Here is a 144,179-nt window from a genome sequence, read left to right as displayed (position 1 = left end):
ATATAACTTCAGGCAACATTGCCCGGGTATTGTGAAAATAAAATTATTCTAAAAGTAATATACCTACCTATATCACATCACATACGTATCTATTGTGAATTTCCTATTAATATATGCGTGGTGATAAACTGTAAACATCCTGAAATCATTATTATATTGTACCTACTTTAAAATGATCAGTCTCGTGTTTATGCTTCACCCACAAGTAAGTAGGTTATTTGTTTCAGCGGTAAACCTCCGTATTAACTACTATCACGTCCGTATCTCCGTCCCATTACCCATATGATGATTTTTTATTCTCTATTTTTCTCTATCATCAAGACTAGTGCTGGCAGTTGGTAAAAAAATGAGCTGAACACTCAATTGATTTAGGTACACGAAGACGAACGCATAACCATCTACTTTTCCTTCGTTATATACAAAATCATACTATCTTGTCTATTTAGATTCCAACGCGAACGGTCACTCCGGTTTAATAATGAAATAACAACATATTATTAGGTTGGTATAATGCGTTTGTGCGACAAAGTTTCAGTGGAGTAACACCTTTACAGAAACACAATCTCCTGAGGCGTGAGTTAAATCATTTTGATGAATGTCTCTGCTCTTAAACCTAAATACGGAATGTTTATTACGAAAAACCTTTTAATTTGTGTGATAACATTTATTTCCCATAAAGATGCAATTAAATTTACTTATTGATATTCTCGTTGATAGAGCGAAATTAAGTTTCCTCTGAACGTCACACAGGAGTTAAGTACCTGGATAATATTAAATACTCGGTTTAAATATAGTTTAGAATTATAGTCATAATCTAATAAAAAAGTCATAAAATATATCTAATTTTTATCGCATTTTTATTAACTAGGTACTTATTTAATCATATCATAACTAGGCATTTATAGTTTTATAAGGTTTTATGAATGAATTTATTATTTTTTAGGATTGTAGAGTTACATGGCATACCGAGATATAAAAAAATAAAAACGAAAGAATTGCTATAAAGTTCCCTACAATAAGAAGATAGGTAGGTATCATAGTTTTCAATGGGCTGAAAACCGAATATACTTATCTACCTAAATATGTAAAATAAGTTATTAATTTTTGAATTTTGAACAATCTCTGCCTATAAACTTACTTTTTTAAATACATTAAAGCTCTATTTTTCTGAGATTGAATGATTTAGCTTATCGTTATAATTGTAAGTATATACCACGATGACTTACCTATAGGTAAAAATAAATAATATCTTAGCTAGGTACCTATAACTTTACATAAAATGATTCAACTAAAGTTGCTTTTATCTACCTCCTTCGATCTGGTTTCCTGAATCCAATGGAAGAGAGGATTTAATTAACTTAATCGTATTTATATTATGCTATAAAAATATAAACTGACATTCATTTCATTAAAAAGAAATCAAACTTAATTTCAAATATTTTTTTAAACTTGGTAACTTTTTAATATGTATCTAGTCAATTGTCCGCATAAACATTGGCATTATAATATCAATTATCTCATAATTATATATTATATTAAATCACGTGGCAATATGACGACACCATTAAATTCCGACATAAATTTTCTTTTACTACTGTGGGCTGGACCGAAACATACAATATCTATTATTTTATTGATCTTAAATAAATCGCTTTAACCTTTAAATATAAATAACTTACCGTGTCGCTTTTTTGTAGAAGATTGTAAAAGCAACATGCCATCAATAGATTTTTAAACTTGTCAGTATCATTTTTATATACTTATTTGTATTGTAGATAGCCTGTGAGTTTATGAAATATAATACTGTACATACTTTATTAATTACTTCATGTTTTTTTATTTTAAGATAGTTAGATACTAAATATAAATTTTTATTAAGCCTGTTGCGAGTCCGGCGAAAGATCCTAGAGCCCGACTAACCCGACATTACACCGAAGATATCCCGGACATCAGCCTGTACGAGATTAGAATGGCTCTCAAACAGCTTAAGAACAACAAGGCGCCGGGTGAGGATGGAATCACATCTGAGCTTCTGAGAGCGGGTGGCACACCAATCCTCAGAGTGCTACAGAGGTTATTCACTTCCACCTTACTCGAGGGCACTGCGCCAAAAGCATGGAGCAGCAGTATGGTTGTCCTCTTCTTCAAAAAGGGAGACAAAACCCTGTTGAAGAACTACAGGCCAATATCACTGCTGAGCCATGTTTATAAGCTGTTTTCGAGAGTCATTACGAATCGTCTCGAACGCAGGCTTGATGACTTCCAGCCTCCCGAACAAGCCGGTTTCCGAAGAGGCTTTAGCACCATGGACCACATACATACGCTGCGGCAGATTATACAGAAGACGGAGGAGTATAATCTGCCATTATGCTTGGCGTTTGTGGACTATGAAAAAGCCTTTGATTCGATCGAGACTTGGGCCGTATTGAGGTCTCTTCAGCGTTGCCGCATTGACTATCGGTATATCGAAGTGTTGAGAAGTTTGTATGAAAACGCCACTATGTCAGTCCGGGTTCAGGAGCATTGCACAAAGGCAATTCCTCTGCAGCGCGGGGTCCGACAAGGAGATGTTATTTCTCCGAAACTGTTTACCGCTGCTTTGGAAGATGTCTTCAAGCTCCTGGACTGGCAAGAACTTGGCATCAATGTTAATGGCGAGTACATCTCTCACCTTCGATTTGCCGACGATATCGTAGTCATGGCAGAATCCCTGGAAGACCTCAATACAATGCTCGGTGGCCTCTACAGAGTTTCACAACAAGTGGGCCTTAGCATGAACATGGATAAGACGAAAATCATGTCAAATGTCCATGTTGTGCCCACTCCGGTATCAGTTGGAAACTCTATTCTCGAAGTTGTTGACGAATACGTTTACCTGGGACAAAGCGTCCAATTAGGTAAGTCCAATTTCGGGAAAGAGGTCAATCGTCGAATCCGACTCGGCTGGGCAGCGTTCGGGAAACTACGCAACATCTTTTCGTCCAAAATCCCTCAGTGCCTGAAGACGAAAGTCTTCGAGCAGTGTGTGTTACCGGTGTTGACTTATGGATCTGAGACGTGGTCGCTAACCGCGGGCATGGTGCACAAGCTTCGCGTTGCTCAACGAGCTATGGAACGGGCTATGCTCGGGGTTTCTTTGCGTGATCGAATCAGAAATGAGGAGATCCGCAAAAGAACTAAAGTCACCGACATAGCCCACCGTATTAGTAAGTTGAAGTGGCGCTGGGCTGGGCATATAGCCCGCAGAACCGATGGCCGCTGGGGCAAAAAGGTTCTAGAGTGGCGACCACGTACAGGACGTCGCAGTGTGGGACGGCCTTCAACGAGGTGGACAGACGACCTGATCAAAGTGGCGGGGAGCCGCTGGATTCAGGCCGCTGGTGATCGGTCGTTTTGGAAATCTTTGGGGGAGGCCTATGTCCTGCAGTGGACGTCTTGAAAGGCTGGAATGATGATGATGAAGTTAAACTTAAGTCAAATCACCTAAAAAGCCTTGATAAAATGTAAATGATAAGTAATAGAACACACGAGTCACATAACACGAAGCGGCGGGAATATCTAAATACCATTTCCAAAGCGCTAATTCGCGATACACAATCTTGCGACGGATTACCTACATACGTATCGCTCAATCGAATCACACGCTTTCCTGTCGCGCTTATGTCATCCTGTACAGTGTACATATTGTACGTTAGAAATTAATAAGAAACGGAAAATATTAGTATGTTGTAGATAAAAAATTACTTATATAGTATGCTTGAAATGTGGAGCTCTGACGCAGCTATTGCCTGCCGTGATTTACTGTATGTAGAATTGTAGAGTCTACAAATAAATTTTTTATTAGTGACTAGCTGCTCCGCGCGGTTTCACCCCCGTGGCTCCACTCCTCTTGGTGATATATATAGCCTACTTATAACCTTCCTCGATAAATGGGCTATCTAACACCGAAAGAATTTTTCAAATCGGACCAGTAGTTCCCGAGATTAGTGCGTTCAAACAAACAAACAAACAATCAAAAAAACAAACAAACTCTTCAGCTTTATAATATTAGTATATAGATATAGCATACGCTACTAAGTGACGAAGATCACAATTAGTTCAGGATACATCGCCCATTTTTGCAAGTGACTACTATCAAGCTGATTTTCCGTTTGTAGCTTTATTTTGATGAGACACCGAATAATTTCGTGTACGAAACTCTCGATTGTGGTAGCTAACAGAGATAACAAGGATAATTTTTTTTGATTTGATGGTTCTCAAATATTTATTACGCAATTTGTAGGACAATATGTCTGTTGAATTATATAAACATTAACTAAGTGAAAACAAAAAAATCAGCTTGTTAGTAATCATTTATGATGCCCTCGTTATCGATACACTTTGGAAAGGGGGACTCTTTGAACAAACCATAGATTTTGTAGGACAAATATTTTTTCGAATAATTTAGGTAATTATCTTGAGATTGAACAAAAAAAATTCTTTCAGTTAGTAATAAATATTTGAGAACCATCAAATCAAAAATTTTTATCCTTGTTATCTCTGTTAGCTACCACAATCGAGACTTTCGTACACGAAATTATTGGGCGTCTCATCAAAATAAAGCTACAAACGGAAAATTAGTTTGATAGTAGTCACTTGCAAAAATGGGCGATGTATCCTGAACTAAATGTACATCCCCTCTGCCACTTGTCGGTGACGTGACGTCCGCGTATTGTGACAAACATTATGAATTTATATGAGCGACTATCATACTAATATTATAGTCTACAACACTTTTGGGTTTTCTCAAAGTTTGATTGCATTTTTATGTAAAAATTGTTCATCCAAATAGCGTAGCTGTGTCTACGTGACTTGAGTAATTTAAATTTAGTCAAAATTTCGATTTAAAACCTGTTCAACTTGACGAACAGCATTTTTAAATAGGTACCATAATATATACCTAACTATTTAATCTATTTTATGAATAGTTAGGCATCAGCCAGTCAATTACTAGAATGGTACTGTTGGATATCATTTAGCCATCTCCATGTTAAACACACCCATACTTTCACATTAGGTATCCATTAATCTATACTAATATTATAAAGCTGAAGAGTTTATTTGTTTTTTTGATTGTTTGTTTGTTTGAACGCACTAATCTCGGGAACTACTGGTCCGATTTGAAAAATTATTTCGGTATTAGATAGCCCATTTATCGAGGATGGCTATATTTCATCACGCTACGGGAAACAGGAGTGGAGCCACGAGGGTGAAACCGCACGGAGCAGCTATAGTCATCATATATAGATATTTCGAGATTCGATTGAACCTTATAATTGTCACAATACCTATTAATCCATAGTCATGATCAAAAGTGACGATGTTACTACAAACCTCAATTAAATATTTAACACTATCAGGTCGAAAAGAAGATTCTGTGATATTCAAAGTAAATTATAATTTTGATGTACATAATATCGATGGTTACAAATTTTTAAATACAAAGCATTTTATACAAGAGCCCAAGGGCGGATCCAGCTTTAGTGCCAGGGGGGGGTCACTGCATAGTCGTGGTAAAGTTTCAAAAGCTATATATTTCAAAGCTATATTTTGATAAATTTAATTGAAACGTAGTTATAGTTAAAAAAAAACCGGCCAAGTGCGAGTCGGATTCGCGCACCAAGAATTCCGTAACTACAACCATTTTTATATGTTTTAACTTTAAATATTTATGCTTTTTGTAATTTTTCCATTATCTGTGTTATGAGACAACCTACAAAAATTTCAAGATTCTCCGTTCCCGGGAAGTAGCCTGTAGGTTTTGATTCCAGGCGACATTTGCGAATGTCGAAAATTTTCAGCATAAACAGCTGTATCTTTTTCAATGCGTTTGCTACTAGGTTGATTTATTCACAACTGCATGGAACAATAGAGTCGAGTAGGTATTCAATATGAATTTCAGCATGATACCTCCACCCGTTCATGAGAAAATGGGTTCTAGAAAGGGTAAGAGGAGGCAATTTCGAAAACAATCGGTTGACGTTGATCCCTTTTTCCACCTATTGATATTTAAAATTGTAAAATAAAAATCATTTAAAAAAGTATAGAAGGATAATTCCATCGTTTTTCGCAATTATCCTATATCTGTGTTATACAATTTTACTATGTAGTATATGTACCAAATTTCATGACTCTGTGTACACGGGAACTATCCTGTAGGTTTTGATTTCCTTGAGAATATCGAAATTTGAAAAAAAAACAGCATTTACGGATGATCTTTTGATCGGGTGGGCTTAAAGGCTTAATATTTTTTTTTAAATAAAAAACACTGTTATGTAATGTGAAAAAATCTAACGTATAAGTCAACGTAATTAAAAAGATACAGCCGTTTATACTGGAAATTACCTATTGCAAATTTTGACATTCGCAAGGGAATTGTTGAGGAAATAATTGACCTTCAAGGTACTTCCCGTTAACACAGTCTTGAAATTTGGTTAAAATCAAATTTAGTAAAAAGTAACGTCTTAAAGCACAGATATAGGAATAATTGCGAAAAACATGATTTTTTTATTACATTAAATAAAAAATATATATTTTTTAATAGATAGATAGTTTTAAACTTACAACCCACAAGGGGAATCAAAACCTACAAAGTACTTCCCGTGAACACCGAGTCTTGAAATTTGGTTAAAATCACGTCTTAAAGCACAGATAAAGAAAATAATGCTAAAAACAAAATTTAAAGATACCTACAACATAATAAAAAAGATTGGTTTGTTCGGAGCCCTCGGGGCGCGAGTCTGACTCGCACCCGGCCGGGTTTTTTCCTAATTTTACTGTATTTTCTATTGTTATTTACCATTTATTGAGTTGATAATTAATAAATTAATTAATTACTTAATTTTAGTCTTATTTAGTTTAAAAAAAATTGTAATTTTACCTACGTCTTATCGACGAACGGGATATTTCGATATTTGAGGTTTTGTGAGAAAAGTGTAATATTTAGCAAAAGTTGTGAAAAATATTTTACTTACCCACAACTTTACCATTAATCTTTATTCCGCAGTTATAGTTTATTTCGAAAATCGAGAAAACTTGTTTTATGATCTTAAAACCCAACCCCAGATCGACCGTAATTAACTTTTCCTCTAATTTTTGTTATATTGCCTAACGTTTGTAATTGATTTCAATGCTCTATATTACTTTTATATTTCAAAAGTTAATAAAAACATCATGATAAACGATATTCATTTGTTAATTTAAAAAAGTTAATATTAAATTAGTGGTCCACTTAGGTCGTGGAGATAGCCCAGGGGGGGGTCATGACCCCATGACCCCCCCCCTGGATCCGCGCTTGCAAGAGCCTGTTGTAAGAATATAGGTAGAGTCGTATTATTCGCCGAGAAACGAACAAACAGTACCTAGGTACCTACTTACTTATATTGAAACTATACAACATCGACATGAATTCATATTTATATATTAATGATTAGGTATTAAATCATTAAGTATAGGCAAACTAAATTTTTAACTACACCTTTGTTTTTAAGCGTTTTTAAATTCATTGTTTTTAAATTCATAATAATTAAGGCACTTTTTTAAGCCTGTTTTATTAAAATCTAATTTGCAGATTATAATATCCAACGCTCTTTTCTATTTCCCATTGTTTGTACCTACCTAAGTGAAGTACTAAGGTACCTAAGTCTTCAGCAATCACTATAAACATTACTAAGTGGGTATATGGATTGTCTGATCTGTTATTTTATTTTTTATATGGCTTGAAACGAATGAATAAAATAAAAGACAATTATTTTTCCATATTTTTTATTTTTAATTTACCACATAATTATTTACAATTTACATATTGAAATAATATTTTTGTCATATTAAAATGTGTTTAAAGATGTCGATAAATAATTATTAATTACCTAATGAATCTTTAGAAGGATTTGCAACGATTGACCGTTAAAATAAAATAGTTGTAAAATTACCGTATCGAAAAATGTTATGTAAGAATTTTGAGAATATTCAAAATGAATGGAGAGGTTCACAACGATCACGACATCGGTTAACATAATGATTAACGTTAAATTAATAATTTTATAACCTCAATGATCAAATGATCTGATTATTTGTCCTAAAAATGCAGACACTTAACGTTGGAAGGGTCCGAGTGATAAGCAGATGGTAGGAGCCGACTCGGACGTTCATTAGCTCGCATTGATATATTATACTTACACACGTATCGACTAAATTGTCCTCACGATAAGTGGGCGGGCGAGCGGCGCAGCGCGCGCACGCAACGACGAGATTAGCGCACGGGAAAAGCGATCCAATATCGATACGGAGAGCGATCTGATCGGCCTGATCGGAATCGCAGTTACGACGCTCCGCACAGAGCTGCACCGCGCGCTGCACGCGGCAGACTGGCCTAAATCATTGGAACAATCATCAGAAAGTGGACTCTATACCAGCAGCTGTAAGTAGAGATTGCGTTGACCGGCGGCGGCGGTTGGTCGGCGCGAGCCGGGCGCAGCGCCCGCGAAGGGCTAATGTGTAAGCGTTGTCGCGGGCGCGCCACTAATGCGGCCGGCGCCGGCGCCTGCCTAAAACGAAGTCTACGACATTCCTGCGTTTAGTTCGCTTTATTCCTTTTTTATCTCGAAATAATAGAATAGGTACAAAGCAGCCGCACTTATCGCAGCTTCGATTTATTAAAGCAAGCCGTTACTATGCTTAGACAAAATATTGGATTTCGATGAGGCTTTGGTGGTTGCGACATTCGTTCGATAGATTACAACTGTTTGTAAGTATATTATGTCATCGCTCCGACTCCCACTCGGTCTATAGTGTTTGTTTTGATGCCTGGACATATACGTTTGGAGTTTGACCAGTTTAAACACACACCAACTACCAAGTGTATTTACCATTTAACAATTACCCACTATCACTAAGAATCAAAAAGTATAAATACAATCTGAATAAGAACCGTGCCTTAAAATTTGAAATAGCTCTGGTTGTGAAATTGAGCCAGGGTACTGAAAAACCTTAAACCTTTAATCTGACACTAGAGCAGTTTCAAACTGACTGTAATGAATCTGCCAGACAAGACAATGTCCTACTTATCTCTAACTAAATTTAACGTTTTTAAGATCGAATTGTAAGATAAGAGTGAGCATAGATACAATTTGCTTTTTATTTTTTTTAAGTTAAACAATTTAGATACCACACAATAAGTATGTATAATAAATCCCTGCAAATTAAATGAGCAATAAACATTGTCTTAAATATTTAATCAAAAATTACATTTCAACGTCTCTTTATTAAGGAAACACCGTGTTTAGTTTTAATCAAAATATATTTTATTAAACAAACCGTAATTTTTTTAACATGAAATGTGATAGAAATATGTTCAAAAATCATACTATAAAGATAACTGGAATAACATAGAGATTAAAAATGCAGGTTTAATAAAAGTTATCTTGTTTAATATTATCAACCATCCATCAGCCGAAGGACGTCCACTGCTGGACATAGGCCTCCCCCAAGGTTTTCCACCGCGATCGGTCCTGTGCCACCCGCCACCCCATTGATACCCAATTTGTCTAAATCGACTCTGGGTTTTTGGTCCATACATTTTTGGACCATCACCTTTATCAATGCAAGCTAAATTATAAAAATTATTACTATAATAATATTATGTAGGTATATTTTAATATGATTGAAATGAAAATTATGCGCACTTAACAATATTATTAATTATTTATTAAATCTTTTATAGAATGCTGTAATGTACCAAAGAATTGTTTCAAAAATGTTTGGAATGCATATTATTCGAGTGTTGAGTTCAAAGGCGGACCGGGCGTGTATCGGCTCGACTCTTCCTTTTTCCTTTGTACTTTATTTGGTCTCCAAAGTCCAAGCACAATAAATCTGAATATTTTCAGCTCTTAATCACCAGAGCCAGGGCCCTCTAATAATGTATTTTGTATAATTACAATGTTGCATTCAAATTCAAATTCAAATATTTTATTTCATTAAATATTCCTACAGGGTTATGTTATTATATTATGTTATATGGGTTATGTTAATATATATAATATTATATGTTATATGTCATAAAATGATATATTTTCTTCTATTCCAATTTCATTTGCGCGACAAAACTGTTCATTTGTCCAATAATTGTAAGCTCTTACACAGACATCAGAATATTTTTAACTAAATTAAAAAGCGATAAAGCCGCCGCTCTGTTTGTTTCATCAATTCATTCATATTTAAAACTCGCAGAAAACATTATCTACAAAGCCAATAAAATATAAAATATATACTCATACCTATATATATGTATATAAGAATAGGATTAAAATCTAATCATCAACAAATGAAAAACGCATAACATACAAAAATAATAAAATAATAAACGAACTGCTTTTAAAATAAAATAAAAAAATTGATTAATATATATGTGTAACATAAAAGGTGCAATAGTTTCTAATGATTAATCATCATTATTACGATAGATAATGCATTTAGCATTAGCGCGGGTATTTAGATCTAAATTATGTAATGCAATTGCAAGATAGATATAAATAATAAATTATTAGCAAAGATGCTAATTTTATTGCTAGATAACTCATTAACATGGTAGTATAGTATAACTAGCCTAGTTAAATAGGCAGTATATATGTATATTATATAACCTAAGTAGGCAAGTGCCTGGTTTATTATTTTTCTACGTAAAATATAAATGAAATGTTAATATCAAAGAAAAAAAAAATTAAAGCTTTATTTATATTTATGAACTTTTGAGAAGTTGATGAACCTTTTTACAACAGTGCGCAGTGTTACAAATAAGTATATAAATAACATCTTTTAAACTAGAGCTTACTTTTAACTCCACCTAGCACACATCTAGAAGTCTCATTGAAGCTTCTTAATATGGGCCGAAAGTAAAATCGATTTTTTATTGGAACTTTTCATACTTACTTAAAATAGCTGTTTAAAAACTTACTTTATCTTTTTAACATAACGATTTCTTTTTGAAGAAAATTAATCAATAAAACTAACCTAACAAGTACCCGCTGCGATCACAACAGTAGGGTAGAGTATCCCAAAGAACACACAAACAAACGCCAATACGAGCGAGACTTCAAAAAGCGCTGCACTTACCATGATTCAGGTCCCAAATAACACAAAAAACAGCGGAGTGTCGTCGAATTCGACTCCGCTTTGTCTTAAAAATAAAATCGATGTAAAGCAGAAGATTGTGAAAAGGGAATGATGCCCGGCGCCAGCTGATAAGCGCTGATAGCGATCCCGCCGTACTAATGCCTCGCTTACTGCATTCCACACTTTTTGTGGCTGTGTAACACTTGCCGCACTTCTTAATGGATAGCCATTGGCCATGGGACGTAGGAAGTCCTGACAGCAAAGCGTCAAAAACTATAGATTTTTGACACTTCGCCGACAGGACGTTCCTGAAGATCAATTGAGGTAGGTACCTACTTACTTGCTCTGTGTTCAAGAGCCCACTCAGAAACACATGATATACTTCAGAATGAGAGTTTGAAGTTAAAACTACACGAATATTAGTATATGTTTGTGTGTTTCAATTAAAGGTTCTCTAAAAAAATTAATATGTTTGTAAGTATTAAACCATGCATCGTTAGGTAGATTGAAAGAAAAAAATATATTTAAATCAGTAGGTAATTTGTGAGACAGAAAAGAGCCATACTATATATAATTTACGTGCTTAGGGACTCACTAAGAGATCTCTTTAAGAATACTGGTATCCTTATAGTACCATCACAGTATATATTTAATAATATTTTATATGTACACAAAAACGAGAACTTACACACAAGAGTAGGAGATAGACACTGTTATGGCACAAGGAACAGAAATAAAATTGAAATGCCATTTTACCGGTTAGCTAAAGTTAAAAATTCTTTTATGGGCCAAGGTATATTTTTTACAACAGAAGATCTCATAGTATTAAAGAGTTTAGTAGTACTAAATTTCTTCTATGACTGTGTAGTCATAGACAAAGCCAAGAAAATCGGGAAAACCTGGAGCGAAATCAAAAGGGAAGTTCTCGACAGAAACGCCTGGCGGAGCACTGTGGATGCCCTCTGCCCCAGCTAGGGGACACAGGAACATAAGTCAAGTAAGTCAAGTACTAAATTTAAAAATAATGTAAAAAACGTATTAGTTCAGAAAGCCTACTAAGTACAGCATTAAGGAATATATGGAAAATAGAAACCCATGGAGGGTTGTCGCGTAAAAACCACAGGACAGTTCTTTGACATATTATGATAATATACAGTTACATATTTTGTAAAATTAAATTGTAATACTGAAATGATTTAAAAGAGCATAACTATGGAGTTTCTTGCCGGTTCTTCTCCATAGATACTGCTTCCCGAATCGGTGGTAAATGTTAAAAATATGTATTGACGTTTCAAAAGTGCTTCTCGAAGAAGTCTAATTGAATAAATAAATGTTTGAGTTTGAGTGCATTTTAAGTTCATAAGTCGATTTATGTTTATAGAAATGGTCTAGAACAAAATAAAATTCAAACATTTATTCATTCAACTGTACTACTTTAAGTTTTGATTCGTCCACAAGAAAGTCTGCAGTAGCTCTTTTAAAATAATGTTATATAACTTTTTCGTAAATATGGTAATAATGAAAAAGCTCCTGTGGTTAGCGGCAACATTCCATAGATTTACATATTCCATAGTATATATTAATATCTAATGCTGTGGCCCGTAGTAGGCTCTGAACCACCTATTTCCCTATGGAGTGAAAAATAAATGAAGTTCAAAACTTTAATATCGTGTATTGCATGTTTAACAGTTATAAACATTTCCTTGTTAAAAGTTCTCTCGTGAGTTATGATGTACATAATGTTTTGAGTAATTAAATTGGAAACAATATTGTTGTATTGCTATGAAACTTTAGCTCAAAGTACATTTACTACACTCTTCGTAATTGAGAGAAATTCTTTCACTTCGACAATATGTACTGAAATACATCGATAATAATTAATAAAATATATGGAAGAGTTCAGTAACATATATCATTGAAAAATTACATTATTTTTTAATTTAAATATCATCCAGTATATTATATTAGAAGTAAACAAAAGAAAAAAGTATTATGAGCTTTTAAGCTAGCTATTAAACTTTTAAGAAAAAATAATTTGTTAATGTTTTTAACTATAATTCTCATCCTGTTCTATACATCCATGTAGACCTCTTTAATGCACTTTTAAATATTATGATTTTTATCTTATATTATCGCGAAAGTTCAAAAAGAAAACAGTCGCGATCGGTGACAGAAAATCATCAAACCGATCTTCCGCAAAACGCATCTGTTAACTCCACAAGGGGATCCATCACAATTCTAAACAAAATCTTTGAATAGGTTTAGCACTATGTTATTAAAGTCCTTTATATCTATAATATAATTAATTTTATTTGACTTGTGCTATCACCTTAAAAATAATATGACGACTGACGTAAGGACAATGCGACTACGAAATATAGTCCTACCTATATGCACTGAAAATCTCTTGAATGTAGAGTTCCTTTTGGAATGATCTATACAATATTGAAAACGAAACGTTTTATGGAATTCCGAGCTACTGTATTGATGAGATGCACAATAGCGATTGAAAAACTGTGATCTAGTCGTTTCATCCCTTCGGGAAATTCGAAATACAAACACCGTTCTTGGGGGGGTTGGTTCCTAAAAAGATTTTTATACTTACCTAGGTATATAACTGCAACGCGCACCGCAATGTTTCGATCAAAGCACATTGTAACTATTAATAAATCCATAAATGAATAAATAGCCAATAGTAAAGTATCGTTATCTATCGACAATAAATCAAACTGCGCAGCTGACGGTTCGTAGATCGCAGGCTGGCCGCTATGATTAGCTCCTAATGCAATGTACTCAGGGGTAATTGCTGCTTAATGTGCAACGTGTTTTTTACTTTTGATAACATTTAGAGCAGTTAATGTCGTACATATTTATTTGCTTCGTTTGTCGGCTGTTTTGCACATAGTTATAATAAATACTGAATAAATTATCATTTTTTTAATGTCGTATTTTATTCAAGTAACCATGCTTACACAGGATGGGTGTTTTCGGCTCTCCGTAGTCAGCCTACTGCCTAACCACCTGTTTTCATACCCTCTTTTACTACATTGACACACCATCAACAAACTATGAGCAATACTTACCTACATACTTTGTATACAATATCCCTTGCGAGAGAATCCCATGTATACCTGAATAACCTAAAATGTATAGAACACAATGTTTAATGTGGTTTGTTACACTTCGCAGCCAAGATAGTGGATAGAAGATAGAATTTGAATCTCATAAATATACGTTTTTCATATTTTTGAATCACATAGCAAAGAAAAATAAATAAAGATCCTTTCAAGCTTAATAATATTAGCTACGTACCTTTATAGAATTAAACACAATATATAGTATTTTTTTAACTTTTGGCTATTCCTTTTCCGATCTATTACACGCCTCATAAGCGAAGCGTTGAGGTGGGTACTACTGTCACTTCGCGCAAAACATCTGATTTTTTAACCGACTTCAAAAAAAAGGAGGAGGTTATCAATTCGGCCGGTATATTTTTTTTTTTTTTTTTTTTTTTTATGTATGTACACCGATTACTCCGAGGTTTCTGAACCGATTCACGTGATTCTTTTTTTGTTCGATGCGGGATGGTGTCGAATTGGTCCCATAAAAATTTTATTCGGCTAGGCCTAGTAGTTTTTATTTTATGAGCATTTTTGTCTGTACTCGATGACTTAATTTCAATGTAGCAAGTAACTTTGATTCACTTCCCGGTAACCGATTGAGCTGAAATTTTGTATACGAATGAAAATTGGATAGCGATGAAACATTATCATGACATGGAGCTGATCTGATGATAAAATAGGAAGGTGGCCATAGGAACTCAGTAATATATTGACTCAACTTTATCGAGTTTGGGCTCGTTTGATTCGTGTTGAAAAATACACTAAAAAGTATTAAATAAAAATAACTGCGTTAAAAACAACCGACTTCAAAAACGGAAAAGTAAGAAATAAAAAAGATTTGATATTATTAATTACTACATATTATTTTTATGTGCTATTTATTAAATAGGTTTGAAGTCGGTGCCAAACACTAAGCACTTAGTATTAAGCCCATGCACCGACATCAAACCTTTTTAGTAAATAGCACATAAAAATAATATGTAGTAATTAATAATATCAAATCTTTTTTATTTCTTACTTTTCCGTTTTTGAAGTCGGTTGTTTTTAACGCAGTTATTTTTATCAAACTTAAAATGTCTTTATGTATCATACATTGCACTTGTAAGATAATACATACACACACATATTAAGAAAAAACACTATTTTTAACATTCGTGATATTTTTGATGTCATTTTTGTTATTTAAACTAGTTAAAAAACAGTTTAAAAAAGTTCTGTCTTGGACGTCCGTGTGTCTGTATGTGCGGAGGATTTTCTTGTTAACACGATAGCGACCGAAATACTTTACTAATCGAGTCTTTTTTTTTTCTCTTACGCTTGAGTATGCTCAGGAATAGAACCCTTTCATTTTTCAGGGTCTGATTCGATGTGGTTTAATTGTTATTAAATAAACAAAAAAAAAATATCGACTGTTCTCCATAATTTTAGTACTTATATCTATCTAGACACGCGGCAGCGTGTCAAGCCGAGTTCAAGCAAAGAGAACTGGCGAGCAGCAGCCGTGTGTATATTTACACGAACCATTTCGAGCCACTTTTCACCCCCTTATAACTCGAAAACTATTTAAGTTATATAAACCAAATTTGGTACATATCAAGAGGACCTCAAGATAAACAAGAACCTTAAATTTCATAAATACAGATTAAACAGTTGCGTAGATATTAATATCCAAAAATCGCAATTTTTAAGACTGACTGACTTATAGACATATACAAAACCTAACCCACTTCCAGATGACCTAGAAAGTTCAAATTTTGTAATCAACTAGGTAATGGTGAGTGTACAAAGGAAAAAATCAGAAAATACTAAATTTATTTGTATTTAATTTTTTTTTCAATGACATAAATTTTGTTTGTATGGAAAAATGGAAAAGTTTAAAAAAAAAGAAAATAGTATAATCAACTTACTAGTCTTAAAAAATAGATAAAAACTAATCAGTGGCCGAAAAAAATTTTGAAATCCATCAATAAATGACTGAGATATAGATTATTGAAGTTTACATATTTTAGGACGAAACATCTGTAGATTCGAAGCGCCTCTGACATCACACTCACTCGCGCTAGTATCGCTAGGGCGGATTACTTCGATTGCATGATTTCTTTATTCAAAACTGTTATTAAACGTAAAATAAAAGAAAATTGTAATAAAAATATTGCCTTTATTGCTAATACAGTTAAAAATAATATATAATTTTACATATTCACATTTATTTATTCTTTATTTATGAGTGTTTAGTTTAGTTTTAATTTCAGTGTAAATAAATAAATAAATAAATAAAATCTTTATTTTGCTTTAAACATGGTATTCAATGGTGATACAATTATATTAATAAAGCACAAACATGTTTAGCCAATACAAGCATGCAAAAATAATTACCATAAATGGTGTAATGGAAGAAGGCTTCGTCGAAGGTCTAAATGATTTAATTTGCGTAATATTAATATGAGTGAAACATATTTAGGCGCGTTTAGAGTAAAATTTCAAGATCGCGTCATGGCAATACCGTAACGTCATGGAGTAAGGCGACGATTCTTCTACAACGATCTTTGCATCTTGGTAATAGTGTGTGTACAAATTCACGCTGGATGTTTAGAAAATCATGTAATCTTTTAAACAGAAAACGAGTTTAAAAAATTGCAGATAATGACGGGGCAATGTGCGCTGACATTCATAACATACAAGAAAATATATAAAATAATACTAAACAAACCATACAGAGAAACCGCAAGAAAAAAAAATCGTATAAAAAAAGTATTATATATATTTATAAAGTAAATCAAATTTGCAGAATAATTTTCTGTACAAAAAGTAATGATATCCCACCAAAAACATAAATGTAAAAATTGGAGCCGAGTTCAATCGTTGACTTAATTTGCCAAAAAAAGAAATGAGATCTAAATGTGTGCCAAGTTCTGCAGACAGTCCAGAAATTTATTTACAAAGATGTATTAAGTTCTTAGGTTGACTGAAAACTCAATTGTTTTATTTTCCCTTAGAGAACAATGTTTATTCCAAAATATAACTTTTTTAATTTGAATAATATAATTATTTTCACAAAGCAAACAACTAATGACCTATTGAACCCCATAATTTGATGAGGCTAGTTTTACATACTGTTTATATTTTGTGAGGTTCTAAAAACTAGCCTCATCAAATTATGGGGTTCAATAGGTCATTAGTTGTTTACTTTGTGAAAATAATTATATTATTCAAATTAAAAAAGTTATATTTTGGAATAAACATTGTTCTCTAAGGGAAAATAAAACAATTGAGTTTTCAGTCAACCTAAGAACTTAATACATCTTTGTAAATAAATTTCTGGACTGTCTGCAGAACTTGGCACACATTTAGATCTCATTTCTTTTTTTGGCAAATTAAGTCAACGATTGAACTCGGCTCCAATTTTTACATTTATGTTTTTGGTGGGATATATTATATACTTTATTTTTTTTTTATATTTATAGTGTACTCAAAATTCACCATTATAAACTCGATTCTTTATACTATAAGCCAAGGTTTAAAAAAATAAGTTGGCAGTCAGTCCCTTAAACCTGCGCAGTTTCACATCTAGGTGGGGCCACAAGAAAAATAGCTCAATTATTACGGTACCGCTTTCTTTACTTTTCCAACTGTTTTATTTTATTTCTTTTTTATATTTATAGTGTATAAATAATCAATTTTATTGTAAAGGATGAGATTATGAGGCGTGCACTTTTGGATTTTCCAAACTATTTATTTTTATGAATATTTATTAATGATGAGAAGAAGTCAGAAGAATGTTATTAATACGTACTTAGGTTTTATTATTTGTTAATGTGAAGGCATTACCTTATATTACCTTATATCCACTCATATCTATGTCATTATTTTTTTGTTACCTATATTTGTGTGAAATCTATTCAGTTCACATCTGATAACAGTTTCATAAAATAAAATATATTTAATTTTAAATGTAGACTTTATTATTATATACATCTTCTTTTTATATGCCTGATGGAAAAATAAGGATATAAATTATAGAGCACATCTCAAATATATATCGCAATGATAATGTTATCTTCGCATATATAAAAAAAAATGAAAATAATTTAATTTGGATAAGATAAATTAATTAAAAAATAAAGATTCACTCAAATTTAATTTACATGCAACGATATATACATATTTCTAAGTAGGTAATATTCACACCCACAATATGTGGGTACACACTACACACCCAAATACTGGGTAGAATGTATTAGCGCCTTAATATATATTATTTAATTAATTAATATTGTAACAACACCTTTTTTGTAACTACATTCTTGTAAATAAATGAAATTTGAATTTGAATTTGAATTTATAAATGTGGGATAATTATTGGTTTTCCACGATATTTAAAATTCAAGATTCTAGTTATAGATATCAATTCAAACTGTATGTTCTTTTTCATGCTTCAAGACTTGTATAGTCTTTTCTATCACAATTTCAAGAAAATATTTAGTGGGGTGGATTTGCCAGTTCAGTCTTGAAATTTCCATCTATATTGACCAATACGGTACAATCTGTTAGAAAAAATTATGTATCCATATTTTATACCTTAGATTTTTGATCATATAGTACCTATACCTATAACCTATAACTTCAGAATGGCTCATGCTGTTGTAATAAAAGCTTCACCAGCAAGTGGGGAATATAATGTAGGTATTTAGTTATTAATAAGTTTTTTATATTTTTATAATAAAATATTATTTGTCTATGTTAGAGTTAGACAAATATTTTGGTAATTGCACTGAAAAGGGGAGCAATCGCAAAATTCACGAATGCAAAAACCTTAATTTTCAAAATGAAAATATCGTTTCACAATAATAATTATAAGAGTGGGAGTATACAATACGTGATTAAAAATATCACGTGACCCTGTTACAGGTAGGTAATATATATATTTATAGATAATAAGTATCAATTGTAACCAAAATACATCTTAACTTTTCTTTTTCGTTGAGTAAAATTCTGCTATGTAGGTATATGTAATAAGGGTACTTTCCCTTCAGGTGACATTACAAAATTCAACCCTTAAGCTTTTCTTACGTTGAATTCGTGAATTTTGCGATTGCTCTCCTTTTTAGTGCAATAACCAAAATATTGGTCCAACTCGAACATAGCCAAGTCATAAGTCATTGTGTTATTACGTCTTTTCTAAAATTGATAATACTACCTACACTTTAAATGCAATTCTACGCACCTGAACAAGTTAAATTACTCTCATATAAAATATTAAATAAAAATAAAATACAGGGTCATGAAGAAAAAGAATTGTAAATAAAAATGAGCTAGGGGTGAGAACGATCGTATATATTCCAGATGGTTCCAGCGACGTAAACAAGCATCTAAATTACAATTATTATCGTGACTGCTGCTGCTAAAATGTCACAAATAATGTTTAAAACTTAATAAGTCATAGATTAAACACCTGAATGCAATATATAAATATTTTTTAACTATGTAAGTGTTTAAACCCATTAGGTTACCGAAATAATATATATTTACATAATTAAAATATTTGTTTTATTTGTCAACCCTCCATCACTTTTTTTATTAATAACTATCTTTAAAACTCTCGGATGAATCGGACATACCATTTACTCTTCGGATGAATGGGGAAAATATCATAGGTATTTCAATATTTAATCAAATTTATCCGGATGAATCGGGAATAGATCGTAGAGCGCCTATTTTCAAAGTACTTTCAATTGTCATTAATCACTCGATGACCCAGTGCAATATGTGTCATTTAAAACTAATTCTATGTAATTTTAACATGAAACACCCTGGACAAAACAAATAAATTGAAATCGTCTGAGGTATTTTCGTGAATTTATCGTTCTTGAGTTTTAAATGTTATTTCATGAATGGTGCCTTATTGACGAATATTTACAGTCAACTTCTTGAATTAATCCAATAAGAATTTCCGTTCTCGGTCACTATTTAATCTAAAGCGATAATTAACAAAGCATTTATGTAAAATGTCAATAAATTACCACAATATATATATATAGCATATCTAATTCAAAGTCGATTTGAAGCAGTTTGTTCATAAATTGTGTAGTATTATAATTATGATTTATTTGTGGAGTAAGTGCGGCTAGAGCAGTGTAATTAATATAATTTATGCAGTTTAGCCGGTCGAGCACGCGAGTCCGCCATAGAGCGACTCATTTACATACGAATAGGTGGGTTGCTCACTCCGCCCCTTCGCGTATTGTGGGTCAGCACAATAAACAATTATTTTAAATCATACCTACACATTTTATTTGCAAAAATACAAGGATTTTTTAAAATGAAGGTGAATAAGAATTAACTTTAATTGCAATGTATGTACACAATTTGTTTATTTGTAAACAGATTTCTGAATAGTTTCCTGATAGCCTTCTTATTAGCTTTTTATTCACATTTCTTTAATTATCTACTTAAACATATATAATCCTGCATGACGAACAAATATGCAAATACATTTGTCCATAAATCTGGCTTTAGTTGGTGTTGCCTGTAATTAGTTACAGATAAGTAGTGCCTTAGTAATAGTTTACACTTTATAGTATACCTAACATAGTAAAGTATGATTAAATCTCGTAAGTCGTAACACATTTTGAATGAATTTATAGGTAGGTATTAATTTTCCAGTGCATCTTCATAAATTTGATTGTAAATGAAGATATTTCTGTGACATGAAAGACAAACTCGTCACAAATGAATTGATATCTATTGTGTATGGTACAGTAACAGACGTTATTTTAATTTGAAAAGTTAAACTCCAAGTGAATTGAATTCTTCTTTATGAATAAATACACAAAACATACCTAGCTAGACTTAGCTCTTTTGCTTCGGTTGATTCAAACGTCGTCACTGTTGATTCAAAGTAGGTACCTAATCACGCTGAAATGTTATCTTTTCTGTAAAACTTTAATTTGAATTTATTCACAAAATTGTCTATAGGAAAATAGAGATGTATACGCAGATACTTATTTAATAAGCCTCCAATATGAGTATATTATTTTTCGTTCGTTTCGTTATCTGGCGTGATTATAGAGAGCTTAAAGCTTTTTTTGTAATTATAACACTAAGTATGATAATAACTGGAAAACCATAAGAATCATAATATTCGATCGATAGATAAAACTTTTAAAATCACGTAGTATTAATGATTTCAATAGGTATGTTATGAACCTATTGGCTTTTAGGTGCCAAAATAATTATTTATGTTGGTTAAAAAATTAAAACTAAAAATAATTATCCAAGCATTATTGCTGAATTTTTGAGAGATTCAAAAAAAGACTACCATTTTTAAGATTGCATTTGATTGCAATGAAATGCCTCGGAGGCAAGAAACCTACTTACTACCTACCATAAAATTGCAATATACATACTACAATATTTTAACATTAAATGCATTAGGTACCTAAATAAACAAAAAGCAAAACATTTGGCAAATTCGATGAAATCGGCAACAAGCGTGGGAACGTCGCCAGTTCAGCTGAGCTCGTTATGTTGAGACTGATAACAGATAAGACTCCATTGTTGTGACCCGGCTTTGTTTGTGTACTTAGAACGTTTGAAACTAAAGGATTACTCACTTGAACACTCTCATGAAAAAATTCTCTACTGTTATGTACAAACAATTAGTTACCGCTATAGAGAATGGGCATAAAAAATGTCTCAAGGAATGAGGTGTAGATTTTTTATGGGTGCTTCACTACAAAATTACGGCAATCCCTATGAAAACCAAACTTTGCTAGAGCTCTCTCAATTCAATGGTACATAATATTATATTATGTACATTTTCTATAGGTACCTACCTATTATTAAATTCAAAACCTACCTATGGATGATATATATTCATTGAATGAGCTTTTTCCCCGTTTTTTCTATACCTTTCTATATTTGGATACATTAATGTTTATAATCAGTTAATCTCAGTCAAGAACATTTTTAATTGAAAAATATGAAAGCATCAAACCATCGCCTTGACCGATGGAAAACGAAAAGCGTGCTCTACGATGGAGCATGTTTAAGTAACTACCTACATGTAAAGTGTATGTGACGACGTTTTAATGTATCCAGATTATACCTAGACGTAGTCTAAATATATAATATGAAATGACTTCAACGTTCGTCTTTTGCGTAGAAAAAAAAATATCTAACCCAGAAAGGCTGAAATAATATGCTCTACTACTTATTGACTCTATTACAAAAGTTCATAATTCATAAAACCAAGCCTTTTAGAAGATGAATCAAAATCACACACATGCACACGATGTTTGCAAATATCGGTTCCAAAATCAATTACAGGATGAGTCTATCTTTAATATCCAGGCAATAATCCTCACTCCTGACCAACGCTCTTGGCTGAAAACATTTCACATGAACAGATTCAATAATATAATTTGACTGGAATCCATACTAATACGTAAACGCCCATCATTGTAGACTTACTTCACAATGTCACGTAGCGAAGGGATCAGTGACGCTAATCACATAATACAAGGGGTGCGAGCCACCCCTGTGGGCTGTGAGGGTGTGCGTGTTCCAAGCGCAGCCTAATGGACAAGCTAGTCAACGTGCCTATCACACAACTATGTAATTTAAACGTTTGACTTTTTGTTATTTAGTGCATAATATGGTTAAAAGCTCGTTACTTTTGCAATTTATAGCAGGTAGATACCTATTACCTATGTCATGTTGTTTATTTATTATGAACATGCGTATTGTATTGATGATAAATATAAGAAATTATTGCAATAGAAGACTCTATTTTAATTAGGTATAGTTTAACTTTAATGATGTTGATTGAAAATAATAACGTTCTCATCTCAGATCGACTTGCTGTAGAAGTCAACTTCAGTCTACAAAAAAAAATTATGTGTTTAGGTACTTTAAAATGAAAAAAAAATAGTTTCAATAGAGTAAAATTAACCGCTCAAATATTAAACAGATATTAAACATAACAAAACAAACAACGAAATGATATTTCAAAAATCGTAAAGTGCTTGCCTTAACAAAGAGATAATTTAGTGGTTGGATCCGAGCTTCACGGGCTTAAGTAATAAGTAATAAAAATCAATTAATAAGTAATCATACAGAGATAACTTGCAATATGTGCTTAAAACTGAAGTCGTCTTCTTCGCGTTATCAACTCCCCTTAGCGGATTAGCGATCATTACTGAATGCTTTTGGTTTGAGAATATGATTTAAGCTGCTTTTGTTTATTTTGAAGTATTATTATATCGGATTTTATTAATCGACCAGTGATTAACGTAATTTCCTAGATTAATTTTAATTCGTCGTAGCCTTAAGGGCTCAATTAAATTTAATGGAACGTACAATATAAGTCTTATTATTTATTCATTCAATAATCATTTGGGGAAAAAGACCTTACAGAAATTGTGCAGAATATTCACAACTCTACCTTCTTTTTGACGCTCGAAAATGTGTTTAATTCTCGACATAAAATTGATAAATGCTAAATTATGACCTGAGAAAAATAATATTTATATTATAATAAGAATTGGGGACCTTCTTTGCGAAGATTCGACAAGCCTTTTCCGTGGTTTTTGTCACTTATAAAAACTTATTTGACGTCTCTATACCTACCTACAATCACAATGTGTTAAAAATCGTGTAAAGTTCCTATTCTAAACTATTGCATAATACCTATATTTTTAATGATATAATTAAAATTTTTAACTTGAATAGCATATTATTTGCTTATGAATATTCAATTTAAAATTGTAGAACATTTGAATTAATTTTATAAGGAAAAAGTTTTTTCAAAATTTTATCACGTTGTTTACGCCAATTTTATTTCTAAACAAGTCAAATGATGTCTAATTGTATGTACATACTTTGTGCATACTTTGATACCGATGAAAATATATCAGACGAAAATTGAGAACCTCCTCCTATTTTTGAAGTCGGTTAAAATTTAAAATATTCTTGTATGATATTAAAAAGAATTTTCAAGCAAAAGTTTTCGCTGTTTCGTGTTTGAAGACAAAGTAGAATCATCAGTACAAATTGTTCCGTGTTTTTGTTATTTGTGCGAAAATCACTCATTCACCTCTGTGGTTCAAAGCATAAAGATTAATGAGATTATGTTGGTATTATGTTATTGTTTCACGATACACATATAGTTTCCCACGGTGCGCTCAGAGCTACGGAGAAGCTACCTGCTAAGTCGCTCTCTGCACAAAGGCAGCTTCATACGAAATATTACTCACCCCTCACCCCTAATGACTTCGCGGAATATTACAACCTCTTACTAATCCCAAGGAATATGTTATGATTATTCATACTTTACTGTGAAGCACTATACAGTCTAGAATTTACCAGATATACGCGTAGAGTCTACTGTAGGGAAATAGAGAATCTATGTAAATTTGTAAACTTTAGATATTTCAGAGAAAATTGTTTAGAAAGTTATAGCTACTATTACACTTTTGATTAATTAAATATTTATGTTTCAATACACGTTGGATGTAACTTATGAGGAGCTATGGTACCTAATATTGCTATACTTTTAATCACATATATTTAGTTCAGATACATACCTATCTAAGGTAAACCACTGTATTTGTTAAATATTAAATTGTACCTACTATAATTTATAAACGAAGTAGAATTAAATTGCATTATCTTGATAAGAAAGAATCTAATCTTTATTAGGCCAATTCGGTTCCTACATTTTCTTTTTTGTACTTTTTGGAAAGCTCTTGTAAACAATAATGTGGAAAAATTTGCGATGGAATATAATTTCGGTTATATGTTGTTCTTTAAATATTTACAAATTTTAAAAGTTACAATACGCATAACTCTTATTTCGATTATCTTTTTGCAACATTTCACTCCCAATATGGAGCTTGTCACGGCCCACTTTTGTAACAATTATATATAATGCTTATTTACAATCAATTTAATTGGTTTATATTTAACCGATCGATATTAATTTATGATAATATAAATTTAAATTAATGAAATGAATGCAATAATACGTTTAAGGCTTCCATTTAAGCAAGACTTCCATGTAGTATCTCATTGGTTCTAGATACATTAACAACCACTTTGTAACTAAATACATATTATTATAAAAATAAGATAATTAATTAGAGAAGTTATTAACTTAGTCATGATACATACACTGTATTGTCATTGTTATCAGTAGTGTAGTAATATAAGTAGTCACGCCATGTACCTAAGTAGATAATGACAATGCTCATTCAAGACCTATTTCTAAATAATGAGTAAACCTTATTCTAACAATTATTTAGAACTACTTAGGTACAGGCGGATACAGATAATTAGGTAGGTATATTTTTTTAATAAACATGATTTATAGTAAGCGATGGGAATGCAATGAAGACCTGTATAACTTTATGATGCATATTTAGCTAATTAATGTTGGTATTAAAATTTACTGTATGTAGAGCCAAGTTTTCATTATTTTGGTGGTATTACACAAAAATATTAATTCCCTCGTTTTACAGTTTAAAGTTGTGGACTGTGGTAGAGACCCATGTTCGGGGACAGATGTAGTCACATAATATGTGATATGTCTCACTAATGGATTTAATTTATAGTTAAGCAGGTGATTATTCTTCAGAGATAGACCTAGATTTTTTGTGGAACTAACATACCTACCGCCAAATGTCTCTCTATCGTTTATTTACCTCTATACCTACTGGGAAGCTTTAAATTATAGATATTATTTAAATTTTAAAAGTTTTTTGTAGAGCAATTTTTTATTGTTATAGATAGGTATGCCTACATTCAAATGTATAAAAAGAAGGTTTATATTTCTTAGTTTATCTCAAATCCTGCCAGTAATTTTAACAAAACTTAAATATAAATTTAAAAATGAACTTTTTTAGAAAATTATCAATCGATCACAATGTGTCTCAATCATAGTAAGTAGTAATACTATAATAATATAATCGTTGTAAAATTGTTGTTATTTAGTATGCGGTAGGCAGAGCTGTGGCCCGTCGCCGGTAGCGGCTCGCCATTGGTCCAGCGCTATCAGCCCATCTACACGCATCTTATCGGCTCATCTTGTATCATTCGATCCGACGTACTTCCCGCGACTGTTTACACATCATTATTGGTTCATCCGATGATTAACCGTGTAATGGGACGGAATTATTCGAATTTTATTGATTTATTTTGTATGAATTGGTTATTTTGGGAATAAACTATGTAAATTGTAGACAATTGTGTGGTTTTGTGATATTTTGTAGATCGAGTGGCGTTGATGATCAACGTGCGTAATAACACGTAATATTAATAATAACCTAAGTATAAGACTTACTATCGATAAATAATAGCACCTGCTACTTTAATCTCTTTAATGTGTAGTTAATTAAGTACATAATATGTACATTTATAGCGACTATTTACTGCTATTAAAGCTGAAATTCAATTGTGAACAAAATATATTAAAAAATGCTTCATTCATCATTTCAAGCTGTTTCCATCAGTACTTAATTGAAAAACTCGATTGATTCAAAAGAGCTTTATTAAAATCTCAGATAAGGGTAAGTCGTCAACGTCCCGACTGTGGCACCAACAGGCCCTCGGAACCCAGCGTGATGTGCGATATAATACTAGTTAGTGGTCAATAGGAACTGAATATAGGAAAATAAATTGGACCGGCGTACAATCGATAAGCCCGACCAGTACTGGCTATTAAGGCCAATAAGCGCGCTGCAGCGGCGCGTCGATAGGGTATCGTAGCGCTACGTCGTAGCGCGTATTAGCGGCCACAATTAACGTCCCGATTGATTTAAGCCAAGTACCAATTAATTAGAGACGGCCGCCATAAACAATGCTCCATTAGGGCCGCAGGCCCTCTCGTAAATCTCCGCCCACCGCGGGCGCTGTGAGCGACGGAAAAGCCGGTTTTCCCGGGCCCGCCCCGGCCAATCGGTGACTTGCGGCCCGCCCGCTGCCCGCCGGCCCGCCCGCCGGCCCGCCCGCTAGGGGCCGGCCCCGCCCGCGCGCCAGTCCGCTCGCGGCCCTCTCGGAGAGCACACGCGTCTGTTTGTGTGAAGTGCCACTTAGTGCTGTGACATTTGTTTTGTGTTCAATACCTTTAGCCCCAATCAATGTAAGTTTCTGTTTATTTGTATTTTTGTGAAATTATAACGACAAAAAATGAAATGAAATAAATTTATTTGTCCATTTTATGTTTTACAATTAAAGTACGACAGTGGATCCCAAACTAAGTGAAATACTTGTGTCTTGGGACCCTGAGTTGCGCTTGTTGGTTATATACATATTATGTTATGGACATTAGAGAGTTAACAAGTAGGTAAATGCTGCTTGTTTTATCGTTTTTTCGCTTAATGTAGAGCAGGTAGGTAGATACAATATTAAGATAATAATATATTATGTACCTAAAAACTTGTACCAAAATAATGCCTAATTGGTAAAGACTTAGGTATAGGTACACTAGGTAACTGAATGTAGAGAAATTAATTTATATTAATTTCTCTACAATTTTCCATCGAAATGCTTTACAAAATGAACATATTGCTATAAACTCTACATTTTATATTACAACTATTATAGATTTTAACTCAAGAACTTTCACCGTGTACCAATAAATTTACTAGACCTATAATAGTGCTTAAACAAATACAAAAACCTTTAACCTACATTTGTATACCTATTAAAGGTAAGCCACTGAGCTTCTGCACCTAGTTGAGTTAAGCCTAGTTAACTAAAGTACCTAATTAAGAGAATGCTAACCGCTTTGTTTATTTATTTAAGTTTCATTTTAACGTATTTATAGAACTATTATTACTATAATAAATAAATCGACGTTTGAAAACACATAAAGTACCTACATCAAGATATGCTGACACAAACACACAAGCAAGAAAACAATAAATAATTTAATTAAGATGTGCATCGGCTTGTAACACTTTCCGCCCAATTAGCTGCGAGTGTGCGTGTGTGTGCCGACGCAACACACGGCGCACACACGGGTAAATAACATACAATAATAATAAGTACGTTACATTATACATGCAACAAAAAGGGCTGAAGATATGAAAAGGTCAAGCAACGTTTTCTATTTAAGCTCCTTATTGAAAAACGTTACGGCAGGCAGATTAATCATCTGTTCATAAATTAGCTGTGTAGGTATGTTTTGTTGATTGAAAGTCTGTACCTACAGCAGTAAAAACTCACCTGAAAATGATGAAGGCCCTGTACATTAAAAGCAAGAGAAAACAGTGAAACAAATGTAGTATACCTACCTAACTTAATCACGCCCTAAGTATTCAAACTCGAGATAAAACATTTATTTATTCAATTAGACATCTTCCAGAATCACTTTTGAATCGTCATTACATATTTTTAACATTTACCACCGATTCGGAAAGCAGTATCTATAGACTATAACGTTACTCGGCAAATTGTTATTTCTATAGGTATGTAACATTACCTATATTTAATTAAGTCAGAATGCAATTGTGAATATTGGTTCTGCCTTACCAAATTGTAGAGCAGTGGGTACTACACTAAATTTATATATCTATAGAAATAGTGTAATTATGTTTTTCAAGCAAATTTCTATCTATGTACCTATACGAACGAGATAACTTTCCCGTTGATATTAAGCGTACCATGTGTGTGTAAAAACCTAAATTTTAAAAAGACTATCGGGTTAATCAGAATTAGTCAGAAAGATGCATCTAACTCGCTATCTTGATGCAATATTCTATACCTAGATATTTTTTTTAGCCTCATAAATTTTGGAAATTTAAAATACTATTTGATAAAAACTAAATCTAGACACGCGGCAGCGTGTCCAGCCGAGTTCAAGCGAAGCTGAGAACTGGCGAGCAGCAGCCGTGTGTATATTTACACGAACCATTTCGAGCCACTTTTCACCCCCTTATAACTCGAAAACTATTTAAGTTATATAAACCAAACTTGGTACATATCAAGAGGACCTCAAGATAAACAAGAATCTTAAATTTCATAAATACAGATTAAACAGTTGAGTAGATATTAATATCCAAAAATCGCAATTTTTAAGACTGACTGACTTATAGATATATACAAAACCTAACCCACTTTCAGATGACCTAGAAAGTTCAAATTTTGTAATCAACTAGGTAATAGTGAGTGTACAAAGGAAAAAATCTGAAAATACTGAATTTATCTGTATTTAATTTTTTTTTCAATGACATTATTTTTGTTTGTATGGAAAAATGGAAAAGTTTATAAAAATAGAAAATATTATATTCACCTTACTAGTCTTAAAAAATAGATCAAAACTAGTCAGTGGCCGAAAAAAATTTTGAAATCCATCAATAAATGACTGAGATATAGATTATTGAAGTTTACATATTTTAGCGCGAAACATCTGTAGATTCGATGCGCCTCTGACATCACACTCACTCGCGCTAGTATCGCTAGGGCGGATAACTTCGATTGCATGATTTCTTTATTCAAAACTGTTATAAAACGTAAAATAAAAGAAAATTGTAATAAAAATATTGCTCATACAGTTAACAATAATATATAATTTTACATATTCAAATTTATTTATTCTTTATTTATGAGTGTTTAGTTTAGTTTTAATTTCAGTGTAATGGAAGAAGGCTTCGTCGAAGGTCGGAATGATTTAATTTGCGTAATATTAATATGAGTGAAACATCTTTAGGCGCGTTTAGAGTAAAATTTCAAGATCGCGTCATGGCAATACCGTAACGTCATGGAGTAAGGCGACGATTCTTCTACAACGATCTTTGCATCTTGGTAATAGTGTGTGTACAAATTCACGTTGGATGTTTAGAAAATCATGTAATCTTTTAAACAGAAAACGAGTTTAAAAAATTGCAGATAATGACGGGGCAATGTGCGCTGACATTCATAACATATAAAAAATATAGAAAATAATACTAAACAAACCATACAGAGAAACCGCAAGAAAAAATAAAAAAAATCGTATACAAAAAGTATTATATTCATAAAGTAAATCAAATTTGCAGAGTAATTTTCTGTACAAAAAGTAATGATATCCCACCAAAAACATAAATGTAAAAATTGGAGCCGAGTTCAATCGTTGACTTAATTTGCCAAAAAAGAAATGAGATCTAATTAATGTGTGCCAAGTTCTGCAGACAGTCCAGAAATTTATTTACAAAGATGTATTAAGTTCTTAGGTTGACTGAAAACTCAATTGTTTTATTTTCCCTTAGAGAACAATGTTTATTCCAAAATATAACTTTTTTAATTTGAATAATATAATTATTTTCACAAAGCAAACAACTAATGACCTATTGAACCCCATAATTTGATGAGGCTAGTTTTACATACTGTTTATATTTTGTGAGGTTCTAAAAACTAGCCTCATCAAGTTATGGGGTTCAATAGGTCATTAGTTGTTTGCTTTGTGAAAATAATTATATTATTCAAATTAAAAAAGTTATATTTTGGAATAAACATTGTTCTCTAAGGGAAAATAAAACAATTGAGTTTTCAGTCAACCTAAGAACTTAATACATCTTTGTAAATAAATTTCTGGACTGTCTGCAGAACTTGGCACACATTAATTAGATCTCATTTCTTTTTTGGCAAATTAAGTCAACGATTGAACTCGGCTCCAATTTTTACATTTATGTTTTTGGTGGGATAATATATTCTAGAAATAATTGTATATGCGTATGTAGCCCTAAAAATTAAGGCCTATGGCTGTCTTAATGGCTGTAGTTTACTATTATTTTAACCGCGCTTCACAAGCCCTAATCGTAAAGAATATTCCATTCGTAATTTAACAAAGGAAAATCTTTGTACGAGTAAAATATAAATAAGTAATTTGCTTTATGATTCAATTTGAAGTACTTAGTATAATATAAAGGTAATTATTGTTACGCCCTATGAAAAAATTTAACATCGTACAGATACCTACACTAGTCGTACCTACGATAAAATAAATTGTTACACCAATGTAACATTTATATCTCAAAAGATACAGCTTAATATTTAATGACTACATATTTCTATGAATTCTAAATGTTTCTCATAGCTCATTTAAATCGTCTAAAGTCAAGTCTCGAGTTCGGATTTTTTCTTGTTCAACTTTGAATTTTAATGAAGTAGACTGTAGAGACATCACACTTTAAGTATTAAAGCTGATGTCAAACCTTTCGAATAACTGTTTTGTTTTTATTTTACTTTTAAAGTATTAAATGCAATTTATAAATACATGAATAATTCAAAAGAAAAATATATCATGAAGAGATTTCTGTTACAGTTTATAGTTTATTCTTTTATAGCAATATTGCAATTATTTACATTTATAATAATTTATTAGGTATTAGTTGATTCAACACATAGGATAACATTTTCATTCGAAATAATACGTTTAGACTGTAGGTCCTTACTAACTTACCTATAGATACAAATAATAATTTGCGCTCGAAAAATATTTTATTGATAGGTAATGATGAGCTAAACATTTATGTACCTACACACATGTTATCATTTTTGAGGGATGTTCATCTAGTATCTACCTAGCTAAGATAAGTACAAGAGCTTCTGTTCTAAAATCATAACCTTAAAAAATAAAGTTATTAAAAAACCACAACTCAAAGACCTGTCATTATAAAGATATTTCAAAGTTATTACTAGACACAAAATAGAAAGCAGGTGTATAAATAACATATTGTTTTATTGTAAATAAATTGATTTCTTACGACCCAATATACGACGCGTAATGGCATTCTTCAAATACATTATAGATATATTTATGCGCATATCTTAATTGTGTCACAGGAAAGTAATAGTGCGGTTTGTCGACACTCGAGACGAATATCTCGAATTGCAATCTTATTTTATGCACAAATAAGTGTCATATTCTAATGACCGGGGGCGGAAGTACACATCATAAGCGATTTTTAAGTTTAGAAAAATATACTAATTAATTAAATTTATAGGCGAATTATACGGGCCGCGTAATGGATTAATCTGATAGTACAAGTTATAAATAATGGAGTGGCAGATCATTATCGCGATCTGATATCGATAAAGATTTCGTAATGCGCCGCTGCGCCTGTGTGAGTCCGCGCTGCGTCTGTGTGCGGCTCTGCGCGTGCGCACATACGGGGAAAGTATAGCCAAAATATACAACATCAAATTCAATGACCTATGGCACGTATGACAAAAATTATGAACATTGATTAATAAAATAATTTTCTTTTTTAATCATCTCACTTTTAATCCCGTTCATAAAGATTATCAATTATTAAAAATAAATATTAATTCTACGAAAACACACACAGATCTAAAATCCCAAAATCAACGTATCATTGAAATTAATCATAATATCTACCGTGATAATATCTATTATTAGATATATGATATTCATAAGTATATTAAAAAAGCTTAATTAAATGACGTCTGTATTTGATATAATTATAATATGTGGCAGCTACCAACGAAGTTTTCTTCAGAATAATACCAGTTGAAGGATTACATTTAGGTATTCATTAAGCTAATTTAGCACACAGCACTTGATTTGATTTTATACTAATATATTTTGAAGCACATATCTAAAGAAAACTTGTGCATACATAAATGAGTTGTTTCTGAGTCAAGTGAGATAAGTGTCGACAACATGATGTCTCATTTACAGATCTGTTTAGCCAATAGAGAGTCTACAGTACATTCCCCTGAGTGCAGTAACGCGGGCATTGTTAGGAACGGCCGCGGCAGGTACGAGGTAGGCTCGGCGCCAGGCGCTGGTCGCTCGCATACCGCACATAGCTGCTCGCTTACTCACTGCACTTGCTGATAGCAAAAGCTCTTGCACATCGTTAGTGCATGAGTTTTTAATAAGTAAATGGGTAATTGTAGTGGATGGCATGTGGAAAACGTTATTATATTATGAGTATAGTTGTACGGTGCGTCGAACAAGATGCCCTACATTTTATAAACGTTACTCAAAAGTACAACACGTTTGCGTTATGTAGATATAAATCCAATAATATCGGAAACGGAGCTAACTCTTTTTAATATTTTTAATAAAATTTTAATATTTTTACCTACTGAAAATAGATAGCTCTACATTTTTCAAAATTATATTTTTCTCAATTACTAATTTACTCTTTTATTGATAAAACTATTGGCTAAACACAGAATTTACGTATTTTAATTTATCTTTTAGGCGCTTTTAATTATATTGCAATCTTGATTGGAAAATGTTTAAATGTGACATTTTCGTATATATGCATTTTATTATTATCTTCGCACAAAAGCAATATAACCAAAGTCATGTGGGAAGCTATAGAAATAAATTTATGAATAAAACAGTATTGAGACAACTATTAACGCCCCATAACAAAGGTCGAAAGTTCAAAGAAAGATATTTGAATTTAAATTTATCGACATTGATATAGGTACGTCTAACGACAAGTGACCAGACTAGCCATTGCCAGCGTAATGAAATACCCTAAAGTTTAATATGAAAGAAAGATAGAAAATACTTTATGTATAGGAAGCAGACAAAATATTTAAAAACAAAGGTTGTGTAACAAAACTAACTTATGTTTAAAATATAATATCCAATGGTTGCTTTGAGAATGTAAGCACATAAGCATAATTAGACGTAATCCAGATTCTGCATTGATTTTGAGTAGTCACCACATTGACATCCTGACAGTGCCAATGTGAAGTGTTTTTGACCGGCATTAAGTTTTGACTATATTATAACATAATATGCATGTCTGAATAAAAATGCTTAAAACATGGATAGCCTAAACCTGACCAATAGTACCTAGTCACGTCCAAACTGAATGCATGACGTCACATATATGTAGGTATAGTGTCCCTGGAGTGGTACCAACCATCTCGTTACGCGTGTATGCTTGTAGGAGGTATAAAGAGAGCTTGTAGGAGGTCGGCCGGGAGCCGGGACTAGTTTACGGCCCCATAAACGTGTCGCAGCGCCCGGCGACGCTCGCCACTACCTGCCGCGGCTCATGCGACACGCAGTGCTTTTGTTTTAAGTACAAAAACTTGCACAATCAATCGTAAATCTTGTAGTTACTCTATTTCACATGATAGAGGTTAATGGTTAAGTGCAATTAGAGCCGTTTATATGGATAGATTTTTGTATGATGTTCTATATTCAGTTGTTAGAGCTTCAAAAATGAGTTATGCCGTAGGTAACAGAAGAGAAGAAGCTTTTAAGAAAACTTACGTCAGAATTATTTTACAACTCCAAGATATAGAGTAATAATTTGATAAAGCGATTGATAAAGACAGAGGGAGAGAAGATGATTACTATTTTCATGGAGATTTTAATCAGTTATTAAAATATCATAAGCATGAGCATGAACTTGTTGGTGAGCAAATAGACGGAATCTAATCACAACTCTGAAACCAAACTCCTGAAGAACAATCAGCTTCTAAGCTTGGTTACTGTTCAATAGTTTACATTTCAAACGACAGCTATCCTTTGGCTGTCACGCAGAGATCCAGTTAATTTATAACGTCCACAAAAAGGCCACTCCAGCCCTTATCGTGCTAATAAGCGATTTGCAGTTTTTTGTGCGATCGTCTAAGAATGCGATATAAATCAGTGCGGGTTGAGATAAGGAACGCGCCGCGCCGACCGGAACTCACTTCCTCTCTTATTGTCACTCTTATAGACATCAGTTGTAAATTGTTCTTTTTTTTCCTTTTACGTTTACGTTGAAACAATAGCATTGTAAAGCTTTAATTGTAATGTTACTTACGAGTTACGGTTAGGTATATATATTCAGTTAGTTTTTGGTTAACTGTTGGTGAATTTTAAGAGTTATTTTTGTATTTTATAAAGTATAAGGATCACATTACAAATCTATTAGGTATGTCAGCAAGTAATGTGACGCGTCGGGTCGGAATGCGAAAATACATGTGCCATTTTCCTTTGAAATTTTTTGATCCTTCGGCAGCTTCTTAAAAATATTAGCTTTCATCGATATTCATAACAAAATAAACTCTACATTAAAAGGTCAACGACCGTAATGTCCGCACATTCAATAAAAAAAATTAAAAGACAAGTAATTCATATCGAGAACATAGGACATCCTTTGTTGTTATAAATAGAATTTAACTACATTTACTAGACCGGAAATCGATGGCTATCGAAACAATTAATATTTTTCCATTAATAGAACAGACCTAATCAGGACCCATAAATTGTGATAAATTCGAATTGCAACCTCTAATATAAATTCACGTGAGGTGTCAAGCACTTATTCCCACACATTTTTTATTTATTGTTAGTTGTATCCGCAATAAACGGTATTTGTAGTGAAAGGAAGATGGAAGACTCATTTAACTTATTTGTCAGCGAGTTGACATTTAATCTAATAAATTGAACATGAATTAGGTATTCTTAATAAATATCAAGAAACAATTGAAAATTGCATTGCATAAGTTTGTATTAACACATAGTACCTAAAACGTCTTATTCACAGTTTAAAAAATGCCAGAACTGACCGGAAAACCATAAAAATGGTTATCACGAGGATCTTTGGCAGATTTGTTACGATCTGGAGATAAGCGCGGGCGCCGCTCGTTCGCACTCTTTGATTTAGACCTGACTCAACGGTTTTTCAATAAAATAATGAATTGATGTGGTTTTTATCCAACTTGTGATCTCTAATTTCTCTAATTTACACTATAAATGTAATATCGTAAACAAATATTAAACTAATGCAATACTTTAATATTAAATTAATTATTATTGAAGGCTCGTATAGTGCATTAGCACTAATAACATTCAAAGCAAAAAGCACCTTGTAACAGATACGAATACATTAATATCGCTTTTTGTCAACCACACCGCCTCTAAAGTAGGACAAAAAATTTCCATCAGGGACTCACACTTGGTGACACTTCGGTAACTGTAGAGCGACTGTGAAATCTTGATATTTGATGCAGTTAAAAAATAATTCTGTATACTGTTGCTTCTTCTCTTACTTGCTGCTTACGATTTAGAAGATATAGAGCGACTATAATAAATCAAGAGCGAAAATGGTCGCTCTATATTTGTTAATTTTCCTCTATTCTAAAGCATAAGTTACAATATTTATGTGTGTAACATATTACATTCAATTTTATATTATTTTAAACGAACTAAATTAATAAATTTTCACACCTAAATTAATATCCTACAAGATGATAAAATGCGTATAATTTGAATGTTTAAGCCATTTAGATAGACTTATATCTAATTGTTAGAGAGTATATGCGATTAGGAAGTCTAGTTTAATAATTGCGACAATAACATACGATAATTACACTACCAATAATAATTTAAAACTGGGTAAATAGGCTGCATCTAGTTTATTTGTATAATTAAGTCTTAAAATAAAAACTTCCTCTCTCTAATTTTTTTGTGAAAATTACATTTTGTATCACATTTACAGTGTAAATAAGCTAAAAATAGAGAGTTAAGTGCAAACTTGCGTAACAAACGGACAAAAAAACAACGTGAAATTTTGCACCACCACTATTAACAAAAATGTATTTGTTTGTTTACCTGACAGACGTCGAGTGAGTTAATCGCACTTCAGAAAAAACTCGTGGCGCCTCCACATTAGGGTAGAGCTGTTATTTATAGGGATTAGGGTTCCGGCCGTCCTGCTCTCTCCCGTGGCATCCCGTGTGTCGGTCTCGCTTGCGCCAACAATTAGCCGGGCCCTGTCAGCGATAGCTCAATAAGTCGTACAATGGTTTTTTGCGTCGGTTTGCGCAAGTTGGCTCGTGCCGGCGCCTAAAGATGCGCCACTCGCCAGCCCGTGACGTCACAACAGACGGCCCACAACCGAAGGTGCCCATTATTCGACACTGACCGGCCTATCCCCTCGCCCCGGTATCGATATTCGATATCATCATACGTCATTATGGATGTGACGTCAACACGCTGTAACGTCGAATGATGGTTTTTATAATGGAGGTCGAATATTTATAGTATACTAAGGTCCCATCGACACATAAAACAGCTTTACATACAGCTCAGTACATTATAACGCAATTATTTTTAATATTGTGTAATAGTAACTGTTAAAAATACACTTTATTAAAAAATCACAATGCTACAAAAACATAATATCTGAATTTGTATAAATTTAAATAAGTACATATAATACAGCAATTTATGGTTGTTATGTTAATGAATAAATTATTATTTTATATTGGATCGGAATCGATGTTACCGGAGATGTCGCGAGTTAATCGTGATGAAATTCTGTTTAGAAAGTATTTCTATTTTGAGCGATTCCCTTTCTCACGTTATTGGCATACGAGTGCAATGTCGCTGCCCGCTGGTGTCCCGTTCGAGTCTCGTTTTGGTCACTAATTAAATGGGCTCTTCCGTCAGCTAAATGTTGCAAAATAAACGACAAACAAATCCGGTTTGTGATTAATTGCTGGTTAGCGCTACTCGCTGACACGGCGACTTGTGTTGTATCTGAGTCTCGGCTTGTATTATTCTAACCTTTTGGAGCGTTATGACTTTTGGTATTTAGCATAATGCCACCACAGGAATCTCGATGCTCAGTAGAGCCATGTCATGAAATTCCTTTAGGCTTCGGATTCTTCATAGTGGGATCGAATGCTCGAATGTACAAAATATAAACTCAAGCATTGCTTGAACATTGGTTGAACATTTATCTTCGCAGAACTCCTAATTTAAGTAGAATGAAACATCAATTTGGAAACATTACAAAACTAATTTATCTGTATCACTTAGTATTCAATTCATCCATAGTAGAAAGTTTCTAGTTCTAAATATCGTATAGAATTAGCAGAGTTTATCTGATTGTCACCACGCAAACATTACACATTACCTACCTACACTTATTAATACTGCTTTATTCGTACAACATTCATATTCCTATATTCCTTCATCAGTATTACATAGTACATAGTCATGAGGACTATCGAATATAGTCTGCATTTTACATGTGGAAGATGAGATAGGTCATAGAATCATATTTGCTAGATAATTTTTGGATAAGTTGGCTACGTTGAGTTATTTATATTATTTAATCGAACACAGTGTACCTATCTAGAATGAACTTTGAAACTATTTAAATTGTACACTTAAGTATAATTTATAAAACGATATGCCTATATTAACACTTGCTAATAAACAGCCGTCACAAACAATAACGAACTGCTCAACATGTTTATAAGCTTCCCCACAATACAAAAACCACATTAAAAATCGCTTCATCATTTGAACAGTAACATTAAGTACAATTAAACGAGGCTATAAAATAATTAAGTAGTCTAAATAATATATGTATTAATATGTTCGCACCTCTCTTGCGCGAGGCGAGCGGAAGGTGCGGTGACGCTCGGCCTGTCCGCGACGTCAACCAAGGGTCACCAGGCTAATTCACAACGTTATTTCTCGAGGTCATAGATTCGTTCATATTAGTCGTTCGTTTTTTACTTGAAACACTAAAACGAGATGAATAACTAATTAATATGTTGTTGTTTGCTTGGTTTTTACGGAAGTTTGACCTGTGAATTACAATTGGAAATCCAGGTACCTACTTACCTACTGCTCATTTTAGCGATGAACTTGGAGATTCTTGATTTACAAAAGAAGATGATATTAAAATGCACTTAAGTTGTTTAAATATGTAAACAAAACACCGTTAGTATTTTCTGTTATAGTACAATATGGTAATTATCAAGGTTTTTTTTGTTGTATTTTAACAGTTTCATAAATTTAAATAAATTAAAATTTTAAAATCTACCTCGTCACGTGATAAGTACTAAGCAAATATAATAAACAAAATGTACTAGTCCGTTCCCAATGCACCTACGAGAGATTCAATAAACGACTGACATGATCCCTTGTACGCCATTTCGAAGCATTTAACGAACATGACTTATCTCATAAACAAAGGGATTTACATCATACCTTGAACATGAGAAGCGAATATGGTTAATTAAATGAAAGACAGCCGCGATTCGAGTTTATTCTATCGAGAATATCGACTAAACCTCAGGTCTCATTCACACTGACTTATTTAACATTTTTTGCATGATATCTTAATATATATAAATCTCGTGTCACAATGTTTGTCCTCAATGGACTCCTAAACCACTTAACCGATTATAATAAAATTCGCACACCATGTGCAGTTCGATCCAACTTGAGAGATAGGATAGTTTAAACATGTAGGTACCACGGGCGAAGCCGGGGCGAACCACTAGTTGTTTCATATTTTTGGTCCATTCAAGCATGATTCAAGCTCTATATGAACAAGAATGAAGAATTTTTAAAATCCGTATTTGCTTTATTATGGTTTCAAACACACCATCAATCCTTATATTTAAAAACAAGTTAAATGTCTACAAGACAGCTCGCTAAAAATACAGAAATAAAAAATTAATGAATAAATAAGAACAAGCAAACAATGATTATAACTTCAATTAGATAGTTCAGGATACATCGCCCATTTTTGCAAGTGACTACTATCAAGCTAATTTTCCGTTTGTAGCTTTATTTTGATGAGACGCCCAATAATTTCGTGTACGAAAGTCTTGATTGTGGTAGGTAACAGAGATAACAAGGATAAAAATTTTTGATTTGATGGTTCTCAAATATTTATTACTAACTGAATGAATTTTTTTTGTTCAATCTCAAGATAATTACCTAAATTATTCGAAAAAATATTTGTCCTACAAAATCTATGGTTTGTTCAAAGAGTCCCCCTTTCCAAAGATAACGAGGTCATCATAAATGATTACTAACAAGCTGATTTTTTTGTTTTCACTTAGTTAATGTTTATATAATTCAACAGACATATTGTCCTACAAATTGCGTAATAAATATTTGAGAACCATCAAATCAAAAAATTTTATCCTTGTTATCTCTGTTAGGCTCTACCACAATCGAGAGTTTCGTACACGAAATTATTCGGTGTCTCATCAAAATAAAGCTACAAACGTAAAATCAGCTTGATAGTAGTCACTTGCAAAAATTGGCGATGTATCCTGAACTAAGACGTTTTAAAACTCTACAACCGGCTCTATTGTTTACTACAACTTGTTTTTACGCGATTTTATTTTTATTTTTTGAATTGAATTAAGTATTTTTTATTACTTAACCAGGTCTAAAATGATGTTATCTGAGATGCTGTAGGTACCTACGCATGTTGATATGGCTAGTTAAACTCCTTTGGTGTGATTTGAATCTCTAAATATCAATAAACAGTAATCCGTAGTCCTAGATTGATTTAAATGCAATTTGGTTCACATAAAATGTAATTAAATAATAATAAAGAATTTCTATTATAGTCTAATGGAGACCATAGAATTGTATTTTGTAAAAATATGTTAAGAATTGCATATTAAAACCATTAGGAGTTCTTGAACAGCTGTTGCTCTCAAACCTCTCATAAACAGTTAATTTTATTGACGAATTATAAAGTAAATAGGCTTGTAACATTATTATATATTCAATTTTATTTTATTGTCTACATTAGCAATTTTATGAGTGTAATTAGCAATTTCTAAACATAAAAAATAACAGTTAAATGCGTGTCCGTAAAGCACTCTGGTGGCTCCGCAACAAAATAATATATGGGATAAATAAAATAAATTACAATAAACCTTACGAATTGAAGCAAGCCAACCATCCAATCGTCAAATCATCATCAATCATCCAATTCATTTGCTTCCAAAAGCAAGATACAAAATTTCATATTTATATTATTATTTGCTCTTATTTCGTTTTAATTTTCTACGTAGAACGAAGTATAGCTTCCCAATACAAAGAAGAGCAAGAGCAACGAAGGCATAAACCAGAGACATTTTATCGACAAAAAAAATAGAACAATTAAAATTAAAATTCAATTAGATAACACTTTTTTATAGTGGAAATGAGATAACACTGGACCAGCAATGCTCATAAAGTAACACATAAATGTAACTTCAAACTTTCTGTTAATTTTCGAGTCCAGTAAGCGGCATAAATATTTATAAAAGTTGTTTATAAATTGCGTTTCATTATGAGCTGGCCGAGTTATTCAAATGAATGCGCCCTACACGACAATCCACTTCTGCGTACTTCTAAAATGTGCTCGAATTTGGCAAAAATTCTAAATCGTCATTATATCAGAGTGTTAATGTCGGAGCTACAGCCGGCCGCTGTCGCCTGGCGCCACTCTTATACTTGCTGTAACTTTATTGATACTTAATGCTTGGCTTCGATTTAGATATATACGGTTTGTTTGATGCGTTTTGGTTGGAAAAGATCACTCATGTATAACTTTACATTAAGTAGTAACTAACGTCCATGTCATATAGACTTATAGAGTCAATAGTCTTACCTCAATTGTTTATGTTAACATGTACATATAAGTATATATAAATATATTTTTTATCTAGATCCTTAACTGTTTGCTCCTATATAGGTACAATAAGACAGTTCAAATGAATCATTATTCAAATAATATACCTACTTAAGTAATTTTAAGACACATAGAAAGAGTTCGAAAATAAGTTTTACGGTCAAGTGGGTAAAAATCAATAATTAGTAATGGTTATTGATACTCCATAAAATAAAGATGAATGAATGCAATATATTATTATATCAACCTATTTAGGTACTGTTATCTTAATATCATATATATAAATTTTTTGTGTGTTATTTAAAAACTAAATTAATATATACATTAAATTGCTTAAGATGCTTATGGAATGGTATTGTACCAACACGATTAATATAATATAAAAGAAATTAAAAATATGAAAAAATAACCTTTTTAAAATAACTATATTATTACCTACCTGGAATGCCACTAATTACATTGAATAATATAGATATTGTATAACACTTTAGATTCTATAATGTTCATGATGATCTATTAAAAAGTCAGGTGAAATTAATTTATATACCTGAGTATTTAATAGAATATTAAAGTAAATTTTACACAAAATCTTAACTATGAAATAAAACGGCTAATGAGTAACACCAGTAACGGCTATAACATTCCAGTGCAATGTTAAGGCCGTGTACGCGGTCCGTGCGCTGTTTGGCTCAAATATGTGATTTTTCAAACCAGATTGTCCATCAACCACTTATCTTACAAACATATGAATTACTAATAATTTTAGGAAATTTTATTGTCTATATAGTTAGTTAAGAGTTTTTTTCAATTAATACAGTATTTGTGAATACCATCAAGATAACTGAGCCGATGATTACTTGATTTCACTTTTAGTGTCAATTTCGAAGCTAAAAATATCTGAAATTGCTGACAGATCTAACACACATTTTTTTTAACTAACTGCAAAAATCCTTATTAAAATAGTTAGTTAAAAGATTTTTTTATTTTGGACTCCTAACTTACGAAATTAAAATCCGAACAATGTGAATTTTTTTAGAAATCATAGTCGACAAAATGATTATTTTCACCAAGATATTTGACTTAGTTGAATATAATTTATACATATTGCAATAAAAGAACGTCTTACTTATAAGATTAAATTTAAAAAATCAACTAAGGTACCTCTATTATTTTTCTACAATTTTTTTTAAAGTACTATAAAACACTGCGCGCGACCCGATTAAAATCAGTCGGCAGCGAGCCTTCCCAGAGAGAGGACATGTTGCTCGGCGCTCTCCTGTGGACCTATGCTGTTCATAGTAAAAGGATAGCGCAAGCCGCGATCTATCGTAATAGATCGCGGAGATTTTGACTTGCGTTAAATTGAATAAGCCCTCTTAAAAACTTTATCTTATACAATTCAACATTCATTCATTACTTTAACTTTAAAAATGCGCCTGCGGCGTTGAAATTGTGAGTTCGCCCTACCTATATAGGTATCGTTCGGCATTTTAATTAAAAACGAATGTTTTAACCAAAACCGAATCTAGTGCGGCAGTGTGTAACGGGCCTAGTGCGATCGGCGCGCGCTTCAGAAGCGCCGCCTCGAAAGCCTTTCCGTGTTCCGCCGACTGCCCCCGCGCCTCGCGCCCTGCGCCCCCGAGCTCTCCGCGCCCTGCGCCCGGCACCCGCGCCCCCGCGCCCCGTGCCTTCGCCGCCGCAATTAAATCGATCGTCGAATGAATTCGACCAGCGCAGCTATGAGACCGGCCACTTACCGACACTTAGCTACAATATGGATTTAATGAACCTATATGATACGCTAGATGTCCGCAGATAGCTGACGTGACGGGCGGAGGCTTTCGCTGGATCGCTTGTCTGATAACGCGATCTCTATCTCTCAATGATTTATTGAACTTTTTCTTATTGAGAGTGCAACTTGTGAATGATGCAAAGAAAATTATACTTATATTAAAACTGCGAAAGCAAATTAATGAACGGTCTCTCGTGTTCCCTGCGACGCTATAATTTCACTACTATTCGATTCAACTAAGGATTCTCATTAACGTTGACAAGAAGGTCATTAACGTTGACCTTTACGTGTCCATTTCGTGTCAAATGTCATTTAAACGCGATTTAAGTACCTACTTAGAATTCCTTTTTGCATTTCACATTTTATTTTAATAGCCTGAGTCCTGACTCTTACATCAAATTTAAAAGCAAACTTTATTATAATTTATTAATGTTTGAAGTTTGAAATGAACACCTATGACGTCAAAATGATTCTAAGCTCAGTTGAATCGGATGGTAAGATTAAATTTTTTAACTTTAATATTTAATGTTATAGACTATTTAATTCACCTAACATTAAATCAATCTCTACAACATCCAAAGGTGAATATTATTTTCTATTCATAGGTACATAACGTATGATCTAGTTGTGTCATGTACCATAACACACACGAACAGAAGTATCACGTATGTAAATTGTGATGTACTAAGTGGCTGGGTGCATAAATCGGTTCCTGTGTGGACGCGGCGGCGCGGCAAAGCGCGGCAAGCGGCGGCGAGGAGGCTAATGTATTCAGATGTTCGGCTAAAAAGCGGCGCTCGCCCAACATCTACTAATTGCGGCCGCCTGAGAGCCTGTCACCGAATTTTTTCCGGCGACATACACCGGGAATGCTTTTATACCGGCGACATCGGACCTCTAATGTGTTAATCCATTCCGTGGATCTTGTTCCCGTGTTATTAATAGCCAACAAACAAAAACTGCCGTCCCGCTCTCGCTCGCCGGCCGCCGCGCAGGTGTGAGGGGATCGGGTAGACCTCATAATACTAAAATTATTAATGGTTGGTAGCTAGGTTGGAACGCTGGTTGGAACTAACGACCCGCGGTATCGCCTCAAGTTTTTGTTTGAATTATGTGAAGGGCCGACACTTTCCTGTCTCGAGCCGCATTACAATTTTGACACGTCCGAAGACGTAAATAACCTACAGACGTTCAGATAATGTTATATTTATAGGACACAATGCAGCATTCTTACTGTCGTTACATAACTCTTTCTGCCTTCATAACATCGCATCGGAATGGCCCCTTTCGCAGGGTGACTTATGTACCAAATGATATGTGCAGGTTGTAATAATTTGTACCTAAGCAAAGTTTATAGCATCTTATATCTACATAACTGTACACTTACCTACTAAAACTTACTTAGTTAAGGTATAGAAACGATATCAATACTTTTGTGTAGGTACCTACATCGTAACACCAGAAATGAGAATACAAATTCAGCGTTACACACCTATATCACAATGATATCCTTCCCAGTGAAAGTTCTAAAAGCTCGCAAAACGTATCGGTCTCTAGAGCTCTAATTAATTACCTTCGACACTAAAAAAACAGTGACCCTTGTCGTCTTAAGAGCGGCGGCGCCGGCCGAGGGCGCGGGGTGCAGGGCGCGGAGGTGCGGGGCGCGGGACACTAATGCCGGCGCCACGCGATAACGCCGGCCATGGGAAAGTGTCCCGGACAATATCCGACTTTAATTACCCTAATAATCCGATCAAGCTAATCTCTCGAGCGACGATCGATTTTGGTTTGGGCTCAGGCTCCACAGAGCCCGCGACCATCGGACTTTACGAGATTTTTAGAAAGTTAGGAGGAAAATTAATGTTTATGGAAATGATCTCGTTTAAATATCATTAAGATGTGATTATGCATAAGTAATTTTTTGTAGAGAACAAACAAGGGCATTGAAATTATTCGACTGAAACTCCAAATCTGTAAAGATGTACCTAAAGAGAATATTTCAGTTCTTTCGAGCGTAATTACCTGTTTATTATGTACACTACGACGTAATAGGTCTGTGTAGACTGAAATGAAAGTGAATTGAAACTCGATTTATTATTATTAAATAAACACATCATAATTAGTTAAACCGTAAACTAAATAAGCGCCTTGAATCAAATTAATAGATAGGTACATATGCGAGAACATGATACAGACGTTATAATTTCGTTTGAAACGTGAAATATGAAAATGTTTCAAATGAATGTAATTTTTTAACATTATTTAAGTGCAATTTTTAAATATGTATACAGTACAATCTATATGAACTTGCTGTGCAATTTACATTAATGAATATAGCCTGCAGACGAGCGCAGACGCTAACTGCTATAGTAATTATGTAGCAAACGTACAAGCCCTTCAATGTTCTCGATGAGTTTGAATATTCATTCGATTCGCGATTGACAACTAGTTACCGAGACAATCTTGATACTTGATAGTTAACCGCAACTTTGTTGATGCACTCACCTTAATGTGTTTATTAGCGAGCCGTGTTGTTAATTGTTGGCGAGTGTCATAAGTGGGGGGACCGTTGCAAAACTGCATAATGAGCGAATTTTTTGATCGCAGCATAAATTTATAAGCAATATATAAACAATACTCTATACTTATTACATTAAAGGAATCGTAAATTTAAATTAATCCTTATAAGTTATGAGTAGCATGGCATTAAAACGAGTCGTGTCAGCTGTCGTGATTCATGTGTTTCGTAATAAAATGAATTAAATTAAACTCACTTAAAGTTACAGCTACTACATAATATGAGCACCGATCTTGCCAATCAAACGCAATAATCAAAATATTTATATTTAGAGAACACAAACTTTCCACTCCACTCCCAGTTTACAGCTAATTTTCATAATTTAAACAAAAAGCAGAGTAAAATTTGATTATAAAGCACATTTTTAATTTAGCGTCGGCCAGTTTGGTATTAATCGTGCTTTTTATGGTGACTCGAGCGACATTTATGAAACTCCGGAGTTGTCGAAGTCCGGCGGGCGGCGGGCGGCGGGCGCAGACCGACCCGAATAATTTTATATTTATTGTCTGTACTTATCTGAAAAGCAAATACGTGTTGCCTAACCTAAACACACTTACACCTCACTTGGGATTCACAACGTTAACTATAAAGTATATGAACAAGTGTTACTTTCCTGATGATTTCTTTTGTTTCTTAAAGCGAATTATTGGATTGTAAGAAAATTGAAAAAAAAAAGAATTGAAATCAATTAAGACAAAATAAGATTAGTCAAAGTAATGAGTGCTATGTCATTGTGACAGTTGATTCCATTTACCTATGTATATAACGAAGAAAGATTTGAAGGTGTGTTTGATTGAAATGAAATGGGCTCCGAAATTATAAGACGCTGACGTTGAAAACTTCTTTCACCAGCAGAAATCAACATTATTCTTGGATGACAGAGGCTATTTTGTACATTTTTTATTGCGGGTCAGCCCGGGCGGAACCAGGAAAAGGGTGGTAAGATTTAATAAATTTTCGATAGGAGTAGATAGGAAAATGTAGAGTCTCTTATTGTTACACTGATATAGGTATTATGCTTTAAAATATGATTTCAAGTTATTACAAATTCATGGTAACAAATAGGTACCTACTAGGTATTAAGAGATAGACTACATAATATGAATGATATGCTTAGATTGGTATCTATTTCGGATCTTGAAACTAACTAAATAATTTAAAGCACCGAAATCCTGCCGAATATAGGTAGCTGGTAGGGTATTCAAAACGAAATTCATAATTTCGTTCTGGATAATTTTATTCAATTAAGCAATAATAGGTATGTGTTTTTAGCTTCATCTACGTATACCTACGCATTATAATAAAAATGTGTTGCTAAGCGTAAAACTCGAGAACGGCTCTACCAATTCGGTAATCTGAGCCATAGGAGTCTAGTTCATATTTTATTAACGTTTTAGACATTAGGAAGTTTAATTATGAAGAGAAAACACAAAAAAGGGGCAATAGGACAGAACAACAGGGGCAGCGTATGAGTAGGTATCATTGTTGCTGATGTGGGTATACCTATTTGAAAATTTCCAATTCAAATTCAATGGAATAAAAAATGCAAGCTCATAAACGCATTATCTTATACCTAATATAAATATGTAACATTGAGTATGTTTAATAGGTATGTTATAACAATATGAAATACTTCAAAGCTGTATTTCTATTTACGTATTAGTAGATAGTATGTATTTAGTATTTTTTCTGTAAGACTTCGCTTTGAATTATTTTACAAAAAAAAATGGGGTTTTTCAAATTAATGTGGGTTATAAACATAAGAAATGGACTGGTTTTAAAATAAATACTTAGCAATATAAAAAATGATGAAATAGACTTACCTAGGTAGGTTAGGTTAGGATATGTAATTATTGTAAGTATTTGCTTAAACTGAAAGCTATCTGATATGATAAAATAATAGTTTTCAATGTAATGTGTATCCTGTGATTTTAAGTCAAAGTCTGTTTGTCTGTTACTCAATCACACCTAAACTACTGAACCAATTTTCATGAAATTTGGTATGGAGATATTTTGATACCCGAGAAAGGACATAGGCTACTTTTTACGCTGACGAAATCCCGGGAACGGGAACGGGAACTATGCGGGTTTTTCTTTGACTGCGCGGGCGAAGCCGCGGGCGGAAACCTAGTAGATAATAAATATACCTAATACCTCTACTATAGTAGTAAGTAGTACCTACTACAGCCTCTCCGACTCACATCATATTCGCGGAACGGGGACCCGTCGCGCTCCGTCGACTTAATCTTAAGAGCTCGAATATTTATAATTAAATACGTATACAAGTTACTTTTTTACTTATTAATGTCGAAGTCCATTGTTACCAGTACACGCGCGTCTAATATTTTGAATTATTCATGGAATAAAGTATAATTTTTTATTCAACCGTCAATTTATTACATTTAATTCTTGGTTTGATTAAATTTCATAGTTTTCAGATAAGAAGTTTACCAAACAAACAAATATACAAAATTACAACAATTATTGTGTTAGCTACAAAGTCTATAATTGCTTATTTTTTGTTAAAATGTAGAGCTGGTACAATCATTTTGTGCTAACCATAAATATACCTACTTAGTAAGTAGGTAGTTCTACCAAGTTTTTTATGTGTTCTGTGACGAAGGTATTGAAAATTTTTGACAAAATAAATAAGATATAATATTCTCTACTGTGTTACTACTTCTGTCTACTTAGTAGGTACCTACACATATTTCTAACGAACTTACACTACTCGTTTTAGAGTTTCTCTACTTAGCAAATGTCTCTCCTAATGCACGCTTAGCAGGGCAGTTGAATGTTTTCAGATACCTATAAGTCGTTTAATATAAAAACATAGGTATTATAATATTGTTATAGGTAGGTACCTAGAATATTAAATGCGCAGTTAGGTAAGCAGGTATATTATTTTACAATAAAGTAATTAGTAAAATCTTCTTTGACGTTTCTTTTGGGACACTGTAAAAATGTGTGATTTTATTAACGTTTTGTATTAGGAAATTTATGTAATTTTTAATAACGTAAAGATTAAGCTTTCACTCGTCGAAGGCTACTCGCGAGTGCTGTGAGCTTTCAAAAGTTCCAAATTGATTCGCGTCATTACCGCATACGTATTACGTTACGTTTACAATGATTGTCGCCGAACTCGGCCACTGTCAGTGATCGCGGATAGCTCGCCAATTTGCAGCATGTGTAATTGTGATTCAATTTAATTTGTTAAAATAAAACGTGCGATAACACGAAATTAAATGAGGCACGGCTTTATTGCGTAACTCGATGGGGACATTTCGATATGATTGAATGTCGTGTATTACAAAACAGTAGAGGCGGTCGCGCGGCCATTGGAGGCGAGTGGTGCGGGCGGGCGCGGGCGGTGGGCGGCGCGGGGCGGGGCAAGCTCACGACAATATCGTTTTATTTTTTGTGACCGCCAGCCGACTTATTATTCAGTTTATTGTGTACCTACTGCAATATACTCGGAACCTGAAAGCATGGACGTAATCTCGCGTACGACACTAAAGATGTTAATTTATGAACTTCGTAATTACGAGCCTGCTCGGCTGCGGGGATTTTATTATAAGTGAAACAATGTTTGATCTTTTTTAAAACAATGTTGACAACGATTTAAAAACGCTAAAAAAATGAAATTAGATAGTCAATATTTCGCGATGTAGCCGTAGGTAGGTACCTATACCGTATGTCAGCCGTCAGCATTGACTCTACCCACGTAGATAGAGCCAATGCTTGTATGAGAACCTAAGTACCTAGATAATATCTAGATATTAGATATCTACATATTATAGATACCTAAGTAAACCACATTGATTGTTTACCAACAGGCAACAACCAATGTGACAGGCATAATTTTTAAAGAGCTGAATAAAATAAAATCCCTGGTCAAACAAGTTTAATAAATTGCTATCAATAATTAAAAGGAACATAAAATTGCCCATTACTTTAGAAAAAATACTGCCTATAAAAATAGAATATAAAAATCCGTTATCTCAATGGGCTCTACTAGGTCTAGATGATACCTATCTCAATAATATAAATTAAATAACATACCTATAAGTAACAAGTAGATAGGTAAATATATATCTAATAGGTATTATGTAATTAAATATTTATTGTCATTTTATCCTTTGCTAATATTTGCTAATAAACAATCAAAAGGATACCTAGGTGTAGGTATATGCGTTTCTAATGCCGTGCAATAATTCTGCCAGAGAAGTGCTTTTAAATTTTCTTTACGGAATGAGCGAAACTCAAAACAGAGCAAGCGTCTAAAAGTTAAGATACACTCAAATACAAAATCCATGATTTTTTATACTGAGTCATGTTACAAGTAAATAATATTGCAAACAATTTAGCTTTCATATTTAATAAGTGTTGTGACTATGGTACATTTCCTAATTTACTAAAGCTTAGTAAAGTTATACCTACCTCTATTATAGAAGGGCGATCAAGAAGACTGTACGTGTTTTATAATTTTTTTTAACTATTAAGTATTATTACTTACAGGATAAGTGTGAAATAGTTCTGTTTGCAGATGTATTCAATGTGGATAGGCATGACCCAAATTTTGACGAAGTGAACAGTACTCTTTTACACATATCCGATTGGTTTACTGCTAATAATTTATTATTAAATGCCAAAAAAAAAAAACAACTTGTGTTGAATTTTTACTACCTAACGTTAAAAAGTTGAGCAGAAATATTACCTTGAACGGGGAGGTATTACATCCTACAGAATCGACTGTATTTCTTGGGTTAACATTGGACGAGAAACTACAGTGGGGAACCCATGTCAACACCGCTGCAGGAAAGCTCAGTTCAGCAGCATATGCAGTCCGAAAGGCATCTCACCGATGAAGATACAGCTAGATTGGTTTATTTCAGCTACTTTCATAGTATTTTGTCCTATGGATTTCTACTATGGGGCAGGGCAGCAGATATAGAAACCATACCATTCGCTCTATATATAATTTACGTGCTCGGGACTCACTAAGAGATCTCTTTAAGAATACTGGTACCCTTACTGTACCATCACAGTATATATTTAATAATATTTTGCATGTACACAAAAATGCCGACTTACACATAAGAGTAGGAGATAGACACTGTTATGGCACAAGGAACAGAAATAAAATTGAAATGCCATATTACCGGTTAGCCAAAGTTAAAAATTCATTTATGGGTCTAGGTATACGCTTTTACAACAGAATTTCACAATGTATTAAAGAGTTTGGTAGTGCTAAATTTAAAACTCATGTAAAAAAAATATATTAGTTCAGAGAGCCTATTAGGTATAGCATTAAGGAATATATGGAAGATGAAAACCCATGGAGGGTTTTTTTTTTTTTTTGTATGGTGTTTCTCAATGTTAGCCAGAAGGGCTTCTACATTTTAACGCGGACGCGGGGGTGAACTGAAGTTTCACCCTGGTAGCGACATGCACAAGGGCGCCATGGAGGGTTGTCGCGTGAGAACCACAGGACAGTTCATTGGCATATTATGATATAAATAATGTATTATGTAGTTAAATATAAGTTACAGATTATGTAATATTGACATGATTTTAAAAGAGCAACTATGGAGTTTCTTGCCGGTTCTTCTCCATAGATACTGCTTTCCGAATCGGTGGTAAATGTTAAAAATACTTATGTAATGACGATTCGAAAGTGCTATTTAAAGTAGTCTAATTGAATAAATAAATGTTTGAGTTTGAGAAGTAAATAATAATTATGCCACTAAGTAGGTAAATACAAACCTAGTTGATAGTAGGTATGACTAAAATTACCTACTAGGTTTTAATTGTAACGTAATAAAAATAATTCATACAATTTTACGAGTCCCACACAAGAGCAACGACCAGACAGACGATAAATATAATCGGCCAATGCAATATCAGCATACATCTGGAGTTACTTTTGAACCGCATTAAATTTTGCATTTCCTCCAAATTGACTGACGATAGTTTATAAGATTGTATTGTTAATGCGATAACATCGGATAACAAGCCATTAGCGGATAAAGATGCTATAAAAGTGTACTACTTAAGTACTTAAATAACTACACGGTGGCTGCGCCGACGGACAAAAAATGCCTTTTATGGATTTTCAGTCTAAATACTAATTGGGGTGGCATACATTGCTCTTTTACGATACTTCTTTCTATGTACAATGCGAAATAATTGCACAATGTAATCGTAACGAAGACTAATTATAATTTTATCAAACGTTAAACTCTAATTAGTCTATCATTTATCTATACACTGCTAGTTTGCATTACATTGTTGGTGGGAGACTCGTTAAAATACCGCAATGTACGATCAACAAGTGTACACAACGCTAATTTTGTTTTAATGATTACTTTATGAGTTTATGACGCGTCGTTAAATTGATTTATGGCCTTTTTACGAGTACATTATTCTCGGTTTATGGCAACGTACATTAAGTGAATTATTTTATATACTCCGGAGCAAATCATGAACCTTTTTTGAGGATAACACACGACTTTATTGCATGTTGACATTATTGCAAATTACTAACAAATAAATTACTTATATTAAACAAATTAAAACTAAACTACCTACTATTTATAAAATTTAAACTGAAAATAACTCCATTCTACAAATAAATCAAATAAATCATGATCACCATTCACCATATATTTTCACCTACCAAATGCGCCCGCAGTATCGTCAATTACTTTGCCATTGACTCTTAACAGTTACCTCCGCCCCTATCGATGATTACAATGGCTATATTATATCAGTGAGGGACTACCGCCCTCACCCCCGCCCCCGCGCCCCTCGGCCCTACCCCGCACCCGCCGTAGATCTGCGCACGAGCTCGTGACGTCACACGCTATAGATACACTGATAAGATCACATATCTGGGTATTGAGTAAACTCATCTATGGCATTTTTGCTTAAGAGCATGTTTCAATAATTCATCATTTGTGCGCCCAGCGCCATGTTGCAAGGTTATTTTATGGTCGATTTTATTAAATGTTTTTATTTATTGTATACAGCAGTTTGTACCTTAGTTAGTTAGTTATTAGTAGTTAGTACCATTTTAGTTTTTGATGCTCATCAAAATCAAATGTTTTTACTGCTACAATTATCCACTCATATAAAACCAACAAATTCATATTTAATCATTTGTATTTATGTTGATAGAAACTTAATCAATATTGAGTTAAACTAAAGAAATCTCGTGTGTCCAATACATCGCAAGCAACATAACGGTACTTAGCTCTCAAGATTCCCACAGTCCCGAGGTCCGGGGCCGGGGACACTTGAGGCATGTGCGCTACAGGTGCCGCCGCTTCAAGTGCATCAGCCATCAAGTGACATGGCCCTGCACTTTACTGATCTACCATATGACACCAGCAAAATATCATACAAAATTGTACAGAAAAACTGTAGAAATGAAACACTATTACAACAATAACATACAAATAAACAATTTTGATTTTGATTTTGACTATTGTCCCTACTTAAAAACATATCTAATAAAGAAGAAGTTATAAAGGCCAGTCCTCATAACAATAGCGATGTCTTGATTTAAAAAGTATAGGTAGTTAGTTTGGTTTCATAAATTCTGCGCATTACCCACAGAAGAAAATATTATAGAGTCATCAAATATTAGAAGTTACTTCATATAAATTCGTCAGAATAATTCGCTTTTGTAAAAATACACAATGTTTTATCTTTCAGCCCCGAGGTAAGCCTTGTGTGAACTCGTAAATTTTATTGCACATTCAAAAATAAGGTTATCACCATTGCTGATAGCACTCGAATTTGTTAACCAAACATTTTCACTTAATTAACAAACGAGTAATTGTAATTTTTAGGCCAATGTCAGACTATTTTAGGCAACAGAAAGCACTTAGAGCGGTATTTGGCGATCAAGTGCAGACCCTCCGGAAATATTGCGTCTTTGAAGCTAAATCTGATATAATGTTGCTGCCAAGTTACAAATGTATAAAACCATTTATAGTATACTAGAGGTCCGCCCTGGCTTCGCCCGTGGTACATATTTCGCAATAAAAGGTAGCCTATGTCCTTTCTCGGGTATCAAAATATCTCCATACTAAATTTCATGCAAATTGGTTCAGCATAGTTTAGGCGTGATTGAGTAACAGACAGACAGACAGAGTTACTTTCGCATTTATAATATTAGTATGGATTAATAATATAATGTGATATAAAACAGTGTAAACAAACGATGGTATCTCTAATAAATAAATAAATAAATAGGTAAATAAATGTGAAACATGATAAAATGATTACAGCGCCGATTACTTAGAAAGCAATATTTTTTTTAAGATTTAGCATGATCATCAAGATTTTTATCTTCTAGGTATGTAAGTTCATACAGCAAGAAAAGTGAGTCTTTCACCTGAGTTTTTACTATTACCGGTATAATATCCTATTTAGATCCACTTGAAGGATGAGGATCTTCTATTATAATACTGTTTAATGTGTTCGTTTCTTCTTGCGTATAAGATTTAAAATAATGATGCGCAATTTTTAGATTTATTGAAACCACATTTTAAATAAAATAATGAATTTTTTGCCTACATTTTTTGTGTTCAGCTTGTTAAGTTAAAAGCAATAACATAACCCAAGTATACTATACTCAGTCAAAATTGTGCAAATATAAGTTGAAAGGTGTTGTGACGATAATCCACCAGACCTGAAAGGAACGGCTCCCGCGCTTGCACTTTCAATGAAAACAACTCTAATAATAATATTTTTTAATTTTTTTGCGTTGCAATAATAAGAGAAAGTTAAAATAAGCGAAACTGTAGACACTTATAAAAATGATTGTATTTAAAATGAGCTATTTATAATAACATCTTTGTGTAGAGCAACTCTGCATAGAGAGAGAGCATTGCATTATGAATAACCAAAATTACAATTGCCCTTGACCGCCTTCTCATATTACAATAGGCACCTGCTTCATCAAGAGAACACAAGTGTTTTGAAATAATTAGAATATTATGTAAGTAGGTCTCGACAAAAATCTATTTTTAGAAGAGTTTTCGAAACACGGTAATCAAAAGAGAAAAGAATAATTAAATTGCTTGAATTTATATGTCAATACTTAATGAGTGAAATTTTAACGTGATTTTATTACTTTTCTATGAAAAATATCACAGTAGTTCAAGTGTGAAATTTTTCATGGAATGGTTATAAATATAACATAGCTGTGTGAAGTCACAAATTGTCTACATATTTTGATCCATAACCTATTGATAGTAAAATGTAAAACTATATAATATAATATAATGTTATGACGATTCAAAAGTGCTTTATAAAAGCCTTATTGAATTAATAAAAGTCCGATTTTTGAGTTTAATGTCAATTAAGGATTCCTGATTTTTATATCGATTGATTAGATATTCCAATATTCTAAATATATCGATTAAAAAATTGACAATGTAGCTTTAGATATTCCTATATTCTAATACTGGGTATCGATTCAGTACTTATGAATAGAACGCATGAATGCTGAAATAAGGTTAAGTTGTAAGCTGACCTACGGCAACGCGGCACTTGAGCGCGGCGCCGGCGCACTCAGCCGGGGCGCTGGCGAGCGGCGAGCGGCGGCCGATCAATCGCTGCAGACGCATTAGCCAGCTAGCTACATCTGTCTTTTGTTCAGCTAGCGGTTGAGCGATCGAGCTCCGAGTCATGACATATTATTCTGTTTTATTTTTACTATTTGATGGGTAATAAACATTGCTTGTTGATAGGTAACTCGAGTGAATTTCAGTTTTTTGTTCACATAGAGTTATATTTATTGTAACTCACATATTTTCTGTAATCAACAATAATTAAGATATCAGAGAAAAAAAAAGTTAAGTTAAAGACCTAAAGGCTAAAACAATAAGACAAAGACAACATTAGACATGTCTATACGATCACCAGTTAATGTAGAATTTCAGAAGATTTTACCTAAATGTAGAGTTTCAAACGAGTTCAATCTCAAATTTTATAAATACGTAAAGATTTTGATAAAACAGGTGATAGTAAAAGGAGCATCATATTTAAAAAAATAATTTAAATATTTTAACGATCATCTTTCTACTAAAATCATCAGAGTTAGCAGTAAAAACCAACCACCAAATGGTTTCCATAGCCGTTCCGAATTAGCATGCTTGTGGAACTATCCCTTAAGACGAAATACAATCGTGTTTGTGCACCTTTTGGGCTACGCCCCCTGGGTGGAGCATAAGAGCGCTCGGGACGCTTCACGAAAATCCCCTCGCCACTCCACACAACTGAATAGATGACGGAAACATACGGAACTAACGGAGGTTCAATGAACTTTACTTAAATTCTTATATTCGCGCGGTTGAAGCCGAGTAAAGCGATCCGGCAACGTCTTTTCGTTGCCGGACCCATCGGACTAGAAAAACGACCTTTGTTCCTTTGCACGAAGGTCGATTTTTAATTGGTACAAGTCTGGTTACAAAAAGTGAGCTTGCGACTAATTTATTTTATGATAAATTAGTCGTTAAAAAAAGTTAACGCCGTCGCGCCTTACGGTCCACACGTCGCGTAGTCTTTTTTCATGTAACTTACTTTTTACTCGCAAGTTTATAATTATCCCACATAGTCTCAGTTATCACTTATCACAATCGTTAAAGTGCTACAACAATTCTTAAAATCAGTGCAGTATAATTAATAAGTAATATCAGCTAAGTGCAGTTAAAAGTTATAATTTAAACGCGTTGCTAAGCCGATCACTCGCTGAGTCGCTCCGCTTATGACTCACCGCTCCGCTTGTGCGCATGACCTCACCGCGTGACTGTGCTTACACACTTTGCGGCATACTGACTGTACTGTACGTGCAAAACAAATTATAAGTGATTTTTATAAAATCACTTATCAATAATTCTACACTACCTACTACATTTTTTTAATAATGCAATGTTCGGACAGCCAAATCCGGCCGTCGATTACGCCTGGCTCGCGTTCTAACATCAACGTTGCTAAGCGTGGTACTGCTGAGCAACGCGCGAATAAGGATGCGAATACTTGCGGATCGTCTTGTATATCGCGCTCGGACTTGCGTAGTATTATAAAAGAAGAGCTACGTATGTCTGTCACTAATTGCATTGCGGACTTTAAGAGTGATATAAATAACCAGTTATGCGAAATGAAAGATGATATTCGAAATTTTCACGAATCGATTTCTTTTATGAATAGTCACTTCGAAAATTTAAATGCCGAAATAAAGTCATACAAAATTGATATCGAACGTATAAAGAAAGAAAATGAATTATTAAAAAGCGAGCTCTCAACCATCTCCGCGCGATGCACCCAGCTGGACCAACTCATGCGATCGTCAAATTTAGAAGTTCAATGTGTACCCGAGCATAAGTCCGAAAACCTGGTTACAGTAGTAAAACAACTAAGCAAAGTAGTGGCATGCCCCATAAACGATACAGACATATCTTACTGTAGTAGAATCGCTAAGAAAGACCCTAAAAGCTTGAGGCCCCGTGCTATTCTGGTTCGGCTGAGCAGTCCCCGTCTTCGTGATACATTTCTAGCAGCCACCGTAAAATACAACAAGCAAAACCCTGACAATAAATTGAACTCCAGTCTTTTGGGTCTTGGTGAAAATAAAAAGTCGGCTATATACGTCACCGAAAATTTATCCCCCGAGAACAAGGCTCTTCATGCTGCAGCTCGCCTCAAAGCCAGGGAATTGAATTATAAGCACGTATGGGTGCGCAGCGGCCGCATATATATGCGTAAAACCGATACGTCAGAATATATCCATGTTCGTAGCGCAGGAACTCTAGATAGTCTGTGTAATCAGTAATTGTATGTATTGTAACTGGTTATTTATTCTTTTTTAAATTAATCATTTGTTTATGACTGTTTATTCTGTTTAAATTCTCGTCCCTAAATGTATACTTTCAAAACGTTAGAGGCTTGCGCACTAAAACATTAGATTTGTATAGAAACGTTTTATGCTGTGATTATGATGTTATTGTACTATGTGAAACTTGGCTAAACCACACAATACCTGACTCGGAATTATTTGACGATCGCTATGTGGCATATAGACGTGACCGAGAAACTAGTTTATATCACAAAAATAAATCAGGTGGTGGCGTTCTGATTGCCATATCTAAGCGCTTCCAGTCTCGTAGATTAACTCAGCTTGAGAGCGGTTGCGAAGATCTATGGGTTGAACTTGATTTGTATAGAAATCGAGACTGTTTAAATAAGTTATGCATATGTGCTGTGTATATACCTCCCCCCGTTCAAAAACATATCCTTGAGCATTTTATTGACAACACTAATCGTATTTTAGAATCTCGCGACAGTACACTAATAATTGGTGATTTTAATCTAAGTTCGGTACTATGGCCTAATGATAAAAATATCACATCTCATCATTGTTCTCTACCTGGTCCACTCGGGCAGACATTAATCGATTTTGCAGCTTTAAATAATTTAAAACAATATAATACAGTATTGAATCACCAAGGTAAAATTCTGGACTTAATTCTATCGACAGAGACCGTTGAGTATATGCAGGAAAGCAAGTATGTGCTTAGCAGCAATATTGACCAATACCATCCGCCCCTGGAGTTTGTTTTGTCTTGTTACAGTAGTCCAAGTCTTCCATCCCAAACTCCTGGTGATAAATATAACTTCCACAAAGCAGATTTTGATAAAATTATATGCGAACTCAACTCTATATCTTGGACTAATGAATTCGCAAATCTAACGAACGTAAACGATATGGTAAATATTTTTTATAAAATAATAAGAAGTGTCATCGTGAAACATGTACCTTTAAGTAAGACCAAACATAAAAAATATCCCTGTTGGTACAGCAGAGAACTTATAAAATTGCTTAATGAAAAATATAAAATACGAAAAAGATTTATTAAGTACAGAAACCCTTTGGATGAGCTTTCTTTTTTGCTACTGAAAAAGCGTTGTGCATCATTAATCGAATCTTGTTATAAGAACTATATAAAGCACATTGAGGATTCCTTATCAAAAAATCCAAAATTATTTTGGACACATATGAAAAACAAGCGCCAAAATAAAAGTACCTATCCTTCTTCAATGTATCTAGGTGACAGGCAGGCCTCTAATGGTTCTGACATCTCCAATCTCTTTGCATCCTTTTTCGCATCTGTCTATAAATCGCCTTCTACCACTTCATTACACTATCATGATTCCAATTTACAATGTTCTTCATTAGTCAATATTCTAGCTGAATTGTCTTTTTCGGAAAGTGACGTACGTATTGGCCTAAAAAAGTTAGACCGTAATAAAGGAGCCGGGTCCGATGGTTTACCTTCTTTATTTGCAGTTGAATGTCATGTCGCCCTTTCCTTACCCCTCTCAATGATATTCAATAAGTCAATAGCTTCTGGTATCTTTCCTAGTGCATGGAAAGAGTCTAGGGTTGTTCCCATTCCCAAATGTGGTAACTCAACATCTGTGACGGACTATAGGCCAGTTTCTATACTACCTGTCTTTGGCAAATTGTTCGAGATTTTGATAAGACCAAAAATAACGTGGCACATAAAACAATTGATTTCACACCAACAGTTTGGTTTCCACAAAGCTCGATCCACGACAACGAACCTCACCTCGTTTGCGACTTTTTTGACGGATTCAGTAGACGCTAATATCCCTGTTGACACCATATATACTGATATAAGCAAAGCTTTTGATACCGTGGACCACAAGGCTCTAATTCACAAACTTTCTTCTTTTGGTATCACAGGAAACTTGCTGAATTGGTTTTCCTCATACTTAAACGGTCGGATTTCGAGGGTGGTTGTTGCCGGATATTCGTCTCAACCTTTTCCAAACCTATCAGGCGTTCCCCAGGGATCGGTTTTGGGACCAATCCTGTTTAATATTTTTATAAACGATGTCGTACCACTTTTTAAATACAGTAAATGTTTTCTATACGCTGATGACCTCAAACTCGCAAAACAAATAAATAATAAAGACGATGCTCTTTATTTACAAGCTGACTTAAATCGCTTGGTGGACTGGTGTTTGACAAACGGTTTAGCTCTGAACATAGATAAGTGCAAGTATATACGTTTTTCGCGAAGTACACTCAGTAACACACAGACATACAATATAAATAATAAGATATTGGAAGAGGTAACCACTATTAAAGATCTCGGAGTTGTTTTTGATAATAAAATTAAATTTAACACCCATATCGACACTGTTGCAAATAAAGGCTTTCAAATGCTAGGCTTTGTAATCAGAAACACAAAAGAATTCAGGAAACCACAAACTAAGATCAAACTTTTTTCGGCTCTAGTTCGACCCGGTCTTGAATATTGCTCTCAAGTCTGGTCACCGCATTATGAGGTACATATTAAGCGTCTAGAGAAAATCCAAAAACGTTTCCTGTGGCACCTAACGTATCAATGCAATAAAGTAAAATTGTTAACGACGTATGAAAATCAATTAAAACACTTTAATCTCCATCGTTTATCGGACAGGAGACAGTTATTGGACATGAGCTTTTTGTACAAATTAGTTAATGGTTTGTTGGACTGCCCGTTTCTTATTGAGAGAATAAATATTAACGCACCTTCGAGGATGCCCCGTGTAGATAAATACGCCCCTTTTTCGACCAAAATATCTAAAACCAACCTGGGTCAGAATGCCACAATGAATAGGCTCTTAAAACAATATAACAAGTTGTCAAAAGATCGTGCAATAGACATAGACATATTCTCAGACAGTCTTCCAAAATTCAAAAATAATGTTGTTGCTTCATTTGTTTCATGATTAACATCATTGGTCTCGGTTAAGTTTTGTGTGTTTGCCTTGTGTTTACTATTGATTTTATTTTTATTGGTTTACTCTATTTACATTCTCATATTATACATTATTTACACTGTTAATAACTGTTAATAATTGGTTTTAATTGTAGTTGAAATTTACGTTTTATTGTTTAGACTAATGGATTAATGTACATATTAGTCAGATTATAATTAATTACCTACCTGCTTATTGTATTAAATGTGCCTATTTATTTTGCTGTGATATTAATTTTTTAAATGTGGATTAAGTTATATTTTATATTCCCTACTGATTTTTATGAATTTAAATGTTTATATTTTAATGAATTTTATTTTTAATGTAGTCTGCAGTTGTATTAAAATTAAATATGTATTTTTTTTTAACTAAGATTTATTTTGTTAATTATCAAAATAGTCATTTAGTCATTTGAATAAATTGTATATTTTTCTTTTATTTTTGTCCGTTAACAAGCCGTGGCAACTTTTAAGTAAAACAACACTTAGCTATATATATTTGTAACTTGTATATCTGTTATTTTATTGGTGTATGTTTTGTAAGTGGCCCTGAATAAATAAATAAATAAATGATGAAATGATTTGTTATTGTTAGAATTGTCGCTACCTATGTAAGTTATTTGAAAATCTTTGTAAACAAAATTTACAGTTTTTCGTCGTGGGGACTTTACGTACAATATGATAATAAAAATACATAATAGACTTATGCTATTTACGTTTGGTTTTTTTTTACATAATATATATCATATTTGGCTAAAATGTACTTTAAGGGCCGTCGAGTTGGTCAACCAAAATTTTTTTGGAGAAAGGTCTATGCCTAAGTAACTGACCCGTAAAATCTTAACCTGCGGAGATTTATAGTTTTTTAGAAATTAATTATTAAATTTTCATAATTTTTCATACAATTTTGAGCAACCATCTTGACATTTGTTTTTTTTTTGTTGCGTTTCGTTTTTGCAAGTACAACTCTTATACCCATGAATTTTTATTTAATTAATTTACATGTTATTCAATGTTTTTAGCCAAAATAACATTGTTTTTATAACAATTTTATAGTTATTTTTATAGCTCACTTGCTTCAGTTTTTAAAATCGATTAACTTTTACTTTTAGTATTCAAATAGGTAGCGAGGAGCGAAGCGACGAGCGTGTTAGGTTAACTCTTGAACTGCCGCACGAGCCGAGCGAGCGAAGCGAGCGTGCCGCGGTAGCGGCCTGCGAGTGCCAGAAGCGACTTTAGGGCGATTCCCACTCAAACAAAAAAAACTACGTAGGTTAAAACGTACGTACGTAGGTAACGAAACGCAAGAAAAAAAAAAACAAATGTCAAGATGGTTGCTCGAAATTGTATGAAAAATTATGAAACTTTAATAATTAATTTCTAAAAAACTATAAATCTCCGCAGGTTAAGATTTTACGGGTAAGTTACTTAGGCATAGACCTTTCTCCAAGAAAATTTTGGTTGCCCAACTCAACGGCCCTTAAAGTACATTTTTACCTCATATTTATTGAAAAAATCAATAACAAAAAAATATTATTTACAATTTTGATTTTTTTTTTTAATAAATATATCCGACATTTTGATATATTTAATATCAGATATATGATATATAATAAGATAGAATTTTGACATTTGATATATAATATAACATAACATAACAGATATTTTCGAATGCTGGTTTTGGTGCTATTTTATTGTTCCAATGTTTATCTTCTTGATACGACTTTCATTTTTTCTTCTTCACGTATGCAAGTAGGTAGACAACGGCACCGCGCGAAAAAGTTGTACAGGACTGCTCTCTAAGACGCGTTAGCGTCGACTAACAGGAGGCAGAATGGCGGAAGCGACCGGCCTACGCGCAATTTTGTGCTCATAATTTATAAATATATTTTTTTTAAATTACTGATGTATTAAATGTAAAATCTAATCCCGCACGTCTCTCAAGAATTGAATGGAAGTGGATGTGGATAAAGTTTCATTGATATTACTTTACTATTGTCCAAATGAAATTGATTGACAGTTTAATTTTTAGGAAACTTCACAACGTTTTTCTATCGAGGCAAATTTTTTCAATCGTGTTTCGGTTCCCACACGTCACTAGACAAACTCTTCAAATAAATAAATCCATAAATAAAAAAAATCAGATTGGTAGTTTTTGAAAAAAAAAAATTAATTCTCCGTGAGCTCGAAACGTCTGTTTTGGGTCTCATTTCACCTTAAATTGTATGGTTTGTAACGGGACACAATGGCGTCGTAAAGCAGAGAACGCACAATAATTTGTGTATGATCGTAAACATGGCGGCCGCGCTAATGCAGCGCATAAATCCAGACTAGCTCAGACACCACACCTACATAGCGGCCTGTAGGTGCCTGTAGCCCGTCCGTACGTTCGCCCGTTCGCACAGCGCACACGGCACTGTTATACCAATATTATACCTACGGTTTATTTGGCAGAGATAGCGCGCGATCGTTTCATATTTTAGTAATATATTAGCAACGTTACTAGATTCTGTTCGATACTGCAATATTACAATGTCGATATGACGGGGCTCTATTATTTACTCGTTTGAGGTACAATTTGTTTCATTTGTGTATTACCGAAGTAAAACCTATTCTTCTAATATATAAAAATCAATGCCACTTTTCGTTGTAATTCCATAACTCGAGAACGGCTGAACCGATTTCGATAATTCTTTTTTTATTATATTCCTTGAAGTACGAGGATGGTTCTTATGTAGAGAAAACGTTAATATGTACCACGGGCGAAGCCGGGGCGGACAGCTAGTATTATATAGAAAGGCCGTGTCTTGTCCTGTATGTTTTACGAATATTATTCAATACCTAATTTGGAGTAGGAACTAATTTGTATATCTGTGCTCTACACAACTTTTCATAAAACCGAAAACCTTTTTAATGGAAAAGCTATGTTTTGTGACTGTTCTTCCTTATATGATCAACATTAATTGATATCTATTAGTTATAATTTCCGACTTTCTGCTATTAGTTGAAAAAATCTGTTCATACCGCTACACATCCTCGCTCCCATATCTTATCACTCAAATAATATATCGTCTAATAGAATCTGAAAAAGTAAGTATCAGCTAATGAAGCATATGGCCCGCGCCCACTAGGCGCCTCGCTGTGATAAATCCGTGTCACGTGACGCTGTTGACACGTCGACGGGCGGGTGACGTCCAGCACCGCGCCGGGTACGTGCGACCCCCGGGAATGCGGCCGTGACGTCAGGTGTCCTGATTTATGATTATTGGCACGGGGTGTCTGCTGCCGTACGCTATGTTTAGCGGGTTGCGTAATGGAGCCGGCAAGAATGCAGCATTGAGTTATGAGATGTAATCGAGCTTCTTTATGCGATTCGTGCTGCCAGATTGCTGCTAATTAAAACTGGATTTGGCAACTCCGTTGATGCGTTGGCTCGCTCTATGGCACCAAATCCCAGTGGACAGTTAAAATTGCATAAACCGCATAGAAAACATAGTACTTAGTACGATTAACTTTGTATTTTGTAGTGTGTGAAAGTTCATAAATAATATTTTTATTAACAAATTTTTATTTAGTCTTGAACTCGATGGCTTTGCGAATTGTATGACATGTAGGAAAAAAATAATACTTAGGCTCGGGATTGAAAAAAAATTCAGGGATACTTGACGAAAAATAGATTTTAGCAAATGTGCAAATACTTAAGACTTGTATGTAGGTGTGACAAACGTCAGTATGGCACCGCGTCAGCTGCGTTGCGGCGCGGGCTCGCTTATCGCGCCGCAATGTGTGCGTTTTTTGCGCTCGTAAAGCGCCGTTTTACTGCGCTAATAGCGACTAATTCCGTCCACGCCACATGCTGTGCACTGACGGCTACGCAAAAAACTATACGCCTTTTAGAAACTTAAAAAGCAATAAAAAATAAATAAAAGCGTCTTTCTCACTTCGGGTTATTCGAGAGCAAATATTTTGTAGCGTTTTTACAGGCTTCTATTTTTATTTTAAACACTATGTATATGTACGTCTACTAGTGCACTCAGTTAAATTATATTATATTTAACGTATTTAATATCATTATTTACCTACCATTTTAAGGTCGTCTAAATGACATTTGTTTTTTGTGCAACATCTTTGAGTCGATTAGACTTCCAAGTCCCGACATGACATAAAAAGATCATTGGAAGTTAATTAGTACCGCAATAAAGTAACCCTTTGCATTCTTGTTCTATTTTGGTACATAAAAAGGTAACTAATGGGTATATTTGTCGAGTAATGATGTAACAGGATGATGACGGATGCGCTGGAAAGCTTAGCGGACATGTGTCGCCTGTCGGCGTCGCTTGCGGCGTGAGGACACGTGGGCGAATACTCTCACATTTATTTATAAAACAATGCATTTGAGACATTCCCAGCTCGTGGGTTGTGTGTAGTTTTTGTTTTGTTTGAAAATATTGTATCATGTATGTATTCGGAATTGAATATTATGTTATTATTTATGAGCAGATGATGTCAAAGATTTTTGTAAGCTACAGTAAAGTTGAAATTATTATTCACTTAAGGTATTTTTTTTATTGTTTCTATTGTCAAAATAAAATGCAGATAATAGAATATTATAATATATAAATGCAAATAAGAGAGGAAAATTATTTTGATTAACATTTGATGTTGTAAGAGCGCGTGGTTGTCTCGAAAGCTCGTCTATGCTTTTAGTTCCGCAGTGCAGCGCGTGTGGGCTTTCGTTTTGACAAAATCTTATCACATCTGGCTTTCTAATGAATTAATGATACACACTCTAATGCATACAGATTGTATTGTGTATTATAACTGTTCTCTATAAATTGTGTTGGAAGAGAATTGCCGTCAATCGTTACATGAAATATTGTTGTTTAAGTATGCAGATTATAAAGTGATATTAATGACTCATTGGTGGTCATTTTTATTTGTAAATCTTTATAAGCCTATGAAATAAAGTAATATTTGATACATAAACTGCAAATTGTATATTTTTGCAAGGCATTTGTTGTGCAGTTTACTGCTCTACGGTTGTGCCTGATGTAAAACGTCACCAAGTTATACATATTAGTAGATATTTAGTAATCACTTTACTGAGTTGTAATTTATATTTACTGATGCCACTGTACGACTATATTACTCTTGTATACATTATTAAAACTGATATTTCACTAATCTGGTACTCGTTCTGCAGAAATAAACGTATCATAGAGCTATCCTATATTTTGTAGCTGTACTTGTGCTTATACTGTATACAATACCTTGATGCTTAGTAGGTACCTACTTAGATAATTTCTTCACTTTATTCTTGTTGGCTGATAAACCAATCTCTTAATATTCGTACAAAACTTAGTATTTTTTTAATTATGCTACCATTTTAAATAAACGTAACGTTCTACGTTGTAATGTATTTTTTTTTTCTATTAAGTAATTTATAATCATTAATAACAATTTTTTTTTCGTATTATACGTAACTTAATAATGCATTATCAAGCTAAATAGGACAAACGATGGTTAAATCACAGACTAATAATAATATACTACGTATGTTAAATACATGATTTCCAAAGAATCAACAAACGCCCTATTTCGCCCGATATGCGCTCGCACGTCACTGTTGCGGTCGGGTTCCCGGTAAAAATGTAACGCGTTTGTCAATACCGTGACAATACGAAACACTTGCTGTTTCAATACACTGATATTAGGTAAGTGAGTCACTGTAACGACCAGCTCGACAAACTTATCGGATGCTCTTTATTTATATTAGATATATCCTATTGCAACCGATTAAAAGCTATTATCGAGCGGTAATTAAACGCGGAGTGAGTATTTCGCTGCGCGTGCCGTATCTGCGGCGCGCTTATCAGCTGCGATATGTTGCTATAATCCAATTCTAATTTAATAAGCATCACGCCACTCTATCTCGTTGTTTCAACCTTATCATAATTTGCCTATTGAATTTAATTTAGCATATAATTTCTGTGGTTAAAGCAGATAAATGAAAACGTAGCGAGATGAGGGCTCTCAGGCGTATCGATACATGTTGATGTGCATTGTTGATCTACATTAATATAGCGTAAAAACTCTCAGGAGTTCTATATTGACAATAAAAAATCTATCGTCTATCCGTTTATATTAATTACCTATGCTTATGCCTTCAATCTTATCAAATGTAAACCTGAAAGAGAACAGAATGTTGATCAAAGATAATTAAAAACAAAAAAGCATCACCCTAGCTAAGTTACCATTACATTGTACATAACAATACCATTCTAAAGGTGAACATTTCCTTGCAGCACGGTCTCCAATGCCCCAGTGAGTGGCAATAGCGTGTACAGCACACTCAGTCATGTTCGGCGGCGGCAGCGGCGGCTCGTACAGCGGCGACTGCGGCGAGGGCTACGGGCTCGGCTACGTGGGCAACGGCCGCCTGCAGCAGTACGCCGCGCACTTCGCGCCGCACCAGACCTGGCACCACGCGCCTCACCACGACACTTATGGTACGTTTCCCACTGCCCACTGACACCTCCAGGTTACCATGATGTCTTATAACAGCTGGAAATAATACTGTTTTACATAGACATTAAGGTAGGGGAGCCAGCACTACATAACTCACGGCTCCATCCCCGGGAAACGGGGGTATCTATGCAAGATTTCCCCATTATAAAAAAGGGGCATCCCGCTCACTGCATCCTCCTTCTACAGCGAATGCAATGTTTCTATGAGTTAGTAAATATATGGATGTTATTCAGGTAGTTATAGTATGGGCGAGTTTCACGGCACTGAAAAATGTGTTTGTGATTGTGACGTAAATTTTCATACACGACGCGCGTCACTGTAATAGCTAGCGCGCAAGAGCAACTTTTGTCTCTCCCATCTATGGGGAGTTGCGTCGCTACGTGCGCGCACTTTCTTACTAGCCCATAGAGTTGAAGGGAGAGACAAAATACCTAGTTGCGGAGACAAAAGTTGCTCTTGCGCGCTAGCTCTAACTGAACGATAAGCAAACTAAACTTATTTGGAAGCTGTAAAATCCAATGATTTAGAAAAAAATTAGGTGTGTTTGTATTAAATATTTCTTATCGGAGAAGGAAAAAAAATTAAAAAATATTCACATCACAGGGTATTAAACTCTGCTATTAAGCGTAGATGGTCTTTATAAATATCTATTAATAAAAGATGTTCTTACATATTTAGATGATAATCATTGTGGAAAAAAACTTTAAAAATTTTCCCTGAATTAGTGACATTTTGGAAACGTTCAAAATGTCACTTAATGACGTTGGTAATAATTGGTAAAAAAACAGGATTGAATTATTGTTGTTGTGTAAATATATGCTTATTATATGTATAAATAAATAAATAATATACTTACATATAAATATACATAACATTGTAATATAGACTTCACACCGAAGCTTCACACATTAACACAACCATGAGCAATGGGAACAGTCGTTTGATTTAAATATTAATTTTACATTTAAAATCATCCTTGCAATTTGCGATAAAACAACAACAATATCTATTAATTTAAATTCACTTTATGGCATTTTTACCGAGGTTTATAAATTTATTAAATTAAAAATTATGTATCGAATATGTAATAAAATCAACACATTTATAGTAATCTTTAAATCCAATATTTTGGATACATTCTGAGATGTTTTCAAGTGGAGGCTTATCTATATTTCTATAAGTAGGTAGTGCGATTGTCACAATGTCGGCCACTTGCGCACACAAAACCGCAGGGCTGAGTCAGTGTATCTGCACTCATTCCCCGAACGATAAACTTTTCCCTTCAGGATAAACTGCTGTTTGTGCGATCTGTTTTGATGAATTTTAGTTTCGAGGATAACACGGTTGTGGTGCGTGTTAAGAGCGATTGCGAGATTTTAATGTCGACTCTTTACTTTTAGTTTTAGCTCTATTTTGATAGAGCAAAATAGAGCAGAGCAACGAATAATAAAAAATGTTACAAAATGTACCTACCCAATGTTTTAATATTTTTTATAATAATCGACATGCATCAATAATTAGGTAACAAACAAATGTTATACAACACACATTGCGTAATGACGCGTTACAATGGATTGGGTATAAAATGCAGGAGCGACGATAGTGCCGCACTTATTGGTATAATGAGATTGTTAAATTCTGCGCACAAGCCCTTTAACTCGCTCAATCTGTATGAAAAATTACAAACAAAGAGTAGATTATTTTCGCCTAGATGTGATAATATCCGTAAACGTTTGTAACTTGGACCACAATAAAGCTGACAGTGTGAATAAGTGATTGATACGCTCCCGGCCGGTCGGCGGTCAGTTCGCGCCGTGACCTTTACCCGAAGGGTCGTGTTGGCTCGCCATTGGTCACTTGATAGTGCTTGTTATCAGCTCGTATCTCTTATCACTTGCGCCATCTTTGCGTGAACATGGATATCCCGCTGACGGAGAGCATTTTACAGAATATCGTTTTGCTAGCAGGTTTGTTTATTATAGTAAAATCTAAATAGTTGTAAGGAATAACCAAAAATTGCAAAAAACATTCAATTGACATTAGGTGGGTAGGTGCAAATAAACGAACACGTGTTTTTTTGCGCTCTCAAAATATTTTTATTTTTAAAGTAATTTTTCTATTATTATATCTACAAATTTACATATGATTTAATAATTCAAAAGTGCCTACCAGCAAATCCTTAAATAATCTCCAATATATTAGTTAATTAATCACTGTACAAGATTGTCAACACCATGGACTCACTGAAACACACTATGGAAGAAATGACTGCTCATTTCAATAAAAAGATGGCAGAATTCCAACGGGAGCTCACTTGTAATCCTGTTCCTCCAGCATCCTCAAGTCCTACCTCCAGACTGGCCGCTGAGTTTGAAGCATTTCGTGAATTCGTTATCTCATCCCTACAATCTTTGCAATCTCAAGTACAACTCTTATCCAAGCTGTACGAACAACAGGAGATGCGTTCCAGGAGAAAGATGTTGCTTCTACATGGTGTCACTGAGAATAATAACGAGGATGTATCTGTTGCTATTATCAATATTATCTCTGATAAACTTAACATTCCAAATGTTACTAAGGACTCCATTAGCCGCTGCCATAGATTTGGTCGAGTAAGGGAAGATAAACCAAGACCCATAGTTGTGAAGTTCCATGATATCCGAACACGTGATAGCGTCTGGTCTGCTAAGTCTCGTTTAAAGAAAACTGGAATAACCATTTCAGAATTTTTAACGAAGGGACGTCACGATACATTTATGGCTGCCAGGGAACGCTTTGGGGTTTCTCAATGTTGGACCCGGGATGGATACATATTTGTGATTTCAACCGATGGTTCTAAGCACCGGATAAGTTGTCTCGCTGATCTGGAAGGTATTCCCTCTGCCCCAACTGCACCATCATCGGGTATCGCTAGTGCCAGTGCCATTCCACAAAAAGATACTAAAGGAAACCCCGCTGCACGAACCAAGAGGTATCAAAAAACAAAGTAAATTGACGAGTGTTACTTGTTTCACTAATTATTTTAATTTATCTTAACTTGTTGCTTTGCCTTATTCATTTTTTAATATAATATCAATAGTTATTGTATCCTTTTTAGCTTTCCGATAAGTGATTCTTCATGTTAACCTTTGATTTATCGACTATCGACTATGTTTCTATAAATACCTCACAATTTGTACTTTATAATTCAATTATGATTTATGTATCTAATAGGTATCTATTGTATTGTATCTACCTACATAAAATGTTTTTTTAACAAGAAGTGTCAAATGTCACATTGTCATATGTCACTATTGAACTGTCGATGTCGTGAGCCATAGACTATAGTATCTTTGTGTTTTCATAATAATTTTGATACCTGGCAATTTTGACTGTTTTTTTTTTTTTATGCTTTTTTATATTCTTATAATTAACTACTATACATATAATATATTGTAAATCAATACGCTGGTGGGTGCAAACTATAAATTTTGTTTTTAGCTGTTATTTTTTATTATATATCTATATATTTATATTTATTGAATATACTATTATATATATTTATATTATAATATATAAATTATATATATATATATATATGTCTTTAAACAATACCATAAGTAGCAGCGATAGTTATTGTTCTTTAATGTCTTCTAATTCTAACCCTAGCGATGACAGTTTTCATAGTACCTCCTCTGTATCCTTGCAATCTGTACTCTCCACACACTTTTCCGATTCCATAAAATCCTTTAATGCCGTTCATATCAACGCACAGAGTATACCGGCTCACTATCCCGATTTATTAGCTTCCTTTGACTGTCCCAACCTACACGCTATCCTAGTCTCCGAATCCTGGCTTAAACCCTGTCTGCCGTCTACCTCCTACTCCCTTCCCGGTTTCCATCTCATTAGAAATGATCGCCTTGGTAGAGGCGGTGGTGGTGTCGCCATCTACTTACGATCCCATTTACCTTTCTCGATTATTAGTTCTTCACCCCAACCCCCTCCTAGCAATGAAGCTGAACATTTTCTCCTAGAAGTTTCCCTTTCCCATACCAAAATCCTTCTTGGTGTATTTTATAGTCCTGATCTTACCGTAAACTTTTTTCCTTCCTTTGACCAAATCCTCGAGAGATTCTCGCCTTCCTACGAGCACATAATTATAATGGGCGACTTCAACACTTGTCTTCTTAGAGGCGATCATCGTTCTAGACAACTCCTTTCCATTGTAAATTCCTATAACCTGCACATCCCGCCATTAAATCCTACACATCATTTCCCAAACTGTCCCCCTTCCTTACTTGACCTTATCATGATATCCTCTCCAGATCATTTATTGAAATCCGGTCAGTATCCTGCCGAAGGCTTTTCCTATCACGACCTCTTGTTCCTGTCATACAACATCCGTCCCCCAAAACAAAAGCCCAAAATCCTGATGCAACGGAACCTGGCGGGTGTGGATAGGGAATTGCTCTGTGCGGATGCCGAAAAAGTAGATTGGCCTAGCATTTTTGATCTACAATCGATTGACGAAAAAGTTGATTTATTAAACTCCTTTTTGATCCAGCTCTATGACAAACATGCTCCATTAAGGCCAGTCAAATTAAAACATTTACCAGCACCATGGCTGACGCAGGAATTAAAAACGGCTCTGAACAGGAAAAATCGAGCAAAGGCGAAACTGAAAATGGACAACTCGGAGATTAACAAGGATAGATTTAAATCTATTCGTAACCGCTGTAATACTATGTGTAGGGATGCACAACAACGCTACATTCACAAAACGATCGAAAACGGCGATCCAACAAAGGTATGGAAGTTTCTTAAAACTCTTGGAGTTGGTAAAACACCTAAAAATTCTCTGCCTGTTAACCTTAATATCGACTTATTAAACTGTCATTTTTCAAAAACTTCCTTTGCTCTTGATGCAAGCAATAAGAAAAGTACTCTAGATTATCTTTCTACTAAACCAGCTCCAAATTTTCCTCCGTTTTCTTTCAAACAATTTACTGTCTGTGATGTTAAGAAGAACATTATGTCTATTTCATCGAAAGCCGTCGGTAATGACAGCATTGGTCGTGATATGATTATTCCAATCCTTGATATAATTGCTCCAGTGTTAACTCATATTCTCAATGTATCCTTATCCTCTCACGAGTTTCCTATGGCCTGGAAAGAAGCATTCGTTATTCCTCTACCTAAAAAAGCCAATCCATCCATGTTTTCCGATTTCCGTCCCATCTGTGTTCTACCCTTCCTTTCTAAAATCCTTGAACGACTTGTCCAACAACAATTATGTTCATTTTTAAATAAACATAACTTGTTTAACCCTTTCCAATCCGGATTCCGTCCCGGTCATAGCACGACTTCTGCTCTAATTAAAATTACTGATGATATTCGTTATGCAATGGATCACAAGCAACTCACCTTACTCACACTGTTAGATTTCAGTAACGCATTTAATACCGTCGATCATGACATATTACTGAGTTTGCTTGGTTCTCTTAACATATCTCCAGCAGTAATTGAATGGTTTCGGAGTTATCTCCAGGGGCGTCGACAGAGGATCAAAATTGACGATCACTTGTCATCATGGTGTAATATCTCTATCGGCGTTCCTCAAGGTAGCGTGTTGTCTCCTATCCTTTTTTCTATTTTTATCAATTCTATTTCAGACAATTTATCTTCTCCCTACCATATGTATGCAGATGATTTGCAGATTTATACTCATGCTTCACTTCCTCAACTTCCAGAAGCTATTGAACAGATTAATAACGATTTGGCAAATATCTCTCAGTGGTCTAATAACTTTGGCCTATTAGTAAACCCTGCAAAAACGCAAACTATAATTATTGGCAGCTCTAAACTGACAAATAAGATTGACTGGAGCACCGTTCCGAAGATAACTCTGGATGGTACTGTGATACCTTTCAGTAACTCTGTCAAAAATCTTGGCATTCATTTTGACACAAATATGACCTGGAAGGTTCAACTTGAAGTTGTACGTAAGAAGTTGTTTGGCGCTGCAGGATCGATACGCAGGCTGCGCAATTTCCTGCCCATACCAACTAGGATTTCGCTTGCAGAGACCTTACTCTTTCCCATCCTTGACTACGCCGACTCCTGTTACCCCGATTTAACCGAGTTACAACTCGATTCTCTAGACCGCCTTCAAAATCTTTGCATTCGGTTCGTATTTGGTCTCCGGAAATACGACCACGTTTCCAAATTCCGCAAAAAACTTGAATGGCTTCCTATACGTTTTCGCCGGTATGCTCATATGTTGCATTCGTTATACGGTATTTTGTTTGATCCTAAGACCCCTTCCTATCTTAAAGACAATTTCAAATTCCTCAACGAGCATTCCCTCACTCTCCGTTCCTCCAACCTTTTAACCTTAAGTATTCCTTCTCACCGTTCCAACTTCTTCCATTCCTCCTACACTGTCACCGTTATTAACCTATGGAATTCTTTACCCGAAGAAATAAAACGAGCTCAATCGATTCTTATTTTCAAAAAGAAAGTTAAAAACCATTATTTATCTCTGTCACAGGCTAGGTGTTAACTCTTGTCGATTTATTTATAACATATGCTTAAAAAATATGTATGTATGTAATATTATATATATGTATGTATGTATATATTTAAGTATGTATTCTTATAATTATATTATATAATATGTATATAGTTATATATTTTTCTTTTTTATTATTTGTGTATGTATATTATAATGTAAGCTGCATATATGTAGGTATAGTATATACATAATAAACTTATTATTCTGGCACTTTTATTTATTTTGCACCACCATGTTATTGACTCATTTATTTTCCTCGTCTTTTCTGGGTTGCCTGGTAGAGATCGCTGCCAGCGATAAGGCCGCCCACTGTACATTGTTATATTATATTTTTAAGTTTATAAAATGTATTCTATAAGGTGTACAATAAAGTATTTTTCATTCATTCATTCATTCATAATGTACCTATGTGTCTCTACAACGTTAGATTATAAATTCGATTTATTTATTAATCTAGAATTTAAAAACCATATAATATGTATTTGTTTCATCAATAAACATTAGCTGTACTTATTATATTATGTAGGTAATTGATAATCATATAACAAGGAAAAATTATAGCGTTATTTTCCAGCAGATTTCCCGAAGCTTTGGTATTTTGGGAACTAATATCAACACGCCGCGCTTACGTGATACACAACACAGATAAAAGATTTCTCTATACGGATTGCACATGTTATGGCAGACCATCACATCTCTGCCTGTGCTATTTCAGTTAAATTGATGTTGTTGTTTTTTGCGCTAAGCTAAAAATATCTAAAAACGTCTTCATATTCGTACAAACTTTCGAAGGCACACTCAATTTTTTGTCCATGTTATCTTTTAAACGTGTAAGACTATTAATTTTTATCTTACTGCAGATTTTTTCGAACAATGGCTCTGCTGAAATAAAATTAACATAAATGCATGCATATTATGAACAAAAGTAGAGCTTTTATCATTTACGAATAAACTTTATTAAACAGTTTCACAGCGTATATTTATAAACCTGCTCACTTCATGAAATTACAATAAACTTAAGTAAGATGTACACACTGCTTTCAGATACATTTGTGGATCAATTGGTATATTTAACAACTAGCTGTGCTCCGCGGTTTTACCCGCAATGCTTCGCTCCTGTTGGTCTTAACGAGATGATATTATATAGCCTATAGCCTTCCTCAATAAATGGGCTATCTAACACAGTTTTCAAATCGGACCAGTAGTTCCTGAGATTAGCGCGTTCAAACAAACAAACAAATTCTTCAGCTTTATAATATTATAGTATAGGTAGATATGTAGTTAAGTAGGATTTTATACCAAACATTCAGTAACACTTGTTTCTATATATAATATCATTGGTAACACTTCCAAAACAATGATAGTATAAAAGTGTATTATAGATAAGAAGGTAATATAAGCTGTGTTGCAGGTGGAGGCAGCGTGGGCGGCGTGGGCTCGGTGGCCGGCGGGCTGTACGGCCAGAACATGGTGATGGGCTCCTGGTGCGCGCCCTACGACGCGCTGCAGCGCCCGCCCGCCTATGGTGAGTCCAGCTCTTCAAGTGTTTACATTTTTAACCGACTTCAAAAAAAAGGAGGAGGTTATCAATTCGGCCGGTATATTTTTTTTTTTTTTTATGTATGTACACCGATTACTCCGAGGTTTCTGAACCGATTTACGTGATTCTTTTTTTGTTCGATGCGGGATGGTGTCGAATTGGTCCCATAAAAATTTTATTCGGATAGGCCCAGTAGTTTTTATTTTATGAGCATTTTTGTCTGTAGGTATTTGTAAATTTTGCAAGTGCAAGTTTGAAGTCGGTTGTTTTTAACGCAGTTATCACCTGTATTTTATTACATTATGATTATTCGTTGTTCTTTTATTGATAAACTGTCATAGATGACATGCTATATTTGTACTATTGGAAAACGGGACATATTCTTTGGAAGAAAACTTGCAAGGTAGATTTGAACAGAAATTGATAGTTTTGATTATAAGGCGGCTTAAAACGGTTTTCCATTATCTATTTTTTCGGAAACTTCTGTATGAACAGCAATGTATTTGTCACTTATGCAGATTGCAGAAGTGCTTATATTATATCGTTCAACATCAGGTAAAATGACGGATTAACAACAGATAAAATGCTCACTTTTAAATTCAGCGGTCATGTTTTGTTAGTAATTAACTAAATAAAAATATATTTTTAAATAATAGTAAAAACAGAAGTAGAGACTTTACCTATCGACCTTGCTTTTTTGTTCATACTTGTCTATTAATTATTTGAAATTGATGCAAGAACAAATTCTAAGGAAGGTTGATTCGCAAATAATGCTATGTAGGTAATATCGCCCAAGGATTAAAAATATGTACCTACTAGTACCTACCTACTGTAATGAACGTAATAATTTATTTTTAAAAATACGAATACAGACTGCTATTTAATTATTGACCTTTACACAACTTGCTTTTAAATTTTTGGAATAATTTTACACTTCAAGTTTAAATTGATTAATTAAAATATAATTTACTATAAAATTACAATAAAACACGTCTTTTTTATGATTATTTATTTTATTGTTTTATATTATATTCACAGGGAATTTACTACAAAATTTTTTTTTTTTCATTTTAGTTTAAAAGCATGAAAATATGAGAAGCATGAAATCTACTTCGTTCTAAGTTTGATAATAATTATGAAAGTTTTAACGACTACAAACTTACCTTACCATATTTTGAATAGGTAATACCTGAGCATTAAAATTTAAAAACTAAATAGGCATATACAAGATGGAACTTACCTACACATCACAGAATATTGTAAATTATAAAGCAGCTTATAAAACATTATCAGTTTTTTTTTTTATTATTTTCATTTAATCTGTGGATCGTTTAATGTCGATGCTTTATCTCTTACGATTGGACGTGAAACCACTCTGGGATTCTCGTAAATGTCCCAATAGTTGTTCCTTTTTATTTATTTTAAAACGTTTCAAATATGTAAAGTGATTCCATCTTCATGTTAATTCTGAATAATATTTTTATATATAATCCAGGGAGTCTTATCGAATTACTTATACGGGTAGGTTTGTAACGGCAACAGAAATCGAAATCAATTCAACTCCAGGAAAATTATAATGTTTAGTTACATATAATTACCAAAAATACCCATGTAGGTACATTCAACATGACATGACATACCTACCTATGTTTAATCGAATGTTAAGAAAATGGGTAAACGTGATTGATCGGATATCCCCAGAGGCATGACGTCACGGCCAGAGGACGGAGGGACACAATCAGTCATGTGGTTGCAATGACAATGCATTTAACATACGTCTTTAGCTTGAATTCAGTAAGCTGATAATGCTCTAAATTTAGTTATAGCCCTTTAAGGACCTTCGAGTCAGTTTGACAAGAACTCGTGATAGATTGCTCTTATTTTAGCAATAATTTTTATGGTATTTTCAAGTTAGTTTGACTGTTTGGTTGCATAATTAGGTATTCATATATTTTTTATTCCTTTACATTGAACTCTCCTTCTGTCTAAGTAGGTACGACCAATAGGTATTAGATTTTCCGTTTTCATAAATTGTTAGCTCGCTATAATTCACCTATTTATTACGGCTGAAATAACGATAAACAGGGAAACATAATCGAAGCGGCTCGATTAGCTCTTGTGAAACCCCAACCGCAGAGCGCGGGCGCAGATAGCGCAATCAGTTAACCGTTGTTTGTTACAAACACAATGTCCTTGCGTCATAGGGGATCTTTTACGTCAGCACATTTACTGAATAATCCTGTTAATTATAGCACTTGATTTCATCAATTATTGTTTTGTTAATAATCGTTTAGAATTACTGCTCTACACTAAAGGGATAATCTATACATATAATAAATCTGTAGAAGGGTCAATTCTGTACATTGAAAATATTGAAAAAATAAATAGCAGGGGGTGTTATTGGATCGATACTAAACCCAAATATGTGATTAAAAAATTTTTTGTCTGTCTGTCTGTCTGTCTGTCTGTCCGTCTGTCTGTCTGTCTGTCTGTCTGTCTGTATGTGAAGACATCACGTGAAAACTAACGGTTCGATTTCGATGAAACTTGGTATAATTATACCTTATTATCCTGGGCGTAAAATAGGATACTTTTTATCCTGGAAAAATACGCAGAAAAAAAAAATCTTAATTTTTGTGTTTTATCCATAGACGTTGTTTTGTAGAACCGCGAACACACGTTGCGTATTATTATAGGCCTAGCCGTATTTGGGTCCAATAGATATTTATAAGATGTCATTGTCAGAGTTAGGTACTCAAAATGGAGAAATAAACCATCCACGCGAAGACCAGCATCCGCGCGGACGGAGTCGCGGGCGGAAGCTAGTTCTACATAAAAACAGTCAATTAAGTTTTCCTATTCTATTTATTGTATTTGTAGATTATTGATTTGTCATTGAATATAATAGATCACGCTTATTTTATTTAGATAATTTAGTTTTAGTTTGAAAGGACTCTACACTGTGACTCTACTTTTAAAAAGCTTCGACAGATCGAATTGTTTGGCTCTGGATTGAATTGAATAGAGATCGATAAAGAAAATTATTATTTTCTCTGTAGGTACATATATTTATATTTGACAAAGATCTTCTAAAATCGCACCTACCTACCAAGCCAGGATAGTGCAATTGTAATATCTTTATAAAACAACAGGAACTGCAACCATTAGCTCAAGAGTATCAGTAATGAGTCCGTTATCAAATTAATGTTATTGATAAGCATAACGTCTGCGACGGATTTGGGTGAGCACTGAGCACTGAGCAAACAGGCGGTCGGCGATAACGCTACCTATTGTACTGTTATTGTTCCTATTTGCGTTTCTAAGAAGTGATAAGGCATCAACTTTGTAACCACTCTGATAGGGCTCTATGGACATCGATACCTTTGTTTACAGCTATCGTGATATTAATAGCGCATGCTAACTCATTTGAAACGTTAGGATAATCTTCAATTAAAACATACACACGTTGCAAGTTTTTTTCTAAGAATAAAAGAGGTCCCAGGGGAATAGATTTAAGATTTACGTTTGACATAATATGATCTGTAACAATGATAAACACTTAACGATGTGATATTATTCTACCTCCAGTCTCTCCTTTTTTTGCTATTTAAATTGTTGAAGATTACCTATAAGATATAATATGTTGTAAAAGGACAAACACGTCATTAGTCATTTTTGATGATTGTATAACACATCAATTTCCAACCTCTGATTGAGTAATATCCTTCGAGAGGTAGAAACTAATATAAGCAATAGTCGTATGGGCTATGCAAAGTGGTCGCGCGTTGGCTAGCAGCCAGCGCCGCGTGACCCAGACTGGTGAGCGCAGATGGCGTGCTGGAGGCGTACGAGGAGGGCCGCGAGTGCGTCAACTGCGGCGCCAACAACACGCCGCTGTGGCGCCGCGACTCCACCGGCCACTACCTGTGCAACGCGTGCGGCCTGTACCACAAGATCAACGGGGTTAACCGCCCGCTCGTTAAGCCCAGCAAGAGGCTGGTAAGTCGCAACGCCCTCTCTAATCGCCTCGTCTTGTTCAGGTGCCGACGCCGAGCTGCTCACGCGCTTCTATAAGGACGGCTCCGTGCAGCGGTGGATGAATGAGGGCATGGCGCGAGGCATGAAGAAGGTGAGTCGGTGGCGTGTAGACTAGTGCATGCAACTAACACCACCACGCACGTTTCTTTACTCTAACGCTTCCCGAGCTAGTATACACGCTACCGCTCCCTTGTTTCCGCCCGTGCCCCTTCCCCCCGCTCGCACCCGTCTCGCCTCGTAGTCACCCCAATAATATTAAATAGCGTCGGAATGCACCGGCCGCCCCATAACTTTAGTGAAACACTGCACATACATTTTTATCGCCGGGCCCATAATGTATTATGCGGCCGATGAAAATTTTATAAATCACTTACTTAATACGATAAGGAGGCACGGAGGAGAGGAGGCCGGCGGCGCGCGGCGGCCAATGGCGCGCGACCCCGCCCGCCGCGCGCCATTGGTGCCGCGCCGCACGCCGCACGCCGCACCGCGCGCCGCACACGTGTTTCCATCTTGCCGCTTGCGATAGTAGCGTGCTGATGGGTATAACGAGCAGCCGGATAATAAGCCTATCGATCGACAACTTTTCGCAAATGTAACATCGTGTTTGATAATTTATCGGAACTACCTAACTTGTTATGAAAATTGGTGATGGTTCGATATAATAATTGCTATATATTGGGTTTATGTGTATTGTGTAGGTATATTTTCTATACAGATGGGTGTGGGTGAATAAGTTTCCAATTAGCTATTCATATCTTATCTATACGTAGCTAGGTATAGAATGGTTTTAGATAATACATATTTTAAGGATCTTTTTATACCTATAGGTAGGTACCTACCTAACAATGTAATAAATAATAACTGCACTGATTACCTACGATACCTAGGTATACAATATATTTAAATTGATTTAATTTTTAGACATTCTAAAAAATAATTTAAGGTGGTTTAGGTTATAAAATTAATAATTATAAATATAAGTAATATGAGGTACTTAACTACCTACTTAGTGAGTTACTTACCACCTTCCTTCATGAATACCTACCTAGCAAATAGTTTTATGAATTTCCTTAATAACACTTATTTTTAAAAATATGTTGATCGCAAACCATTTCTTTCCTTATTTATTTTTGGAAAAAATAAATTCCAAACCCAATAAGGAGACATTTAAGTGAGATTCTAGTCTCTAAAAACCTGTTAGGTAATCGTTCTTAATGGTTAGGTTTAAGGTAAAACAGTCTTCTTAATGTTTTAGGTACGGTCTACTAAGATACTACGATATATACTTACTCATACTTAATTAATATATATCTAGAAATATACTTAAAAATTCGTCAACAATTTTTCAATTCAAACAAAGAATGGGTCGGCATGTCATCTGCCTACATTTAGGTATTAATTAGAATTGAGAAGTAGGTAGGTGACCTATTTAAACAATGTCCTGGTTTAAATATACCTACCTTTAAATATTTTTCGTAGGAAATACAGGTTATTTGCATTTTGTTATAGATGAGAGTTGATAGCTAACTACCTAGAGACTGCAATCTCTATTGAGATAAATATTTTCGTCATTATATTACAACTTATTAACAATTATTGAATAGAAACTACACCGTATATTTATACAGATACATACAATGATTTTCGAGATCTCATGTAGAGCCAAGCTTCTAACTCTACGCGGCTTAACTGTAGTAACTTTAATGTCATAAACTCTACACCTTAATTAAAATATGTGACTTGGCTGTTTCGTTAGTATATTTTTTACTATGAATACTATTGTAATGAAATAATTAATTTTCATCGTCACAGGTCATACGGTCGCGAAACAGGCAAGTCACAAAGATTTTAACGAAGATGCTAAATTGGTCATTAGGGTTTGTATACCTACTACAGTTAGACCGTGTAGAGTCATAAACTGGGCTCTACATACTCGTAGGTACACTTTTCTACGGAAAAGAAGATATCAAAAAGTTATCTTTTTAAAAATGCAAGCCCTATTAGATAAGTTGGTAACATTTGACATGAAATATTTTTCGTGGGATTTTACAATTGACCAATAAACCTTTAATAATTTTATTCATGCACGAATTGCGCTAGCTCGCACTGGGAAGCCCTTTTACCCGCAAATGTTCAACCATCGATCGCGTTAACAACAGAGTATATTGCAGTCAGCAGCGCGGCGGCACGGGCAGTGCTGCACGAACTGCGGCTCGCGCAACACGACACTGTGGCGCCGCAACAACGACGGGGAGCCCGTCTGCAACGCGTGCGGCCTCTACTACAAGCTGCATGGGATTAACCGGTAAGTTAGGACAAATAAATAGTTAATTGAATTGAGTTTTCTAATTTGTAAAGTAATAGTAGTGTAAAGTCTACTATACTCACCACTCAGTAGTGGGGTAGGTAAATCGTAAAGTAAGTTCTTTAACATTCAATCAGCAAATCCCTACCCGTGATTTTCTGATTGACTACTTGAGTATAGAATGTAAGGAAACATCACAGAAAAAATGGTGCATTAAATCTATTGTGGTAAATACATTTAAGTATGATGACTCTATCTAATCTTCACACAAATATGTTTCTATCAAGTTTACTGATATCTTTCTATATTTATCACACCTTAACCATAATAATACTGTTTCCAGGCCGCTAGCGATGAGGAAGGATGGCATTCAAACCAGGAAGAGAAAGCCCAAGAAGTCAGCGAATGGCACGAAGCCGCCGCAAGACGCGCCCAAGAAGGACGGGCAGGGATCACCCGGCATGGACGGTAAGCATTCATTTATTTTCAGTTAATTACTTAAAACTATTTCTGAAGCCTAAGTTGACAGACAGAAAATAAAATTTACCTACAGACAAGTTTGTCTGTAAGTTATTTCAAGTGATACCTAAAGATAATTATTATAGAGAACGGGTTATTGATGGATACCGATATTGCTTATTACTTAGACTTCTTATTAGCATGCGTAAAATATATTGAATTTAAATGCTTAACTAAATAGTTTCTCATAAAGAGGTTTTAACTTTTAGCCAATAAGAACCTATTATCATTCTTAAGAATTAAGGCTTAAAACTCCAGTTGTATAAATCAAAATATTAAAATTACAGATAGCAAATCGAGTATAGCTGAGATGCCGCTGCCGCTGACGGCGTCGATGTCGCACTCGAAGAGCCCGCGCGAGGCGCTGCCACAGAGCAGCGCGTCGCCGCACGCACACACGCACACGCACACGCACACGCATGGGCACGCGCACGCACACGGGCACGCGCACGCGCAGGCGCAGTACCCGCTGGCGATCCCGTCCAGCACGGCGTTCCTGTCCACGCCGTCGCTATTCAACATCAAGAGCGAGCCCAGCGCGGCCGCCGGCTACGAGCCCTACTCGCACTCCGCCAACGGGCCCTACCACTCGCAGCAGCACTACCTGCACGCGCTGCAGGTACATAGTGCAGCTGCACTTACCTCTTTAAAGTTAAATTATTATTGTTGCCTGCAATTTGCTAATATGTAATTACGACATTTAGCAATGTCCCAACAATAACGGTCATTTTGGCTATAATTCTCTACTTAGTATTTTCTGTGGTTTGGTTTTACGCGAGTATTATACATTTAGAAATTAAAGACTTTTTAACGGAATTTAAACGCGATTTATTCATTATATTATTTTCCCGACGTTTCGAACACTTTACAGCGAGCGCAGCGTGGTCACGGGGAGTCTCCCCGTGACCACGCTCGCTGAAACGTCGGGAAAATAATATAATTTCTAAATTCTCTACTTATAAATATTCATATTTTATATTATTATCAATCAGCACAGACCTTAGATCATTAAGTATGATCTAAGGCACAGACTAATTATAATATACCTACTACGTATACAAGTATCAGTAAGATAAGTAGGTAAGGTACCTAGTTGTTGTTGTGTGCTAAATATAAATTGAAATACTATGTAAAACATTATAATCCAAGAAAATAACTAATGAAATAGCGCGAATAAAAAAAAAAACATCAATTGTTACTTAAAATTCAACTTATTTAAATTCTGTTTCATTGCAGTACGGTCTGGGCAACGCTGAAGAGGAGGAAGGCAGCGGGTTCCTGCACCAGCGCAACGTCACCGCGCACGCCAAGCTCATGGCGTCCACGTAGCAGCGAGAGCCATTGAGTTATAGTCCATTTAGACAGAACTCATCGGAACATGGCCGACAAGATTCCTGAAGTCATCGTTTATATTTATTGATTGTGTCGACTGTCGAGTCGATCCATTCAAGCTAAATTAAGTAGTATGATGGCTAATTGGTAAATCCAATTAAATTTCAGAAACATCTGATATAGTGTTACTTTTTACTTTTAATTTAATTTGAAATGAAGACAGTAACATAAACTCGAGTTAGTGTGAATTTGTCCATTTCATCGCAATAATGAAGTTAATAATTTTATTGTGTAGGTATTTACTGTACCTACGGAAAATGCAATATTCAAAAGATAGGTATCACTTCATATTTTGTAAGATGTTTGGCTCGTAATATTAGGTTCTAACTACCTAATTATGAGTATGTTACTGAAACAATCTTGCCAGAACATTGTGTTCAGGCACAGCTTTGTATAATATGTAAAATTATTCGACTGAATAGCTGTTGTCGTTATATAGTTGTCTTTAAGCTCTAATTGTAAGGTTTAATCTTTGTAACTAATGTACCTATGTAATTGTTGATCATACCTCCGTAACGACTGAGCGATGTTAGCTAGTGTAGACCCTGCCTAATGATTTATTATTAAAGTTCCTTTGCTTTTAAACACTAGTCTATATTTAATGGTTGATTATGGAAATAAATTTTTATCTATCAAAAAATGCTAATGGACCAACAAATATTGATGTTTTATTGTTATTTGCTGTAGATAAGCTTGTTATAAATCGATTAGCACTTTATCTTCCATCATTAATAATAATTATTGATGGTAAACAAGAAATGATTTGTACTTGTACTGTTGTATGAGATAACACTGTGCTATAGATATTTTTGAAGAGGTCCAAGCATTCACAAATATCTTCCAATTCCTTATGTGGCACAATTTTAGTAGCTTATAATTAGATTTAGTTAGAAAGCATTTATTACGAGATGTATATAGTAGTGTAAAATAAAAACAAACAAATAGGTACATAATATTGTCAGTTTATTTGTAACAATTATCACAGAATTGTATTTTACGATCTCTTGTAAGTGAAATGTAATATAGAGTTGGGTAAATGTACAAAATTACATGAAATACATTTGAGCACAATATCACTTTTTGTTTTATTTCTATATATTACAGTTTTTAGAAATACTAAAAAAAAAGTTTCAATAATGAGTCCAATTTATATTCAAGGCATATTCATAAATCATAGTTTAATATTGACAAATTTCTATTTAAGGCTTATAATATTAATATTAAAATGAATGCATTTTTTTTTATTAATTTAAATATCCAATTTTAATAAATCTCAAAAAATTGTTAACAATAAAGCTAAAAAGCTTCACCATTCACATATTTTAACATATTACTGATAAATTTGTGTAACATACAGATAATTTTTAACATATTTGTGTATCATACACTATGCTGTGCTATGGCACAGCCATATGACTTGTATTAAGCTTCACTAGCGGCCTGTTGCAGCGCATCCCCAGTCAAACGGTAATAACACCACTGTTCTGTGTTAGTGAGGTTCACTGCTCCCTTGCGCTCGTAGAAGGAGCGAGCGTCATTCCACTCTAGCACATGGAACTCTAGGCGAGAGCAGCCCGATGATGAGGCTTGCTGGAATGTTTGTTTTATTCAGATTATAATACAGTCAATATAGAGAAGGAAATAAATTAATCATTATTTTAAATGCTCTTGAATCATCAAAATACATAATTTTAAATTTATATTTATATATCTAAACCAAAAATATTCCACAGGATACTTTGCAATTTATTCATTGTGATGTAAAGGAAGATAATATATTCTTTTATTTGTAAACAGAAAAATATTGTCAGTTCATAAATCAAAGTAGTACATTAACTGATAGTGCATATAGTCAGTAGATAACAATATCTGACATAAACCATATCTGTAACACAATTTTTATCAACAACATAAAAAATATCCAACCTTAGCAACAGCATTGAACAGCTTCTTCCCGACTCCCCGTTTTCTCTCACTGGGCCTCACGTACAGGTCTTCCAGCATCATGGCTCGGCCCTGCCAGGTGGAGTAGGTGGGGAAGTACAGCGCATATCCGACCACCGGCTTTTGGTTGTTAGCCACCTCCGCTACCAAACACCGGAACACTGGCGGATTGGATTCGAAGCCGTCGCGTTGAAGATCTGAAATTGCATTTGATTTTCCATTGTAAATAAATAGTTATTTATCTTCTAATAAATTTCTATATGATTATATCCGCTTTTCCTCCTCCTCCTCCAAGTATAAATTGATGAATTATATTTCTTGTTATTATAGCTGTACGTTGAAAATAAAAATAACATTTAAATAGGTTACATAGGTATCCTTTATGTATAATTTCTTAGATATTGAACCTAAATATAATTAAACTATAGGTACCTTTTACCGATAGTTTCGGTCCATCTGGCATTTTCTCGAAGTCAGCGAGTTCCTACACAGGATAAAACTTAAATATACATTATGAAGAAAATAATCTTATTTCAGAAAGTAAATAATTTTTTTTACTTGTATCATCTCAGCCACAGCTTCCATATCCTCATGTTTAGCCTCACGTATTGTTATATCGCTGTCCTTGTATTTTTCAGCCATTATAATTATATTACTTTTACAAAAAAATCGAAAATGTACAGAATTTATCACGTCGTGTTTTCTTTTATTATTATGTCTAGTTTTTCTCAACGTTTAATCCATCTCAATTCTCAATAGTCAATTCCCAGTTCCAAAGGATCTGTCTGTCAAAATTTGAATTGTTTTGAATTTCCTTGAATGAATGAATGAATGAATGAATCTGAATGTCGAATTTACTATCAGTGTCAATGAATGTTGAATGAAGAATGAAGAATCTTTAACATCATTCTTTCTTTATGTTGTTCTCTATCTTCTCTATGAATGGGATATGAATGGGTATGAATTATGAATGTCAAATGGCCCTAAATGGGGGCCCCATAAATTATTAAAATATTGAATTGAATATTGAATTAAGATTCTTTTGACGGGAAAATATATTCTCATGTAACTCAATAATCGTAACAGTGTTAGCAAATTAGGTTACGTGAACTCATACTACTGTAAAAAAATATTTAAATTGCAATATTCATAGCTGCTTGAGCTTCATTCCTATAAGAAAAAATGTTTTTATAATGCTTCTGATAAACACGACAAATCAGTCTTCAGTATGGTAATCAGTGGTATAAATTATTATAAGCATAATTTAAAGTAAAAAGGTGTAAATAATTTAACATTGCATTTAATTGCTTCTTCATTCAAAGACTGGCCGATGCCCCGGTGTAGCGAAAAATACGAGTTCGAATTCCGCCTCGTGATCGATTTTTTTCTATTCCTAAGTAATATAGTTCAGGATACATCGCCCATTTTTGCAAGTGACTAGTAACTATCAAGCTAATTTTCCGTTTGTAGCTTTATTTTGATGAGACGCCCAATAATTTCGTGTATGAAAGTCTCGATTGTGGTAGCTAACAGAGATAACAAGGATAAAAAATTTTGATTTGATGGTTCTCAAATATTTATTACTAACTGATTTTTTTTGTTCAATCTCAAGATAATTACCTAAATTATTCGAAAAAATATTTGTCCTACAAAACCTATGGTTGGTTCAAAGAGTCCCCCTTTACAAAGTATATCGATAAAGAGGTCATCATAAATGATTACTAACAAGCTGATTTTTTTGTTTTCACTTAGTTAATGTTTACCTATATAATTCAACAGACAAATTGCGTAATAAATATTTGAGAACCATCAAATCAAAAAATTTTATCCTTGTTATCTCTGTTAGCTACCACAATCGAGAGTTTCGTACACGAAATTATTCGGTGTCTCATCAAAATAAAGCTACAAACGGAAAATCAGCTTGATAGTAGTCACTTGCAAAAATGGGCGATGTATCCTGAACTATAGTCGAGCCAATTTAATAGGCAACATTTGACGTCTATCAATTTTATCTTCGAAGAGAGGTAACCTGCTTAAAAACATCGATTAAAGTGAATTAATCGATATGGATTTGAAACATTTGTCAATCGAATTTATTAATTTATGATGATTTTTATTCACAAGTAATCAATGCATTCGATTCTAGATGTATGATATCAATTTTTAGAGTAACGTCTCTGGTATTTAAAAAGAAAAAAGGTTTATTGACACAAAATTGTAGCGACGTCAGTTCTTCAATTCAGAAATTGTTTATTATGTTAAGTATGGTTTATCAGTAAAATGAAATCTTAAAATTACTTGTTTCGGTGATTATTAGAATAAATATGTAATCATAATTGAAAAAAGTTAAGCAAATGTGTAGTTCTAACAAAACGAAACATCATGCTATTCTATGTCGTCGTTACTAGGTTACGTTGTTGAATTTTGTTGAACTGTCAAATGTTGCCTATTAAAATGGCTCTACTATAATAAGTTCTATTCTTTAAAGTTTAAAAAGAAACATCTCAGGTGTAGTTAGTAGGCTAGCTTCCCATCATTCCAATAATATTAATTCATGTTTATCGAGGTTTAATGAAAGAAGAGAATTATAGTTGTGAATGATTTATTTAATATATGTGATGTACTTATGTAATATACAGTTTAATATCTGATCCATAATTTACAATATTAATGTATCTTACAGCAAATAAGGGACAGTCTGAATCGTGCATCTCTGTACATTAAGTATAAAAATAAGTATACTTTGAGAATATTTTAATGATCTTAAATTTATAACTATTATTTTATAACTTTACTATAATTCTAATATTGTTCCTATCTCCAAATATTTACAATAATAATCATTCAAGGAATAATATGAAATAATACAAAACTAAATATTGAAGACAAATTAAAAACAAAACAGTACTGTTTGATGGAAAAAAATCTATTACAATGTAAATATTATAACGGACAATATTAATTACTACTAAAACTAATTACTATTGTGCTAATAAAACAAAAAAAGAGCTTCTTTAAAAAATTGATTAGTGAATAACCTCAAATATAAAAACTAATTGCGGAACATAATGCCGAAAAAAAGGTATAACTTATACAAATAACAAAATAAAATAAAGAATACCCTCATTTTAGAGAAATATTATAAAGTATTGCAAAACGACCATCGCTCGATAGCCTAAAGTCCAATCCTCTTAATCGTTGTTCCATACATCTGCAACCTCCTTTTTGTTGGTGGTCCTACAGTTGTTAATGTTATTATTGTGAATACTCCTGCCGCAGCGCAAACTCCGCCGTGTACACGTTGGTCCACGCGTTGATTGGATCCGTTGATGTAGCTGTCATATAAATTATATAAATTAATAAGATGTTCATACATGTTTATATTCGAATGAAAGAACATGTGAAAGCTTTGCAGGAAATTTCAACTTTTTTAACGTTTATAATTACTTATCATTATTTAGGGCTGATTTTTCAATCCTTGGTTAAAATTAATCCGTCCAATAACGTATTACAAGAACATTTAAAAATGTCACCTGTAAACTGTCAAATACGGACAATAATTAGAACATTTTTGAAATGGTAGTTTAATATGTTATTCGATGAATAAGTTTTAACCAAGGTGTTCGGTGCAATGACCACCGAACACCCTAGTCAGCAATACTAGGTATCGCGGGCGGCGTTTAACATAAATTTAAGGCAGTCCACAATCAACAGTCCACAAAATAACATATTACCGTCGCGACGCGTAGCATTAACATTAAACATTAAACATATAACATAATTATTATAACATTTATTTAACAGAATAATTAACATATAGTATAACAATTAAGAATAACAGTAACAATTAAGTAACAAGTAAAAGTGTAATAGCAGTGATTTTAGCAATAAATTAATTAGTGCATTTTTAGTTTGATTTTGTAACAAATCCCTCCAACACTAGCCACGCAGCCCACCACTGGGTCTATCGCCCTACATTTTGGTCCTTCGAGCTATCGTAGCGGGATCACGGGATTCGGGAATTTACGCCTCTCGTATCTCGTTGAGAGTCAGCGCCGCCGGGCTGACGCGCTAGTGTTGTGAGTAACAGTGAGTGAACAATTAAGTGTGTGTAAGTTGTAAAGCTGTTGACAGTTCCAGAACAAGTGAGTTCGTTCCATTATTTTTTTTAACTAACAACATCATGGAGGACATTTACGAAACACAATTGGAGCTTTTCTCGTGCCTAGAAAAGCTTTACATTAATTTAAAAAAGGATGGGGAAGAAAGAAAGATGTCTTCAGGGTATATTAAAAAGAAGTTGGATATTTTGGAATCATATTGGTCTGAGTATCAGGCCAATCATGAAAAATTATTGCCCTACGAAGACAGGGAGCGCCCTTACTTTGCCCGAAGGGAGTACGACCGCTGTAAGACACTATACCTGGAAATTAAAAATTATATTGGTAGGGTATCGAAGGAATTGGCCACTAAATTTCCAACAACATTTACAAGCACATATAATCAAGGGGAAGGTCCAAGTAAGCAACTAACAGAAACAAATAAACAGGCGGAACAAGGTGCAATTTCACCCGCACCCGTTTCAATAGGGTCAAGTAAATTGCAAGAGATGTTGCATAAGCAAGCGGTTAATTTTAAAGCTTTAATGAGAACAGTGAACAGCATTGATTTAGAAAAAATAACAACTAAATGGAAATTTGAGGATGTACTACAGCAATTGAACTCGCGATGGGGCGTAATAGACACACTGCACTGGGAGATTGATAGTATTTTGGATGGGCAAGACCATGAGTATGAAAATGCCTTCACTCATCATGAAGGTATTTTTGACCGCCTCAAAGAAGCAATCAACACCAAGCTTTGGTCTGTTTCCCATAGAGAACACATTACACCTCAAGTTGACATACCAATATTCACGGGCAACTATCAGCAATGGGTTTCCTTTAAAAATTTATTTTATGAAATAGTACACGTCAACCCCACCTTATCTAATGCACAGAAAATGCAATATTTAAAGAGCAAAATCAAGGGCGATGCTGAACGCCTGATTCAGCACCTACAAATAAGTTCGGAGAATTATATAACCTGTTGGGACATTTTGAATCATAGATATGAAAACAAAAAACTAATATTTGCATCACATATGAATATGATTTTAGGCCTGCCAAACATGCAAATTCAATCGCTAGTACAACTTAAGAAAATGTATGATGCTACAAAGGAGAGCTTAAATGCAATTAAAAACCTAGATGTCGACATAAGCTCTTGGGACCCCATTATAGTACATATTTTAGCGCTCAAATTAGACAACCAATCTCATGCCGATTATGTGGAATCATTAAAACAACCGAGAGAGCTACCGGTCCTACAAGATTTTTTGGATTATTTAGAGAGTAAATTTACCATGTTAGAACAATCTAGAAGAAAACAAGAACCTGTCATTCAAAAACCTTCGTATATAAAGCCCAATTTCTATCCAACATATTCTCAGGAAGTTAATCGTCTGCCAAATTATGTGAGAAATAACAACTATCAAGTCAACCAGCACAACTACTCTGGAAATCGCCACTCTCCAAAACCCATTATGAAAACATATCACTTATCATCTAAGATTAACATAACTTGCCCTCTCTGTAATTTAGAACATGGATTATACAAATGCAAGACATTTTTAGATCAACCGAATGAAATTAAATTTAAAACATTGAATAGATTCAACATTTGTATAAATTGTCTATTTTCTCATAATGGAAAGCCTTGCTCATCATTTCATCGGTGTCGGGTATGCAACCGAGCGCATAATACGATTTTGCATGATGCAATAAGTCAGCGATCGTCGACCTCAGAACGGCCGGTTATGTACAAAACACTAAACAATAATTCTTCGAATAAAAACGGGGCCGGCATGTCACACGTGTCGCAAAATGATGTGTCAGAAATTTTACTTTCAACAGCAATGTTAAGAGTACGGAGCAGCAATGGTACATATATAACTATGCGAGCACTCATAGATCAGGGCTCACAAATATCACTAATAACAGAAAATGGTGCACAACAATTGGGGTTGAAACGGGAAGCATGTCATGGGGTTATATTCGGGGTTGGACAAAACAAAAACAATTGCAAGGGAAAAATTAACATTAAATGCGCGTCAATATACAACAATTTTGAATTCAACACAGAAGCATATATAATGAACAATTTAATCAAAAATTTACCAAGTTTAACATTTGAAAAACCAGCATGGAACTACATAAAGAAAATAAATTTAGCAGATCCGGACTTTAATATAAGCAGACCAGTGGACTTATTGCTTGGAGCAGATATTTACTCAACAATCGCTTTAGAAGGGATCATCAGAGGTGACTGCACAACACAACCACTCGCTCAACAAACACATTTAGGGTGGATTTTATGTGGTAATGTGCATACTTTTCAATGCAACATTGTGTTAACAAACATGGACAACATTAAACAATTTTGGGAAATTGAGGAAATCACGGACACAGAAGAATTATCAACAGAAGATCAGAAATGTATAGATTTTTACAACAAAACAACGAGAAGATTAGCTGACGGAAGATATGAAGTAAGAATTCCATTTATTGAACAGTATGAACAAGGATTGGGGTCAACAAAGGAATTAGCAATAGCACAATTCAAAAATTTAGAGAAGAAGTTCAACAAACAACCGGAGCTAGCACAACAATACAGTGATTTTATTCACGAATATCAACAATTAAATCATATGCGTCGATCAACAAGTAATTTACCAAGTGAAATATTTTTACCACATCACTCAGTTTTACGACAAGAATCCACCACATCAAAACTTCGGGTGGTATTCAACGCTTCAGCGAAAACAACAACAGGGAAAAGCTTAAATGATATTATGTGTAAGGGGCCAAATTTACAACAAGATTTACAAAAACTAATATTAAAATGGCGTCAATTTCGATACGCATACACTGCTGACATCGAAAAAATGTACCGGCAAATCAAAATAAACGAAGAAGATCAACGGTTTCAAAAAATTATATGGAGAGATTCATCGGAGCAAAGTTTACAAGAACATCAACTAACAACAGTCACATATGGCACAAAATCAGCACCTTTCTTGGCTATGATGACGTTAAGGAGGTTAGCAACGGATGAAAAGGTATCATTTCCCGAAGTAACAGATATAGTTATGGAGTCCTTTTACATGGATGACCTGCTCCATGGGTCACACACTATTGAAGAGGGTCAAAAACAAATTTACCAATTAAATCAGTTGTTGAAATCAGGTGGATTTACGTTAAGGAAATGGTCATCGAATGCATCTGAATTATTAAGTAGCCTGAATAACGAACAAAATGCTGACACAAACATTTTTAGTTTTAAAGCCGAAGCGATCACTAAAACGTTAGGATTACAATGGGACCCGTCAGAAGACATGTTTACATTCAATTGCAACATTAAATTCAATAACACAAATAAAATCACGAAGAGAATACTCCTGACTGAAATTTCAAAAATTTTTGACCCATTAGGCTGGTTAGCCCCAGTAGTCACGAAATTAAAATTATTATTTCAATCCGTATGGCAAGAAAAGCTCAATTGGGATGACGTCATACCAATTTATATACAACGTGAATGGTTTAAGTTAAAAGCGAATATTGAAAACATCAACAGTATTAATATACCACGTTGGATAGGCTGTTCGAAGGGAGGACTCATCGAATTGCATGGTTTCTGTGACGCATCAATAAAGGCTTACGCAGCAACAATTTATGGAAGGGTTCAAAAGGGAACAAATAATTATTCAACTGTTTTAATCGCTTCGAAAACAAAACTTGTACCACACAACAAGTCCGTATCACTACCGCGACTCGAATTATGCGGAGCTCAGCTACTTTCAAAGCTAATGTTAAAATTTATTTCATGTTATACTGAAAATAATATTAAGATGTATGGATGGTGTGATTCTATGGTTGTTTTAGGATGGATATATGGGGATGAAGCTCGTTGGAATACGTTTGTATCGGATCGTGTAAAGAAAATTAAAGAAGTAATGTTGCCTGAGTGCCGGCGTTATGTGAAAAGCGCAGAGAACCCAGCTGATGCGGCGAGTAGAGGCCTAACAGTTGCACAATTAAAGGATAAATCTCTATGGTGGAAGGGTCCATCGTGGCTATCGCAACATAATTATCTGGAAAATATAGTTAGTAAAAACAATTACGAAACCAACCATGAAACAAAAACATACGTATCGGTACCTATAACAACAATTCAAGAAAGCTTAATTGACAAGTTATTAGAAAAATATAATTCAATTAATAAAATAACAAGAATTTTAGCATGGATACAGAGAGCATTGACACCGAAAAGCAAGCATCGACCTACATGTAAACATATTACATTGCAAGAATGCAATGCAGCAAAATTACGAATAAATACGTCACGTACAACAAACGGAATTTCATAACGACCTACATAATTTACAGATAAATAATCATTTAAGTTCAACTAGCAAGTTATTAAGTTTAAATCCGTTCTTAGATAAAGACAACATTCTACGTGTCGGAGCTCACTAGCTCAGCATTTTTATCAACCCTACGCCGAATGGCTGCTAGAAGAGGAACACCTAAACATATTTACAGCGACAACGGTACAAATTTCGTAAAAGCTAACTGCATCATGTCAGAAGAATACGAACAGCTGCAATCTATATTCAACAACAGTTTCTACAGAGAAATAACAGATATGAAAATTGAGTGGCATTTTAACGCACCAGCCTGGCCTACAGCTGGAGGTTTGTGGGAAAGAGCAGTACGTAGTGTCAAGTATCATTTGAAGAGAGTAATCGGTGATCAAAAATTAACATTTGAGGAGTACAGCACGCTTTTAGCTCGTATTGAATCGTGTTTAAATTCTCGTCCACTTTGCGCGTTAACTGAGAGTGTGGAAGACATAGATTGCCTTACACCAGCGCACTTTCTTCATGGGCGAGCTGGTACTACGGTCATTGAAACAGCAGAAGACGCTAGAACGAGATGGCAACTGGTAACAAAACTTTCTAATGATATCTGGAAAAGATGGAAGTCAGAATACCTCATTCAATTATCGGCAAGAGCAAAATGGCATAAACAACAAAATAACATTAAAATTGATGATAATATAGTGATAATTCATGACGATAATTTACCAGCAGGAAAATGGGCTATGGGAAGAGTGGTCGAGTTACATCCAGGTGGCGATGGGTTAGTTAGAGTAGTAACGCTAAAAACAAAAAATGGGTTAATAAAAAGACCCTGCAATAAAATATCACTTTTACCGGTAAGCTCGGAAAAACAAATAACAGAAGACAAAGATCAACATCAACAAATTAAAAACAGCTCACGGAAAGGCTCACAAAGTTTCTTATCCCTAGCAATTTCATTTTTATTATTTTTAAATATCTTAACTACGGCAAGTGCAAATTATACAACATCAGCATTTAAAAATAATCAGTCACTATATTTCGATTATGTGGCTGATACGCAAATAATTCAAGATGAGTGGACCATGGTAGCGTATTACAACATGTCACCCTACTGGGAAGGTGTAGAAGCATCCGAAAAGTTTACAAAATATCTGCAAAAATCATGTGATAGTATGGAGAATAATGCACGATGTCATATGATTCTAACACAATTACATCATGAACAGGTGGAGTTATTATATTACAACGACGTCTTGCTGAATCAGGCACGTGAGCCAGGCGCACGCGACAGGCACGCGAGACAGCGGCGCGGCCTTATCAATGGTGTGGGTTATGTGGCAAACACTCTATTCGGCGTATTGGACGAGCGATTCGCGGAACATTATAGAATGGACATAGAATTAATACACGCAAACAATAGACATGTACATGAATTATTAAAAAATCAGACATCTGTAATTGAAGCACAATATAACCTTTTGCAACGGACCGAAGACCTTATAGCCAAGCAACATAAAACAATAAATAGACATTTAATGAGCTTAGATAAAGCAGCAACATCAATGAATAAACAATTAACATCGATTATATCATTTGAGGATTTCACTATGACTACTATATCCACCATACAAATGTTAAGCAATTTGAGGCGAATACAAGATACGCTTCTTAATACTTTGACAGACTTATACCATGGGAAGTTTAACTTACACCTTATGGCCCCAGAACAATTAAAATTAGAACTACAAATAATAACTAGTCAGCTCTCCCAAGAATTAACTCTACCTTTTATTGACGGCGAATCATATTACCAAGACATTTATAAGTTGCTTACTGTGAAGTCGAGAATAATGAGAGACTATTTTATATTCGAAATTAAATTCCCACTTGTAAGAAGAGATATTTTTAAACTATATAAATTGGTACCAATTCCTTACTCATATAATAACCAGATGGTTACAATAGTGGCAAACTCTGAATATGTGGCGATTAACTTACGCAAAGACGCATTTATAGAGACCAATTCAAATGAAATACAAGGTTGCATACCCTATCAAAAACAGTTATTATGTAAGATGCATCGACCCATTAAAAACTTAAGAGCTGATGAAAAATTCTGCGTTTTGCAAGACACAGTGCATTGCAAAATTAAACTCGACACCTGTAAAGACCATTGGTACGAATTGACGGATTCTTCTACTCATCTATACTTCTATTGTAATAAATCAGAACTACGAATTATATGTGAAGAAAACATGAATACTATCGAAATGCATAACTCCGGACTCATAAAGCTTAACAATAATTGCGTGGCCAAGGGTCATGATTTCACCTACTATGCACAAAAACATGACAAAAATATAATATACGTCAACGCCAATCTCCCAGTACTAAAAATCGCCCCAATTAATCATATTTTTAATTTGTCACTGCCATATATTAATAACACCGATATAAACTTTAACGACACCCTAAACGAAATTAAGAACAACATAAGACAACTCAAAGAACAAAACTTTGATGATGAGGGTCAGATGTCTATCCACGACTACCATCAGTACGCGGTTTCGTACGCGGCGGCGGCAGGAGTAGCCGCCCTCTCAACATTGTTAGTAATATTATGGTGTCGGCGCCGACGCGGACGCATGGAGACTTCGTCGACGAGGGATAATGTACATCAGTGCCATGGGCCTAGTGAAAGTGACAAAACGCGCAAACAGTCGATACGGGTGAACACAGCTACGTCACCGATAGTGACCAAACGAGTCTACATTCATACAGACGATGAGACTATTTTGTGAAGAAAGTGTTAGTGATAGTGTTAGTGTGTGCTTAGGGACTCTAAGAATTTAAAATTTCACTTTTAGATTTAATTAACATGCATTTAGGATTTTAAGTCTTTATATTTGACTCTAAGAATTTAACATTCCATTTTTAGATCTAACTTATATACATTTAGGATTTTAAGATTTCATATTTTACACTTTACTTTAGATTAAGCAAACATGAATAATTAGTAACATATTTAATATCTCTTATCATTGAATCATTTAAACCCTTGTACCATTTTCTAACATGTTCATCTCACACTCATCTTTGTCGCCCGGGAGCATGTTCGGTGCAATGACCACCGAACACCCTAGTCAGCAATACTAGGTATCGCGGGCGGCGTTTAACATAAATTTAAGGCAGTCCACAATCAACAGTCCACAAAATAACATATTACCGTCGCGACGCGTAGCATTAACATTAAACATTAAACATATAACATAATTATTATAACATTTATTTAACAGAATAATTAACATATAGTATAACAATTAAGAATAACAGTAACAATTAAGTAACAAGTAAAAGTGTAATAGCAGTGATTTTAGCAATAAATTAATTAGTGCATTTTTAGTTTGATTTTGTAACAAATCCCTCCAACACTAGCCACGCAGCCCACCACTGGGTCTATCGCCCTACACAAGGATTGAAAAATCAGCCCTAAGTATCAAATAATAATAACAATGTGGAGAAAGGAGCACATAACATACATATATGTGACACCAGCTTCTGAACGGTGACAGGTGATGTTCTAGTCTCGGGGCTTCGTGAGTCTTTAGTGTCAGAATCTGAAAATTGAAAAGAAACATAATATATTATACAATTATACATATTAAGATACATTTTAATACCGTCATCTATATCTTTATTGGATTCACAATGAATTAATATCTGTTTACATGTAGTTGAGGTTTTTTTATAATGTTTTGTAGCGTGTGCGTGCTTTTGCGTGTGTAAGTGCGCGCGCGTGTTTGAGCGTATTTGTGTGTGTGTGCACTCACTGTCCCTAGCTGCGTGCGCGGCGCGGCGCTGCGCCTGCGCCTTGAGCAGCTTGCTCATGGTGTTGCGCGGCGTGGGCGGGGGCCGCTCCAGCGAGCGCCCGTGCGCGCACGACACGTGCCGCTCCAGCATGTACCTGCACAGTGCACACACGTCGATTAATGTTCTTTAATGCGATAAAAATACATAAATTAAACAAAAAACAACCCTATTTTAATAAATTTCGCTTCAACAGCCGGTTCGGTTTCATAAGAATCATGCGAGATGAAAAATCAAAATTTTAGTTCAATTTGAAAAATCATATTCTAGGTCGCACCTCCTCTCAAAACGCTCCTGGCAGAAAGTGCAGCGGAACATCCTGCGTCTCTCGGGCGCCTCCGCAGGCCCGCCGCCCGCCGGCCCGCCCGCGTGCGACTTGCTGTGAGCCAGTAGGTTGTACCTGTACACACAATGTAGATGTTGTAGAAATTCTCAAAAACAATTTTAGAATATTTATTTTGAAGGAATTTTTAACCATAATTGAATTGATCTCGGATATTTACAGAAAATCAAAAATTTTATGCATTCATCTTTATTGTTTGAAAAAAAGAATATATTTATCCAACGCATTTGACAATGTTCATCGTCAATTTTTACACAGAATTGCAGTGCAAATGGATCGAAAGTAAACGATAATGAGGCTTTCTAAGACTGTTTAAATAATAAACAAAAAACAATCAATATGTATGACTAAAAACCATGTAATTTCAAACTTTTCCTCTGGAGTTCCACAGGGACCTGCACCGGGCCCGCACTGCACAGTGTATACACACCTCTCGGAGAAGCGCTTGCCGCAGACGGCGCACTCGTGGCGCTTCTCGCCGCTGTGCACGCGCTTGTGCCGCTTGAGGTGCGAGCGCGTCATGAGCGCCAGCCCGCACACGTCGCACGAGTGCGGCTTCACGCCCGAGTGCGACAGCTTGTGCATCTTGAACGACGACGTGTGGATGAACGACTTGCCGCACAGGTCGCACTACAACACAATACCTACGATCAGCGTTTGATTGAGTAGCACATTCGAATTTATTGCGGAAGTTCAATTATTATGGAAATTAAGATTTGGCTCAGGACCTCATAGCCTCATAACTTCAGAATAGGATAGAAAATGCTGCTGTAAGTGGAAAAAGTTCATGCAGTACGTCCATTAACTTTGGGGTTCCGCAGGGATCTATTTTAGGTAATTTCTAATTCTTCGTATGTATATGTCTATAGTATAGAAACAATAGGAAAATTAAAATAATACCTGATAATTAAGCTTGCCGGTATGTATATTGTTATGCCTCTGCAGTGCACCTTTCGACGGGAACAATTTATTGCACTCTTCACATTTCCAGTCACTTATTCCTAGAAACATTGCAAAATTCGTTGAACTTAATGATTATCACAGATAATATTGCATTTAGATTTTTATTTTCAAACTAGACTTTATTCCCGACTTCGCCAGCCTAAAACAATTTAAAAAATGTGTTCAAAAATTTAACAAACTGCATATATACATAAAACCTTCTTCACCACACTATCCAATCTAGAAAAAATATTTTTTTCATCGAAATTTGAATGATTTTTTTCAGTCCGCGGATAGTATATTATATACCTTTGTGCAGCGCCACGTGTATGTCGCAGGCGCGCTTGTGCTTGTAGTGCGCGCCGCACACCTCGCAGATGTACGGCGGCTTCGAGTCGTCCTCGTGCTTCTGCTTGTGGTGCGCCAGACGCACTGTAACACACACATACATACACATAGTAATCATATTTATTATTACTTTATGGTACACATATGAATCACAAATACCCATTATTTTGGTAACATTGTTAAATGCAATCATAAATTCATTAAATCAAATTTTACAAAAATCTTTCACATCAATACTATTGGGGAATAATAAAACGACCGACTGAAAATAAAGTGAGCGACTGATTATGAGATACTGATTTAATAACTTGAGCGGTATGAATTTGAGTAATCAACAAATAAACTAAACAAGCAACGAATATTGGTTGATAATAAAATACAGATTGAGCGTACTAAAGGAGGGTTGTGATTAATCCATTTGATATATTAGAATTCTAGCTGTGTGATTACATTACTATATGAGCGACTAAATTACTAGTTGAGCGAATAGATTACTAAGTGAGCGACTAAATTACGCTCATCTAGAGCAACTAAAAACACTAGAATAAATCGTTCAAATAGTTAATTGATAAAACTTTCAAAAAAAAATTGAACTGATAGTACCTACTCTGTCCATTATAGTGATTTTTCTATTCGAAATACCTCGATTAAGATAAAATGCCACTCAATATAAATAAATCATATGCCAAATAATGAAAACAATACAAAACTTAATTTTGTCACTCAAACAATTAATATTAGGTCGCTCGAATATTATGAAGCTGCTCATTTTGTATTTTATGTAACACAAATTAATGTTTGTTAGTTGCTGATCTATTAATTTTTCATCGTTTGCAGTCAGTCGCTCACTTAGTAATTCTGTTACCCCAATTAATTATTTTTGATAACTTAAACTTTAATTTACAGTCACTCATTTAAATACTACCCAATAATATTTATACGATACTGATACGTATTACGCATGTTTAATTTAATTTTTCTTCATTAGGTAGGTACAAGAAAATCAAAGCTCAGAAAGAAATTTCTATAAAAATATTGATCAAATAGAGAAATAAATCTAATATAAAACTCATACAGATTAATTACATTACAGAAAACTATTTACTAATATTAAACAAACAAAACAACCTACCCATAGATGTATATTTAGCATCGCACTTATCACACGCATAGCACTGATCCTTGGGCTGCCGCTTGCGTCTCGCCAGAGAGCCCTTCTTGCGTCCCCGCTGCTTGGTGCTACATTTGTCCTCTATATCCTCGTCCGGCATGAAGTCGTCGCCATCGTCGTCAAACGGTTCCATCTCAACCTTGAATACATCGTCAAATGTACCAATTTCTGGACTTTCTGTTCTGCAAATTGAATTATAATTAATGTACATAAGCACTAATATTACACAGTAGAATATTTATTTCAATTAAAAAGTAATCAACTTCTGAGATTCATTTTACAAAACAAATTCACAAAATTAGAAAATCGAAATTAGAAAATGTTGGCATACACTCATGCGTTTATCATAGTATTCCCTCTGTCTGAACATAAAAATAGGTTAATCTTTTTCACATTTGATTCTAGGACTACTAGGAAAACAAAATAATATGTATTGCTAATGAAATGTGATCATAATACATAACCAAATAACAAGTTGCCAAGCTCATTAATAATAAATAATTGTTAAAACATACTTTTCATCTTCCTTCTTGATAATATCCACCTGTATGGGAGCCAGCTGCACGTGATGGAGCAGCATGTGCGAGATGAGACTCTGCTGGCCCCCCTTGTCTCCACGCTCATTGCATTCCTTGCAGCTCCAGCTGAAAGTCCATTGTAGATTACTTGTATGGTGTAATAATGTATGCTACTGGTGTAATTTCAATGTAGGTACTTGTTTACAAAATTTATATTAAGTGAGTTTCATTTTCAAATTAATAATCTAAAATGCAGTTAAATGAAGATTTAAAATTATGTAGTCAAGAGTATATTCTATTTATAGTGCATACATGATTCTATTTTTAGAAACAATAATGAGTTTGAAAAAATTCCACCGCATTCAAACTTTAACAAAAACACTAATATAAATAACATAAGAATGTTTGATTTGAGGTTTTTCAAAATGTATTATAAATCCATTAATCTTTTAACATTAAAATTGTCATAGTTGTGATAAAATTAAACTAAACAAAACTGTATTATTGATTTGATTGTGTGTACTTGCACCATTGCGAGCAAGTACACACATCCTATATCAATAAAAATAAAATGACATATAGATGGTAAATTGTAAATTGTAAAATGATAATATTTAAATAATTAATGTAATGTACTAACATAGTAATTAAGAAATTACTAACAAGTGGACCTATGTTGTTCTATTAATAAATAAATTATTATTATTATTTCCATAATACTCGGGTACCACCAGGACGGTACCCGGATCTTTGGAAGGCTTACGTGGGGACACGGATCCAACACGCAGAGGCCCTTTCGAGAATTTTAATGTGTTGTGGGACACCAGCCGCAGCCTGCCCATGACTGCACTATAGAGATACAGCCCTAGGCAGTCCGCGGCCGATGTGGGACTATTGCAGGGTATGGAAATTTAATAATTGGGCTATGGATTGGGATGCTAAATGGACTGGTACTGGGGACTATGGGAAACTATGGCACCTGCCTTTCTACTAAAAGAAAGTAAAAATATGTTGGCAGGTGGTGACTCACCCTCTCACTGTATGGGCCCCCGAAATAAGTCGCTGCAATAGTGCGACAAGGGGGCAACATATTGTGAGCAGCTAAGGGTGGAGAGGCGTCCCTGGACTTTAAACGACGATCACGCGCTCCCTGAGGGTCCAGCATCACGTGCCCACTCGCCACTTACGCTTCGCATCCACCCTTCGAGCTAAAAGCTCTCGCGACTCCACTCTGGCCGGCCGGTTAAGGCAAGCCAGAGGTGGGGGTCCTGTCCTCGTCAGGCTTCACTCCGACCGGCCGGTGAAGGCAAGCCGGAGATGAAGACAGGGGCCTCCCCCGGGAGCACTCGGTTCCCGCGGGGTCGCTACTCCCCGACACCCCGCCACAAGGCGTCCTGCGGGTTGACTGACTGCACGGGTGGAATATCTATTGTCACATAGACAATAGATATTCCAACCGTGGGCGATGGGGTCGTCACATCCCTACGCCCTTTTATTATTATGTATCTCTCCATAATACACGGGTATCGCCGTAAGGATGATACCCGGTCCTTTGGAAGGCTTACGTGGGGACACAGGTCCAACACGCAGAGGCCCTTTAGAGAATTTAATGTGTTGTGGGACACCAGCCGCAGCCTGCCCATGGCTGCACTATAGAGATACAGCCCTGGGCAGTCCGCGGCCAATGTAGGACTATTGCAGTAAAATGGAAATGAATAAAACTGGGTTATGGAAGGGGGTGTTAGATGGACTGGTATATTGGGTCTATGGGGGCTATGGACGTCTGCCTTTTCAATATAAAAAATTGAAAATTATGGCAGACGGTGACTCGCCAGTTCGGTCGATGGGCTCCCAAAAAGGTTACCGATAATGGCAACAAGGGGGCAACATCAGCTGAACGGCTAGGGGTGTAGAGAGGTGCGGCACCGGTTTCACCATCGCGAGCCCGCGGGCCCGGAGCGGGTTTCCCCGCTATTACGCCATTAGACACTTCCACCCCCGAGCATATAGCTCTAGCGGCTCCACTCTGGACGGCCAACAAAGGCAAGCCAGAGGTGGGGGATCCTGAACCTCGTCATTGTTCACTCCGAACTGCCACCGGGACAGCCCAGAGGTGAGGACAGGGACCTTCCCCGGGAGCGCTCGGTTCCCGCGGGGTCGCTACTCCCCAACACCTCGCCACAAGGTGCCCTGCGGGGTGACTGACTGCACGGTTGGGATATCTATTGTAGATATGCCAACCGGGGGCGATGGGGTCGTCACATCCCTACGCCTTTATTATTATTATTATAACTTTCAAGCCAACAAAGTTATATAAAATAAAATGGTTGATAGTATACCTGTCTTTATTAACTCTTTGCTTTGTTTTTCTTTTATTGGTCTCTGCTACATTATTTTTTCTAGAAACACTTTTCTGATTGCGTTTTCTCTTTGTTAATGACAGTGGTTCATCTTCTGAATCTGAATTATTTGCATTATTATGAGCTGCGTCTAAGGATTCATTTTTAACAAACTCTACATTAGTCACTTGTAGCTCAAACAAGGGATTTTTACTAATTATAGATTCAAAATTTTCTTTAAGCTTTAAATACTCTGCTTCCGTTTGCTCGAGGATATTTATCAATTCGTAACAGTTTTTACATATTAATTTGGAAGCGCTTTCAGATCTGGTGAGATCGACTGAGGTATATTTAGAAAGATAAGCATGCAAGGAAGTTCCGGCGTTGGTTTTCGTGTTAATGTCCGTGTGGTCTACACTTCTTTCCAAACATACACCACACTCGACGGGCTCCCGCTTTATTGTTACTGCCTCTTCATTCTTTATATTTACAATACCACCATTATTTTCTAAATACTTATCCTCCTTTTCTAAGTTTACTACAGCAACTTCGGTCATCTTCACGGATATTTGCATAAATCAAAAGTTATACAGCCTTTAAAACAATCATGTCAGCAAATGCAGGAATTTATACATATTCTTAAAACCATTTAGATTATCTTTTGCTAAAAAATAACAACCAAATCATTTCAACAAATTGCTTTGGTATTTTAGACTGACGTTTACACTAAATGTTGCTGTTTTCTAAGTCATAAATAAACATTCTTGCCAACCGAAATAAATAGTTAAGCTCAGAATATAAAACCTGTGTAATAGTTTTTACTTTTTATCACAGTTTTTATAAACGTAATAATTTAATAATATTACGTCTTAATTACAACGTCTTAATCTTTAAAATATTATTTTAAAGATGTTGTTAATTTATTTATTTCATATACGTTATATTAATAGATATATTTCAATGGGTAAATTTATGTAAAATTACAGTAGGTTAATAATAGGATACACTATTTCAACTAACAACATGGACGAATATGACTAACAATATATTTTTTTTCATAACTACATAAAATCAAAATGGTAACTAAACCATTTATGTACATTAAATATTTATTAAAAAAAGAAATTTCAGTTAAATATTTGTTCTTGCAGAAAAATGCGTACCATTTTTAGGCTGATCGTGCGGGGTTAGGTAAGTGTTTAATTTTGGCGGGAGGCGGAGAGTGTCCGTTGTAGTGCTTAGCTACTACATAATCTTATCTTATCTTAATATAATAATACCTATATGTATAAATCTCGTGTCACAATGTTTGTACTCAATGAACTCCTAAACCATTTAACCGATTATAATAAAATTCGCACACCATGTGCAGTTCGATCCAACTTGAGAGATAGGATAGTTTAAATCTCAAATCGTTTTAGAGAAAGCGGGCGAAGCCGCGGGCGGTAAGCTAGTATTATGTATTCTGTGCATAAAGGCTACCTATTAGGCATTTTATTTAAAATAAATTAATAGTATATGTACAGTTTAAACTAGGTAACTAGTTACATCGATGAATAAAATTAGCGCTGGAGTCTGGAGTATATAATATTTTGGATGTTGCATTCATAGTAGAATAATTATAGTTCCAAAATTAATCTCTGGTTTCTGGAAGAGCCTGTCAGTAATTAGTTGCTACTTAGATAAGTTTTCGTAAGTACGCGACGTAATAATATGACGTGTCACGTGAAGTATTCCCACAATAGCCAATTTATAACAATTCCAAATTTTATAAGAATCCATGTTCAAAAACCGCCTATTTGGGAACCTCCGCTTGATCGTGCTCGACAACCTGACGAAAACCCCTATGGCCAGCCAGGCGAATCACCCCAGCCGGCAGCCCCTTATCCGCAGACAATCAGTGAGCGAAACGCAACGGCCACGGAGTACGAACTAGTGCAGTCTTTTGACACCGGTTTGGATAGACGTGAACGGAACGGCTCTTTAATTCACTACACGTGTATAAACTGTGCAGTATATTTACTTTTAAATTTAAAATAGTGTCGAATTCTTTTTATATTTTATCTGTGCTTTTTTAAATCCCGTTTTGGCGGTTTTGTGAAAACTGAAAAGCTTAGACCGATATTGTTAGGTACTTATTGGATTTTTGGATTAATTTGTGCACCTTTTTTATGAATATGTAAGTATTAATAAATATCTTTTATTACTTTAATATTTTGCAGTAAACAAAGTTTTTGAAGTTATTGTTGATAGTTACTTTATATTTAAACTAAATTGAAAAATTTAATTCAAACATTTTAATTTCGGAATACCATTGCATTATACATTATATATTAATTAAAATAAACCCTTATTTAATTAATCATTCCTAATTTTCTGTTAATTAACCATTTTTTAATATCTACCGTAATTTTGTTTCTCATAAATCGAAACACTTACCTAAACAGTCTTTTCATATAACAATACCTACGTTTAAATTAACTTTCTTTTTTTATGTACAAGTACCTAAAATACTTAACAAAAATAATTATTACATATTTGTAAATATAAATTGTAGCTAGAAGCAATCTGTCTCATTATAAGCGAAAAATTGCAATTCAATGATCAGTGATGCAAATTGCAATAATTTAATTTTTTTTTCTGTTTATTTGTAACCATTTGACTGACCTATGAAGCAAACAACAAACCATTTAAAAACCATAACTTTACCGATTACTGAGGAACATTGACGAATACCTTCAATAGGTAGGACCATAGGTAGGACCTATAATATTATTTTAACTATCCCATGGAGGTATTATTACGACGTACCTACTTACGTAGTACATAGTAACTCAATGACCAAGGGTGAAGCCGGTACAGCGACATTGTGCGTATAAACATTTTTTCGAATCATTTCCGATCATTCCTTCGAACATTTGTATCCTATTCTGTTCTAATATTGCTGGTTTATTGGATCAAACCATAGAAAAACTATCCATGTAGTTTTAAATTTAAATTGCGGTTGCGGGTAGTTTACACAAAAAATCTACGAAAGGAAATCGTTGACGGCGACGCGTAGGTAAAAAAAGTTGTAAGTAAATAATAAAATTCAAAACTACTAATTAGAGTTTAGAGGCTAAAAAAAATCATTGCGGTAATAGGTATTGATTGATAATTTTTTATGCTTCGAAATACGTAGTTAGATAAGTACCTGGTCAATAAAAAATAAAAATATAACTTACATGGGGAAAACACTAAAAACAATTTAATGATATCTGAAAGGTTTTCGTTTTCATACGGCATGAATTTTCTCCTTCATTTATTTATCTCAGTTTTCAGCATGACATCAAATTTAGTTCCGAGTTGAGCTTAGTGTAGCTTTTGAAGTATATTCTCTACAATAGAAAAGCTGCGTAACTCCAAAACAATTGCACCTTAAACTGTATCTAATCCATGTCTCAATGATACTGGGTGCCCAGTTTCAGACAATTAATTTTTAAGCGATTTGCATAACACTTGTTCCTGCGGTAGTGTATTATGCCAGTACAATGGCCGACATTGTCAGTAATTGAGGCCAACAACCCTTCCTGATTTCTACATTATACGCGGGTTGTGGTCACGTGACACAAAAGTAAACACAGGGCTGCCATAAACATATCAGAGGTCAAGATACTAGAAGCAAAAAAAAAAACAAAGCAAGACAACAGATATTGAACACCTTATTGAACACAACCTAATTGATGTTCTCTTACCCCTAAACCTATATACATATATATATGTAGTAAAAAGTTACTATGTTTATGGTGTCGTCATCTTATATATAAAAATGAATCGCAAAATGTGTTGGTAAGCGCATAACTCGAGAACGTCTCAACCGATTTCGATAATTCTTTTTTTATTATATTCCTTGAAGTACGAGGATGGTTCTTATGTAGGGAAAACGTAAATTATGTTCCACGGGCGAAGCTGGGGCGGACCGCTAGTTCTGCAATAAAAATAACTAGTTACCAACCCTAAAATTGCAATATGGCTAATTATTTTATTTCTCGTGTAGGTATGGCATGCTAGGCGTTCTCGGCAGTTTTTTTAACTTTTCATCGTGTGCTAGTTATGGCTGTGGGCTAGAATGGTTCTAGGTAATATCATGGGTAATATTTAGCGCCGTTGTAATTGTTACAAAGCTCGTATTGATTTTTCTGAACCCACTAGGTATGCCCACTATGTATATTATACATAATACATTGTTTACGCTTTCTGCTTCTCTACTGTAGTCTCATATTACAATGTCATGAGACTAGCTTTTTGACTCGTCTAAACGGTTCGTTCGTCTGCCTGATGATGAACGTATTAACTTCTATGATGATCCGTTTGATGTTTAAGATGAATATTGCATACTTACATCTTCATCTCTTATATTATTCACATTTTTCTCCATCAAAGTAGATGAAACATGTTATTTTACGTAGGCCATGAAATTCATACAGCCCACAGTCGTGAATTCACAGCTAGTCTCTAAAATGGCGATGTCGCGTGATCCATAACCTACTCAACAGCGAGATCACAGCATACGGTAACGTGCGTGGCCCATGCGTAACGATGCAACGGGAAGCTCTACATATTTTGTGTATCGTTGTATAGCGCCTAGCGGTTCATCATAACCGTGAAAACGTTTCGTATCACACTCGATATTTTTGTCATCGGAACACCCTACTAAGCGAAAGATTACTGCTAAGATTTGTATGGTATTACTAATCCAATAAGAGTCAATTTCGTGAAGTTAAATGCCTTCTTGCATTTAAAAATCCAATTAGTTTGACCACAACCTAAAAATGAAAATACGTACGTGACACATGAAAACGGATTAAATACGGAACAGCAAGTAAATACAATTATTTCGTATGTTTTATGATGTTATGTTTTAAATATACGGTAGCTTTCATGTGATAACGTGAAGTGAGAGCTCGCAAACAAAGGCTATTCTTAATTCCAACACTTTTTGTGCGGAGTTCCGCACGCGCGCCTTACAGGATCTGCTTTGACTTTAACTTTGTTTTATTTGAATTTTAAAAGTATGTAAATGAATAATATGTTCATTTATTGGAATGGAATCATAATGCAATTCTCTAGCTCATAATTTTAGTATTGCGTAGAATAGGTATAAAAAAGAGAAAACTAAACTACTGTAAAAACTTAAGTGTAGTAAGTAGTTAAATGTAGTCGGTAGATATAGGTAGATAAGATTGTATCCATCATGTTAAAAATACTGGTCTTCGAGAGCATACTCTCAAAAGAAATTAGTTCAAGATCTCCTTCGCCATGTATTTATGTCGAAATTTCACACTTTTCGGGCATATTTTTAAATCCTACACTGTACACAGGTAGAGATATCCGATTAAACTAGGGTATAGAAAAGCTTTAAACAAAATGGCTTGTTGTGGTTGAGGACACAAGGTGTGTAGTGCATACTACATAGTACCTACATAGAGTAAATGTTGGGTTGCATCCGCCGCACGGCTGAGTGCGCTGCAGGACCTGAGGGATCAAGTGACAAGGGGGTTCTGGCTCTGGCCGCCTGGCGTAAGGCGTTACGCGTCACTGAGCTTTGCTGGCAATTAAAGCTTTGAGTAAACGTTATTCCATGCTTGTAGACAAAACCTTCGCGATGTAATGGATACTGTATCACCGATTGTAACCTAATACTGTTATTAGGTTGCACAATCAGTGATAAAGTTAGCAACAGGTTCCAAAGATATTTCTTACTATAAAATTTCATTTCAATTCATTTGTTAACGTCTTCATACCTACATATCATTATTTACGTTTCATAAACAAACTGTAAACAAAAAATAAACGTATAACCACCGAGCCAATTTTCTTTTAGTCGAGCTGAAAAAAATCCACTTTGCCGAAATTGATTACTAAATGTAATTCATTTCTTTATGTTATTATTTACATCTATGTAATCTTCAAGAACAACATGCATGCATTAGCGCTTGACTCTCGTTGACATATTGACATACAAGTTGCTTACATCCGATGTTTCACAGCATAGCTTCCATTGTTCGCACGAAATCAGCACACGCGGCAAAAAGTTTAATGATTGTAATCCAATAAAATGATTTATTGTTTCTTTATTCATAAGGTAGGTAATCATTGTAATTGCTGTGCTATAGGTACATAAATACTAAGGTACATTGGTATTATGGTTTTGATAACTTTTCATAAGATCACAAAGTCTATCGAAGTCACGTCCTACTTACTAGTGGTGTTGTGAAGAAAATTACCTTTTTTCAAATTGAAGCAAAATTATTAGCTAAGAAATTGTTTTCCCGAGCTATTTTGTTCATAATTTTATATTCTTGACAACCTATAACTGCTTTATATACGAAACGTTTATTTATACGTGGAAAATAAACTTGCTTTACATACAAAAAATCGGGAACAGTCGTAGGAAACCAGACTTGCAGTACTTATGTCATCACATTATAAAGTATACACAGTATTATAATCCTTCATAATCGCTTTAAGTTTAACCCTCCGGTAAGAGCGATCGCAATCCTTGGCCCAGCGGATTGTAACCCGAGCCCGGTATAGTATTACACTTGCACGGTGCACCTGACGCCGCTCGCCGCTCGCCGCAGCGGTGGAGCGGTGACCGCGCCGCTTCGCTGCTGCATCCACTCGCATGGAACGTGCGTGCGTTGATATGATACAATTCTTACTAAAAAACTAGCATAGTTTGTCACAAAGTTTTTCTGAAATTTTAGTTTTCTAAAATTTTGGAAATCATCGAAGGGGTTTGTTTCGTTTATCTGTATTAAATAGGTATAACAAATTCGATTATTTCATTATTTTCAAATATTCGTTTACTTTATTAAGATATTCTTTCTGCTTTTTCTTGATCTGAGATCAAATAATCTAATTTATTATCGAAGTAAAAAGGACCTAACTACTTACCTACCTACTTGATGGAATTACATACTTATTAAATTCTGGACAGTTTCTCTTACCCCACTCGCTTTTGTTGTTAATCTCTAAATTCTAATTTCGTTAATCTCAAAGTACACTACGAACAAAGTACCTACATGCAAATAGCGTTCAAAAGAAAGTAAAACCAACGAATGAATCCGATGCGATTTTGATATTTTTTCCGCTTTCTAACTGCAGCGTCGTTAGGCTTAAGACTTGTATTTAAATGTATCTAAGTAATTGGATATAACAATGCGACCATTGTAACTTTCAATTTCATACGTAACCTATGTTGCTCTTATCGTCCATCAGGTAGAGGTTATCTATCTTCCCTATTAGGTATACCTACAGCTTTAATTTTCTTCCAGTCGCTTATTTTAGTAAATTAATTTTAATTATATGTTGTGTTTATTGCAATATTGTGGAGTGATCTTTAAATGATCTTTCTTTCTTTCTAATTTTATGCTCTGTAAGCATTTACTAACTTTCTAGGCTTTATTCAATGGAAATCTCTACATTTTCTCTAGATTTTTCTTTAAATGCCTTGGGTCATTCAAGTAGGTTCGGTGCTAATAATTGTGTATCCTGAAATAAACGGTATATTTTTGAATGAACGATATGGTCAGTCGTTGCTCTATAACCTTTGTGTCGTGAGGGTGATTAGTTACTATTGTTGAGGTGTGGGCTTGGTGGTGGCTCTACATACGATGTCACGACGTAATACACACGGGTCGCTATGATACGCACGACGTTTATTTTGTGAATATAATCTATCATTTATATGGTACATAATATAGGCTTTTCTCTGTCTTTGGGGCTTGATAGGACGATAGATCGATCGAACGATCGAGAAATGTTCAGGAATTACAAGTTGGAATCCGCGGTTCCTCTTGCGAGATATCCGAGTAAAAAAAACTGATCGAGATGATTATATTTCTTTACCAAAAATATATAAGTTTGCGATCAGCTGTTTTTGGTAGATCAGCAAACACGTCCACCATTAACTTTCACGTTTTTAATGTCTATCAGCAAGAGTTTGACTAGCAGGATTATATTGTTATGTGTTTGTTCCAGTGCGTGTGTGAGACAGGCTCAGCAGGCTCGGTAGGTGCGGCAGGCCGGCAGGCGCGGCAGGCCGGCGGGCAGACGCCATGAGCGGTCGGTAGCGGCAGCATGAGCGCGCTGCTGTGCCTGGCGCTCGTCGTCGCAGCGCCCACCGTGTACTCGCAAGGTGAGCTTTAGACACTGCATGAAAATTACAGTAGTTTCAGATGTTTCGTTGTAATTATGGTAGCTGTGTCTTTGGCAGGCTACAAAGGAATTAGATTGCAAATATTTAGTTATTCAAGTTTTTTTAGTATAATATACCTACCTATACCTATATTTTTACAGGGAGCAAACATTATAATAAGAAATTAATTTAAACTAAGGTTATTCAGTACGGTGAAGAATTCCACTTACTCATAATTTTTATAGTGTTATTTTGCAAGTGGATAAAAATAGAAATTTTTTTCAATGCTACACACGATTTAAAGTATCGTATCTACACAGCGCTTTTGCAATAGCCCGGGCACGCGATTCCGTACATTTTGTAAACAGACAGATTTTCTTTGTTAAGCTCGTTCACGCGACAGCTAATTATTACCTTAAAAACTTAACATTAATAAACATTCATATAAGTACTTTATACAATTTTTTAAATATATATTATGAGATTAAACTTTATTTTTACATTAGACTCCAAAATATTTCGGCGTGTAATATAAAGTTCCTATTCCTTCTTCAAGTTAGAAATTTTAAATCCATATTTTATGAATAAAAAATTGCCTCATTAAAAGCGCCTTTTCCGCATTAACTGCCTTCCTTGCCAGTTAATCCTGTAAGGTAAGACATCCCCAGCCCCAGTTTTCGGCCGTTCACTTGTCCGACCGCAACGAGGTCACTAACAATAACAATAACGTAAATATACTTTGATTAAATACTGTTTATATTTATTGGAATATATCGAATTTGTTTTTAGTATGAAATTTAAAGGAAACGTGATATTACAGTAAACATACATATACTTAGACGGAACGGACTTATATTAGACGGAATAATATTGTACAATGAAAATGAGATAATGATTTGAAATCTTCATTCATTTTTATCAAATCTGTAAAGGATCTAGGTATAGTTTTCGGTTGATTGATTAATAGTTATCCATCCTTGTAGACTTTCATTATTATAATTTGAGTAGGAAACAGTACGTACCGACTGCTGGGTAGATATAACCGAACAATAGCATGATAAGTAGCTGCACAATTATAAAAATTAAAATTTAATTATTTCCCTGAACATTATCTTGCAATGTAAAACATCCGCATGCATATTATTTAAAAAAAAAATCAAAAAACAAAGGCAAAATAATACTTTTGAAGCTTTTTGTTCTCTTATATTTACATACATATCTAAATGTTTAATTACAACACACATTGCAATAGTTTCTAGACGTCCAATTAGAGCATTATACAAAAAATCCTGCAAAAATACTGTTCCGATATTTACAGTACGCATATCAATAACATCGTTGCCTTGGTATATTTTTTTGCCCAGGTAGTTATTATTCTGTGACTCAGGTTATTAACACAAACATTTGATTATGAATATGTAGTATAAAAAGCGAAGGCGGGGTGCTGATGAATGGGCAGTGGTGACCCACCCGCCACCACATAACCATATGATAAATGTACTTCCGTGAAACTTTTACTTGTTTTTAACTAGACTAGGTAGGTACCTATCTCGCACGCTCATCTAATTTGAACGCCATTGTTTTTGTGATTGCCAGAGGTTTGATTCTGTACTCAATGAAATAATCAGTTAAGCGTGTCATCTTCGAGGTCTTCTCTCTATCACATGTATGCCGACGATCTCCAGATATATTCCCAGTCAACCCTTGAGAACTTATCTTCTGCACTCTTAACTACTAATACCGATTTGGAAAGAATTTCGACTTGGAGTCGTAGGTATGGTCTAAAAATTAACCCTAGCAAGAGTCAAGTTATTGTAATTGGTAGCTCCCATTTAATTTCGCGCATTGACTGAGCATACATCCCTAAAGTTTATATAGATGGCTCTATAATCGAATTTAAAAATAATGTCAAAAATCGAGGGGTTCACTTTGACACGACCATGTCTTGGTCGTACCACTTAAAGGAAACAAGTCGTAAACTTTACGCTGCGGCAAGTTCCTTGAAACGTTTACGGCATTTCTTACCGATTTCTACCAAAATTACGTTAGCCAAATCCCTTCTCCTTCCACTCCTTGACTACGCTGACGCCTGTACCACTGATCTTAGCGAAGAGCAATTGAATACACTTGAGCGTCTCCAAAATTTCTGCATTCGTTTTGTTTACGGATTACGCAAATACGATCACGTTTCCCAGTTTCGCAAAAAACTCAAGTGGCTTCCTATTAGACTTCGCCGGAATGCAAATGCATTGAAATTGTTATATTCCATCCTCTTTAATCCCAATTCTCCTTCCTATCTTAAAAATCAATTTAAATTCTTAGATTCAGGTTCCTACACTCTTCGTTCCGCCGATAACCTTCTCCTTAGCTTTCCTTCTCACCATACTTCCTTCCTTGGTAACTCATTTGTTGTAACCGCTATCAGACTGTGGAATTCTCTGCCTGTGGATGTTAGACGAGCTTCCTCTATAAAATCTTTTAAAACTCTTTTATATAAGCACCTCTCCAATTTAGCATATCCTTCTACTTAATATTATGTATTTTATCCTTTCCTATTATTAATTTATATATTTTATGTATTCTATCTTCTTTAATCTATATTATTATTTTATTTATTATATCAGCCACCCGCGTAACATGTAACTTCTTTATCTCTTACCTTGGGCAGTCTGGAAGAGATCGCTAGTAAGCGATAAGGCCGCCTTATCTACCTACCTTTTGATGTACCTTTGTATAATTGTAAATATTACTTGGTGTGGTATATTAAATTGATAAATAAATAAATAAATACAGGGAAAGCTGATGGTGCCTCGGTTGTAACTTATACATGATAATATATTATATATTTTAACAGGGCTGAAAGCTTTGCATGAATGTGGTTTAATAAATTAAATTTTGAAAGATGGCTTCGTCATGTTTTCGTCTATGTTACAGAGATAGAGAAGCATTTTAATATAGTAATAATTTATATTTAAAATTGACTACATAGTACAATTTATGTTCATTCGTAAAATAAGATAATAATTGTTAATTACTGATAAAAAAACTACAGAGGTTGAAGTTGAAGTTGATAGGTATGTAACAGCCACATCCTCACGGATCCAATTAGATTCGAAATCTGTTAATTGTTGTAACTAAATAAATTAAACGAAGCATTATAATAACAAAAATATCGCTATTCAATTCCGCTATGTCAAATTGCCACCATATCCTTTCCTAATGGAAATAAATTTCCAAAAGCAAATAACTACCTATCAGAATTTATCAGAAAAGTTATAATAAGACAACGTGAGTTTTTCAGTGATTTATTAAAGCTTGCCTGAGCGTAATAGGTATGTAGAGTCGAGTAAGATAATAAGAATAACAATGAATATATCTGAATAGACAAAGTTATGTTCTGAACTGTGATTCTATACAAAAAAGCAACTTTAAGCGATGTATGACACTGTGAATGACACTAAGGTTACATTTAACATGGAAGTCTATTGTTCGCCAAATTATGGCTATTAATATTGTTGGCGATTGCTTTAAATGCATCCTGAACACGAAGGTCTTCACAGTTTATTTATATATATGCCTAACTACTAATGTAATAAAACCAAAAGCATACGTGGTAAGATGGAATTGCTTCCGTGTCCCCATAACCATGTAGTTTTTGCTTTTGATAGATCAATTTGCGATTAAAGTAGCGGGTTGAGATTAGTACAGTATGTAACTATGGGAAGATAAATTTCCGATGAACTCACTGGCGGTATGTTAGATTTTGTAATATGAATCATATTAAATACAAGGAAGCAAAAACTCGGCGCAGTCAGCGAGGTCACGCTCTGATTTTCGCGGAGAAATGCCAGCGTTTGCCCTGTAGAGAAAATATGTAAGAGTTAGACATACGTAAGTATATAATCGTAATCAAAATAATTCTTCCTAAATTACCGGGAACTACCTAAGTTGATAAATTATAAAGAAACAATATTTTAAATGAGAAGGGGATCATATAGCCAGATCAGTGTGTTGTAGAATTCCTCATTCGAATTACAATTTTTAATATTTTAGAACCTATAACCAAATACGTTGAGTATTTAATGAAAACCGTCGACTTTGTTAAATAAATGCTTACACATCGATAAATATTAAGTTCTTAATCGTTAAAATTGAAAAACAAGTGCAGTAATTGCATTTTTTGATGGATTATTAAAATATGAGCGCTGTTAAAATGATTAGTGACGTAATATCGTCTTCTTTAATCAGACATCTGTGCCGCAACTCGTAACACTCTGTTTGGTGCGTTACAACACCAACACATCTGTTGCATCCATATGACTAGATTTTTCTAGCTACTGGCTAATTTTCATCCTTATGAAATATCAAGTTTCATCTATTTTGTGATAAGTAACAATTATTAAAAACTTATAAGTAAAATAATAAACCAGTAAGTACATACGTAAATTGTTAACAAATACAATTAATTGGTTACTAAAAGCCAGAAAGCATTAGGTATAATCAAATCTCTTCCATGTGGCCCACATGATGTGGGATTGAAAAATAAATGTACTGACTTGGAGAAAACTATAATATGATTACGTTCTAAATAATACAATATGATAATTGTTAATTACTAATTACTATAATCCTCATTCGATAACAGTTTCGTAACATCTTACTAATAATACGCATCTTATTATATTTTACGTTCAAAAAATAAATACACTTTTTTTTTTTGAAGACCCTTAAAGTTATAAATTGACAAAATCCGTTATGAATTTATCAAAGTGAAAACAACCTTATATGTATCAACATACAGTGTCTATTTAGAGGTACATTTTAACATTGTTAGAGTGCGGTAGGAGGTGCGCGGAAGCACGCATCACCGCGGACGACCCTACTGACCACTCGCCACTTACCTGTTGCCTCTGGCCACTAGTTATTTCTTATAATTATATCTAATAGATAATAGGGAATTTTTGTTGTATGATTTAATCACTAGTTTCATACGAATCGAAATATTATGAAGATCGTTGTAATTATTAGATGTTTCAAACAACGTAGCATTTTACAGATTATAAAAAATAACGAATCTACTCATCATACTCTATATGTGTATGTATTTAATTTGAAATTACGACTTAAAGACGGATCTTTCTCAAAAACAATCACATTTCTATTAATTAAACCCAATAATTTATTTTTTATTCACTAATCAGTTCGTGAGAGGTTGGCGATAGAAATTATACAGTAACTTTCAACGAAATTGGTCAATATATTGTACAATCACGATAGGTAAGAGCTTTTATATTAGATGAAATGGATCGGAAGTGGCAATGTAACGGATCATGAAAGGCTTGTTAAAATATAATATCAGTAATGGAAATAAAGAAAGTATAAGTATAGTGCTATTTAGTTAGAATCGATGATTAATGTTGAAATTCATTATGTTATGCATGGGGTGGGGGTGTGAATACGGAAATCGGATTGGGACGACTGGCCGCAACGCGCAATTATGATAAAATTATTTTTAATTCGTATTTGCATATTATAATAATTAGAATTTAATCTGCCTTTGGAAAAAATATACCCTCAAAAAATCACGCCGATCAAAGACGTTTAAAAAAAATAACGACGCGTTTAGTAAGGTGCCTAAACATTTCAAACTTTAAGCATAGTTCAAGTAAAGAGTTGAGTGGGAATATAAAATTTTCCGCCATTTTGAATTCGAAATGCAGCGGAAGTGACGCGGGGGATTTATTACGATACCGACTTCCGGTTCACTTCCCCTGCTTGTTTCTACGCACCTGCCATGAAAATGTTTCTATTTAAACCACAGTTATTTTACTTTAGCACCTATTTGAGTTCAACTATAGGCAATATTTCACTTGCCAGACGGTTCATTAGTAGGTATAAAATATTTCGATATTAAATAATATTTTTATGTCATAGTACGTAACTATTATTTTCTTAAAGCAACACTTATAAGAAAAGAGGGCAACATTAAAGCAAAGAAATTGCAATTTTCCTAGCTGACGAGGACCCAAGACTCGAGCCGCCCCTCGCGGCCATTGCGCTCTCTATCCGTTCCAGACGTAAGTAGGCACAGACGCACAAACCACGGCGTGCACGAGCTTAGAGGAAAGTAGTGAATTATTCTGAAGCACATATCTAAGACACGTATACCCATAAAATAAGCATAAAATAGATGTAGAGGCTCTCCGTTCATTACAATATAAATAGGTTACGGTCTTCTTATGTAAATATTATTATTCGTTAAAATAAAACTATAATATAAACGATAGATAAACAAGTACATTTTAACGTTAAAGAGTTTCTGAATTCGTTAATTATTTTCCATAAATAACAGTGAACAATACTTGAATTAAAACAAATAATAGGTATACAAATAACGGCGCTCTACCCGACTACATAGAGCAAGGAACATTAATTATTATTATTTAAATATCAGATGAATACCATAATAGTAAAATATTAATAAATTAAATATTATACACCATAATAATTATTGTTCATATAAGATTAGCATTTAATTTCGTATTTCACAGTAAACTATACTATTATTATCATTGAACCATGAATGCATGAAATTTTAAAGCAAATTGCCATTCTTAGAAAGTAGAAAATTTACAAAAAATGTTCAATTTACTGTTTCATAATGCGGATCTGCGGATCTTAAATAAGTTGGAATTTTTAACTATTTATCATAGAGTTTCATAATTCAGCTGACAGATTTAAAATACTACGGTGTTACGAAGAGAATTAGAAATTTATTTTTAAATTGAAAATACATGTTAAATGTGTATTACAACATATTATTTTAATTATCATGATACAGTTTATTTATAACAACGTTACAACAATCAGGTTGGATTAAACTGTTGTTCAAGTTTTTACAGACAATTGCATTAGGTAAATTATATAATCGAGTCACGCTACGCCAAATAAAAGCAGGCTAGTTCACATCACCTCAGAGGTCAGCCATAGAGCACGGGAAAGCTATGAAAGCACAATACCTACTCCATTCCACATCCATTATCTATATTTTACGCTCGTTCACGCTCCAATTTGATTTAATAAGCGTATCACATTTGTAATTTACATCTAATTTCAGCGGTAAATTATTGGCTAAATGAAAGGCTTAGAGTACAATCTGATTATAATAATATGAAAGGTTAGGTACTGCTTAGGTATATCATTTTTTATAGATCGATGTGAGATATAATATCAATTTCATATTGCTACTGCACAAAAATTGGTACTAGACGCGTATTTCGTTAAGTTTACAGAATGTGTGTGAGCAAATAATACATAGGTACTAATGGAAAATTTGAATAGATTTTGATAGCATTGCAAGCATATTGCAAGGCTGTAAACTCCATCGACCATTGATAAATGGTTTCATTTTCATCGACAAGTACCAATATAGCACATGCGAGCCGAATTTCTCACTCAACCACAATTATTAGTCTCACGTAGTTTTTGCACGATTATCATTTTCACGCTCCAGATCCGAGCACGCACGCTAAATCGGCATTAATTCGTCACAGTGACACATTACAATTAATTATAATGTACACTGGTAGGTTTATTGTCTGAAATTGCACTCATTGAGATCGGAGATTTCGTGTTAATCTGTACAGAGATTTGTTTCAACAACATTAAAAATGAGTCGTTAGAAGAAATTTCATAAATTATTTTGTTATACATAATATGTACTGTAAATGACCTCACTCCATTTGTTAAATATTCTTCATTTATTAGATAGGAATCGACATAATATGAAAAGTTATTATTATATTATTTGATGTGGTTATATTTCCGCTAAAATGAATTATTCATTGATTATAGTTTTTAATCGATTAACCCAAATCAGAGTTGTCTAACCCCGGCCATTGATGGCATATCGCTGACCTGCTTACGTAAAGTACTGACTATCCGTGCAATTAGCTATTATTTCCCGCTTTTGTTTTAAAAATGTCACAATCTAAAAACAAATGTATTTCAGAAATATGCAAACACCAAAATTTATTGTTTTAGACTTATTTTTAACTTTATGCTGCTCTGTATTCAAATATAGAGCATATCTTGAAATATCGTTCATTGTAGAGTTAATGATAAAATAATAATAATAAAATCTTTATTAACAAAAAAATCGAATTGAGATTAAAATAATTTAAAAATTTTCAGCAATTCAAGACAGCCGGTGCTACTTGATGAATGGCGGCGCTGTCGAGAGCTTCTTCATCAGCGAGGACACGCCTGTGGGCAGTATTATTGGTAGGTACTTTTGTATTTGTGAAAACTATTTTTAATATGTAATGGAGTGAAACTCGTGTATAATTTCATTGTATTGGTATAGGCACGCTAAGCGTGAACGGCGATCCGTCCTCCACGGGCGACATATCACTGTCGCTACAAGAGCGCGGCGCGGCGGTGGGCATCGCGGCGGGCTCCAAGAACCTCACGCTGCTGCGCGCGCTGGACCGCGAGGAGCGGCTCGGGCCCGCCAGCGTGTACGTCAACGTGCGCTGCGACCGCCGCCGCACCGCCGACCCGGTGCGTACTTCATACTGTATTTGTATAATACAAGTTCTTGTAACACCACTGTACTGGTGTGACTATCATTAAGTGAGTTGCTCTTTTGATTGTATGCACTGACATTTTTTTTTGTTTTTAACGCATAAATTAACTTTAACATTCAATTACTTTCATTTTATAGTATTTTATTTGCCAACAGATGTACATCTTATACATAATCTACTTTGAGTATGTGACATAGTTATCATGCATAGAAAGATGTAGATCCAATTACAGTCAAATACAAATTAGTTACAACCATTGGTTACAACTTACAACTTACAATATGCATTTTTGAGTTACATATTTTATATTATAGTTTAAATTCTAATTAGAAAACATTATTCAAATCAGTATAACTTTTATGTAAAACGTTTTTATACATATGCAAATAAATTAAGAAAGTTGTTTCGTACTATTAGGTAAATAATCCATTATGATCGCGACAAACTAGCATAGACGTTGTTGAAATATCTATCTATTGACAAAAAATACATTTTGACTAATTTTATACGATTTACAGATCGATTTATTTCAAACTTTGTATACTTATTAAGAATTGATGACAATGTAATAATTTCATGAGTTTTATATATTAATAATTTTAAATACACACATAATAATTACATGTGTGTATTTTAAACTTATTTTAGGTGTTATAATTGGTGCGGGTACTTTTCGAAAAGTCTTTTTACAATCTACCCGCAAACTAATAAACATAATATCGTCAAATAATATCCAAAATATCGTTTAAGAGCTTCGTGATCCCCGTGTCGGTGCGCGTGTGGGACGTGAACGACAACGCACCCAGCTGGCAGGGCGCGCCGTTCGCCGCGCGCGTGGCGGAGAGCGCGGCGCGCGGCGCGCGCGTGGCGCTGGCGCGGGCCGCCGACCCCGACCAGCCGGGCCCGCACGCCACCGTGCACTATGAGCTCATGGGGCCCGCTAAGGTGAGATATACTCATACTTATGAAACCTGCTATTTGCTGGGAATTGGGATCTGCTAAGGTTTGTTATGTTCAAACACATATCGTTTTCCAGCTGCGGCTTCACTCGCGTGGTCAAAAAATACTTAGTGATAGTCACGTCACATTTTTTTAATAATATGTCGGATCTTAAATAGATAGAGTGATTAAAACGTGGTTCTTTCAAGGGTTCTTCCCATGAAAATAAGATATTTGACTGTGGTACCCTTTGTCTCTGTCTAGATGCCTGTATATAAGTTGAATATGTTCAATCTCAAAAAAACAATATCGTCAATATTTTATTTAATATCGTTATATTGCGTTATGACGTGATTGAGACTAAACGAACAATGCGAAAATGCACCGTGTCACACATAAAATATTTATGCCAGGTTTTATTATCTGAAAATTAGAATTTTCATATTCGGGAACATCACGGTGTTTTACCAAACAGAATTGTATAAAATCCATTTTTATTTCAATCCTTTTTGTAATCTCCCAATTTTTCCGACTTCCAGGAGTACATAGACTTCGCGAACGAACTAGACGGCACCATAATCATCAAGAAGCCGCTCGACTACGAGAAGTTCCACAACCTGACCGCCACGCTCCGCGCAAGAGATGGCGGAACTCCGCCCAAGTCAGCTGACACCACGCTACATGTGGAGGTGCTGGATGCTGATGATCAGAACCCGGCGTTCTCGCACCCGCACTATGTGGCTGTGCTGGGGGATGATGTGAAACCGGTAAGTTGACGGGAAATATAGTTGATAATTTGGTTCCTATACAGTCAGATACTATATGTCATATGCCATATTATGATATCTAGAAAAACTAAAAAAATACAAAATGTATCAAAAACAATTGCTGTTAATTAGATGTTTGAATTGGAGAGGATTTTTGAAAATAATTATGTTTGTTTTCCATAATAAAATTGAGTTAAGTAGCTAATAGCATTTTTAATAACCATGTACATAACACTATAAAATAAAAATATGTATAAAAGAAGGCAAACATTGCGATTGACAAATAATACATATAACATTGCAAGGCTAAAGAAGTGGTCCTATAGCAATGTCCTATATTTGAAGAATGTAAAAGTTCATCTATTAGACTTCACAATAATTTTTCACTTTGTACTAATCCCAGGGCACAGAACTAGAAACGTCTCCCGGGCCGGTCTCCGCGCTGGACCAGGACCGCGGCATCAACGCGCCGCTCGTGTACTCGCTCAGCACCCCGGCCGTGCCCGTGCGGGTCGATAGAGAGACTGGCAAGATATTCCTCACTAACGACTCGCTGGATGCTCTGCCACTTACTGTTGTTGTTAAGGTGGGTTATTTCTGTAAAACTTAAATCTATTTACAGTAAATTAACTATATTAAATATTTATTAAATGCTATATTAAATAATAATACGCTTCTTTTAATCTAAAGCCAGTGTCTCAGGACACTGTTTTAAAAGCTTTACAAGAGTTAAAATCACAAGCCATTGGTGTTGATGATATATCACTAGACATGTTCCATCTAACAACGTCTATGACCTTAACGGTGCTAACGGACATTGTTAACAGTTCTATATCATCCAGTACCTTTCCAGCATTATGGCAACATGCACTTGTAAAACCTATCCCCAAAAAAGAAAATCCCTTAGCTGATAAAGACCTCCGCCCGATTAGCATTCTGCCCTGTCTGTCAAAGGTGCTTGAAAAAGTTGTGCATAAGCAATTGATGGCGTATCTTGAGGGCAATAATATATTGCCTGAATTACAATCCGGTTTTCGTAAGAACCGAAGTACGGCTACGGCGTTGACTGACGTGCTGGACAATATTTTGAGCGCGCACGATAGTGGCAAGGGTACGTTGTTGGTGTTGCTAGATTACTCACGTGCTTTCGATACTCTCAATGTGCCATTGCTGTTATCCAAGCTAACATTTTATGGTTTCAGTTCGCAGTCGGTGGCGTGGTTCAGTAGCTACCTCAGTGGTAAACGGTGCCAAACGGTTGCCGTGAACAAGGAGGACGGATCAGTTTCATTTTCTCAGTGTACACCAGTAACCAGGGGTGTACCTCAGGGATCTATACTCGGTCCATTGCTGTATATTCTCTACAGTGCCGATATTTTTGATTGTATACAGCACTGTAAGTACCATGCCTATGCTGATGACATTCAATTATATATTTCATTTGATCCCTCACAGACAGCTGCATCCACCGCAAAACTTAACAGCGATCTAGATCGTATATCAGCTTGGTCTCGCGAGAACTCACTGGTGCTTAATAAGGATAAAACAAAATATATGGTTTTAGGCACTCCTAATATGGTCCGTAGGATTGAGTGTGAGAACCCAATTATTTTCATTGAAAATAATTCTATAGAACGCGTAAATGAGGCTCGAAATTTAGGAGTGATCTTCGATGAAAACCTTCGTTTCGAAAAATATGTGAATACAACTATAGCTAATTGTTTTTATCGACTTAAGCTCCTGTATCGCATTCGACAACACCTAAACGTCGATGTACGAATCCGACTCTGTGAGAGTCTGGTACTCTCCAAGTTCAATTATGCCGACGTTATGTATGGTCCCAGGTTATTATGCCGTAGCAAGAATGCGATACAGCGTGTTCAAAACGCGTGTGCGCGTTTTTGTTGGGATATTCCTCCCAGGACCCATATTACTCCGTACCTGGTAGAGGCTAGGTGCCTTAAAATGGAATATCGTAGGCGGTTGCACCTCGCGTCACTCCTTTTTGGAGTGGTTATTTATTTATTTATTTATTTATTAGGGTACATCGACAGATCACGCATACATCATTCCTTAATAATAAATACAAAGTAAGAATATTCTAATGCTTGACCCTATTATAGATGTACACAGCATTACAAGAAAAACTAAAGATAAATGTAGTCAATGAGGATGTTTTATACAACTAAAGTAAGTATATTAATTCAATATTGCTTAATTCTAAAACTTGATGTGATATGATCCGTGCATATATATCCGTGGTTATAACGAAAGCCCCCAAATATCTATACGATAAACTAACCTGGATGGGGGAAGGCAGCGCCTATGACACCCGTTCCTCATTTCATAAACTTGCCATGCCGAGGAGTTTCACAATTGCCTTCAGGGGAAGTTTCAAATACTCCGCAACTAAGTGTTGGAACAATCTTCCACCACCAATATTAAACTCCAACACATTAAACTCTTTTAAAATTAAATATAAAAAATATCTCTTACAGGAGTTCAAAATCCAGCCTTATAGGTAAACCAGAATCTGATGGCAATTAGGGAAATCAAAATTTTGAGTGTGCAACCCTAGGGAAAATGGACTGAACGATCTTGATACTGCTTATTTTTTATTTTGTCCTCAATATCATTAGTCACATTACTTAAGTGGACAATACTGTACTTAATAATGAGATATCCACTTAATATTATGTAAGTAGGTACATGTATAATATAGGTACAATTATACATATTACTTTTATACAGTATACAGGTAATACATATTATTATTTACACATACCTATATTTGTATATTTATTACCAGTATGCCATGTGAAAATATCGATATAATGATAATGTAGATCAAAACTGCTTATATTTTTTTATTAAATAAAATAAAAATAAAATAAAACTATGTTTATTTTCGTAAGTATTAACAGATACACATTATAAAATTGACTTGGACAGCTTTGACTTGAAGAATAGCCGTATTGGAAACTCCTGTAATAAGTTTTCATAAAATTATATTCTAATCAACAAACAATATTATAGTTACCTACATATAATATTTTTTTAATTTAAAGTATCAAAACGGGTAAATCCAATTTACCAATAAAATCTTCAAAATTGAAAATTGTGATGTGTTGGACCCTTCTTCATCGAATGTTTTCTTATCAACAATATAAACAACACATCTCGCTTGTGATCGCAGCGGCATTTTCGACATTTTCGAAGATTTTTTAGACAAAATCCTAAAAATTATTCATCAACTGCAAAAAAGACAACTAATTTGACAACCAATCTGATAGTTGTCAAATAAGTTGCCACATGAAAATCTTTTATTTCTTAAATAAAAATATGCCATCAGATTCTGGTAGACCTATAGTTGCGTATTTTTCATTAGGTCGTAGCATATTTAATATTATGTAGGTATATTATCATTCTATCTGATTATTATGTATTGTTATTGTATTATTATGTATTGTATTGTTATTGTTGAAAAATCTGAAATTTATTTATGTGTATGTATATCTTGTGTTTTTTATTTACATGTTCTAATTATAATATAATATATTTGCGAACGTACTGCCGCTCCAATCACTACAGAGAGGGGCCACTGAAAATCAGTGTTGCAACTGTGTTGCAACATATACTGAGTGGCTACCTGGTTTGGCTCCACTTACTGTTTCTCACATTAATTTTTATTATTATTATTTATTTTTTTTTTTTTCTGTACTAATAAGATTGTTACCTATCGTTATTTTAATTGTTTACTTGTTTTTTATTTGTTTGAAATTGTTTGTTATCTGTGTTTTCATTATTAATTTAAATTGTATTGTGTACATTATATAAGTATTGTGGAGTTAAATAAATGTTTCTATCTATCTATCTATCTATCTATATCGTTCTAGAATCAAACCGCCAAATATTAATGTTAATAAATTTAGTTATTTATTTCACTAACCATCCTTGAAAGGTGGTGACTTTTTAGATGCAGGTGTATGTAGAAAAAAGTGCCTATTGCAATTTTAAGTCGTCCTTATCACGTTCCAGGCGACGCAGATAGACAACAGCGACCGCTACGCACTCGCCACGGTGTCGATCCGGCGGCGCGCGTCCCGCACCGCGCCCACCGCACTCACTGCGGCCGCCGCAGCGCCCACCGCACCCACTGCGGCGGGCGGTGCGGGCGGCGTGCGGTTCACGCGCGGCGAGTACAGCGCGCGCGTGTCCGAGGACGCGCCGCCCGGCACGCTCGTGCTCACGCTCACCACCACGCCGCACACGCAGGTCACTCGCACATTACATAAAATATAATAAAAAAAAGCCTTACAAATAAATACAAAAACAATAGATTTTAAATTTATATACTATATAAACTTAAACTTATAATATATTACAATTTTTAACTAACTTACATATATAATATAACATTGTTCATTGTAAGATCCGCTCGTTTACGAGGGTGAAGACCTCGATAATGACACATTAGATGAACATAAATTACTACTACTCTTTTACCATTAATCCATACTAATATTATAAATGCGAAAGTAACTCTGTCTGTCTGTCTGTTACTCAATCACACCTAAACTACTGAACCAATTTTCATGAAATTTGGTATACATATATTTTGATACCTGAGAAAGGACATAGGCTACTTTTTATCCCGGGAAAATGACGCAATCCCGGAAATCCCACGGGAACGGGAACTATGCGGGTTTTTTTGACTGCGCGGGCGAAGCCGCGGGCGGAAACCTAGTGTTTTATATTTTTATAACTATGTGTACGTTCCAGGCGCCACTACAGTTCTACGTGTCGGAGCGGTCGTTCCTGCAGCAGTTCGCCATCAACGCAGCGGGCGAGCTGCTGCTGCGCGCTGCGTTGGACTACGAGACCGCGCCGCAATACCGCTACCGTGTTATGGTCACCGATGGACACACTGTATGTACACTGTGCTGCATGTAGTTCCACTAAAAACAAGACGAACATACACATTAAAAAAGAGCATGTGTATCGAGCACATGTATCAAAAGTGAAACTTTTTTGGCAAAATACCAATGTATTTGTACCTTGTACCTTATGACGCGACGTTTCGAACTTAACGCGAAGAAGTTTCACTTCAAAAAAGTAGACAATTCTACCAACTTAAAGTAGGTAATCATTTAAACTTTAAATGATCTAAATTCATAATACTTAAACACTGCTTACAATTTATTATCTTTCAATAAGTACTTACAAATTTTCTGACCACACAACACTGACCCTCCAAATCCGCAGAACGACACAGCATCCCTGAACATAACAGTGGACAACGTGAATGAGTGGGAGCCGCGGTTCCGCTTTCCGCTCTACGAGTTCCGCGCGGACCTGGAGCAGGCTCGCAGTGATGACGAGCTGGTGCCCGTGGGAGAGCTCCACGTGTACGATGGGGACACTAATGATAATGTCACAGTCACGCTTAGGGGACTGCACGCTGAGTGAGTTGTTGACACTTTCGTTTTATAGTATGAAAGTGATTTTACTAAGTATAGTAATAGTCCGTGTTAGAATGCAGAATCAAACTCAAACATTTATTTATTCAATTAGACTTCTTCTAGAAGCACTTTTGAAACGTCATTACATATTTTTAACATTTACCACCGATTCGGAAAGCAGTATCTATGGAGAAGAACTGGCAAGAAACTCCATAGTTGCTTTTAAGCAATCTACTTAAGTAATAAAAATGTTGTTATATTTTTCTAATCAATACAATCAGGTATTCAACATCAGTATTCGTTGAAAAAATGGTAAAAGTGATAATGTAAAACGATCACAATATCGTCAGTGTAGTATTGTGAATGAAAATGTATTTGGTAGTATGACTAATATAGGTCATACTTAATATCCTTTCGTATCAATTTTTATTTGTTTTATATTTAAGCTTATGTGTGTTTAATTCTGGAATTTGTTGTTTTTACCAACAAATAATATTTTACTATTCTTGAGTATTTCAATTATACTTTTTGACAAACTTAATAGCTTATAGCAATAATAGATTCATGCCAAAGTTTACTCCAATTGAACAAAATGTATTCGTATACTATTATTGGAATACCGCTCTTCAAATAAACAATGCGATTAAATGTGATTTAGGCTATTCGAGGTGGGTCCGGGCGGGTCGGTGTCGGTGCGTGCGGCGGCGCGGCGCCTCAACACCAGCGCGTTACATCTCGTCGCCACCGCGCTCGACTCCGGGGCACCGCCGCGACAGGTGACAATACATAATACAAATACATAGTGCACACAATACTATGCCATTGCACTACGTTAACTGACACATAATTAAAACTATACATAATATGTAAGAGAATTTAAATAACTCTCCATATTTAATTATAATTAGGTAGGTATGTGAAATAATATTAAATAATGATGTTGCACACCTTGCGCGGTCGATGGTAGTACCGAGACTATCCCACCGAGCTACTGACTCAAGGAATATAAATCATGGTATGACCCGTAACCCTACGCATTCCATTTCAATTCAATATCGACATTATATTATACACCATAGAATACATTTTAATAGGAAGGTATAGCCAAATAACAACTACTCTGTTGTAATTCTCTCACACATAAAATGTATAAAACTACACTACTACACTGCATTACTGTAATCACTGCATTTATTCCACACAGAGCACATTATGCACACTATAAGGAATATTACGGAAAATAAAAAAATGAAAATCCATAGTTAGACATTCGACAAACACAAATGTATTCCTACAAACTTCTTTAATGATATTATAAAAAAAAATTAAAAAACATAAAGTGCAGTTGTAATCACTTAAAAATCACACAAATATAAGAAAAAAACGTATACATTGCATTACAGCTGGTTACATAGCACATACATACACTTCCGTGTTATTTCATTTGTGAACATGCTCAACACAAATATGAAATAATGAAATTAATAATTGTCCCCAGTCCTCAGTCCCAGTGGTAGTCCACGTGGGTGGGGCCCGCACCAGCGAGGCGGCACGTGCGGGCGGCGTGCTCGCCACGTTCCTGGTCGCGCTCGTGCTGCTCGCGCTCTGTGTGCTCGCGCTGCTGCTGTATATTTGTGCCAAGTGAGTTCACTCATATTGTTTATTATCTTTTTGGTCCTTCTAATGGTATTCTATTCGGTCTTTAGAGGTCTCATAGGTATTAGAAATAGCTTCCTCGAAGGATCTTTTTTTAATCTTCGTTTTTCGAATGTTTACTATAAATTTAGCTTAAACATGATACAAAGTGGTGAAATAAACATAATTATACAAATAAATTTTGTATTTTCATACAGCTACTTATTTTTCGAGCTAATAAAATTCACATTATATTATGTTTCCAGTCGACGGCGGGCTCCCAAGGGCGAGGCATCGAGTGTTCCGCCACAAAAAGCAGCAAGCGGCGGGCCGGTGGGCGGGCCGGTCGGCGGGCCGGTCGGCGGGTCGGGCTCGCTGCAGAGCGTGTCGGCGGGCGCCTCCACCATCCTCGACTCCACCTCCAGCCTCGACATCCGACACGACGCCACCAGTCAGTACACACAGTTGTCGGTGATTTTTAGGATAGACAAATCTTTTAATGTCCTACTCCGAAGTTCAATTTAAAGGAGATTGCCCAAGTGACTATGACACTTGGTATCGCAATCAAACTTATAGTGTCAAGATGAAATATAGCTCAATTTGAAGTTTGATGTTATAGGTCTACCAGAATCTGATGGCATATTTATATTTAAGAAATAATAGATTTTCATATGGCAACTTTATTTGACAACTATCAAATTGGTTGTCAAATTATTTGTCTTCTTTGCAATTGATGAATAATTTTTAGAATTTTTGTCTAAAAAATCTTCAAAAATGTCGAAAAGGCCGCTGCAATAGCAAGCAAGAGGTGTTGTTTATAATGTGTATAGAAAAACATTCTATAAAGAAGGGTCAAACACACTAATGATATTGAGGAGAAAATAAAAAATAAGCAGTATCAAGATCGTTCAGTCCATTTTCCCTAGGGTTGCACACTCAAAGTTTTGATTTCCCTAATTGCCATCAGATTCTGGTTTACCTATAGTACTTTTAAAGTTTTTATGTAAATAAGCCGCAGTTCGCGACAATAAAAATAAAACAATAGTGTTATTCAACACTTCAAAAAAATACTTTATCGAGTTTAAACTAACGATGAACGTTAAGTTTTACATTTATTACATAGGTAATATTTTAATTTACAAGACAAATGTGAAAAGTAAATCGTACTAAACATTATTTCATAATGAATATCGTCGAACAATGTCTCGAACACATTCATTTTAAAATTCAAATACAAACATATGACGCTTGCAAGAGAGATAGATATATTATGTGTTAAAACATGGTTAAAACAAAAACTTTTACTTTTATTTCTATTTATTCGGTATAAATACGACTTAATAGTAATAAATATGACCATCATAAATACAAATAGGAATTAACAATATCACGAATACGTGGCACAACTAAAATTTACTGATACCACCCGTGGTCATACTCCTTTTTCTGATGTCGTGTTATGTGTTGCAGACGGTCGCCAGTCGCAGCGGCCCAGCAAGAGCAAGGTGGCGCCGGCGCCGCCCGCACTGCCCGCAGCGGGCACACCCGGTACCGGTGCCGGTGCCGGTGCCGGTGCCGGTGCGGCGGGTGACCCGGCGCTGATGAGCGACCACCTGTGCGGGGCCGCGGGCCGCTCGGGCGTGGCGTGGCCCAGCGCCACCATCCCCGCGCGCGTCAAGAAGCTCAGCTGGGACGACGCGCCGCCCCGCAACCAGGTTGCTACTGTGCACCCCCCCCCCGCACCCTGCACCCTGCACCCTGCACACACACCCCCGTGCAACAAGTGCACAAACGCGAATCCCCCTGGGTTAGGTCCACGACCTAACTGGACCACTAATTTAATATTAACTTTTTTAAATTAACAAATGAATATTGTTTAACATGATGTTTTTACTAACTTTTGAAACATAAAGGTAATATAGAACAACCAGGTCGGTACTGTGTACCCCCCCCTGCCCCCTGCCCCTTGCCCCCTGCACATACCCCCCGTGCAACAAGTACACCAGTAGCCCCATCTCTACGATTGCATACTAGTGCGTGCACATGAAAAAGGATGTGAGCCTTTTCCACACATACTATATACCAATTGTCTCTACCACGCGAGTGGGACTCGGCCATCCACCATGTAGGTGAAAAACAATAACTTTCAATGCTACAAATGTAAAATTCAACTACCGCCAATGAGAGCTAGAGAGTGACTAACTAGCTAGAGAGTGACTAACTAACTAGAGAGTGACTAACTAGTTAGAGAGTGGCTAACTAGCCACATTTTGATATACCACATCCTGAACGATAATAATCTACACTTTTTAAAATAGTATAAAAAAAGTAATATTTACTATTTATTAATATTTACTAAGTATTTATACTGATAGTGTGTCTTCTTACAGGAGGGCTCCGCGGTGGAAGCCACCAACCCCGCAGTGGCTGAGCACATGAACCTCACCGTATACTTCTAGCTGATAACACTGTCACACATCAACAAACATTTTGAGTAAAAACTACTACATTTTATTGTTTTGTAATATTCAGCAATCTTATAACTTATAATCATATCAATTGTACTTACTATTTATATAATCAAACTGACACAACCTTATGTTTCAGTACCACCACTTTGCATGCTATCTTTGTTCCACAACAAATTATTATTTAATTAATAATAGATAATTCAATGAAACCCAAAAAAATCAATAATACATTTTGTAAGGAGCTTCGTAAAATTATCGAGCGTGTTGACATTATTTTTTCATAGTAATAAAAAATGTCATCACAATTCAGCTGCTAATTATTTTAACAACTGAATCAATGTATTGCATAGCAATGAATCCAATACTATTATGTTTTTATTAATGTATTGGATAGTCGAATAACGAGCAAAGAATATATCGAACAATTAATGATTAATAATAAGACGGGTTGCACTCCGGGAGTGCCGGCAGAAGTGAAAACTTGATTATTAACGTTCAGCATGTTTGATATTTTGGATTTTGGAATGGTATCCGTCTTACGCATGGAATATGAGAGCTAAAAAAAAAAAAGTCTTACGCTTTTTCGATCAGGCCACGTGTCCTGACGCGAGTTGATTTTATACCCAACGCCGCTAAAGAAGTTTTCACTTCAAAAAGTATTATAATTTATCCCAATAATAGCTTTGGACAAAAATAAGTTGCGTATACTAGAATAGGCTATTTGACAAGGTTTTGATAACTGTCTCAAATTATTAAGATACGTTTATAGAACACACAAAACACATGTTTCTTAATTTTTTGTAGTTATTCATTGAGAAAATGGAAAATAAAAACATGATATTCAAATATGCCGCCAAAACACAATTTTGAAGAATATGGCGGCTCGCGACCATGGTGACGTCACAGCGGCGTAAACATCAACTTGCTCCTAGTACTTATTGTTCGTTTTTGTTTTAATTATAGTATAATTAAGTTAATCTGTTTAAAAATCAGAAAATGAGTTCTTATAGGTGTGTAGTTCCTGAAACTAGGTATTTATATGTGCTCCAAAAGATATAAAAATGCGTAGAAAGTGGTTGCAGTTAGCTCGCAGAAATCTAAGTGATATATATATAATTAAAACAGTTATATTTTTTTGTGAAGACCACTTCGATGTAAGCATGGTGTTGAATACATTGCAGTTTATTATTATATTATTTATATTATTTATATATACATGGCAGTTTATTTTATTTGCAATACATAGTATAAATCGTCTCATTACTTACCTGCTTGAGGTAAGATAATGATATTATATATTATAAATTGATGATGACGTGTTTGTATTGATATTGAAAATAATCAATACAAACACATCAATCCTATAAACAGGATGGCTGAAATGAAAAACAAAGAGCTTAGCCTAAAAAACGTATACTTCATAATTATTGTGCTATTGTGATTCATGTTTGTAGGTACATTTAACTAAAAAGGTAATGAATGACGATTTAAATATTAACTTACGTAGCTGTTTTCACATTTTTCAATTATTGAGGAGCGTAAAAATCTGGGTTGTTTTTAAAGAACATGCCAACCATTATAGCGTCCACTTTAGGTAGATTTCGACTGTCTGTTTTTTCAAAATTAAGTTCCATGACAAACAAAAATAACACATAAAGCAGAAAACTGATTACAGACACCTCGAATCACAAGAAATAAGTTATACAAGAAACAAAACCAAAAGCGAAATTTAGCAACGACGTGAGTAAACGTTGGGATCACTTGTTATTTACGCCGCTGTGACGTCATGACAGATGCAGCCAATCATGGATGTTTTCGGTCACGTGGTAATTTTAAAAAATATGATGTTTTTTCTCGACGATTTATAAATAAATAAGTTATTATTTGTATCATTTATTAACTTAAATCGCTTCAAAAACCTTATATATATATATGGATTACACAAAAAAGTAATATATTTTTTATACTGTCAAATAGCCTATTGTATTAATCAAAATATTACATATTAAGTATATTGTTTCTATCCTGTAACATTCCACGATGTAAATATACTGAGTTAAATATCACTTATAAAGAAAATACCTTAGTGCAAAGATGATGAATGTCATTATCCTTTTTACCATAAAGAAGATCAAAAGTTTTATTCATTATTCTGGTTATTCAAAAATTGGACTATTATTTTATCTTAGTTTTAAAAGACATTCCAGTTTGCAAAAGAATCCTTAAGTAATAATTTATATCAATTTATATAAAAGTGTTCAAATATACTAGAAATAATTTCATAATAACTTATAGCTAGGTAATACATAGCAGATAGATTTCCAAAACGTGGTGATAAGCTAAGTTTATATTATTTTGTAATTAATGTGAATTATTAATATATTAAATTATTGTAAGTTAACTCCAAATGTTTCTACTTTTATATTGTTAAGAATTTATATAATTGTACATTGTGATTTTGTAATAAATTGTTATAAATTATTGTTAAAATGTTGTTTTTTTTTCCCTATTCCTCCAAATATGAATCCTGTAGGTAATGATATTGTAGATGTTTGAAAATGTTATTGCTAAGCAAAGTTGAATTTATGCTATCAAATTAAACATAAAACATTAGGACGGTGCGTTCAGATCAAACGAGTGAATGCTCATTCTAATCCCACTATGACAAATACTACTTAGTGTAAACAGGCGCAGAGCATTCTTTCGTTGTTCTTAGTGCGTTCGAAAAGATTCTAAGTACTTATGCATTATTCTAATAGTGAACTGAATTCGAGATTTCATTTACACTAAAAGAACACGAAAGAATGCTCTTGCTCTAGCTCTAACTCTATGTTCGTTTGGTCTAAGTGCACCGTGACCACTTGACTTCAGTGTACTATAATTATATTTTATCAAAATAAAATGGTATAGTGCAAAGGCAATTGAATTGATTTGTTCGTAGTCTATATTACCTATATCATTATCGCTTCATTTTGTAGATCCCATTGCAGGATATTGCCATGTTTTTGTTTTATTTTGATTTTTTCAATCTTCAATATTCACACATCAAAACGTTTTTTGTTTTATAATAAAAAGTTAAGTGATATTCGAAATTCCATACACATCCGCGTACAAGATCAACCAAGAAATATTTACATAATATTGTCGTGGGGAGTGTTAAGTAAGAGCTCGTGGCGGCAGTCGAGGAACCAACGTCGACGAAGAAAGTTGACGAATAGTCATAGGAGTATCTAATATATACGTGTTTGTAAACATTACTTGTGCTGGTTGATAGTGAGATATAAGGTGAGTTTGATCTTTAGTTGTAACTATTAGCTATGATAATGGTCCCAAATTTTCAAACAGTAGAGACATATTATATCTTATAAATTATTATGATAATGATAGAGTCAAATTAAAAAATATATCTACCAATTATAATCATATATGTATTTTTTTTAATTTTTTTATTTATTTTAAAGTTTAGCAGCATTACTTTTTTATTATTTAAATAGAGAAAATTTCCTTGCACAAAATATTTTGACCATTCTAAGAAAAAAACTTATATTTAAAAAGTATATTTTTATGCATATGTGAGTACATCCGTATATATTAATAAAAAAAAAAAAAAAAAATAATAAAATTCTTTATTGACATAATTACACAGGTCTAAATAATGAATCCTTTGGCTCCCGAACTAGTTTTAAACTGTGTCTCAGGAGCCAGAGGCTTCTCCCAATATTGATCATAATATTATGTCTATAAACTAAACTAAAAACTCTAAAATAACAAAATTAATAAAGAGGTAAGTTAAATTATTACGTAAGCGCATTTGTGTATCTAGATGAATGTGAGTGAGTGTGTGTGTGTGTGTCTGGGTGTGTGTAAGTGTGTGTGGGTGTTTGTGTGTGAGTGTGTGTGCATGTGTGTATGTGTGGGTGTAGTTGTGTATATATTATGTTGTAATTTATAAACAATTTTTGTTGATGTGATTTATTATATCTATATATATTTTTTTTTATCCATATTATGTTGTTAAGAATTATAAAAGATCCCTTAAAATGATTTCAGTATCGTCGTAGTCGAACTTCTCAAGCCAAGTAAGTATTAAGTTTTTAATTCCATTATTGTTTACTTTTTTTAATTTTAGTTCTTTATTTATAATATTGTACAGGCAATATAATTAATATTGTAATATTAATTATGTTTAGTGAATAATAGCCATACCCGCATGATGCACGCGTATTTAAGAATCTGCATTTTTTGAGCAGTTTTTCCTCTACAATTATTGTGAAATTTCTTATCACCTTCGATATTAATTATTCCAAATAACTAGGACGTGTTGTCACTTTCGAAAAAATTATGATGCTCTATTATTTGCGGTACCCGCAGCATTGCGGACAACCACGATTAAAATTATATTTTCTCTATGAGTCTCTATGTAAATCTAAAGAATTACATAATCAAATATTAATAAAGGATATAAGAGTTGGTATTAATACATATGGAAAGGTTTATGAATCAACTTTCATGTGTCGGGGAAACCCGGTGCGGCCGCGCCGAGGCTCGCGGATGTTGGCGCGCTTTCTCCTTGCGTAACTATAGCAACGAGCCCTGACCTCGCCTGACCTTCTCATTCACTAATTTGCGACATTGTGTGGTTATCGTGACTGATGTAATGATAAACATTAAACAATGCGTCATTTAAAGTGTATCGTTCTATAATGGTTGCTTATTAGTAGATTTATTTATTATATGGAGCGGTTTTGAAATGATTAGAGATTTAAATTACATTACCTACAGTAGTTACACAATATAATTATATTAGTCCCTTTCAGATAAATTTAAAAGCTTCAAAAAAGTATGAGATGTAATTATTTAGAGATCAGTTATACCCAAATTATTAGCCCAGCACTTTATTAATACAAATAGGTACCTACGCCTTATTTAGATTAATTAAAACAGCAATACGTCAACAATCAACATTCAATAGTTATCAAATATCAATAAATTTTGAGTAGGTAAAACTAAAACAAAAAAAATGAAATTTCATCCACAAAATTATTGCAATAATTATGCGTGAGTGTGAAGAGAAAGTGTGCATCCAATATACCCGTCGCCAGTTTAATCATTGCGAGCGCATTTGTAAATTTTAATAATGTTTCTACTAGACCGATTTCAACATTATTTTTCCACTTGTGGATAAGTACAACTCATACAAGTAGGTACTATGTCATGTACTATGTACTCCGGGCGAGGCTGGGACTACAATAAAAAAAAAACAAACAAACACACTTTCCTTTTATAATACCAATAACTTAGTAAGGATTCATAAATGCAACAAAAACAATATTTAATTACTTAATTATATATAAATTATCAATAATTATATCACAGTTTAGAAGTCTATACCCTTGGGCCTTGACTAAATATGTAAGAGCCTACGTGAGTTCAATAGCTTATTATTGTTTACAAGCCGGATTTGTGCAATGTTTCACAATGATATTATGCTCGATGCGCTAACGACGTGTGTTAGTGGAATAACAAATATGTGGGTCAAGTATTAGTTATGTATTGTTTTATCTATTATGTTAAACCCATGCGGGCTCGCTGAAGTCATAAAATTGTTTGAGCTATTGCCATTTCATTTACATACCTAATAATATGATGCTGAAAACGTGAGGCACATTCCTTAACGTCTATAATAGAACATAAAACGTCCCACATCTACTGATGGGCCGTGTCTATAGATTTAAATAGGATACTTACTGCCAAAGGTTTCTATTCAACTATTCACTATTGAATTGATTTTGGAAATTCGCCAGCTAAACTCAAACTTAGTAGGTAATTCAAATAGACTTCCTTTAGAAGCATGTTTACCATGTAACATGTTTACCAGAAGAAGAAGTTTTACATGTTTGCAAGAATCTCTGTCGTTGTTCTTTTAAAATCACATCAACTCCACTAGCTCTAAAGTGCAATTCTATATTCTTCATTTTACTCTACATAACCATTAACCATGTAAGACACAAAGTAACAGCAAAGGAGGTATAATAAAGTGCTATTGAATTCCAGCACAATGTGGGTGCATTACACCTTAATCGTGTTGGCGGTGCTGAGCGCCGTGAACTCAGAGAACAGCACTTTGGAGGACACGTGTGAAGCGTGGGACACCGGCTCCTTCGGCTCGTTGCTGGAAGACTGGGCTAGTACAGAACCCGCCTCGCAGAGACAAGGTTGGTTTCTATCACATTCTATCGAATAACATGTTTATGCTTTATTGTTTTAAAGATTGGGATCATTTTATTGACTCAGTGACGAAAGTGGTGATAAAACAGAAATGGCTCATTATCTTCAAACGTACCTATGTGAAATAACAAGTTATGCAAAGTTATAAAATAACTTTTCAGTACGCGCTTGATTAAAAACTGTAAATCTGTCTTCTACACTTAGAGTTTACTTATATCGGAAACTGTGAATAAAAAACTGCCATCAGTTCAATAATAATATATCTCGCATCATCAGGTCGTGTTATGGCCCTACCTTCCACCAAGGGCTACTACGTAACAGAGCGCATCGACAGTCCCCTGGTGCCCCCGCCGCCGCCGCACCCCGCGGGCCCCAACCGGGCGATCCCCCTGCAGGGCCCCGCGCACTACGGCAGCGCCCCGCCGCAGGGCTACAGCGGCCCGCACGGGTACAACGAGTGGGATGGCAATGGGAAAATTGTGAATAAGCCGCCCAGTCCTTATAAGGACAAGTTTAGACCGAGCTATGTAAGTTACACAGAATTTTACACAGTTGAAATATTTAAATTTATTATAAAAATTGTCTTACTTAATATTATGTAAGCAAATATGAACATTAGTTTAAGTTGGAAGAGATTTACATGGCCATTGCATCCCTCTCAATTCTCATCACAATTGAGATGATCAAAAATCGTCATATGTCACAAACAATGTATAATATAAGTATGTACAAACTTTAAACTTGATGCAGACTGCAGTACATAATATGCATTTTAAATCTCTTTACTTAAATAACAATTTTGAATTGCATTTACATAATACGATCTGGTTATAAATTGAATAGCAGGTACGTGTTTCTATTTAATACACAACTACAGCTGAAAAACACATTCCAGCAACAGCAGCAGCAGCAACAACAAGGCCCCGCCCGTCCGCAGGCCCCCAACAGCATCGACCGGGTAGACGAGCCGCCGCGCAAGCAGGTGACGGAGACCGACCTGTACCTGCTCAGCGCCATCGAGAAGCTCGTCTACCGCGCCGACCTCATGGAGAAGCGGCTCCGCAAGCTGGAGGAGAGCTTGCACTATGTGATCGCGGGCGCTGAGGCTAAACCTGGTTAGTATGCTGTGTAGTTTTAATGAAGGAAGTTAATTTGACACAGTACTGTTGTAACGAATGTGTTCACGGAATAAAAAAAAAAAAAATGTTGTGTGGTTTTATGAAACCACGGTAAAAGTGAAACTTAGGCACAAAATTATCGTATTTGTACGATAATTATTTTGGTCTACTCGAAGGAGCGGTCTACTTGGTCTACTCGGTAATAGGTTTGGTCTACTCGAAGGTGCGGTCTACTTGGTCTACTCGGTAATAGGTTTGGTCTACTCGAATGTGCGGTCTACTTGGTCTACTCGGAAATTGATGTAGTCTACTCGGAAATTGGTGTGGTGAGTGGTCTACTTGGTCTACTCGGTGAAGGTACGGTCTACTTGGTCTACTCGGTGAAGGTGCGGTCTACTTGGTCTTCTCTGTGAAGGTACGGTCTACTTGTTCTACTCGGAATTTGGTGTGGTATACTTGGTCTACTCGGTAATAGGTTTGGTCTACTCGAAGGTGCGGTCTACTTGGTCTATTTGGTAATAGGTATGGTCTACTCGAAGGAGCGGTCTAATTGGTCTACTCGGTAATAGGTTTGGTCTACTCGAATGTGCGATCTACTTGTTCTACTCGGTAATAGGTTTGGTCTACTCGAAGGTGCGGTCTACTTGGTCTACTTGGTAATCTAGGTGCGGTCTACTTGGTCTACTCGGTAATAGCCAATAGGTATGGTCTACTCGAATGTACGGTCTACTTGGTCTACTCGGTAATAGGTTTGGTCTACTCGAATGTGCGGTCTACTTGGTCTACTCGGAAATTGATGTAGTCTACTCGGAAATTGGTGTGGTCTACTTGGTCTACTCGGTGAAGGTATGGTCTACTTGGTTTATTCGGTGAGGGTGCGGTCTACTTGGTCTTCTCTGTGAAAGTGCGGTCAACTTGTTCTACTCGGAAATTGATGTAGTCTACTCGGAAATTGGTGTGGTCTACTTGGTCTACTCGGTGAAGGTACGGTCTACTTGGTCTACTCGGTGAAGGTGCGGTCTACTTGGTCTTCTCTATGAAAGTGCGATCTACTTGTTCTACTCGGAATTTGGTGTGGTATACTTGGTCTACTCGGAATTTGGTGTGGTATACTTGGTCTACTCGGTGAAGGTGCGGTCTACTTGGTCTACTCGGAAATTGATGTGGTCTACTTGGTCTATTCGATAATAGGATTGGTCTACTTGGACTAATCGGTGCGGTCTACTTGGTCTACTCGGTAATAGGTTTGGTCTACTCGAAGGTGCGGTCTACTTGGTCTACTCGGAAATTGATGTGGTCTACTTGGTCTATTCGATAATAGGATTGGTCTACTTGGACTAATCGGTGCGGTCTACTTGGTCTACTCGGTAATAGGTTTGGTCTACTCGAAGGTGTGGTCTACTTGGTCTACTTGGTAATCTAGGTATGGTCTACTCAAAGGAGCGGTCTAATTGGTCTACTCGGTCATAGGTTTGGTCTCCTCGAATGTACGGTCTACTTGGTCTACTCGGTAATAGGTTTGGTCTACTCGAATGTGCGGTCTACTCGGAAATTGATGTAGTCTACTCGGAAATTGGTGTGGTCTACTTGGTCTACTCGGTGAAGGCACGGTCTACTTGGTCTACTCGGTGAAAGTGCGGTCTACTTGGTCTTCTCTGTGAAGGTGCGGTCTACTTGTTCTACTCGGAATTTGGTGTGGTATACTTGGTCTACTCGGAATTTGGTGTGGTATACTTGGTCTACTCGGAATTTGGTGTGGTATACTTGGTCTACTCGGTGAAGGTGCGGTCTACTTGGTCTACTCGGAAATTGATGTGGTCTACTTGGTCTATTCGATAATAGGATTGGTCTACTTGGACTAATCGGTGAAAGTGCGGTCTACTTGGTCTACTCGGTAATAGGTTTGGTCTACTCGAAGGTGCGGTCTACTTGGTCTACTCGGAAATTGATGTAGTCTACTCGGAAATTGGTGTGGTCTACTTGGTCTACTCGGTGAAGGTACGGTCTACTTGGTCTACTCGGTGAAGGTGCGGTCTACTTGGTCTTCTCTGTGAAGGTGCAGTCTACTTGGTCTACTCGGAAATTGATGTGGTCTACTTGGTCTATTCGATAATAGGATTGGTCTACTTGGTCTACTCGGTAATAGGATTAGTCTACTCGAAGGTGTGGTCTACTTGGTCGACTCGGTAATAGGTATGGTCTACTTGGACTAATCGGTGAAGGTGCGGTCTACTTGGTCTACTCGGTAATAGGTTTGGTCTACTCGAAGGTGCGGTCTACTTGGTCTACTCGGTAATAGGTATGGTCTACTCGAAGGTGCGGTCTAATTGGTCTACTCGGTAATAGGTTTGGTTTACTCGAAGGAGCGGTCTACTTCGTCTACTCGGTAATAGGTTTGGTCTACTCGAAGGTGCAGTCTACTTGGTCTACTCGGTAATAGGTATGGTCTACCTACTCGGCCTACTCGGTGAAGGTGAGGTCATGGCGACATATCCAAGGGTGTGGTTTTATGAAACCCCGGTAAAATGAAATTGTTCGAACGGTTCGGAACACTGCTTTGTGTAGCGCATGTCGCGTGCCGAGTAGGTAATACCTACTCGGTTGCCGCGATACACGCGACATGCGCTACACAGACCAAAAAGTTTGAGGCGATGTAATAAAAGTTTCACTTTAAAAAATATTATAATGTGTTAGGTAATTAGAAGGACAAAACACGCAAGAATTTAGCCATAATAATCAATAAAACAAAATCAATATTCCCTTGATTGCATACGGTCCCTATCACAGTCCCTATCGGCTATCATGAATTTTATGTCTTTGAATAAACTCGTACCTATCTCCCAGAGCCATGCATGACGAACTACACGCGCGTGGGCGCGGGCTGCTACCAGTGGTCGCGCGAGGCGGCCGACTGGAAGGGCGCCAGCGTCGCCTGCCGCCACCAGCGGGCCGCGCTGCTCGAGCTCGACCACGCGGCCAAGAGAGCCATGCTGTCCAAGATACTGTCTGACAAGCAGCTCAAGGGTATGAATACTAGTCTTGACTATATTGCCTAATGTGACTATGACGTGTGAAAAGTAAATTTGCGAAACACATAACTAACAGCGTAGGAAAACTAATACATAAATCAGATTAGGTATACTTTTTTCGTATTCCATATACATACATAGTCACATTAGGTATACATAGTTACCACTTATAAATTATTTATCAAATTAATATTTTTATTGAAATTTTGTAAACATAATTTTTTAACTAGATCCCAATTCCCAATACGAACATTTCATATAAATCGATAAGTAATACCCCAACTAATATCATTATCTCCACCAGGTAAGGACTTCTGGACAGGCGGTCTGAACCCGGGTCTACTCTGGATCTGGTCGCACTCCGCCCGCCCGGTGGAAGCCGCAACCAACACCACCACCATCGCTGGTGAAGGTCGGTGTCTGGCCCTTGTGTACGACCCCGCTATTAACAACTACGTGTATAGGGGACAAGACTGTGCGCTCAAACACCGCTATGTATGTCAAAAGGAGGAAGATAAAACCAAACTGAGCAATGAGATCGAAAGGGCATCAAGAAAACTGAATTTAGATAGAACGAGGAAAGCCAAATTATTATGGGATAGTACAGATGATTAGATTTATTATGATTGATATATTTATTAACTTTATACTGTTAACGTGATGTTCTATTTGTAAGACTGATGTGCAGATATGTACCTTATTTTTATAATGTTTATAATTTAATAAATTAATAATTGATGTACCTATAATGAATTGTTTTTCTTGTATCCCCAAATTCCAAAGTCTTCCTATCTTATAAATATAAAGAATAGAACATTGAACCACAATCTAATGTCCTACACAATTGTTTGATAGATCGAGTACTTAGATATGTTTCTTGAAAATTATTACAAACGAAATGTTACAATTTATTTTTATATTATGAGTTAAGTTGTTATTCACACAATAATAAAACTCTGTAAACTCTATTTCCTTATATTATAAAAATATATTGTATGTGTCGTGGCCATATCGTAGATTTGATCATTTCATGATATGAGTGGCCATTTCACGAAATGGTCGCATATCGTGAAATGGCCAACATAGTTTGATCAGATCGTTAAATCGTCAACGTTTCACGATTTGGTCATCCACATTTGGCCAGATCGTATAAAATATAAAGAGTCCATAAAATATTAAAAAATTTCAGAATGTATTCTAAAAACTTGTTTAATGTCATTTAAGTTAGTGTCGCGGCAGCGGCCGGCGAATGCCAGAAGCGAATCGTTTTTTGCAATAGAAAACAGTTAGGTTAGGTTAGGTTAGACTTTGATAAACAACGCATGAGCCGAGCGAGCAAAGCGAGCGTGCCGCGGCAGCGGCCGGCGAGTGCCAGAAGCGGATCGCTTTTTAAAAAACAAAAAATTATAATAATATAGTAGTAGTTGTTTAAATTATTTTATTTAAGTCGCATTTTTTCTTAAATACATATAAGATATCCACATTTTCCATAGTACTCGTACCTCTGTGTCGTAAATTCTTTGCTATGACTTTCTTCATAATATTGTTATTAAACGAATTATGAAGTTTTTAACTGCGAATAATTTAATTTTCGCCAGCGGCCGCCATCTTATCACATAAACACAGAGCTTGCAGCGCCTCTACCAACGATTAATGTAACTATTTTACGATATGATCAAATAATTTTGATCATTTCATGAAAAAACCGTGCGTTAATTGGCCATATCGTGAAACGATTTCTTATCATTGATCTGCCCAAACCACATCATGATGTGGCCAAACTAAATTGGCCATTTCACGATATGCGACCATTTCGTGAAATGGCCACTCATATCATGAAATGATCAAATCTACGATATGACCACGACATATGCATAATAGAAACGATGATCCTAGGATACTGTCTCTTATCAAATCAAAATTTAATATTGCTTATAGAAATATAAATTTATCATTTTCTTTCGGTTATTTCCAGTATTTAATTGAAGGAATATCGTATATAAAATAAAACACATACATAATTCGTAATCGCTTATATTTCTAA

General features: G+C 34.9%; 5 protein-coding genes across 8 annotated transcripts; 3 read left to right on the top strand and 2 right to left on the bottom strand.

Annotated features, from left to right (window-relative positions):
- Nucleotides 1–27,322: 27,322 nt before the first annotated feature.
- Nucleotides 27,323–83,818, top strand: LOC123700347 (GATA-binding factor A-like). 4 transcript variants are annotated; one of them, XM_045647550.1, is made up of 8 exons: nucleotides 27,323–27,411; nucleotides 67,205–67,408; nucleotides 75,395–75,508; nucleotides 79,564–79,652; nucleotides 81,736–81,869; nucleotides 82,213–82,337; nucleotides 82,676–83,007; nucleotides 83,625–83,818. In XM_045647550.1, exons 2-8 carry the CDS (start codon nucleotides 67,258–67,260, stop codon nucleotides 83,715–83,717), a joined length of 1,038 nt encoding a protein of 345 aa, XP_045503506.1. In that variant the 5' UTR covers nucleotides 27,323–27,411; nucleotides 67,205–67,257; the 3' UTR covers nucleotides 83,718–83,818. The 4 variants fall into 4 exon arrangements, with proteins under 4 accessions (XP_045503506.1, XP_045503496.1, XP_045503520.1 ...); XM_045647540.1 differs by lacking the exon at nucleotides 79,564–79,652 and adding an exon at nucleotides 79,353–79,522; XM_045647564.1 differs by lacking the exons at nucleotides 27,323–27,411; nucleotides 67,205–67,408 and adding an exon at nucleotides 69,064–69,394.
- A 904-nt stretch (nucleotides 83,819–84,722) lies between these two features.
- On the bottom strand, nucleotides 84,723–86,516 carry LOC123700372 (thialysine N-epsilon-acetyltransferase). Its single transcript, XM_045647577.1, has 4 exons — nucleotides 86,283–86,516; nucleotides 86,157–86,208; nucleotides 85,707–85,921; nucleotides 84,723–85,370 (listed from the first exon to the last, which is right to left on the bottom strand). The coding sequence occupies exons 1-4, from the start codon at nucleotides 86,364–86,366 to the stop codon at nucleotides 85,203–85,205; spliced, it is 519 nt and encodes a 172-aa protein (XP_045503533.1). The 5' UTR covers nucleotides 86,367–86,516; the 3' UTR covers nucleotides 84,723–85,202.
- A 1,793-nt stretch (nucleotides 86,517–88,309) lies between these two features.
- On the bottom strand, nucleotides 88,310–104,453 carry LOC123702353 (zinc finger protein 267). The gene is made up of 10 exons (XM_045650088.1): nucleotides 103,717–104,453; nucleotides 101,375–101,503; nucleotides 100,821–101,041; nucleotides 99,650–99,772; nucleotides 99,299–99,399; nucleotides 98,829–99,028; nucleotides 98,333–98,455; nucleotides 98,019–98,152; nucleotides 97,728–97,805; nucleotides 88,310–89,059 (listed from the first exon to the last, which is right to left on the bottom strand). The coding sequence occupies exons 1-10, from the start codon at nucleotides 104,289–104,291 to the stop codon at nucleotides 88,980–88,982; spliced, it is 1,764 nt and encodes a 587-aa protein (XP_045506044.1). The 5' UTR covers nucleotides 104,292–104,453; the 3' UTR covers nucleotides 88,310–88,979.
- A 1,171-nt stretch (nucleotides 104,454–105,624) lies between these two features.
- LOC123700929 (protocadherin-like wing polarity protein stan) lies at nucleotides 105,625–131,748 on the top strand. Its single transcript, XM_045648310.1, has 16 exons — nucleotides 105,625–105,895; nucleotides 111,742–111,898; nucleotides 117,913–117,975; nucleotides 120,092–120,181; nucleotides 120,264–120,460; nucleotides 121,237–121,431; nucleotides 121,965–122,192; nucleotides 122,596–122,778; nucleotides 126,231–126,467; nucleotides 126,975–127,121; nucleotides 127,458–127,657; nucleotides 128,313–128,430; nucleotides 129,153–129,295; nucleotides 129,556–129,740; nucleotides 130,760–131,004; nucleotides 131,680–131,748. Exons 2-16 carry the CDS (start codon nucleotides 111,841–111,843, stop codon nucleotides 131,746–131,748), a joined length of 2,358 nt encoding a protein of 785 aa, XP_045504266.1. The 5' UTR covers nucleotides 105,625–105,895; nucleotides 111,742–111,840.
- Nucleotides 131,749–134,741: 2,993 nt separating this feature from the next.
- On the top strand, nucleotides 134,742–142,877 carry LOC123702348. The gene is made up of 6 exons (XM_045650075.1): nucleotides 134,742–135,045; nucleotides 137,815–137,975; nucleotides 138,265–138,515; nucleotides 138,884–139,103; nucleotides 141,951–142,130; nucleotides 142,440–142,877. The coding sequence occupies exons 2-6, from the start codon at nucleotides 137,819–137,821 to the stop codon at nucleotides 142,748–142,750; spliced, it is 1,119 nt and encodes a 372-aa protein (XP_045506031.1). The 5' UTR covers nucleotides 134,742–135,045; nucleotides 137,815–137,818; the 3' UTR covers nucleotides 142,751–142,877.
- The last annotated feature ends 1,302 nt before the right edge of the window (nucleotides 142,878–144,179 follow it).

Source organism: Colias croceus, chromosome 2, assembly GCF_905220415.1.
Source record: "Colias croceus chromosome 2, ilColCroc2.1".
In the NCBI taxonomy this organism is placed as follows: Eukaryota; Metazoa; Arthropoda; class Insecta; order Lepidoptera; family Pieridae; genus Colias; species Colias croceus.
The sequence above is the reverse complement of the archived record's forward strand: the minus strand, read 5'-3'. Positions and strand labels throughout refer to the sequence as shown.

What these genes read in the sequence shown, in the direction of transcription:
- LOC123700372 (XM_045647577.1), bottom strand. Translation starts at nt 86,366, where the DNA reads ATGGCTGAAAAATACAAGGACAGCGATATAACAATACGTGAGGCTAAA. An exon ending in ACCGAAACTATCGGTAAAAG is followed by an intron (nt 85,922 to 86,156) that starts GTACCTATAGTT and finishes ATGCAATTTCAG; the next exon opens with ATCTTCAACGCGACGGCTTC. An exon ending in TGTTCAATGCTGTTGCTAAG is followed by an intron (nt 85,371 to 85,706) that starts GTTGGATATTTT and finishes CAAACATTCCAG; the next exon opens with CAAGCCTCATCATCGGGCTG.
- LOC123700347 (XM_045647540.1), top strand. Translation starts at nt 67,258, where the DNA reads ATGTTCGGCGGCGGCAGCGGCGGCTCGTACAGCGGCGACTGCGGCGAG. An exon ending in TTAAGCCCAGCAAGAGGCTG is followed by an intron (nt 79,523 to 81,735) that starts GTAAGTCGCAAC and finishes AGTATATTGCAG; the next exon opens with TCAGCAGCGCGGCGGCACGG. An exon ending in AAGCTGCATGGGATTAACCG is followed by an intron (nt 81,870 to 82,212) that starts GTAAGTTAGGAC and finishes TACTGTTTCCAG; the next exon opens with GCCGCTAGCGATGAGGAAGG.
- LOC123700929 (XM_045648310.1), top strand. Translation starts at nt 111,841, where the DNA reads ATGAGCGCGCTGCTGTGCCTGGCGCTCGTCGTCGCAGCGCCCACCGTG. An exon ending in GCCCACCGTGTACTCGCAAG is followed by an intron (nt 111,899 to 117,912) that starts GTGAGCTTTAGA and finishes CAATTTTCCTAG; the next exon opens with CTGACGAGGACCCAAGACTC. An exon ending in GCCTGTGGGCAGTATTATTG is followed by an intron (nt 120,182 to 120,263) that starts GTAGGTACTTTT and finishes GTATTGGTATAG; the next exon opens with GCACGCTAAGCGTGAACGGC.
- LOC123702353 (XM_045650088.1), bottom strand. Translation starts at nt 104,291, where the DNA reads ATGCAAATATCCGTGAAGATGACCGAAGTTGCTGTAGTAAACTTAGAA. An exon ending in ATCAAGAAGGAAGATGAAAA is followed by an intron (nt 101,042 to 101,374) that starts GTATGTTTTAAC and finishes TTCAATTTGCAG; the next exon opens with AACAGAAAGTCCAGAAATTG. An exon ending in CAGGAGCGTTTTGAGAGGAG is followed by an intron (nt 98,153 to 98,332) that starts GTGCGACCTAGA and finishes TGCACTGTGCAG; the next exon opens with GTACATGCTGGAGCGGCACG.
- LOC123702348 (XM_045650075.1), top strand. Translation starts at nt 137,819, where the DNA reads ATGTGGGTGCATTACACCTTAATCGTGTTGGCGGTGCTGAGCGCCGTG. An exon ending in ACAAGTTTAGACCGAGCTAT is followed by an intron (nt 138,516 to 138,883) that starts GTAAGTTACACA and finishes AACACATTCCAG; the next exon opens with CAACAGCAGCAGCAGCAACA. An exon ending in GGGCGCTGAGGCTAAACCTG is followed by an intron (nt 139,104 to 141,950) that starts GTTAGTATGCTG and finishes CCTATCTCCCAG; the next exon opens with AGCCATGCATGACGAACTAC.